Source organism: Tauraco erythrolophus, chromosome 3 (genome assembly GCF_009769465.1).
Source record: "Tauraco erythrolophus isolate bTauEry1 chromosome 3, bTauEry1.pri, whole genome shotgun sequence".
Taxonomy (NCBI): domain Eukaryota; kingdom Metazoa; phylum Chordata; class Aves; order Musophagiformes; family Musophagidae; genus Tauraco; species Tauraco erythrolophus.
Window position 1 is genome coordinate 26,706,542 of NC_141467.1, and position 110,963 is coordinate 26,817,504.

General features: G+C 42.4%; 1 protein-coding gene across 1 annotated transcript; it reads left to right on the forward strand.

The window, feature by feature from the left end:
• Nucleotides 1–42,247: 42,247 nt before the first annotated feature.
• On the forward strand, nucleotides 42,248–104,718 carry VWC2 (von Willebrand factor C domain containing 2). Its single transcript, XM_009992378.2, has 3 exons — nucleotides 42,248–42,961; nucleotides 49,498–49,627; nucleotides 104,567–104,718. The coding sequence occupies exons 1-3, from the start codon at nucleotides 42,248–42,250 to the stop codon at nucleotides 104,716–104,718; spliced, it is 996 nt and encodes a 331-aa protein (XP_009990680.2).
• Nucleotides 104,719–110,963: the final 6,245 nt, after the last annotated feature.

Sequence of the window (110,963 nt, forward strand, 5' to 3'; positions counted from 1 at the left end):
CCATGTAAATTTTCAGTTCATCTATCTCAAAGGAGATGCGTTAACCATACATTTGAACCCCTTTGTAGAGAATCTAGGCACTTTATATCTGATACATTTGTTCTTCCCCTTGAGGAGTCGAAAGAAATCCATAGATCTTTTAGGGGAATGGCTGGCTTTATAAATTATTGAGGCATAACTGCAATAATTAGCTGGCTTTTGTCATCATCAGACTCTGTATATAGCAGAGCTGCTAAGCCCTTACTGGTTTTTCAGTGCTTTTGTCTCCTTAGTAGGTTGTATCTGTATGGTTGTTTTTGATCACTTTGTGATGAATATTGTATCACAGTGTGCTAAGTAGACTAGTATCAACATGTTACTTACTTTTTTAGGATTAAAATGTATGTAGGTAGTTTTAAAAAGTATTTGCACTGGCAGTGTTTTCCAAACAATTAGATTCTGCAGATTAGGACAGTCTTTGATTGTACAGGATGCTACTCTGATGTTACTGGGCATAGTAAGTCCACGTGAAGCTGTATCGGATCTAAATTGGCTCACAAAGACAATTCATCATTGTCTCCATCCTGAGGTGTATACATCCATCGTGTGTTTCAGGGGATGGTAGCAAGTATTTTAATCCTGCTTTATAGATAAAGAAACTCAACCACGAGAGCTGAACAGGTTTATCAGACATCACAATGCAGGCTGAGTGAAGCAAGAAATGTAGCTACAGGATACTCTGGTGTCCTAATCATTAGAAGTATGTGGCCTTCCTAGAAAAGTTGGATAAAGATGGATCTGCATTTTATTTAATTATCCAGACTCAGATTTCAAGAACTTCTGGCTGACAAATTAATTCGATTTATTTCAGCATGCTAATAGCTGCAAGTGTCTCAGATGTAACTCGCTACATCCACCTTCCTGGCTTTTCTCCATTGCTCTTTGTGTTTATATGATGTCAGTTTGGGTTGGCTTATAAAAGCTTCTAGGGCGTGTACAAGTTCTCTTCTATGGCAGATGATGCTAGGTTTGCGTGTTGCAAGGATGATGCTGCAAAGTGATGATCTTGCTGAGCGTGGCCTTGTAAAGTTCGTTTTTTTTCTCCAGTCACCATGCTTCAAGGGGCCATAGAAAAGAGCTTTGGGCAACCTGTTGGCCAACCTACACACTCTGAAATATGGTAGAAGGTAGAGAGTCAACTATCAGATATGATGTCCTGTAGCCTCCTGATCTGTCTGACTATATAAATAAAGATGAGGCTCACAAAACATTGGTTAGCATGTGCTGAACTGAGCCTACAACTCCTGTATCTGGTTTAGATGCTTTTCTACAGAGTTGAACAGACATCGAATCCCAAATGACAGAGCAGTTTGTCACCACCTTCCAAACCAGTTTTTCAATGCAGCAGGCCTGTGAAATGAATCAAAATGCTGCACTCAAACTCTTGAAAGCGTTTCACGTACAGAGTATTGCTCTACTTAACACATTTCAAACTATAGCAACTGCTAATAAGATAAAAAGCAGTGACAAATCGGATAATATCGCCTCCAACAATCATGCATGACTTACCGTGGCAAACACATCCTCGCTGAGGAAGGAGAGTGCTCAGCGTCCGTTTCAGGCCTCCTGCTGCAGCCATTTATGCTTTTTATTTCTATCTCGTTTGTCAAAATAACTGCCCTTTATCAGTGCTGATTGCAGAGATTTTCACTCCTCGCCTGCTGGGCTCCCCCTCTGCTCTATAGGGGTTTCCTAATCGAATATTTCCCATGTGAATAAAAAAGCTTTGAATGAGAACAGGAAAAAAATTATTTACAGTCTTGAAACCGCCCCCAAATCTTCCACCTCAGTCCTACACACGAGCTCCTTTTCTCTCCCCAAAGTGCAGAATATTATTCTTCCACTGAACAGCCTCAGCTCTTTTTCTGAAGCTAATCACATTTATTATACGCTGAACATTGGAAATGAACTGCAGTAAGATCCTAACATGAGGAGGAGGGGAAGGAGAGAGAGAGATTCATTCAAAGTAAGTTATAAAAGATGTCTAGTTTGGTTAGAGTCACCCGTGTCTCATTTCTCACATTTGTGAGTCAAAAGCAAGTGATCATTTACTGCCTGTGTTGAGACCTTGCATTAGCAGCTCCTGCCCATGTCTTGGTGGGTGGTGCAGGACTTTGAATTCATCGAAGGATGAGTTGTAAACTCTCTTTTCTGGCACTGTTATTCCTGTTAAAAATACAGCAGGCTGCATGCTGTGGTTCACTTGAGGAAGGACAAAACCTTGTGTTTCAGGTCTCGATGTGTGTGGGAGCTGGTGCTTCGGATTGAGACAGGAGGAGGACTTTATCTCTCAAGTTCTTACCCTGCCCATGACGGCTACTGCAGATGCTCACGTTTCCTCTTTTCTCATCAGAAGCCGCTGCTCAGGAGATGTCAGTGTGTCCCTCAGCAGAGGAGGCACAAAAAGCCACAGCTTCAAATCCAGCTATGTAGAATGGAACCTGCCTGGCTTGTCTGTGAAAAAAAAAAAAAAAAAGTCAATGAGGCTGTTGTGCATACCTGGTTTCTTTGCAGTAAGGCAGACATTTCTAAAAAGGGAGGCTCTCATGTGTTGTTCCCTGGGATTTCTCAGCTAAGTGTTTTCCGAGTTTCAGAAAGCTCCTTACCCCTCTGTACGCAAAAAATTCAATAAGTAAATAGAGGATGTATGAAAAAAGGAAAGAATCAGAGAGGACAGACAATCATGGGAAGGACTTAAAAGGGCTGAAGGGAAATTCTCTCTACAGCCCTGCTTCTCCAGCCTCTACACCATCATGGATTTATTTTTTCTTCTTTTTAAAGGGAGATTTGCTCTTCAGATGCTTGTGGAAATAGTGTCACAAAGACATTCCTTGTAATCTTTCAGTAGCATCAGGTCACAATAATGAGAAAACCTGAAGATTTTCCCACGCTCCGATTTAGGCCAGTTATATCACTTGAAGGGAGGGTGATCTGCACATTCTGCTCCTGCAGTCCAACCCCCAGGGTTATACATCCTTTAGAGCCTTTACCCATATCATTTCCACACTGTATGCGGCAGGTTGGTGAATCCATTTATCTGTTATCCAGCTGCATGTACTGCAAGAAGATTGCGGCTCAGAGTTCTCTCTCCAACTGAGAGCGAGCAAAAGGGCACCCCTCAGTACCCATCTTCAAACACCAGCTGTTCTCCTATCAAGTGACCTGCTGTCAAATTTCAGCTTTGAAGCAAAACGATCTTGAGAGGAATGCCTGTTAGGTATAGTTAACTGGACTCTGCTACTCCCCGTACATCATTAACAAGAGGTTAATTACATTCTAATTCCTTGTACAAGCCGGCTGAAAAAAGCAGATGTCAGCAAGTTTTGCTATGCGTATACATCGGTCTGTGAAGCCGACGCTGGTGCGAGAGAAAGGGACGAGCCAGAGAGAGCTGAGTCTGCAGCAGAGCAGGCTCAGGTGTTTTCAGGCAACACAGGACTTTTGTTGAGGGACGGATTCATCTGTCACCTGAGGAGGAGGATGGGCTGGGTGAGATGACCAAGGTGAGGGAGTCCTCTTGCAGCAGGCTGAAAGCGCTCTGGACAGTCAGTTTGGAGGAACTCCGGAGCAGCTGAGTCTGCTGCTGCTCCTGTCAACATCAGGGTAGGAGATAGTTGTGATGGCTGCTGGGAAGCAGGGGAGAGAGCCCATCATCTTACTCCCCAGCTCTGCTTCTGTCCCTTATCTGAGCAAAGCAGCGGTGGCTCAGGCTTTGTAGGGTGAATGAGCAATGAGGAGAACAAGGTCCTGGATGTTCAGCTGCTCCTGAAAGCTTGCTGATTGTTTGGATTGTGCCTCGAAACAGCCCTGGTTGCAGGTGAGAAAAAGTAAATCATTCTTTTGTAAATGAAGCCGTTTGACGTAGCCAGGTACAGACACTAAAGGTGGGACGAGAGCTTTGAATTCCCGCAGGTGCTCCTTAGAGCAGCGTGCCTCTTCTTACAAGGCCCCACCGTACACATTGAAGAGCATAGCAAATGTGCTTTGCACTGTGTAATGGCATACGTTGAGTAGCAGAGAAATGGTTGAAGGCCACAGCAGAAGGACACATAGTGCTACCTCACTGCGGCTCTTCCAGCTGTTCGCAAGTTGGCCAGCAAGTGCGGCACGAGGGAGCGAGCTATTAATAGCTCTGCTCATCACGGCTGCACAGTGAAACAGCATAATCCCGGCACGAGGGAATATGCGAGCCACGAGCTGTAGAGCAAAAACTTCAGGCACAGAAGGGAGCCTCGAAACTATTGTCGTAATTAACAAAAGAGGGAAAGAATATGTGTGATAGTGGCTAATCGTGAAGCTACAGATGAACGCCTCTGAGTTAAATAAAAATTAAACGAGGCCGTGCACCTCAGCCAGAGAGCAGAGTGTCCCAGCTCACTCTCTCAGACTCTATAAATGTTTTTGTGAACAAATCAATTAAAGTGTTTGTCATACAGGTGCCTAATAAACATTATATGTGCTGGAACATGGTCATCTCATTTTGATACGCATCTATGTCTTCATCAAGGTTCATGTGTGCCTTTACAGCTATGAACTAACTCTTGAAGTCATATGCTTTTAGAAATTGCTGGCAGAAGAGTGCTGGCCTGCAGTTCTATTGAAAGCATTGGTAGAAAAGGCATATACGTTCAGTTGGACAGTGTCCTCAGATAGATAGTTATTTCCAATGAAGTCTGTGACAAAATAGTGCATTTTCATTATTTGTACATGCCAAAGACTTACATAAATATACATCTAGTTTTACTGCATAAAGTGTGTTCAGTTTCCTGAAATTGCCAATGCTATGATCATGACTCTCAGGCAAGAAAAAAACCCTACTAGTGCATTCCCACAGAGAAAAACTATGTTTTGAAATAACTGAAGGCCTTGAAGATGATATACGAAGGACATAGTATTTGAGTAATTATAATAATATTTGCATGTGAGTATTATGCAGTATATTTATGAAGAAATCTTCTCTGTTAAACACTTGTATCTTGATTAAATCCTGTAAAAAATGCTAAGTATATTTCCAGGCATATTTCTATTACCACTTTACAACACTTGGATCGCTTGTATTCAGAAGTTACGCAAATGGCTTTAGCTGGGTCATTCTTTAGCTGGTATTTCTAAAAATGTAATGCCATGGGGCATTCCTCTTGTCAGAACACATTTATTTTATTACCTAGATGATTATGGTTGTATTTTTCCCTCAAATATTCTACCCTGATGATGTGCTGAATTCTCAGATTTTCAACAAATGCTTACAATGCAATTAGTTTAAATCTAGTATGTTTCAATATATAGTGTCTTTTATCCCCAGTTTCATAGACCTTTAAAATTATGGTTTCCATGAAAAATACCAAAGCGAACAAATTGGTTATGGCCCTTCTACATAGGTGGCACTATCATTGATATTGCACCGAAATAATGTCATAAATGTTAAAAACATGTATAATAAAGTATGCAAATTCTCACACACAGAGTTTAGAAAAGATAAAGCTGTAGGCTACTTTTTTCAATATTTCCATTGAATTAAGAACAACAAACCAAAACCAAGTTATAGGAAATGTTAGTGTTGAAGAATTTGGTTTCATTCAAGGCATGGAACAAAAAGAAAAAGCAATTTATGGTTTAAAAATGGGGAGATGAATGTGAGCTCTCGGCCTCTAAAATTTCTTATTAATCAAGCCCTAGTGCCACTTCTATTACTACTTTAACATGAACAGTCCCCGGGAAAAAGAAACAAGAAGGTATTTGAAATCATGTCCCCCACATCCTAGATGACTGGCTTTTTAGCTGCTGGACTCATAACTCATTTCTAATGGCTCTCACTTGTTTCGCATTCTCTCAGGTTCCTATTAAGGCTTTATCAAAATTGTTCTTTTTATCTTTATGTTTTATTTTAATTCACTCTCTTCTCTCTCCAAATACATAAACATTAAAGTTTGAAAAATAGCCTGGCTAGGAAGGAAACTTATCTGTAATACAGAGTGCGAACTGTCTTGGGTAAGGTTTATCAGAGGAGAAAGCACGGAATGATGAAAGAATAAAAATTAAGATACACCAGAAGCAGCGTTTTCCTGAGTCATCATGCTCCTCTAGAAATAGCTTATTTGCAATGAACAGAAAAAGATGCATGAGTAATTAATTAAATTAATTCAATTAATTTAATTAATTATTTTAATTAATTCACCTAAATCTTCTGTCAATAATTTCATTAATACTGTGATTAGTACACTGTAACTTTCGTCTTGATTATAAAAATGACAATCAATAATTAATTAATCCTTCTTAAATAATTTGGTGGCCTTCTATGACGGAGTTACAGCATTGCTGGATAAGGGAAGAGTAATTGACATCGTCTACCTGGACTTATCCAAAGCATTTGACACTGTCCCGCATGACATCCTTGTCTCTAAATTGTACATGGATGTGACGGATGGACCACTTGCTGGATAACAAATCAGCTGAACATTAGCATTAAAAGAGTTGTGGTCAACCGCTTGATGTCCAAGTAGAGACGTTACAAGCGGCATTTCTCAGGGGTCAGTATTGGAGCTGGCGCTGTTTCATATCTTTGTTGGTGACATGGGCTGTGGGATTGAGTGCACCCTCAGCAAGTTTGCAGATGACACCAAGCTGTGTGGTGTGGTTGACATGCTGGAGGGAAAGGATGCCATCCAGAGGGACCTTGACAGGCTGGAGAGGTGGGCCTGTGCGAACCTCATGAAGTTCAACAAGGCCAAGGGCAAGGTCCTACACACGGTTGGGGCAATCCCAAGCACAAGTATAGGCTGGACGGAGAATAGGTCAAAAATATCCCTGAGGAGAAGGACTGGGGGGTGTTGGTTGATGAGAACTCAACATGAGCCGGCAATGTGCACTGGCAGCCCAGAAAGCCAATCGTATCCTAGGCTGCGTGAAAAGAAGTGTGGCCAGCAGGTCGAGGGAGGGGATTCTGCCCCTCTACTCTGCTCTTGTGAGACTCCATCTGGAATACTGTGTTCAGCTCTGGGGTCTCCAGCATAAGAAGGACATGGACCTGTTGGAGCGAGTCCAGAGGAGGGCCATGAAGATGATCCGAGGGTTGGGGCCTCTTCTATGAAGACAGGCTGAGAGAGCTGGAGTTGTTCAGCCTGGAGAAGAGAAGGCCCCAGGGAGATCTTAGAGCAGCCTTCCAGTGCCTAAAGGGGGCCTATAAGAAAACTGGAGAGAGAGACTTTTGACACGGGCATTTAGTGACAAGACAAGCGGCAGTGACTTTAAACCAAAAGACAATAGATTTAGATTAGATGTAGGGAAGAAATTCTTCACTCTGAGGGTGTTGAGGCACTGGAACAGGTTGCCTAGAGAAGTTGCGGCTGCCCTGTCCCTGGAAGTGTTCAAGACCAGGTTGGATAAGGCTTTCAGCAAGCTGATCTAGTGGAAGGTGTCCCTGCCCATGGCAGAGAGGTTGGAACTAGATGATCTTTGAGGTCAGTCCATTCCTGTTGCTCACCAGCCTGGGCTGCAGCTCCAAGGATGTGGTTGCATCAACCACAGCCAGGAGGAAATGGCCTGCCTTTTGTAGGCAGGGCCTAAACCTTAATTAGGTAATTACCAATTCAAGCCAGCTGGGTGATAGCCATACCTTCCAACCCAAACTATGCTATGATTCTATGATTTTAGGATTCTATGATGAATAATAGGCAGGATTAGCCTAATTTGCCTTGACCAAAATCTGGGCAACGTAAGTCTAGGTGTGGTCCTGTCAGTAGAGATGTTGTAGATGTCAGTATGGGAGATGCATCAGCTGGGCACAAAACAACCTCTACTTTAATGGAGCGCTTTACCTTAAAACTAAATTAGAGTGTTTCTGGTCTCCTATCTGGCAAATGTAGTAAAGATGTATACTTCTATGTTGTCATTTTCTGGCTATTTTATCAGTTTGCTACAGGCAGTATGAAAATATTGTAAAAAGCCAAGTCTGAAACAATATTAGAGCCAAATAAAAGTTTCAGAAATGGATTCTGAGTGTCCGGATCTTTATTTCCATCTAACCGTGATTGCAAAGGATAAAGGCTATGCCAGGGGTACTACTAGACAGCTACATTTCTAGGGAATCCAGGTTCTGGTCTCTGCTAGCCATAAAACGTTCCCACAGGCAAGAATAATTATTTTCAATGTGCCATGCTTTTTTTAATGTTAAGAATACTGCAGTCCTTTAACTTCTTAAACACTTCATGCCATTTGACTGAGAAGAATCTTAGAGGAGGACGAATAAGGTTGTGACTGTACAGGGCAGCACCTCTGCGGGTGGGGGATGATGCTCATGTCCACCAGCATCTGGTTTTGTGCAGCTGCCACCCTCCCTGTGTGCCACGGCACTGCCTCATGGGCATGTCCTCCCTGTGGATCAACAGCAGGAGAGGGGCTGGCACCATTTGGAGAGGAACTGGGCATGTAGCAAATCCCTTCCGTTTTCTTTCAATGGCATAGCATGTTTTCCAAATGAAAGCATTCTCCAGAGGAGCACACAGCACTAAATATTCACCTGTTAGCAAAAAAGGAAAAAAAAAAAGTTTTCATTAATTGTGTCATTAGTGTAGATGCATTAAACCCTGTAGCTTAGACTGATACCTGTCCTTCCCACACTTTATGTACTATCTTTGCTTAAAAAAAAAAGAAAAAGAAAAAAGAAAAAGGCAAGGCAAGGCAGGGCAAGGCAAGGCAAGGTGAAAAGAAAAGCTGTGAAATAAAGTGATGTGCTTGAGCCAATCCCTCTGAGCGGGGCTTGTTGCTATGTAATGTTAGTCAACAAGAGAAGAACAACCACAGAGCTGCTTTAATTACTTGAACTATTCACCTAAAACTCCAGATAACTGACTTTTCAAAGAGAAGAAAATCACCATTTTCTCTACTACTGGAAAAGTAAATGCTGAGCTTAAAAAAAAAAAAAAAAAAAGGAGTAGTTTCATTTGCCTGAGGTTTCTACTCAGAATTTCTCCCATGACAGTTGGATAGTAGAAGTGAATATACAAGATTCACAAAACAGGGATGCCATTTTTGGCAGGAAAGGTACTGCCAGTAGCACCTTCTGCACTCCAGCCTCAGTCTTCTGTCATGAGGGGAGCAATAACAGGAAGCTGGTGGCTCTGTGTGATAATATGAAATACCACTGTCTTTTTGTCCCAATGTTCAGGGACAGTCCTCCCTACTTGGCTGCTAAAGAAAGTTGAAATAATGAGAGCTGCACTAGCCTTTTCCTAAGGGACCTTTGCCTGAAGGCACCTGAGATGTGGAGAACAGACTACTGTGGTTCTGGACAAGGACTGACAGAGGCCAGTGGGATGCACTGTTTAGTTGCTTATCAGTAAGAAATCAGTCCAAAGGTCTCTGCTCTGCTTTCTGTCAGTAACCCGCTGTGGACCTCTCTCTCTGTGCTTGGGTTCATACTTTCCTGCCCACGGATAGGTCTTGCCATGTTTTTGCTACTCCTTTATACTGATGCAGTAAACTTTGTAGAACACCTCTCCTTTCCTGAGTAGCTGTGCAGCAATTACTTGTTGATGGAGACATGTCAGAAGACATCATCAGACAAGGCAAGAGAGAAACAATATGGCAAGGAGACATTTACTTACCGAAAGCCAAACTGCAAAGGGAGAAGAAGGAGCTAATAGCTGCTAAAGTTGTTTCTGGTAAGTGGTGTGTTTTATTTTTCATGCAACTAGTTACTGTGTTTCTGCAAGTTGAGGCTGCACTTTCCATAATATATCCTGGATACTCTAGAAACCGTCAAAAAAATGACAAGATGCGGAGAGCTGAAGTCTATTGTCACTGTAAAATTCTGGTTTTCTGCAATATTAATCAACATGGCTTAACCTCTGAGTATAAATTTTTCAATTTACCTTTTCCGTCAGAAAGTGCTAGAAAACACACATCCCATTTTGGAAATATTTAAAGTACAACACACAAGAAAGACAAAGTCAAAACCAAATTGCAATGAATTCTGAAACTGGGGCTGAAGGTTTATGCAAGACAAACTACTGAAGCCCGTGCAAGCCCCTTTGGTGCAAAGAGGCTGCCAGATAGTCTCCTAGGCTGCCAGATAAAGCTGGAAAGAAAGTTGTGGTGTTGACTTTTCAAGTTGATTGCTGTAAGAACCGAGGTAATTTTCTTGCAATTGACAAAATAGACGCAAAAGAGAAAGAGACAGTGTAGCAAAAAGTAGGGAAGCGTGTTTTTGTGTTCATGTTCTCAGCGTACATGGCAGCTGGTCAGTCACAGATGGATGCTCTGGGTTGGCAGGTCAGCCATGACAGCTGTTGCTTTAAACCTTGGCTTGCTTCCCTGGTCCACAGCATCATCAGGATGGTTTGAATAAATCTCTTTCCTTCCCTCATTCCTTGTACGACAGGCTCAAGTGAAGGGGTCACTCTGTGCTACAACATCAGTGCAGCACAACGCAGCCCACTTCCAGGTCAGGAGGAATGACAAGAGAAGGCATGGGACAAGATGAGGGTCAGTGAAGCAGGACGTACAGCCATGGGATGACGGAACAAGAGCTGATGCAGCTCAGAGCATCCACGCTGGATATCCCAACAGCTGAGGCTTGCGCACAAAGATAAGAGTTATCCAGACCTGCCAGCCCTAATTCTAGTGCATCCTGTAGCAACTCATCACTTCTTCGTTTTGGTCCATAGTGATGTGTTTCTCTTTGGGTGTGTATAAATAAAGCTCCTCAGACTCTAAACTGATTACTGATAGAAATAAAGTATGATATATCGGAGTCACCAATAAAACCTATTTTTTCTCCTTCACTTAAAGGCCTTGATAATACCATAGCCCTTGAAAATGAACAGTTTATTGTTTTTGAATTATCCTATATTTGTTTCCTCTTTGTATTCCTTCTGTCATTAGTCATTAGAGATTACCTAATGACTACTGACTACTGTCATGGGTAATGACATATAACATACGATGAACTTCCACCAGTTTCCTACAGGTAAGCTAGCAGATCAATGGCCACAGTTAATACAAGTATCTTTTTCAATTACACATGATTGCTACTCAAAATCAACCACTTGTTCATAAGATTGCAATCAACAAAAAGAAGAAATAAGAAAAATACAACTGATGGCTCTGTGTTCCTTGCCTCAGATTGCCCCAGAGACGGTTTTGCACCAAGTCTCTATAAATGTCCTTTTCCTCTCCATCTTTTGAATGTTTGCAACCCTTGATGTAGCAATTGCTGCCCTGATGTCACCAGGCAGGCCTGTCTAAATAATCAGTATTTTTAAGTCTCAGTTGAGGCTTTCCTCAGCCCCGTGGTACACACCTTTGCAGTGAGGCATGCCACTGTGTGGGATGTCTGATGGGAAGCCATCACTAAAAATATCAGCTAGCTCTGCTTCCTGGGTAGGAGGTCCCATGAGGACAAACTCCTTCCCTTGGATGTAGAGCTGTAACTTCTTTATTGCTTGGAGACCACAAGAGCAGCTTTGAGAACCCACGGCAGGGAAGGGGAGATGTGAGGCAGGGACAGCTAAATGAACCCTGTGCTCCAGGTATAAGACACGATATCTCATGCGTTGAATGCTGCAGACATAGTCAGGAAATATATGTGTGCTCTGAGAATGCAACTGCTGAGACAGAAATGCTTTATTTGTCATTTCCAGCAAAGTCTGAGAGCACATGCGGAAGAACCAGAGGAGCTCTGTCACCTTCAAGAAACTCTGAAAAACTTTTGGATTTTGGTGAAATCACAACTGGGAAGTCTTGAAAGAGATTTGCTTCAGCACACGCACCAGGGCACAAACGTAACTGTAGCGTGCTTAGTTTCACCATCTAAAATGTCATTCCTTTTCACTGTTCTGGTAGTAATTGTTGGGGTATAGGTATAATTACAGTCAATGTTTTCTAAACCAGATTACAGAGATGCCAATCTTCATACATAAATAGTGCTACAGCACAGGTAGTATTGAATAAAATAATGTTCACTGTCTTGTGTTCATTTGTAATTGGAACATATTTATTCATTTGTATTATTTAAAACTTTTCTTTACACAAATGCACTCATTGGAGAAAGAACATACTGTATGGCTGCAGAAATAAAAGGATCTTTAAAAATTAATCTTAAAAATTGGATATGTATGTATCTAATGCATCTACACACAGTATTTATATAAGCATATGTATATAACTATTATATGTGCAGATTTTTAATATGGAAATTCAAAAACGACACAGTGTTTTCAGTTCAAACAGCATGAGCATATTAAATTTGAAAGCACAAACAAGAGCAAAATATAGTATTTGGTCTTCCAAACCTGAGAGAATATTCCAGTTAAGAGGAAATGGGGGCCAAAGCATTTCAGCACATGGGGAATGCAAATTATCATGCAGCTAATATACCCTAGGCAAATGAGCTGCATTTCCTGGAGGGCAGGACTTCTCTCTAGAATGAAAAACACACAGATTAGATCAAGTTTACATTTGTGAGAAGGAAAAGGTAAATTTGCTTACAAAAATTAAATACAGTGATTTTCTCATGTGCAGAAAATGATGTCTTCTGACTTCACGACACATCCTTTGCTGTGCTGGGAGTCAGGAGCTGAAGCAGGGCTTTTCTGTGCTCCTCCAGCCCCTGTCCCCAAGACACATGAGGAAATTCTTGGCACCCTTCGGCTCCTCGGGGGCAGCCTTAGTTTTGTAGCCTACTACAGATAGAATAAAATGTAATGACAAACTGGGATTTCTGGAAGAGCAAATTTGGTAACTCAGTTGTGATGGAAGCAGAGGAGAGATTTCTGTCTCCATCACACACTGCAAGAGGGGGAAGAGGGAGACGAGATGCACTTTGTACCAAAACCTGTATGAACTGCATCACGGAGCAGTCCCGGTGGGGGAAACACAGCTTCTTCTCTGCTCTCTGCCCAGTGGAGCAAAAAGAGGGAAAACCAGCTTCTCCCTCAGTGACTTCAGAGCCCTGCTGACAAGGAAAATAAGTTGTCAATGCTTCAGTTCAACAAACCTTTGGCGAGACACCAGGAGAAAAATGTTTCCTGCAAAGCAAGGCCTCCTTTACCCTCTTTCTTCAGGTTTTGTGTGGCAAATTTGAGGGTTTTATATATAAAAGTAAATCTAGATTAATTTTTCTGAAGAGAACGAGATTACGCAGGGTTAATTTCTATTTCAGGCATGAAGATGAACTGAAAAATGCTGAAAGTGAATACATGTATCAGAATTTCTTCAGGGTATGCATCCCTTTTCAGCAGATTGCTCAGCCGGGCTGTTTGTGAGACTTTGCCTGCTGAGGCTGTGCTTTTTTTTTTCAGTTTTATTTTAGGTAGCATCCATAGAAATCTCGCCAAGCAAGACTGGTGCCAACTCATATGCTGCGTATGGCCTGAAGTGCTGGGCTGTTTGGAGTTTTGTATGGGCATGGGGAGAAGAACGTTGTTTTGGTTCACACACACAATCCTTGAGTCCTCCCATTTCACTGAGTTTTCAGGAAATGAACATATGGCTTCAGAAAATCCAGCTTTTCATCTTGGGCTGTGTCAGTTGTAACGAGGAGAGGAGCAGCACAAAACACAGGCGAGTCACTCACACATATGTGTCTAGCACAGGAAGAATACCTTCAAAGAATGCTGAAGGAGTCAGATATTTCATTCAGGAAGATAGCACTAGGATTTGGATACTGAACACTGTCATCATCTTTCTGGAAGTCTGCTTTCAAAATGTGCTGCAGAAGGGGTTGTACTGATCTGTTGGGCATCATTAGTGAGCAATTCTCACAGTCTCTTAATTTTCAAGTCAAAAAACTGGTCTTCAGCAGCAAAACAAATGTTCGCTTTTATGAGATTTGGGCTTCAAGCTACAATTTGCCTGTGATGCTGCTCAAAAACAGGCCACAATTTATTTTTTTAACATAAGGAAACACTTTCTCTTCCAACTCTCGCCCACCAGTGGCTGAAACTGTGATATTTTCAGACTTGAGAATGCAAAAATGAGAAGGAGTGAGAGAGCGGCTGCGTGGAGTTTAGTTGCCGGATCGGCCTAACCCACAACAATAAGCAATTGAAACTCCAAGGATTTTCATCTTGATAGCTGGAAATTTTACTAAGTTAAGTAAAGAAAAGAGGATAGTTTAGTGTCTCTGTGCACTGTAGGAGTGAAGGGGAGCTCTGCTGTTTGCTGCAATAAGTACAGATCAGACCATCCACCAAATATCACTAGCCCTTCTGTCACATGCTGTATTAAGAGAGTGAAAGTCTGCAAATAATAAGAGACAATCAGATTCTGGTCTACTTAGGTTAATTTCAGTAAGGACAAAGGGAAACAAAACCGGTTACTTGCGAGGATAAAGAGAAAACAAGGCCAGATCTTAAAAATACCCCCCCGCCTCCTTTCCTTTTCTTCCCAGCTCTATCTCCTCCCCCAGTGGCGCAGGGGGACAGGGAATGGGGGAGTGCAGGTCAGTTCATCCATGTTGTTACTGCCGCTCCTTTCTTAAAGGAGGAGGAGTCCTTACACCCTTTTCCCTTACTCCAGTGGATCCCCTACTCACAAGGAAAAAATCCGCAAACTTCTCCAGCGTGAGTCCTACCCGCAGGACACAATCCTTCCCCATCGGATTGCTCCAATGCGGGCTTTACCACAGTCACGGATTCTTAGGGAGTCGTGGCCACTTGCTTTGGTGTGGGTCATCCTATGGATGCCTCACGACCTCGTCGTGCATCCCAAGCTCCATTATTAACAGTTACTCGTCGTGCATCCCATGCTCCACGACCTCTCTCAGGCTCAGGCATCTCTTCCCCGACGTGGGCTTCTCCACGGTCTTCGAGCGAGTCTCCGCTCCACCGAGTCCATCCTGGCTGCAGGGGGGCCGCCTGCCATCTCACCACCGGTTGCAGGGGAAACTCAGCTCCAGCACACCTCATCTCGTTCCATCTTCATTGACCTGGTGTCTGTGTGGCCGTTTCTCTCAGGTCTTAGTCCTCTCTGGATGAACTCGGTCCAGCGGGCACCCCGGGGCACTCCCTGAGTTCCCCAAGCGGCTCTGTCGCCGTCATCTTGAGTGGGGGAACCGGCCCCGGCGCTGGCTGCTGCCTGGCTGGGAGCCAGGGAGGGGGGGCAGCGCCTTGCTCCCCTCTCCTCCATCCTGGGCAAAGGCACACCTTTCCGGTTACTTTGTCCCAACTTGAATAGGGCAATTCGCAGAGGCGCCGATTGGCTCAACCCCGAGGGGGATGGGAGTGAATGTGGTGGCACAGGGAGCAAATCCCCTCTCCTGTCACCAGAACCTTCTCCCCCATATCAAACTATCACAGAGAGTGAAAGTCTGCAAATAATAAGAGACAATCAAATTCTGGTCTATTTAGGTTAATTTGAGTAATTATCTCATTTCTCCTTTTCTTCTGAACTTCCTGACTGAGGACTTGTATCACAAATATCAAGAAATTAAGCAGTTCCTCAGGAGTTTCTAAGGCTATCAGAAATGGGAAGCACTGTATTGTAAAATCCATCATCATTAAACTAAAGCTCAATAACTGAGCTAATCCTACTATTATGCAAACTAGTGGTTCCAGTATTGAAGGAAAATAGTTAGTACTTTGCTAGTTTGCTTCGAGCCTTGCTGGTTAAATGAATGGCTATATCTTGTTGCTCCATGCACGGGATCTTCACAATTTCTACCCAGTGAACTTAAAGGGTGGACAACTGCAAATGTGAATGAATGAAGTCAAGTTCCCAGCACCAGCTAGGCAGCAAAAGACATCTGTACCTCTGAGGACTACAGACCAAGATCAACATTTCAAAAGTACCCTGAAATTATTTACTGCCATTAAAGCACAAATGCCTTTAACTGGATGTGAAACTAGAGTATTAGGTTGCTGCTCTTCTTCCAATCACAGAATCACAGAATCACAGAATGTTAGGGATTGGAACGGACCTCAAAGGATCATCTAGTCCAATCCCCCTGCCGGAGCAGGACCACCTGGGTCAGATCACACAAGAATGCATCCAGGCGGGTTTTGAACATCTCCAGAGAAGGAGACTCCACAACGTCTCTGGGCAGCCTGTTCCAGTGTTCTGTTACCCTTACTGGGAAGAAGTTCTTCCTCATGTTTAAGCAGAACCTCCTATGTTCCAGCTTATATTCATTTCCCCTTGTCCTATCATTGGATGCCACTGAGAAGAGCCTGGCTCCATCCTCATGACAGTCACCCTTTCCATATTTATAAACATTAATGAGGTCCCCCCTCAGTCTCCTCTTCTCCAAGCTAAAAAGACCCAGCTCCCTCAGCCTTTCCTCATAAGGGAGATGCTCCACTTCCTTAATCATCTTTGTGGCCCTGCGCTGGACTCTCTCAAGCAGTTCCTTGTCCTTGAACTGAGGGGCCCAGAACTGGACCAGAACAATGTCTCTTAAATGAACAAGCTTTAAATACATTGCTTTTTATATGCTGCACTTTTGTTTCCTTTTATGTAATGGATTATTCAGAACACTTTCTTTGGGGTAGAGTTTGTCAGTCAGATGGAAGTTATTTGATTTCACAAACACATTCACGTAGCAAGACTTGTGCCTTTTGTACTGAACATTAATGCAAATACACGCACTCTACCTCACTCAAGGAGACACTGTTCTGTTAGAGCTCCTATTCTAATCCACAGCTTGGCTCTAGCCACTTTATACAAAATCAAAGCGAAGAAAAGGTATGAAGATGTTCAAAAGACCCCAGCAATAGCAACAGGAGAACTCCTCTGACCATGCACAGCAGAAAGCAGCCATGAAATTGCCCTTTGAGTACTTCATGTAAGTTTAAATACGGAAATGATAAGTGTAGGACCTGACAGACAGGTATGAAAGATTATGCAGAGTTTTAGGGCAAGTCTATATTACATGGGACAACCACAGGGAGCTAACTGGAGTTCAGATAATCCCAGAGCTGTCTAAGTTACATAGGCTCCAGGGTAGACTGAAACGCACAAGTATTTATGCCCCTATTTTAATGACCTGATCACAGTTTCAGAACCCTGTTGCTTTTCCTACCTGTGGACAGCAGGACGAAGTTCACTACGATTTAATTTATTTTTCCCCCATAGGGATTTGCTGGCCAGGAAGAGGAAAAAATCAAACCTGCTGCAGTGTGTTATGTAACTTCTTTTTTTTTTTTTTTTTTCTCTCCAGATGAAAAAGTGTTGATCCCTTCCTTTCTCACAGGCAGGCTTCCCAGCTGCTGGCTTCTTCACTTTTATTAGAAAGCTCTAACTATCGTTTTCTCACTTTAGCTTGTGAAGTTTGTTCCAAATGGACTTCATTCATTTTAAATGAATTAACTGCTTTCAGCTTTAACCAGATCGAAGTTGCGATTGTGTGTTGTTTACCCATAGTATGATGGGGAAAAACTCTTTTTGCTTAGGCGAGATCAGAGGAGATCATTTAGCCTGAACTGTCTCCACTCCCAGGACTGAAACTTCCTTAGGTATGCTGACTGACATGTGGAACATCACTTTCTGTACTCATCTGCATTTTTTCCTCTGTTATTTTGATATTAACCCTCTCTCCAAGGATCTGTCAAGGTTATACACTACTATCCTGAGAAGTGGTTTATTTGCTGCTGCAAACAGTTAAAGAGTCTGTAGCATCCTATATTATTTCCTCCTTCATTGCAGGCACAAGGCGGTATATTTTCAAACGGCTTCACTGTTTTTTAGCTGAGAGATTTCCATCAACACAGCTGCTTTCTATGCAGCTACAAACATTTGAAAACCTAAGGCTTATGCATAGCAGCCAGAGTCACTTGTAAAAGGTGCTTCATGGCCCATTAACAAAGCTGTCATATATGGCTTGCCTTTAATTAAATATTGATAGGGATTTAGTCTTGGTGCAACATTTCAGACTAATATGGAAAAATCCTTTTAATCTGCATAACAGATCAACATGTCACTACACTGCTCACCTTTGTGCTTCTGGCTGGATGAAGCTGACACACAAAAGGAGAAGGTTGTTCAGCTTTTGGTGCCAGTTGAATCCCCATTGTCTTCTCTAGCACTGTAATTTAGGATGCCAGTTAATGTCAGCAATGGTTTATGTGAATGGTGGTTTATACACTATGGGATTTTAATTCCCATGAGGGGAGTCACCAACCTATTTCACAGCAGTTTAACAATGGGGATTTTCCCTGAGTTTGAATCTACTCTTGAAAAAGTTTCACAGTTCAGTATCAGCCTGACGCAATTCAATAAATAAATAGATTTCCAATTGAATGTTTCTCATGCTGAGAAGAATTTCATAACCTGATGCCCACTCCCTTGCGCATGGCAGGTACCCTTGAAGAAAGTGTGTCTCTCTGGAACGCTTTCCTTTTCGTCTTTGTGTGAAATTGTCATTGCTTCTAAAGGGTGTCATGTGGCTTAGATGATCAGCACTGTAGTGCACAGGAAAGAGAAGCAACAACTTTTTTTTCAAACTGTAGCCTGTGTATTTGGGGATCCTTTCACTTTTAGGCCTGCCTTTTTTCATTAGCTATTTAATAAGTACTTGTAACTAGTGAGCTCTAAACACTTTTTTTATTGCTCAAGAAAAAAAAAAGATAATATGCTGACTGTCAATTTGAGTGCAGTATTTAAGACTTTTCAGTTTTTCAAGAACACATTTCAGGCTCAGGAGACATTCCACAGAATCAGCAAATTCTGACAGGTATGAATGATTCACTTAGACTGTATTTCTCTATTGTGTGGTGCTCATTTCTTCTGATGCTCATTTCTTCTGATGTTCAATTTTACTGGCAAAATTGTCTTTGAAGAGTACAAATGAGCTACTACCTGGATGCGCAGCATGCTTTGTATTGCAACTTTGCACGAATGGTTTAGTCTAACAAGAATTTCTTCTAAATTTTATTTTCTTTACTATATTCAGTCTCACTTGAATGTTTTCCTTCCTAAATTGATATGGAATTTAATGAAAGGAAAACATTAACAAACTTTCTTCTGTCATTTAGAGCATTTTATTCTCTTCATATTTTATCCATAAGAATGGCATTCTTTTCTGATTCCTAAGCTTATAAACATCAGCCACAACAGCATAGTACAACATAAGCATGAGAAAAATACAGCTCTAGAAACACTTAACTTTAAGAACAAACAATTTCAAATAAGTTATTTATTGGAGCCTGGTCTGTAAAATCTGGCCCTGGCGTTTTGCTCAGGAACTGTTTCAGGCCAGTGGTGCTTGATAGAGGTCCTGTTTGCTGATGTATTTCCAAGTTCTGTTATTACTAGACCATGTAGTTCTACATCTGCCTTCCTCCAGCAAGGAAACCAGTCTTTTTAAAGGAGTGATCTCTAATGCCATGGTCCGTAGATTCTATTTCTTCGTGCACTTACCATGTAGTTTTGAGTTGTATTGAATGAATGAATCCTATAGTACTAGGTCTTCTTTCAAGATCTAAGCACTGGCTGGAGGTAAATCCAGCTCTGCAGATGTTTTATTTTGGCAGGGCTCATATTAATAGAAATAGCACTTTGATTATTGATAATGCTTCTTCCAGCACTCAGTTCCGAGTTGTTAGTTTGTGGAAACCTGTGCTGAGATACAAAAGGTCCTTAGTTTATTGCCAAATCCCCGAGCAATAGGTAGTCTTTATAAGTGTTTCAAAACCCCTTCACATTTGTGTTCTTTTGGCCTGCTCTGCATCTGGATGCATCTGCACCACCTTACATTAAGGAAGAAAGGTCTATTTAGCACTTATTACAGAGCAAGGAAACTGAAAGAAACTCAGGAAGCAAAGTAAGTCGTAGCAAATACTTTTCAAGAGAATTTAAGAATCCTGCCTATTCTGTGAAAACAAAGTTTATTGAGTGATGCTGAATAGCACCTATAAAGTAGAAGACTTTCCAGTAAGAGAGGATGAATATTACAGTTTCAAGAATGTATTGTTACTGCAGCGACAAGAGAGATTGTGACAGTGAAATCGTGATATTTTTATTCTTCTGAATCCAAATAATGGAACCGTATGTTGTGCCTCTGCAAGAGGTATTTGAGCACATGTAACATTCACTAGTGGGTCTTTAACATCATCAAACACGTATGGGATAGATGAATAGTTTCCCTATTCTTTGCACGTAGAATTGAAGGGTAGGCTAGATTAAGAGACTTGCCCAAGGGCATAGAGGAAGACTGAATCCAACCATTGCTCTTTTCAACTGGTGCACCATTTATCAGGTTGCTGATGAAGTGAAGGGTCCTACATTCTATTATTGGTGATGCTGGTCTGACAAGAAGGATGCATTTGTCCTGGTAAGTTGGCATACAAATGAACTATGTTAATTTAAGTACCATTAGAAACACAAGACAGAAGGAAGAAAATCAATGCTTTGTTTTATAGTAAAGAAAAAATCAATAAGGAAAGAAATGGTATTTTCTAGGATCTCAGAAAATGTGTTGGACAACGGGGAATAGTTAGAGGGAATTAAAACTATTTAATATAAGTTGCTGGTGTCCTTTTAGAGAACGATGGTCTACAGCTATCATTCTGTAATAAAAACCTGAGTAAAATCCAAAAGTACAAAGTTGTGAGAAGGAAATAGTATCAAGTAGAGGTTGGTGGTTGTTTTGTTGTTTTTTTTTAAATTAAACTGGAAGCCAGTTGCAGCGAATCTGTGAAAACTGCAGAAAATATAGTAGCAAAGAAGATTAAAAAATAAGCATATACAGCAAATAAGAGGCTACATATAGTCCCCCAAAAAAAACACAAGGTAGGTTTACATAAGAAAACTGCTAGAGGTCCATTTCTAGGCTGGTTTTTCTGTCTTTTGCAGTAGGCCATGGCAGATGGCTAGGGAAAAAAATGTAAAAACAGGCCAAAAATGGAATAAAGTTTTCATGGTGTCGACTCTTGCTCTTGGCAGTCCCAGCTTAGAGACGTCCAGAACCAGAGGTTGCATCTGGACCATCCTATTTAATAGTCCTTGACATTAATTTCATAATTTTCTAACTATTCTTTAAAGACAATATTCTGTCAAAACAAATCCCACCATTTAAGTACATATTATATTGAAAATCAGTGGTTTTGGTTTGCTTTAAACTTGTTTACAATCATTGGTTACGCCTACATCCTATAGCACAAGAAATGCTTAAAAATTGTTCCCTTAAATCCTTCCTTATATAGTTCCATAGCTATCCAACAGATTTCTCTTTCTCCTTGCTTCCTGTGCTTAAAAGTAATTTCTTTGTTAAACTGTTTGGTCTTTGATGCTTATTTTCTCTGAAATAGAAATCATTTGATACCTCTAAATATAATTTTGCTCTTCTGTTTATCTTCACGGGTACCTTTGGTACCATACATATTATTTGGGATATGAACTTTTGCAGTGTCATAATGATGGTGTCCTATTTGTTTTCTCTTTCTTTCTAACAGTTTCTAATATTTCTTTTTTTCTTTTGACTGCCAATGAGTTCTGCACAGTAGATTTCAAACACCTGACAGTGCCTCAGGAGTCCTTCCTAAGTAACAATATACCTGATGTTGAGTCCATCAGTTGTTTGCCCTCTGTTTTAATGCTGATCGTCACACTATGTGAAACTTTGCCACTCCACTTCTCACACCTTCTCCAGAACTCTCTTATTATGGCGAAAAATAACAAAACCTGGCCACAGAGAATGCTGCCAGTCCTGTCTCTCCATGTTCTCTGCCTTTGAACTAGTTTTCTCTACACAAGGAGATCTTTCTCTCATACAACATTAGTTTAATTTTTTAGAACGTTTTGGTGAAGAACTTTGCCAAAGTTTTACCGAAAACTGCAATTTAGTCCACTTCACTAATTGATTATTCTTCGCTAGATTTCCAGGGACTATTTTTCAGAGAATTTTAAGAAATTTGTGAGGCATGATTCATTCCTCATTACAACACATTTGCTATCTGTTTATACATTCATGTATGTATTATGGCCTCATATAATTTGCATGTTACAAATCAAAGTTTCTGATCTCTAAGTACTTTTACACGTCTTTTAAAAAATACGTAACTGGCATCACAAAAATATCTTCTATTTCTCTGACAACAAGGCCAATATGAGTGATATACTACACACACTATTTAACTGTTACCAATTTCGTATTCAAATTCCTTTAGAGTTCCCGGAATTCCATTAGAAATCTTAGAACTCTATTCTGAAAATTTATTTGGAATTTTATTTATTTTCTGTACAGGCTCTTTTGCTGATACTTCAGTTTTGGCCGTAGTTTCATAAACTAGTATCCTGGACTCTGGCACAGATATTTAGCTAAGGCTGCCTGTTTCATGGCAATAAAATAAGATTACTTTGATTTTTTTCCCTATAGTTGTATGCTCCTGACTGCTCCTACCGTAGCTCATTTTCTATTTGGCGTCTTACTAGTTTTTTTGTTTCTAATGTTTTGGAAAAAGCTCTTAACAGATTTGAATTATTTTACCAAGTGTTCTTCAAAAAGCCCTTTTTTTGGTCTGTCATGTTCTGAGTTTACATTTAACTTGCCAGTTTTGCATTTTTTATATTTTATAACATATCTGTGTATGTATATAATAGAAATATTTTGTTTTAATATATCCCTATAATACATTCTGTATTGTATACAATATATTTTAGATTTTAGTGAAGTTCTACACTTATACCACCAGTTTCATACACTCTTCATTTGAACATAACTTCAAACTTTGAAGTAGTCTACTAATTCTGTTAACCTCTTCTACTTTGCTATTAAAACTACACTATCTTTTTCTTGTTCCAGTAATTTCTTCTTGATAGTCAATCTTGGTTTAGTTTGGGCCACCAACACAACGTCTCTAAATAGTCTTCCTGATATCTGAAAGCATTTTACTCTTTCCAATGCTTTTTTTCAGTCCTTTTCCGTAGCTTTTTATGTAATTCCCTTTTTGAAGCTAAATGTTATGTAGCGAATGTTTTGGCATTTTAACTACTGTGACAGAGTGGATCATTGTCAGATACACATTTACCAGGTTCTGTGTTGCTTGGGATTCAATTTTCCTTTCATAAATTCTTGCTGTTCCAAGAAATTATCTAACATAATATGCAAATCCATTATAGTGTCCAAAAATTTAGTCTCTGCATCACTTCCTGTGAAATGTAGCCAAATGCTTACCACTGGGGATAAGCGAGTTCTTCTATTATTGAATCTTCTGCAATTATAGTATACGTAATAATTTTCAGCACTATGCAGTCTTTACCACAATCCTGGTTGGGTGGTCAATTATACATTATGTAACACATTTAATATGTACTGATTGCATTTAGGTATGGAATTTTAATATGTAATGATTGTCTATAGTCAAAGTCTCCTGATTCTCTGATTCTTTCATGTTTTATCTCTATTCTTTTGCTCCATTCCACCTTGTTCTTTTTTTTCCCTATATTTAGGAAAAACGGTCCTAAAAGGCACATCATTCTTCTTCTTGCAATCTATCATAATCTGTCTTCAAATCTCGATTGGCCAAAGTTGGTCATAAGCACCAAAATAATTTTCAAAAATGGTTAGAAAAATTGCAATAATAAACATTACTATGTGGTCCAACACTGTAAGCATGTCTGAGATAATTCTAAAAGCATAAAACATGCGATATATTACAAGACAGTATCTTGTAGAAAATTGGAGGTGAAGTACTGCATTGTGCCAGAAGTTGCATTGAAACTGAAAGCCTCCTACTGCTCTGAACAGAAGAGTAAATTCAGAGGAACTAGGCACTGTTGGGAAAGAAGTTCAGAACATGCAGAATAATTCCTGAAATAGCACTTCACTGAGCTCCTAGAGGAGATGGATGATGCACGGCTCCTTGCTAGCACAGTGAAGGACACTGTCGTGTGCTAGATTAAAACTCTGAAGTTGGGGACAGTAGTAAATGACAAAGGGAGAACAGAACTAGCACACTGTATAGTTGTATATCTGTATCTAAGTGAGTTTGTTTCCTGAACCCCTTTCCATCCATCAGATCTTTTTACAATCAGTTTCACAGTTCAGTATAGAAGATATCGGCAAAATACGTCTTCATTTGCTTTCTTCTAATTCTGACATTACGAAAAAGGATGAATCATCATTCTCTACTCACCTTCTTCATGTCACTCCTGACTATCATGTTTTCAGAGTCATCTCTTCTATACTTTGAGAAGTGTTGGTATATGCTTGTCACATTTTTCTGTTCCTTTCCTCAGCCAGCTGTATTCATTAGGAGATGACGGGAATCAAAACTGCAGGTACGGCAATTCTCCATACTTTTCAAAATAATGCCTGACATCCTAGTCTCTTTTTGATTAGTCTCAAGCTGATATTTTCTTAGATCTACCTATTATAACTCAAAAATCTCCTTCCTGAGTGGTAGTAGCTACTTCACAGTTCATCCTTACGGACTAGCTGAAATTCCTGGGTTTCTTTCCTCATGCTTTACTCTGCTATATTGATGCAGAATTTCACCTGCCATTTTATTGCTGATTTTTTGCAGTATAAGACATTCTCTGCAATGGCTCTCAGTCAGCTTCTGGTTTTACCCTGTTGCTCACCAGAAGAAGGCTTCAGAATTGATAATTGATAGCAGCTGGATCCACAATTCCACAATTCTCAGTGGCTGGATCGACAATTCCCCCTTTTTGTTTACTAGTTTTTAGAACTTCATGGTGAGCAGAGACCCAATTAAATAGAATTCTTGCTTCTCTCTTTCGGGGTTAACTAGAATTCTCACTTTCCTCTTTTGGGGTAGCTTTACCTTCTGTGATGAAGGAATTCTCACTCTGGCTCTGGCTCTTCTGGCACTGGCTCTGGCTCTGGCTTTGGCACTGGCACTGGCACTGGCTCCAGCTCCAGCAGGGTCTCTTTCGGTGTCTCTATATTATATCACATCACATCGGGGTCACCAGATGTTGCTCACCAGAAGAAGGCTTCAGAGTTGACAATTGATAGCAGCTGGATCCACATTAGCCCTCAGACTACTTTCTTCCTATCCAAACCCTTTTCTAGATCATTTATGAATGCAGTAGACTGAATAGGCCCCAGCAGAGATGCCTGTTTCCTTCCACTGTGAAACTAATGCTTTATTCCTGAGCGTTAGTCCATTGTTAGTTGATGAGAATGCCTTCCCTTTTACCCATCTCAGTTAAAGTCTTTTAGGAAAGATTTTTAAAAGCTTTCTCCCCTCCAAATTAATGTTATCGGCTGGACCACATTCATCTACACACTTCTTGGTTTCCTCAAAGAATGCCAACAGACTCATGAGGCATAAATGTCCTGCTTGACTGTCCATAGTACATTATTTCCCTTACATGTCTACTATTTGTATTATTCACTATTGTTTTAGCCAGCACTTAAGTTAGATTTTCTTCTACAGATTTTCACATTATATCAGGCTTTTCTGCTACTTCTGGAACCTCATGAAACCCTTTAAAAAGTTCACATTACATTGTCCTGATACCAGGACTAATGTGAGAAATTGCACATTGCTGTTATAGTTCAGTATTATGCTACAACTCTTGGCTGAACCCCGAGAAACGGTTGCTGTTCTTCATATCAACTTTCTTCTGAAACCTTCAGTTTTAGATATAACCTTTGATGCGCTCCTGTAAAGAAAGATTCTCCTACAGTGAACAGATACAAAAACTTCATTTAGCTTCTCTGTTATAGTCTTGTTTCCTCCAAGAGCTCCTCATGTAGCCTGTTTCAAAGAGATGTCCAGATTTCTACTTCCTTTGCAAAACTAAAATACTTTATTCTTCAACATGCTGAGTCACGCTGTAATGGTCAGTATCAAGAACATACATGCACTGACATATACATGCACACTTGGATTCGTAACGACATTTTGGATACTGTGGAGGAGAACGGTGTATGGGATAAAAGGGTGGAGATGGGAAGATTCATTCTATTCTTACTTTACATGCACACAGGACTAAATCTGTTGAAGTAGCTGAATAAAACCAATATTGTAACTAAGCCCGAATACTCAAATAACAGCGGAGAAGAAAAGGTCTAGTAGGTTTATCTTGAGCTAGAAGTGAAAGCAAGAAACAGAAGCGATTCTTCTCTCCCGCAAATGGAAGCCTTAATGATAGAGTTCTGCACTCTGCTGGAAGGAGGCTTTCTAATGAGAAGTTTCTGTCAAACAGTCCTGATTGATTGAGTCAGACTGAATGCAGCCACGGAAGTGTAGCTACTTCACTGGGATTTTCATCATGGGGTGTTTGGGTGGCAGGAGAATAACTGTTACTCGATGGTTGGGGCAATTGCATAGGATAGAGGAAATATTCATGTTTATGCTTTACTGCTCTTACAAGTTGCTAGTGAGTCAGTTCCATTGGGTGATCTTTGATGCATGTATTTCCTTCTCCATACTTATGTAAATAATCCTTGCTTCGGAGAGAGATGTTGAGGTCTGTAAATCATACATGCAGGGCTGAACAATACAAAGATGCAGCACTGAGAGTGTTACTGAGGTAACTGCAGCTTTTGGGAACGATAATTAGATATTCTGGGATGTCATTCAGGCCTTCACCACCAAATACAATTTAATATGAATTACTTAATTTGATCACAATCCAACTTTATTAAAAAGAATGGGAAATCACTTTACTGCTTATATGTCAGTGATCCAGAAACACTGTAGAAGTCTCTTTCATATGTATTCTCCCTTCCAAACACATCCTTTCATATTCTACCTTTCACGGTGTGATGATGTCAGACAAATATCTAAATAGAGACAGTAAAACAGAAGATTGGGCTAGTTCAGTAAACTTTTTAACCGTACTTTTCTATGAATTTACATACCTGTCAAAAATCAAAGGCTTTCGCAAACACAGTGTGATGATGCTGAAGTTCCAGCACAGCTCTCCTCGCAAAATGTGCCCGCTGGCCCTCTGTCATCTTCTCACTTCCCTGCTTCTCTCCCAGGCAGGCTGCTTGCTGCATTGCCAGAGCAATCCTCCAGGCAGAGTTGCAACATCTTTTATTTTTCATTCCAGTGAGGTTTTATTGTGTGTGGGAGGGAAAAGATTGGAGGAAGGAAGAGGATTTTTTGTTTTGAATTGTTTTGGTGGTGGTTTTGTGGTTTTGTTTTGTTTTAATGTTTAAAGGTCTATATTCAGGTTTATTTTCCAAATTCTTCTTAGACGACTAGAGCTAAAATAATTCTTTATTTCTTTATGCTCGTTCTATTCTGAGTATGAAAAATCCAAGTTGTGATGCCCCAGCAAATTGGACAAAGAACTCCAGCTTTGACTGTATTACTACTTCTTTCTCTGCCTGACGTAGCATCAATGCAGCAGACAAAATATTGCATATATCTGTGTCGAGAGATTTGATCAGAGGCTTGTCATCAAGCTCCTACAGCCTTGATATAATTGACTGTTTGGCTTTGACAGCCCTTTTCAGCAATTGTATCAATTAACCCTGGGGACTGAGGACTCCTTGCACCAGCACAACACTAAATTTCTCTCCTCTAGACAAGAATTTAATGGATCATCTAAGGCAGGTTTCTTCCTGAATCATCTACTGAAACCTCTGTTTAAGATGAAGAAGAGTTGTGGGGCCCATTTGCCATAATTCAACATCAAAATAATAAAACATTTCTAGTAACTCAAGATCCCTTGATTGTTCATCTGCCAACTGGAAAGTAAAAAGAGTAACGTATCTATCCACGCAGCTTCTTTTACCCTGTGGTGTGTTTGGCAATCTTGAGTTGCTAAGAATAAGGGCAAAATGTTATTCTTTAATTTGAACTCAACTTCCTGCAAGTTAGGGTACACATTGGAACAGAGTAGCTTTTTTGTGTGTCATTTGAGCACTGCAGTACAAAAGAGCACAGAAATTAAATTACAGTTGTGATCTTTGCAATGCAGACTCTAAAAAGCAACGTATAACACCAAACGTGGAAACCAAACATATGAGCTAAGGCAGCAAAGGAAGCTGGGAACATATTCTCATTAAATCTTGCTTCTGTCAAAAGCCTGATTCAACCTATCAAAAAAATCCCATTAGTACCAAAGCAAGAATAGATACAGACCTGGTGAACTACTACTGGATTTTTCCCTCTGCTTCAGGGATTTTTTCTTCCACCTACAATTCACCATGGATTTGTTTAACAGCAGGAACTGTTTGTTTAAAACCTCAGGTGTGCTTGATATTTTCTTTTTCCAAAAGCAGTTATAACCTCTATTTTTCTGAAGAAAAATTAATCTCAACTGAGAAAAAAGCAGTGGAGAAGAAAGGAGAGTGGTGGGGTTTTTTTCCCTTTATCTCATTCAATTCTGTTTAATTGAAAAAGTAGAAAAGTTCTGAGAGCTTGTTCTTACATGTTTACTCCTTACTTAAGGCTTCACAAGAAAAAAAAAAAGTGTTTTAAAATAAACTCCAGGCAAAAATCTTTGAGAAGGAGAGTTGGGAGTCTGTGCCATAGTCAACCATCTTACTTCTGTGAAAAGCACAAAAATGTTTTTCACTAGGCTTTTAGCCAAAGATAGCTAGCTCATATTAATAACACATTCGTACTCTGGGAGAAATCCAGCCTAGGGGTCTGAGCTATAGAGGCAGTGGTCACCTGCAGCTCTGATCAACTTCAATGGGAAGTAGATGTCTCTGTAGATCAGAATTTACTGGAACAGAAATTTGCCCTCAGGATAAAATGAGACTTTTTAAAGAAATTTAATTTACAGAGAGAAATGTGACTGCTTAGGGTGGTTGCAAGCTGCTGTGTAAGGATCTCTCCAAAGGCCCCAGCCAGTGCTTGATAGAGTAGTGGAAAGGGCATCTACTATTATGGCTACAACTCATATTGATTGTTAGCCTCCTTAATTAAAAACAAACAAACAAACAAACAAACATACTCACAATTGGAAGTGACTGATTTCCAACAGATACAGGGGGAAAATGAAACTCCAACAGAGTATCAGCAACAAAAGAGTGAATGGTAGGATAGCTTTAGCACTAGGGAATAATTTACGTTCCCAGTTCTTTGAATGCTTTATGTAGAAGTTACTGGTGTAAAACAAAAACTAATTTCTTGAATAAAGGTTGTAGAATTCATCCCAATAGTCCATGAAAATTGTAAATGTGCAAATAAACACTTGTTCTTGAATCTGTCAGGAACAAGAAATTTAAGTGGAGCCTTGTAATAGAGGGAAGACAAAAGATGACGTGAGGAGAAAAGAATTGTAATTGCCTAAGTTTCAGAAATCAGCTAGAGAAACAAAGCTCATGTCAATGTCAACACCTAGATTGCTTTCTCAGCTCATAGCTATTTTGGAGAAAACAGTGATGGAGGCTGAACTGTGGTTAGGAACCAAGTAAAAGATCAGGACAGTGTTTTTAGGGCATTCTAAGGGCAGCTAAATTTTAAGAAGTCTGGGACATTCATTCATTTCTGCTGTGATACTAATTGCCACATTTCAGATCAGTTCAGTGCCCAGTAGGTTGAGGTCCTTTGACAAACTGACTTGTTGCCATTGTAGTTCCTTGCTTGGCTAATGAGGACTGTGGAAAGGCTTCCTGAGTCTTGAAGGTACCAGCAGTATTGATCTTCCTTTTCTTCATCTTTACTGCTGCCGCATAGGCAGCAGAAGTAGCCAGAAGCTGAGGTATGGCTCTGTATAAAATGACCACATTGGTTCAGCAGCAGCTGATCTGCTTCAGGAGTCAGTCATCATGTGAAAGCCTCATTAATTTTAGTAAACGGGGAAGGAAGGGTGTATTTAAACCTTTAAAGGCAGGAGTTTAACACTCTGTGAGGATTACCAAGTTAGGGCTGCTTGGTTCAGGCAAACCAATTTATGGCTGATTTGGTTTAATATCCTTCTATGTCTCCAACAACCACTTTACCCTTAGAGCAAGATGCAACTCTTTTTTTTTTAGCCAGAGTTTTTGGCAGTTCTTGATCTATGGCCTCTGTACTAAATAGAAGTCGAACAGGCTTTGCAGAAGTAGGAACTGACACCTCAAGTCATGAGGCCTTGTTTACATGAAAATTTATTTGGGTGATGTTTATTGGAATGTTTTCTGGTTAGGGTTAGATTTCCTAGAACCATTAGAAAAAAACGCATCTCGAATCCAATCTGTTTCTGAGCTCCGAGCAGAGCTGTAGACCAGCCTTAGATGAGGTTTGCTGATGTTTTCCTGCTGGAGTTGTGCTGCCAGATGACTGAGTCTTGGTCTCTTCTGCCACAAAACGTTTCATATGTATAAAGCAGAACAGTATTAAGGAAGAAGTTGCACCTAGGGCGTCCAGGTCCCGTGGGCAAACGCAGAAAAACAATTTTTCTGTTTGTCAGTTTCCTGACTCAAGTTCTAGCCCAGAGATTTACTCTGACTTTTTTTTGCTCTGCTCTGGCAGCTCGTAGCCTAAACTCTGATTTCTGAGCCGTGTAACTTTTTTCTTTAGAGAGAAAACTGCATCACCAGCCTCTGTGATTGCAGAAGGTGCTGAATGTAATCATGGCCAGTAATTAGATCTAAAGAAGACAGAACACTTGGGAATCTGCAATTCATGAAACTTTCAATATGTTACAAACCATAATTTGCCCAGTTTTAAATCTATGACATTATCAAATGTATATGAATTAATTTAAAGGCCTCACTGGGCCTTTAATTTAAAGAGAGCAACAAAAGAATCCATTGCTTACCTGGTACCAGACGAGAGGGACTTGCTAAGGGACACAGGGACTTCTACAGTAATGTAGAGAAGGGTAATGGCAAGAAAGCAAAGGATTCAAACACCAAAAGCGGTAGAATTTTCTTATAGATTGGTGTCTTTATATGAGTGAACTTCAGCATCCAAGAAGGTGTAAGCTCTACACGTCCAGTGCAGCCTGGGCATTTATGGAAAAAAATACGTTTCAGTTTTGATATAAAGCATTTTACATGTTTGATGATGCAAAAAGTGTAGAAGACATTTTTAAATTTTTCTTTAAGGGCATGTCTTTGTGGGAGACAAGAGTTTATAATTACCAGCCATACAATAAATGATATCACACTAATAAAGTCAACATGAGTATTTGAATAAGAATAATGTCTTTCAAACCATTTTTATTTCATATATATATACACACATAGAGATTGCTCAGAAAACAAACTATACTGTTTTTACAAGTAATTTAAAGAAAAACAAATACTAAACAGTACAATTCCTGTTACAGAAGTTTTAAAGAAAGTTATAAGACAGAACTAAATATTGGTGTGAGTTACAGTGCTAAATCAGTTTTGACAAGAATAGCTTTTCTTTTTCCCTATCTTCCTGTAGGGTATAAAAGAATTTTTTTGTTCAATTCCATTTATTCATGAAGTTTAGCTCAACATTTAATACAATAAAAGTCAAGAAATCCTGGGAGAGTTGAAGAGAGAGCAAAGCTGGGGTTTTGGTTTTGGTTTTGGGGGGGTGGTTTGTTTTTCCTCCAGTAATATTAAAGAGCAGTGAAAAGATGAGATCTATTAACTTAAAACGCGGCACAATACAGAAACATTTTTCTTCCCTAAACTTTGTGATAGATGATGTTGACTTTATTGAAGAAATTTACTGTAAACAAAAATGTCTAGAAAAATGAAATATTATAAATAAAAAATTAATATAATTATAAATACAGGGGAAAGTTAGTACTACCTCAGATTCCATCTGAACAGAGCTAAACACAAGCTTATGAAATACTTTGTTCAGTTTTCCAACACAATGACAATGTAAAAGCTAAAAATATTAGTAGTGCATCCTTTGGCTTTGCAAAAGGGAAGAACAAGGCATAGTATTAAGACTATGTTTACATGAAAGATTGTGTATTCAAATGTTTTGCGTTATGTTGTGCGTGTCCATGTTACATACATGCAAAAACATTTTGTTACCTCTCTTCAAGCAAAAAGGCACAAATATCAAATAAAATTGTGAGCCATGATTAACATCCCATTTCAGCAGGCCACTGAAATCGTGGTGAAAATAGGTGCATCAAAACCCATTCATAATCACTCTCGTGTCCTGTAATTACAAGAACAGAATACTACCCTTGGAATAGACAATTATTTTTCCCCAGATTGAGCCCATACGCACAGGTCGTCAATTGAATCCTCCTCGCCTCCAAAGGTTTGACTATGCCATTTTTAACATTATTTAACCACCGTGGTTAAGATGGCAATAACACTTTGCTGAAGTTTATATTGGCAAAACCTCCATTAGAGATGCAACAGGCATTTAAGAATGGAAAAGTGACATCAAATGGTAGAATTGGAGACATCTCATACAAAAAGCCAGCATGCGTTTCCCTCTCTCATGGACCTAGAAGGAAACTGTTACTGTGGTGGAATGTGTGCATTAGAGTCTCTGCAGAACTGAGGAGACTCTAGTCAGTTGGAGTCTCACTGATGCCAGTGCTATTTAACATCTTTGTCGGCGACAAGGACAGCGGGATCGAGTGCACCCTCAGCAAGCTTGCAGATGACACCAAGTTGTGTGGTGTTGTGGACACCCTGGAGGGAACGGATGCCATCCAGAGGGACCTCGACAGGCTGGAGAGATGGGCCTGTGAGAACCTCATGAACTTCAACAAGGCCAAGGGCAAGGTCCTGCACATGGGTCGGGGCAATCCCAAGCACAAGTACAGGCTGGGCAGAGAATGGATTGAGAGCAGCCCTGAGGAAAAGGACTTGGGAGTGCTGGTGGATGAGAAGCTCAACATGAGCCGGCAACGTGCGCTGGCAGCCCAGAAAGCCAATCGTATCCTGGGCTGCATCAAAAGGAGCGCGGCCAGCAGGTCAAGGGAGGTGATTCTGCCCCTCTACTCTGCTCTCGTGAGACCCCACCTGGAATACTGTGTTCAGCTCTGGAGTCCCCAACACAAGGAGGACATGGAGCTGCTGGAGCAGGTCCAGAGGAGGGCCACGAAGATGATCCGAGGGCTGGAGCACCTCTGCTGTGAAGACAGGCTGAGAGAGTTGGGGCTGTTCAGCCTGGAGAAGAGATAGGACAAGGGGCAATGGCTTTAAACTGAAAGAGGGCAGATTTAGATTAGATCTAAGGAAGAAATTCTTCACTCTGAGGGTGCTGAGGCACTGGGAACAGGTTGTCTAGAGAAGTTGTGGATGCCCCATCCCTGGAAGTGTTCAAGGCCAGGTTGGATGAGGCTTTGGGCAACCTGGTGTATTGGAGGGTGTCCCTGCCCATGGCAGGGGGGTTGGAACTAGATGATCTTTATTTCATAGATTTCATAGGTTTCTAGGTTGGAAAAGACCTTAGAGATCATCCAGTCCAACCGTCCCTAATCTCCCATTAAACCATATCCCTAAGTAGCTCATCCACCCTATTCTTAAACACGTCCAGGGATGGGGACTCAACCACCTCCCTGGGCAGCCTATTCCAGTGGCTGACAACCCTTTCAGAGAAGAAATACTTTCTAACATCCAACCTGAATCTCCTCTGACTAAGCTCATACCCATTTCCTCTTGTTCTATCACCCATCACTAATGTAAAGAGCCCTTCCCCTACCTCCCCACCATCCCTTCTCAAGTATTTGTAGGCTGTAATCAGGTCTCCCCTCAGCCTCCTCTTCTCCAGGCTAAACAGCCCCAACTCCCTTAGCCACTCCCCATAAGTTTTATTTTCCAGCCCCTTGACCAGTTTAGTCACCCTTCTTTGGACTCGCTCCAGGAGCTCAATATCAGGTCCCTGAAGGTCCCTTCCAACCCTAACCATTCTATGATTCTATGATCTGACAGGACACAGAAATTGATCTCACCAGAGACAGAGCTTTTCTGAGTTTAAACAAACTGAATCTTCTTTCCCACATTCTGGAATAAACCTTGTTATGAATAGCTTTAATTAAGGATATTTAAATTAAAATAAAATTAAGTATTTTATTTTCATTATATTTATATTTTGCTGAATAAGTTAAAGGGGGAGTTCTTAGAGCATCAACCAGTGGTAGCAAAATTCTCCGTTAAAAGATGTTTTGTAAACTTATGACTTCTAAAATTTAAATCTCTCACTGGTCTACAGAAATTTTGGTTTTATAAGTACTAAGCAAATTTAAAAATCATTAAATCATTATTTATTTCCCAGCATGCAAATTGTGATTTACAGAGATGTTGAGAGAGTACTTATGGTAAAAAGCCAAAAATCTAAATGACAGAAGGTTTTTAAAGTTCTGTTTTCACACACATAAAGCCGTAAAAAAAATGTTATAATGTATCATTATCTGTGATAAACTGAATAATTTAAAAATAATTAATGAAGACACGATTGTAACTACAGCTTGCATAATTCTTCTTCAATAACTACTTATCAGTCAACTAAAGAGACATCAGACTAGTGAAAAAAGAAGGAACAGGAGCAGTACACATTCAGTATCCTTTGATAAATGGCATAAAGAAAATAGAAGAAATAAAAATGAAAAGATGAAGGCTAACCTAGTTTAAAAATAGTTATGGAAGCTTGCCTTTTTTTTTTTTTTAAAGAGTTGTTTAAACTGCTTATTTATAATCCAACCTTTCAAATACACATGATTTGTTAGAGTAATATGTACCTTAGCTTTGTCTCTCTCTTTCTGCCTTCAGACTGACTGCTATTTGAAGGCCTTATTTTATATGGCCGGACTAACACTATTGCACAAATTGCTGCCTTTCGAAGGCTGTGATGTGAACCTGCCTGAACAACTGCCACTTTAGCACCACAATAAAAAATACCTTTCATATAAACAACTCTCTTCCTTTCAGGAGAAATAATGAAATGAAGCAAAATAAAAAGGCACGACCATCCGCTTTCCCAAAGCAGTCAGGCTTTAGGGACGTTTTCTCCCCTCTCAGCTTCTGGAGTTCCAGATCTGCGCAGCCAAGATGGGCACACGCGGTGCAAACCTCTGGCTGTGCTGCCCCCTCCGAGCGTGCCCTGTCCTCGCCCAAGCCAATCTAGCTATTGCCTGAGGTTTTGTAAACACATCCCCCCCAAAGCTCTCCAGTTGCACTGGGGGTCCTCTTCTGCCCACCACCTGCCCTGCCCTGCCTGGCTCCTCAGACTCTCGTGGAGCTTGCTCTTCTTTTCTCTCCCTGTCTTCTCATTGAAGATGGGAAACTAAGGGATACATCTTTTATTAAAACATGAAAGATGGGGCACACTCCCTGCATGAGACCACGTGAACGGATCTTCAGGTTAGGTGATCCCCTGCGTGCCTACGCTGGGTTGAGCATATGCATATCCTCACTTCTTCTATATATGAGGCTAAAATCAATAGTCTTCAGTGCTCTTCGATGTCCAGATGAAGTGTCTGCACAGCTGTGAGGTTTTGGTTTTTTATTGATATTAACCAGCCAAACAGCTGATCTGAACTTGAGAAAGGATATATCCTATGTTTGGGTTCCCATCTTTCACACCAAGTCTACTCTCAAAAAAATATTTTTCAAGATTTCAGTCCCCCTAATCTCAGGGAGTAGATATTTCATTAAGTTTTTCTAACAGCCAGCTCTCTTCAGCAAGGATGTCCATTTTCACTGTCTTGAGCCTGGTCTAATGGAGATGGTCATCACACCATTTTAACTTCAGTCATTCCTTGCCAGCACCATTCTCATTTTAGCTATTGAGTTCCTTCCTGTTTCACATTCAGCTGCTTCCTAGTAAAATGCAGCCAGTTCCTAGCAAAATTAAGCTAAAATGAGTATATACTGGTGTGTGCACACAACAGCTCTGATTCAGCTAATGTCAAGTTCTCACCATGCAGACAAGACCCAGCAGAAGGGAAAGCGTCTGGAACAGGATGCAGAATTTGATGCTCATGCAGAGACACAGTTGTCTTTCCTACTGTTGCCTAAGGGGAGAGCAGAGCGGGGAAACCTGGACCTCTGTTTTTATGCCATGTCTGTTCTGTGAACAAACAGAAGGACTTCAGTCTCCAGGGCTTTCTGCGTAACACCAGGTGTATAAAACTCACATTAAAGATATTGCTAAGAGCAACCTTCAAATACTAGATTCTCATGTTTCTCTCTTCTTCTAGTTCAGAATTCATACTGAAGAAAACAGCAAACATTTCTTAAAAATCTGCAGTTCTACCATTTGGATATAACATATTGCAATTTGATACTATAATACTAATTAAGTGGTCAGGCCTCAGTTCTGCATGGGTCCTAATGTCAGGTACCACCTGTCACTTACCTTATCCAAGAATCTGAATAAACAGAGGCTGAAGCCCAATGAGAAATCTTTTAGATAAGGAAAGGTGGGTATTTACTCTTGATTTGCCAAAAAGGCTCAGATGAGCTGCAGTTTGTTGCTATGAAAGCACTCGGAGGCTTTGCCCTTCTTTCTACACAGTGGTATCTTGAACTTTCAGCCCTGGCTGGTCTGTGTGCCATGTAATTAGATCTGGGAGAGGCAGAGCTCCTACAAAGAGAGTTCTGCATGCTGAAGAACTCAGATTTTGTACCAAAGTTTCACCTGGGAACATGTGAAAATGTCAGAACCATAAATTGGCTTCTCTCTCCTCTTTATCACAGAAGTAGCACTGCCTTCCCAAGTCCCCTATTTCCTTTTGTCTCGCTCTAGCCACAACTAGCTGTCGCTTGACAGCGAAGCTCACGTGCCTGTAAACGCAAAGTAGAGATCATAGAATCATAGAATGGCATAGGCTGGAAGGGACCTTAGAGATCATCTAATCCAACCTCCCTGTCATGAGCAGGGAGGTCTCTCAACTAGATCAGGCTGCTCAAGGCAACCTGGCCTTGAACATCTCCAGGGAGGGGGCATCCACAACTTCTCTGGGCAATTGATTCCAAAATCTTGCCACCCTTGTACTGAAGAATTTCTTCCTAAGATCTAATCTAAATCTGTTCTCCTCCAACTTAAACCCATTTCCCCTTGTCCTATCAGTGGACACTCTTGTAAAAAGTCCCTCCCCAGCCTTCCTGTAAGTTGCCTTCAGGTATTGGAAGGCAGCTATTCGGTCCCCCCAAAGTCTTCTCTTTTCAAGGCTGAACAATCCCAGCTCCCGCAACCTGTCCTTGTAGCAGAGGTGCTCCAGCCCCTCCCTGGATCATCTTTGTGGCCCTCCTCTCAACACGCTCCAACAAATCTATGTCTCTCTTATGGTGGAGACACCAGAACTGGACGCAGTATTTGAGGTGGGGTCTCACGAGAGCAGAGTAAAGGGGAAGAATCACCGCTCTTGACCTGCTGACCACGCTTCTCTTGATACATCCCAGGATGCGGTTGGCCTTCCGGGCCGCATGAGCGCACTGCCGGCTCATGTTGAGCTTCTCGTCTATAAACACCCCCAAATCCTTCTCTACAGGGCTACTCTCAACCCACTCGGTGCCCAGTTTGTATTTGTGCCTAGGATTGGCCTGACCCAGGTGAAGGACCTTGCATCTTGGCTTGTTGAAGCTCATGCAGTTAGCACTGGCCCATTTCTCAAGCCTGTCAAGGTCCCTCTGGATGGCATCTCTCCCCTCAAGCGAGCCCACGGCACCACATAACTTGGTGTCGTCGGCAAACTTACCGAGGGTGAACTCAATGCCGTCATCCATGTCGCTGACAAAGATGTTGAACAGCACTGGACACAGAACAGACCCCTGAGGAACACTGCTTCACACTGGTCTCCATGTGGACATTGCACCTGTTCTGGGTTGGGCTGGGAAAGGGTTAATTTTTTTTTTTTTCCTGAGGGAAGTTGAAAGGGACACTGTTCAGGCAGCTGACTCAGCCTGGCCAATGGCTATTCTATACCATGTGGCATCATGCTCAGGGTATATATTGGGGGAGCAGCCGGGGGAGGGCTTGGCTTCGGTGATCGGGAGCGGGCGATGCGTCGCGTTTCACGTGCGGTCGGTTTGTATTGTTTTCACGTTTGTACGTTCATAGCTGTTTACCCTGTTTTGTTTTCCTTTTCCTGATATTGTTCTATTAAATCATCCTTATCCCAACCTACTGGTCTCGCCCCTCTCGTTCTGATTTTTCTCCTCCCATCCCGCCGGAGGGAGGAGTTGAGCAAGCGGCAGCGCGGCAGCTCAGCCACCGGCTGAGCTAAACCACGACAGCACCATTGACCACAACTCTTTGAGCGCGACCATCCAGCCAGTTCTTTATCCACCAAGTGATCCATCTGTCAAATTCATGTCTCTCCATTTGAGAGACAAGGATGTCACGTGTTGCTCACCAGCCTGGGCTGCGGCACCAAGGACACTGTTGCATCTGCCACAGCCAGGAGGAAACAGCCTGCCTTTTGTAGGCAGGGTCTGTACCTTGAGTTATTTAGTTAATTAGTTCATTGTATTCAACTCAGTCCAGCTGGGTAATAATGATTGCATGCCATAATTTCCCCTTTTTGTTCTACAAGTTTTTGTTTTCAAAGGTTTTTTCAAGAAGGCTTTAAGGTGAGCAGAGACCCAGTCCATTCATTCCAACTCCAGCACACTTCCCTCCCGCAAATACCACATCAGGGCTTGCAGCTTTACCTTCTTCACCAAAGGACTCACTCAAGGCTCCAGCTCTTTCAGCTCTGGCTCTCAGCTCCAGCAAGGGAGTCGGGGGGCTTCTCAGGGTCTCGCAGATGTATCACATCTGGGTCACCAGTTGTTACTCACCAGCCTGGGCTGCAGCACCAAGGACACTGTTGCATCTGCCACAGCCAGGAGGAAAGGGCCTGCCTTTTGTAGGCAGGGTCTGTACCTGGAGTTAATGAGTTAATTAGTTCATTGTATTCAACTCAGTCCAGCTGGGTAATAATGATTGGATGCCATAGTCATGTGGGACGGTGTCAAACGCCTTGCACAAGTCCAGGAAAATGACATCCGTTGCTTTACCCACGTCAACCAGAGCTGTAGCTTTGTCACAGAAGCGACTCGCCCCTAGTGAAGCCATATTGGCTGTCACCAACCACTTGGTTATTTTTTATGTGCCTTAGTACAGCTACCAGGAGAATCTGTTCCATGATTTTACCTGGTACAGAGGTAAGGCTGACTGGTCTGTAGTTTCCCAGGTTGTCCTTGGTCCCTTTTTTAAAGATGGGGGTTATGTTTGCCCTTTTCCAATCGGTTGGAAGCTCACCAGACTGCCAGGACCTCTCAAATAGGATGGCTAGTGGCCTAGCAACTCCAGCCACCAGTTCCTTCAGGATCTTCAGGATGGTCATTCGTGCTGTTCTTCTGGAATTAGCGACGTGGTATACTGGTTGCCCAATCCGTGGCAGAGTTTAAGCTATAGAAGGCATAAAATTACCGGCTTGAGAAAAGGCAAAGATTCCATTCTTTATTCAGAGGTAATGAGATGATAATTTGAAGACAAATGCTTCCTAATGATTATGAGTCAGGTAATGAGAAAGGTCTAGCTTAACTCTGTAAGACTTAGTCTAGAAACCCTGTAGCAGTCTGGAATTTCATTTTACTAGTGCAATCTATGGGAACATTTGACTTCTTCATATCCTTCAAAACTTCAGTCTTTTACTTTAAAGATTCAGAAGATTAAGCCATTCTTTAGCTGGTGATTATCTGACTAAGAGACATGAGATGGTGTCAACAGAAACAATTTTATAAACTTAGACAAGGATCATAGATGTTCCTAGTGAGAACCCAGCAGCCAAAAGAGTTTAGCACCTGCATCCTCCTGTGGAGGAGTTTGAGTGTCTGAGTTTTCACAAAGAACAGGTGCTCATGAAGGTACTTAACAGTGAAACATTAGTATCCATAGCAGATTTTCATTGCTCTCCTCAGTACCCATATTGCAGTGCTACCATTTTAATGAAAAGAAAAAAAAACCACCACAAACTGAAAATTTTACCTTGCCTAAAAATTTCAGTTGTAGTGCCAAGTACTTTGGGAAATCCAGCCCTAGTCACGAGCAGGGCACAGCAGGCTGCTGAAGAGCTACTGCGGCAGAAGGGTTAGGGCAGCTGGGTCAGCTCTGGAACACCTGTAAAGCAAAACTCATAGAAGATTATGTCATCTATGTCATCTAATGCGGCTTAAAAAGAAAGAAATACATAAATAACCAACCTTGTGGGTTCCAAGCCCTTGCTCGGCTCCGGAACAAAAGCATCATGCTTAAAGATCACTCTCTAGCTTTTCTTTTGCGTTTCTGTCCCAACAGTCTCTCTGGGTTTCAGCCATCATCTCGGCAATAGACCACTCTGCCCGTTTCCTGTACCAAAAAGCATAAAGGAGAACAAGGCAATCATATTTAAGCACAAAAGTGTCCACCGGCTACTCAAAAGCGTAGGCAAACGTGTCAGCTAGGAAGTCACATACCCCCCCGTCGCTAGAGCAGGCTGGCAGGAGAGCGCTAAAGCAGAGCGCCTGATGCTGCAGCGCGGACAGAAGCGGCCGCAGCCCGCGCTGCCCCGTTTAACCGCTGCTCGCCGCCCCGCGCCCGGCGACAGCGCGGGGTCGCCCCCGGGCACCCGCGCCCCGCGCCAGCGGCCGCGGATGGGGCGCGCGTTACACAACGCGGAGCGCGCCCCGTCCCCGCCGCACCGAGCCGCCGGCTCCGCGCGGGTACGAAGCTCCGGTCCCGATCGCGACGCCCTCACCCCCGCAAAAAAAGTTCCGACCGTCGGTGCGCGGGACCGGCCCCAAACGAGCCCGCCTCGCCCCGCTCGCCCTCCCGCCGCACGGAGCTCACCCCTCCCGCGGCGGGGCTGCGCGGCCCGGAGCGTACCCGCCGCGGGGCCCTGCGGGACGAGCGGGTTTCTGTCCCCCCCGCCCCCCCTCCCGCACACCGCCGGCGGGGAGGGGCGGGCAGGGGCGCTGCCGCCCCGCGGCGGGCGGCGAGTCCCCGCCCTGCGCCCGGCCCGGCGGCGGAGGGAGGGAGGGAGGAGGGGGCGCCCCGTCCTGCCCCGTTGCTGCCGCCCCCGGGGACGGGGGCGCACAGCCGCCATGTGAGAGGAACGGGGAGCGCGGCGGAGCCCGCCCCCGGGGCGGCGGGGCCGGATCGGCTGGCCGCCGCGCTGCGCTGCAGGCTTTGCAGGTCCGCGGCGGCGGCGGCGGGCGGGCAGCAAGAAGCCGACGCCGGCCGCCCGCCCTCGGCCCCGCCATGGGAGCCAGGCGGGGGACCCAGCGCAGGTAGGGAGGCGCCGGGCCGGGCCAGGGGGGAGGCTGCCGGGTTGGGGGGTAGGGGGGTCTGGCGCTGGCTCTCCCCGCACCCCGCCTCACCGGCGCTGCCCGGCCCGCCGGAAAGTTTGGGCAGGCGGCGCAGCGCCCTGGCTCCGTGGCGGGCGGAGCGCGCTGCCCCGCGGTGCCGCCGCCGGTGCGGGCCGGGGCAGGCGGGCGGGCGGAGAAGGATGCTTTTGGAATGGCTTTGAGGAGCGGTACCTCGGAGGTGGGGCCATGCCGGGAGGCCGGAGCGCCTTTGCCTGCCGTGGCCGGAGTAGTGTACGTGTTGTGGTTTGGGTTTTTCCCATTTAGCGGATTGGGGAGAGGAGCCAGAGGTGTTGCTGAACTCCTGGGGGACGTGGGTTAAAGGAGCCTCTGCTGCGGAAACTCCGAGCGGCTCTGCTTTGCCTTTAAAACACGGAGAGGAAGAGGTGGGGTGTGCTTGTTTAGGTGGTTCGGGAGAGAGGTAGTTTGGCTCTGCTGGCTTTAATGTGCTTGGGTTTAGTTGTCTTTAACAGAAATGTGCTTGCTGGTAGCTATTAAAAAAAAACCCAACAAAACAACAACAAAAAAACCCCAAAAAAACCCAACTCAAAACAACTGCACACTTCAGACTGACTCGGAGGTTAATGAAGATCGTCGTGCGTGCAGTCAGCGAATAGGACCCGACTGGCTGATTTCTGTTCCGGACTGTGCTGTGTTTTGGGGAGCTCCGTTTAATTCAGCGCGTGTCCGTCACCTTCACGTGTTGTCATTTGGCAGGAAAAACAACCCCCAGATGTGCCGTTTTTTTGCATGCACCTGCCTTTGCAAATCCTAACTCCCTGGAGTCCTGCGTGGTGCTCTCAGGAAGCCCGAGACGCCCGGTCCATGCCCAGAGCCCTGCTATTTATAAGACTCGGCAGAGCGAGGGAGGAGGAGGAGGAGGGATGCAGCACCAGGCTGTTGTTTGCCTTTTGCATAAACTACCGAGACAGGTTGCATATTGTTTGAGATGTTGCATCGGTGGAGGCGGGGGGGGGGGGGGGGGGGGGGGGGGGAGTTGGAGGGGGGGATGAGAGAAGTGCAGAAGCTGAAGTATTCCTAATCCTTCTTTTCCTAGGGACTGTGGATCTGCGAAGTGCTTCCCTCGGATGTGAACGCAGTGTCCCCTGTGGGATGCAGTAGGTGATGCCCAGCTCTACTGCAATGGCAATTGGAGCTCTCTCTAGTTCTCTCCTCGTAACCTGCTGCCTCATGGTTGCCCTCTGTAGCTCCACCATACCTGTACAAAAACTGGCCAAGCCTCAAGACAAACAGGAGATAAAGGCGAGCCAGGAAAAAAGGGATCACACATCGACGAGGGACAGCCAGACAGGCCCGGGGAAAATGAATGAAATCGGCAGGAGTGGGAGGGAGGAGGGCAGCAGGGACTGGAAGAGCAAAGGCAACAGGAACTACTCAAACAAGGAGTCTTGGACTAAGCAAAAGCAGGCTTGGAACAGCCAGGGGACGAGCACTAAATCTGGGAGCATCCAAGCGCAAGAGCAGAGGGACGCCGCTCCTGAGGAACCTCCGGTGGCTGAAGATTCGTCTCTCCCAGAAGCTGTCGCCAGCGTCACTCCCGAGCCTCCGGAGGAGTATGCCTATCCGGACTACCGTGGGAAAGGCTGCGTGGACGAGAGCGGCTTCGTCTACGCCATCGGGGAGAAGTTTGCGCCGGGCCCCTCTGCCTGCCCCTGCCTGTGCACTGAGGAGGGCCCGCTGTGCATCCAGCCCGAGTGCCCCCGGCTCCACCCTCGCTGCCTCCACGTGGACACCACCCAGTGCTGCCCGCAGTGCAAGGAGAGGAAGAACTACTGCGAGTTTCGAGGGAAAACCTACCAGACCCTAGAGGAGTTCATGGTAAGGGCTGAAGCCAAAAGTCGTTTCGTGGGTCCTCCCATCATCGGAAGGGGCGTCGTGTTCTTCGAGGCCTTTCTCGGGGGGCGTTCTGGGTCTCCCCCTCCCCTTTTAATTTCTCTGTTAATACTGCTGCTGCAGTGCTGTAAAATGCTCCCCTTAAATGTGACCTGTCTTGCTCTATAGCACTGTAATGTTTTTAAATGAGGGGGCTGATCTTTATTAATTCCTTTGGTATTTACAGTAAAAAAAAGCTACTTGAAAGGATGATACTCAGTGGTGATGTGGATTTGATGAAAATTTTCAGCAATACATTTGTTTCCTTATGTAACTGTTAACTGTGAAATTTCTACCTTGCAGCAATTGAGCAGGGTTTTGCGGGCTGACGTCTGTTCCTAGTAGTCAGTCTGTGATGATGCCTTTATCGTAACAGTTATTTCTCTTTTCCTTTTTAACCATTTAAACTGTGCTGCCAAGGTTGCGTAATGTTTGCTTTCTGAGAATGACTATGGGCCTTCTTTTTAATAACAGCATGGTTCGCAATCTGGATTACAGTGATACCTAAACAAAGGACTTGAAAAGCTTTAAGTTTAGGGAAATCCTCTTAGACTAGGGCCTTTTCAGCATTATTGAGCAAGGTCATTATTGTTGAAAATGCAACTTATTACAGTGCACTGAAAGTTTTGGAGTTGGGGCCAGTTTCGTGGTTGCTTTACCTTGCCTTTTTTCCCTTTAGTATTTTATTGTGGATGAGATCTGCGAGCAGGCTTTAAGAATTTGCGAGCGAGTGTTAGATGTAGGGCCGGTCCAAAACTCATTTCTGAACACACCAGAGATTTTTGAGCTGAACATGTTGAGGAGAGAACAAAATCCAGTTCAGCATTCTGGAAGTCTGAGCACCTTTCAGGACAGAGAAAAAGAAAATGTATTTGTGAAGGCTGTAAATAAGTTGCCCCCTCTGCTCTCTGGGGTATTTGCGTGTTCTTGGAAGTTTAACTTTGATTCATAATGTCTTTCCATGTTCTTCAACTGATTGAAAAATAAATAAAGGAGCATAGTTACTCTCGCTGGAATAAATCACAGTGTTTCCCCTTGCTCTCTTCAGGCAGTAATGTGTAGAGCACTGGTGGATTTCAAAGCGTGGCAGAAAGCATCATATTATCCTCTCTTTTTTCCATCTCCAAGGATTGCAGTCAGCTCTGGGGTGGCAGTTTTCTGCTTTAAGAGGGAGAAGGTAATTTTAACAGCAGCTAGTTGATGTGACCTTTTCAGAGAAGGATTGCGAGATCCTTCCTTTTCCAGCAAAGTTAATTTTGAGGAGTGACCAAAACAGTGATGCTTCAGCACACGTTCTCCATAGGTCAAAGTTTAAAGGCTTCTTCCCATTCTTTATTCATGCTCTTCTGACGAGTTGCATTTCTTTGTCTTTTTATACAGTGGTGTCTTATTAGTGGCTGTAAAGCAAGCCTAAAATGCCTTATGGTGTTAAGTGTGTAGTGTAGACAGAATAAAAACCTTTGGGCTCCCTGTTACATTTGAACATGACAGGCAGCCTTGGTAAAAGGGAGTGCCGAACAGTGGCTTTTACAGGAATGCTCTAAAAAGACTTGGCTTTCAGCTTTCTTTTCACACCCATTCAGCCTTCAGCCCTTGTGTTGATACCTTCCTGTAATGAAACATCGGTTCCCTTACCATTTTGTCTTAGCCAGCTTTGGAAACACGAGTGAGAAGAGATGCCTGCTCAGGATGCGCAAGGAAAGCTACCGGCACAGTTAGGCAGTGGAACTGCAGCCTGTTTATTTTGACGTGTGAGGACCTCGATTTTTAGTTGAGCTTCAGTGTTGGTTCCAATATTGTGAGCACAAAACTGTAAATGCAGCTGGTTGGCCATGCCGCTGCAATCAGTGGAGGTGCCTGGCGAGGTAAGGTACAGAAGTAGTCAGATTGCTGCTGCTCAGTGGAAGCAACTGCAAATGCAAGTAATTGCACATGGTTTCAAAGGTTGTTTTACAAGTCTAAAGGTGATGGTCTTATAGAGGTTACTAATAATATGCTATCTATTGACTAAGGTCAGGGAAGGAGAAATGGAGAGAGATCTGATTTTTGTCTTTGTCTGCATCTACTACTTGTGATGAAGAGAACCACACACCACCCAAGGAAGAAAAAGGTGACTTCCTAACTTTTAAGTGAAGTTATCTGCGCAAACACGTATAGATGTGTAAATATGCATGCAAGTTTGACAGTTTGCTTATATAAAATTCCTATATGGCTTGGCATGGCAAAAAATTGCCCTGACCGGAGCCAGTGCTAACTCAAAAGCAGAGCATGCCAGGGAACGAGAGGTTTGATGCATTTCTTCCTTGATTCGCCGTCTTTCCCGTGGGCTTTGCTTGTGCGTGTGTATGCACGTGTTTTTCTGTTTTCAGAGAGGACATGGATGCTGACACAAAACACAGCACAGGCATAGGGGAAGGATGAGGTCTCATAAAGCTGTTTCCATCAGCACCGCTCTATTCCCCTGTGGGTATCGTGCCGCAGGATGGCAGAGAGGTCACAGCACCCGTACGAGTGGAACTGGGAGCAAAAAGCCTTAGCTGGTGAAAGGCAGTGAGGATAAAATTCTGCACTGGAGCTGGATATCGCTGAGCACGTGCTCCACTAGATGTTTTTCAGTCTTACAGGAAGACTTAAAAATGCAAGCTGACTTATAAAGCCTTAGACTTACAAGGACCATGAATTATCCTCAGAAGTATAATATTTGGTAAAGACCTATACTTTTGAAAGTTGTTGCTTCATGTGTCTTTTTTAGAATTTCTCTGCTACCAAAATATTTATTTGTTTGTGAATAAGTTACTTGGAAATCTGGAAGTCAAGAAACTCAGATTTTGGAACATCTGTGATATTTAGAAGGCACAGAGAAGTAAAAACAAGGCTGGTATGTTTATTCTTGTCAGCCTAACCCCATTCATGTTCTCCTGAGTTGTGTAAGTGGCAAAGAAGTATTAATAAAAATTCCAATGCAATAGCAAATAAGTTTGAGATTATGATTGATTTTTTTTTCTACACTTAGGTGCTTTCAAAGCTCAAGGAAACAAATGTAGAATTTATATTTTTTTTAATTAAGATTTTTTTTTTTTTTTTTTGATTTTTAATTAAAGTTTGGCATGTGGAAAGGAGGAAGAGAAAGCTCAAATTACTTTGGACTAGGACTTCAATGAGTGCAAATGATTTGTCACTTCTTAATTATGACAACTTACACTAAGTTGCTGGATAAACCTACTACCCTTACTAAGCTACAGTTTTCTTCATGCCCCACTAGTGGGAAATCTACCTGTTCACACAATGGAGTGTTTGTTTTTTTACAACACCTGCAACTTCATTTATACATCCGCTCATAAACTTCCTTTTAAACAGTTCTGAAGAAGTTATTTTTTTGCCATCTGTGCTCTATTTTGTACGGGTTTTACAGCTGCTTGGTGAGTATGTAAGGCTTCTGTGCCGCTCATTGTCTTCTCACAGTTTTTACATAGGCAGAACTACTGCTGCTATAGAATTAATGGCTTCATCTGTAGACCTCAGAGACCTAGTATCATTGTATTTCAGAGAGAGGTTGACAGGTGGTATTATTTCCAGTCCAGCCTGGTTATGTCAGATGTGCTAAGCGTGAGTGCTGCTGGGCTGGTGGCTTCCCAGGTGAGCAAGTGGAATGCTCGTTGCGTTGGCTGCCACCAGGAACTGCGCTGCAAGGAACGTGCTTGCGTCATAAGAATAGAAGGGAGGAAACGAAGGACCAAATGTGTCTTTTCGTTCTGATTTATTTAGTTGTTGTTACATATACACACTGCCTTATTGTCTCTGGTGATGATTATGTCTCCAAGTATTAAGCTGCCATTAAGATGCAGAAAGAAGTAGGGTTTTTCTACAGTTCCTTCCACATCCTGAAGATAAATAGAAAGCAGTGCACTACCGTTTAGTCCAAAGGTGAACAGATAAAGGTTGACACTAATACCGTTTTAGCAGCCACTGTGCTTCACTTACATGCATGAAAAGAGCTTTATAGAAGTAAGCACATGGCAACCTTCCTTAACTGCTACCATTACTCATATTGGTGGGTTGCACAGATGGCAGTACGTATTGAAAGTGTGCTATATGTATTCCCCTGAAATCCTGTGATCCATTACATAGGAAGGGTATTCATGACTGTAGTATCACAGTAACAGTGTACTCTGTTCATTAAAGATGTAGTCTTCAAGTGTATGTGCTGTATAGGATGGAAATGCATTATTCTGAATCGTCATTATTAGATAAAGATTAGATCAGTTTTGTTTGTCATTCAGTAGTATTTTCAGGGCTTCATTAAATGGCTTCTTGCTCTAAGAATTTTAGGCTTCTGTCAAATTTGGAATTCTAGTAAACAACCTACTTAATTAGAATATGTTTAGATTTTACAGATGAGAGATTTTAGGAGTAACATCTGTGTGCTGTCTTGTTTCCTGATTATCATCAGATACTCTAGTTTTTACCTCATTTCTAATATTGAATGGCACAGCTACTAAGCAGTGCCCTGAAAGAGGGAATATCTGTTGTTGTAGTTACTGGTCTCATTGAACTGTGATGACTGGCAAATTTTCATCTTTTTCAAGTCATGGCAAAAAATGTTAAAACCGATTGAAAACTGTAGGTTTGCCTCGTTGAGCCTGATCCTTGGAATTGAGTTCTGGTCGTTTTGATCAAGTAGGATTCCTTAAAAGCAATTAACACCACCACCCCCCCACCCCCCCCCAAACAACAGTCCTCCTTAAAAGGCATGTTTTCATAATTTAGTAAGTATTGTTTCTGGATATAACTCCAGAAGGAAGGATTCTTACCACTGACTTGCAGATAGTTGGAACTCAGGTTTGCTGACACTCAAAATTTCGTGTGCAATTCAGGTGATTACCTGGAACACTTGAGCCCCTCGACTCCAAACACTGGATCAGAAACCTCCACATCCGCTGCCGCTCCAGCTCTGCAAGTGAACATGGCAGTTTAAAAACAATAACAGGACAAAGTTCTTGTCCCAAAGCCTGCAATAAAAATCAGCAGTACTGGGCTGCCAGCCTCATTGTAGCGTTTTATAAATGTATGGTGTGGTGTTATCCTTGGCAGAGTGTAAAGGAAAGAGAAAACTGGAAGTGAGTAACTAGCAAAGGATGCCTGAAATAAATAATAGTAATAAAAGCAGAAAGCAGCGCAGCAAGAGACCCTGTTTAGGCTTTCTAAGCAGAGGGGATGGCGTGAAAGATATGTGAGTGTGTAAGCAAGTAACAGCCCTGGCAGGTGGGAAGAGAAGTGGCAATGCATGGATGAGCATTTAGTTGGAGATGATGCTGTGCAAGCGTCAGCACGTTTGAACTTGGGAAGTGAGAAGGATGTGAAAGAGGCAAGCAAGCACAGAATGGATTTGATGAAAAAATGTGATGGGCTGCCTAAGAAATAGAGAGGGGAAACAGATGATCTGCAAGTTAGACATCTGGATGAGTCTTCACAGAGAATTATTACTATTTTTTTAGATTTGAGGTTACTCTGCTTTTATTGGAGAAATGCAAAGGGTGGTTGTTCGTGTCAACTGGAATCTGTAATGAAAAAGGATCCATAAAAAAACGACCTCATCCTTAAGTAAACCAAGAATATGCACAGATTTTGGTTTAAAGGATCACTTATAATATTATAAAATTCAACTACATTTTTATCCTGCGCTCTGAGCATGAATGCCAGTGTGAGTGTTTTTGGAGTGCAGCAGTGAGATTTACAGTATACCATTTTGTTTCTCTTCGGCACCCTTGCTTCCCTCCAACTCCAGCTCCTTGTGTGCTACGAGGACAGCAACGTGCAGCGCCTGGCCAGGAATACTGAAGAGGACGGCTGGAATTGTACATGTGGCAAATGTGGACATTTGAAAGTCTGTTTCTTCCTAAATAGGGCCTTGATGCTGTTTTGTTTGGAATTAATTTCGTTGAAGTAGGTCATTCAAGTAATCATCTCATGGCACTCCTAATCTGTAGAGTTCTTCAAAACCAGTAACATTTCGGTAGGTAAAAAGGATGACCTGTATTTTGCTTCACACCTTTCTTTAAATTGCTATTTGTTTTCAGAAAGTTACAAGTATTACAAGAACAAATACAACTAACCTATGGGAAATAACCTGAATTCAAAGGATGCTTTTTTCCTGACTTCTTTTTGCAAATGGTAATTTTCAATAAAATGCAACTTCCTGCTACCAAAACGCTTTCAAACCTGGAAAAATTGCAATAAGGATTTCCATCAAAAGAAGTTTCATATTTCATTTAGCCATATTTTTCTTCTTTAAATACAGTATTTTTTGCGACTTTACTTTTTGAACCTCTAATAGAATTAAACCGGATTTCATCTGAGTTATGAACGTAATTTGCTGGAAGTTCATTAGAAATGTGGAACAGCGCAGATGGGAAGGCGGGCATTGCGCGCTTCAGGAGGGCATGAAGTGAAAGAGTGAAAAGGTGGCTGGATTTGTGTTCCAGGTTTCTCCGTGTGAGAAGTGTCGCTGCGAAGCCAACGGCGAAGTGGTGTGCACTGTCTCGGCTTGTCCCCAGACCGACTGCGTGGATCCGGTGTATGAGCCCGATCAGTGCTGTCCTATCTGCAAAAACGGTAAGTGGCGGCTGCAGAACTAGCAGGGGGGCTTCTGTTGGAGGGGTCTGTGTTGCTCTGTTCTGGTTTTGAAACACAATTCCAATATTTTCCTTTTTCCCTAAACAGAGACGGAGAAAAGTTGTGTGTGGGTGGTGTCCTCCTGGTGTGAGGAGTCAGATCTTCCCTTGACTGGGAAGGACTCAATCATGACCTAGAGGGATTTTTTTATTACCCAGGAGACAATTAGAGTGTTAATACCAGATATTCTTGTGGCTTCTGGATGTAAATTTTGCATGAACACATCGTGTATATGTTTCATGTAGGCACACAGAATGGAAGGCAGGGTCTTTATGTTATCCACCTTTCAGTGTGTGCAGAAAAAAATACTTTTGTTCTCTCTTCTTATTTGTTCCCCTTTCAGAGATGATTTTTTTTTTTCCTGAGGCAAATCAAATGTACCTTATTGAGCTCATTTAATTTTCATAACTAAATGAATTAAACTCCCAAGTTTAATTGAATATTTTTCGTAACTAAATTAGACAGAAAGCCTCTACTCCTAGCAAGGGCTTGTATTAGATCAAAGTCTTGGTCTATTTAGAGGAAAAAATTACATGACACACTAGCTCATCACTTATAAAGAAGAAATGATAATTTATTAATAGAAATGAAAGCTGCAAAATCTCAAACGAAATTATATTTTAAATGAAAAAGGACATTTAAAAATACTCAGATAATTCGCAGCCGTATATTATTTCTTCAGAATAGGTAGGTTCCGTTACATTAGTGAAAACAAACTGATTAAAATTACAGAAAAGCTAGGGGAGGAGAGAGCATACGGCATATGCTTTCTGCAAATTCAACAGTAGATGATAAGGGATAGTTAATTGCATTGGAGGAGTTTCATTTGTATGGGTATAAAAGTAATTGCTTCACATCCCTTAATTGGTTGTTACAACCCTGAAGGAATTTGTTCTTGGCTGTACAGCTTAAGGGCACTCTGCTTTTGGAGATGAGAACAGTCCTTTTTTTGAGGCATTTAGGAACAGTTCCTGAGGAAGGCTGAGTTTGGGAGCTGGTGGTGTGACAGCTAGCCATTCTGGAGGATCCTTTAGCACTTTTTCGATGGCAAGAGCCTTCCTGATGTGCTGACGGGGAGCACCCACGCTCTGGGGCGATTCCCCAGGTCAGAGTGACTCTTGGCAGGCAAAAGGTCTGTGCTCAGCGCGAGGGATGGAGTTACAAGCATAAGGCGTTATGTCTGTGTAGTGTTTCCCACTGAATTTCTCCAGCGGCGTTAATGCCGTTTGGAGCTGGGTTGACTTTCCGTCGGCGCGTGGTCTCTCCCTGACGCCGACATAACGCGTGGTGGCAGGTGTCTCCCGGTGGTGGCTTGCCTTTGGATGAAGGTGGTAGGGCAGGACGGGGGTCGCTCGGCTGTCCGCGTAGATCCCTAACGATGTTTGCCAGGAATGGAGCCTTTTTGAAAAAGTGGTACATAGAACATGCCTTAGTTGTGGGGAGGCTGCCTTCTCTCCGAGTGCTAAAGCTGAATTACCTGAGTCCTGCCTGCCACCCAGTAAAGGGTGGTCTTGTCCTTGGCATCTGAATCCACGGTATTACTTGTGTGTTCCTTGGGTATAACCACAGGCTGGCATTCCTGACCCAGTTTCAGACCAAGGTGACCAGAGCTGCCTGTTTGCAGTGAGCTGTGCTGTCACTTCCCTACATGTCAGAGAACCGAGAGTGGCTTTCCTTGTTAGCTTTTAGACGAGGGAAAAAAACATTAACAATAACAACCAACTCAAGATAGTTCAGAAGCAGCTCAGCTTTTCTGGTTCAGCAGCTTTGGTATAGTATCACAAAGAAATTTCTGAGCAATCCTCTCCACCTATGGAGTGTGTTTTAAAAAAAAAAAAATATACCAGGCCGTTTGCTTTCAGAGCTCGTTTTAAAGCATGGGACATGTGCAGTTTGCAAGGGACCTCAATAAATTGCTGCATGTTTTTAATTAGAGTGGAGCAAAAACCTACTGAGCAGGAAAACTTAGCCTGCCTCATCCCCTCATTTTTGAGCCCACCGGAGCAAACGCGCTGTGAATGTGAGTCAGCGAAACAATCATCACATTGTGCTTCAGGGTTGATCGTTGACATCATGTTAGTGACCCAAAAGAGCTTGGGTGATGTACAGGGAGCTCTGCCGCATAACCTGAGCAGTGGGAAAGGTGGAACTGTAGAAAATCTACAAGCGAGGTGGCTGCTGCCATGCTTTACATTCCGCTGTTGGTAGGGCAAGAAGGGGTGGGAGGTCAAGTTTGGGTTCTCTATGTTTACTAACGTTTGTGTTTGAAATGCGCGCAATCCAGCTCTGATTTCCCACTTTTTCCTGGCATATGGTAACATACAACACTTTCCCAACGTGCCTGGCCTGCGGGTCACTAGCAGTGAACCAACAGAGCGAGAGCTGAGTGACTACATGTCACTGGTAAAACCACGTACAAATGCCCGATGAAGTATTATGGAGGAGATCTAGTGAAAGGCTGCCATTACTAGGAATGTATGAGCTCAGTCTCTTGGCAGGTGTGAGACACTGTGCGTCATCCCTTGTGGGAAGGAGGGGATGCAGTTGACTTCCCCAACCTGATTCCACAAAAGTGGTGGCAACCCCTTGGGTGAGGGACGGGTAGGTAACCGCCCATCAGGCTTACACAACTGCGTGCGTGTATAGGTACAGACTCACTTTCAATGTAAGAAGTACTGAATGGAAAACTCGTGGAGCAAAGAACAGTCTTACGTGTAGGGTTTAATAATCTTCTATATCACATCCCGACTTTCAAGGCAGAGCCTAGATACTTCCATAGCTGAAGATAATGTTTTCTTCTGTGTGGGCAGGGAGAGGGAGTGCTTTAAGTATCTGCTCTGAAAAGTAGTCCATAGAATGGATAAAAGGTGACACCTCACTGAGGAAATCTTGGAGTGAGTGGAATTTTTCTACTTTCCTATGTCTTGAGTTACTGCAGCTAAGTGAGCTGTTTTGTGTTATCTTATATACATGCCTTGCAAGGAAGCAGGGTGAGGGCAGAGGGGAATGGAGGAGAGGCTTTCTTCTTGTGTGGGTTGACCCATTGAGCCTTATGCTTTTGGTAACCAACAGCAGCAGCAACAAGAGAAAATGTTCAGAAAGTTAAATCCGACTTCAGAGAGTTGCCTTAAGTAACAGGTTCCAAACCGAGACCTTCATCCTGCTTTACAGCACTAACGACGTAGCTACTTCTGGGGAGGCCGTCCCTGTTGAGAGCGATATTCATAAGCTCAGAATCAAGTACAGACATTTCTGCAGTTTGTATGGAGTGAAGGGTAAAGATAATAGGCGTACGATTCCCTTTCCATTAGGAAAAGGCTGGGCACTTGTCACTGATTCATTCGGGGCAGTGGGAGGGGGTGGGGGGTAATACTAAAAAGTGAATTATCTTGCTAGATTAAATTACCTTGGTTGTCTGTTCCACTTCTGTTTCCAGTATTAGAGCCCTAATAGGCGTACAGAGCTGAACGCCGCTTTGCCGGGAGCATGCAGCCGCGGAGCAGTCGGTGGAGTCCGGGGTGGCCGTGCTCCTGCCGATGTTTTTGCAGGAGGATGAGATTAAACCCGCAGCCCACGTGGAGCATGGAGGGGGAGGTGTGGTTGCTAGAACAAAAACCATTTTGTTTTAAGATCCCCAAGAGATTTTTATTTCATTATATGGCTGAAAGATTGCCCCAGATAAGGCGAAATGCCTTCCTAGCATTTATCTATCTATGTGTCAGTATTTTTTCTCTGCCTGCAGCAGAGAGAGCGGAGCTGCTCCTGTCGCCGAAGGAGCAGTTGAAAATACAAGCGCTGGTGCCCGGGGTGGGTCATGTGTGTTCTCAGGGCTGTAACGTCCTCGGGAGATGCTTTGTCTGTTCTCACTGGCCTTGCAATAGGGAGGCTCTACCCTGGATGCAGTCATCTCGGGTGCCTTAAGTGAGGTGAGTCAGGACTTCATTTCATGTTTGGGTTCATAGCTATGGTTGAAACATTGGTGTCACGTAGTCGATATGGTTGCTGCTAGTAAGGTGCAGGTCTAATGCGATGTGGCCAGAGAGCATAAGTGGTCATGGTTTTGTATACCCCTACAGTGAGTTTGGCTCACTGAAACTTGCTGTAGTACCCTTATGTACAATTACAATGTTTAGGCGTGAGGTGACTTGAGTGAGCCTCTGAGTGGCAAGTGGGGACCTCCATCTGTGTGAAGGAGCTCTCGAGGAGGGCAAAAACCTGATAAAGGCTGGCAGAGCTGCCATCCCCCTTTGCGACTGTTTGTACAGCAGGACTTTGTCTCATCACGGGACTCGAATCTACAAAAAAATGGTGCTGGTCAAGGCAGTACTGTAGCCCCTGTGAGCTGTCATCTCTCTAGAATCGAGATGGAGAGAGGGTGTGTTGGGCTAGGGGACCTGTCTGGCCATAACAAGGATGAGGATGTTTATTCTGGGTGGATAAAGGGAAGCTGCACCTTGGCAGCTTTCACGTGAGCTGGCTGTTTGCTCTTCCCTGCAGCCCCAGCTTTGCTCAAGCACCATGGAGAATCTGACCTGTGAAATTTAATGTCCTTTTGCAGTGTGTTTAAATAAAATATGATATGCTCTTGACCCTATATGCCTCCACTTCAGCAATGAAGAAAGTATCATAATGCTGTCCAGGTAGAGGACAAGACAAGACTATTGCAAACATCAGGAATTTAGTTGCTGTGAAATTTACATAAACAGTGCCTTTGATTATTCTCTCTTCCTCATTCTATTTTCATTTTAAATGCCTTTTTCAGTCTTGCTTGAGCAGCTAATTTATGTATAGCAAAGAAGACCCAGAAGTTTTAAAACCTGAGAGTGGTTCTTCGGTCTACATTAAGGAAGGGATCAAATCAGATGGTCATTGTGGTCTCTTCTAGATGTAAAATATAGGAATCATAAAATGATTGTGAAGTATCATTTATAAGATTGAAACAGTATTTAATTTATTAAAAACGGAATTTACATTAAAAAACAATAACCTAATGAACAAGAAATCATTTCATACTTATCCCAGTTCCTCCCATACTGTATGTGCTGATGTGATTTGCTCCCTTCTGATGTGCTTAGTTCATGCATTTGAGTGCCTGTGTATGCAGGGCAGTATTTGTTCCATGTTTCTGTGCATGAATCGCTTAGCAAAAACTTCTGCATAAACTTCCCACTTTAATATGCTGTTTCACAAAATGATTTATAATATGAGACTGTTAACCAGGAAATATTAATGTTTCAGGGGGAATTAATGTTTCAGGGGGGAAAACGCCATTAAAGTTGCATGAACAGCTGTATGTGATTAAAATTGCCTCGTGAATATGCAGGTAGGTTGAAAAACTGTAGCAGATATTTTGGCAGCTGTTTGTTGAAAACAAAAAAAAATACCAGACTTGCTTCTTTCAGGCTGCATTGGGCATTTAAAGTGGCTTCCAAATCTGATAGGTGAAGTCAATAAACTAGTTGCAGTAGTTTTTGTTGTTGGTTCCTGCTGTTGATGAAGTTGAGAGGGAGGTCAGCCTGTGTCATTTTATCCAAAGAATTCCTTTAACCCCATTTCATCTTTCTGCTCTCCTCTCTCATTTTCTCTGCTCTGGGAAAGTTGGTGGCTGCACAAGCTACATGTGCTTCCTGTGCAGAAATCACAGAATTTTCTTCCTGTGCCGTTTTTTCCACTTAGATCAGAACTTGTTTAAGTGCGGGCATGGGTTACCACTGCAAACCGGGCTAAGCAAATCTTGTGCCAGAACGACATAGGCCTTGTTGTTTCCAACTCATACATGTGCATGTGTGCACATGCATATGGGATCCAGTGTTGACTTGGTATTTTCATGTTGAGCTGGCTAAGTAGTGGCGAGTGGTGTTATTTCCTCTAAGGGTATTTATTTAGTGTACAAGTTATGTTGACTTCTGGGGTATATGTTTTTTTTTTCCTGATGATAGAAAGCTCTCAGAGGGTGAGAAGGATCTGTCTGAAGACATGGAAGAAGCATCCAGTTATACTGAGCCTAAATCAGTTACTGGGACAAATCTATTTATACGTATTTATTGCATATACATGTTGTGTGTGTATATATATATTTTTTTTTTTTCACCAAGAAGCCGAAATGTTTTCAGTTGGAAGTTCTGCTGTCAGAAGTCAACAGTAAGTGTCCCTGAGCATATAGCATCCTGTCATTTTGCTGAAACACATGAGGAAAATCAGAAGTTATACTAGTGTTTGGTATTTAAAGTAGTACTTTATACTTAAGTAGGAAGATATAGAAGAGCCTATTAAAATATAAAAGCAGCGTATCCTATAAGCTTTCCAGAACTCACTTTGCAATATTTTCTCATTACAGGCTGCTCCAGTGAGCCTGAGAAGCATTTATTCGGCAGGCAGTTTTTCTCCTCTTACCTGATACTGCAGGCTTAACTCGTATACTACAGCTAAATTCTACTCTATCAGTCACTTTCATGGCAACTGCTTGCAGAGGGTGTCACTTTACTGTGGGTTGAAGGAAGAGTTGATGATGATGTGCCTTGAACCATTGTTTAGCAGTGGCAGTCCCAGGTGAGCGTGGGAAACATGCTGCCGACTCCCCATGGAGTCAGAAATTCAGTGTATCACAATTCCTGGATTCTTAAAAGATGTTGCCCAGGTAGCCCAGAGAACTTGTGGCTGCCTCATCCCTGGAAGTGTTCAAGGCCAGGCTGGATGAGGCTTTGGGCAACCTGGTGTAGTGGAGCGTGTCTCTGTCCATGGCAGGGGGATTGGAACAAGATGATCTTTGAGGTCCCTTCCAACCCAAACCATTCTATGATTCTATGTTTTCCACCAGCTGCAGGAGCAGAAAGGTGAAAATGCTCTCTGTGCTGATAGGGAAAAAAGAAACACTGAAATGTTTGGATGGGAGGAGAAGAATAACTTTTCTGACGGCTTTTGTGCATTTACCAAAAAAAAAAAGAGAGGTAGGTCTGCTGTACCATGCACTGTTCGCCATGGCAGTTTCACATATCTGCCATCCTGTATAGTCCTGTATGCTGGTTCAGGGTCAGACAGGAAAGTGCCTTCACGCTAATATCCACCAGGCTATTGGAGTAAACGGTGTGGTATTGCTGGATTTGTCTTCCCTGACGACTGTTCTTTTGCATAGAGATGCATTTGGGGATTTCCTTGTTTTCTAGTGAAACAGCTAACTGTGCTCCTCAAAACAAAGTCATCAGGTGCTCTGGGGTTTCATTTGTTTGTTTTGTTTTTAAGTTCTTTGTGTAAGAATTTTCTGAGTTTGTATTTCAGTCTTATTTACACACATATATGGAGATAGGCAAGATGTTAAAAAAAAAAAAAAAAGAAAAATCCTGGAATTCACATTGTGCCCACTTCCTCCTCCACAAGCTGCCACCAGTGTTCATTCTTGCTGTTCAAAGTAAAGTTCAGAAAACTAAAACTGAAGGAGGTGAAGTCTTTCCTGCATCCAGTCTTGTTCTTTATGCTGTTCATTAGAGAAAGTATTCCCAGGGTTAACTTTGCTCTTCCATTCTGCTGTTGGATGTCTACTTTAATGTTGTATGTGTCACTAATTGAAATTGTGGCAAAGATTTAGGGGGCATGTGCGATTCCAAGGTCTGAAATACTTATGTGCATCTCACTGTGTGCTATATGCTTGGAATAATATTCCCTATCAGTAGACCACTATGCTATTTGGTTAAATTATGGGCTATTAGATTCTGAAACCTTGTCTTGTCTGGATTGAGTTACCATAGGTCAATGCATTACACGATGCTAGCTTAGCCACTGTCACTATGTGAGCTAATCAGTTGTGTTCTTTGCAGATAATCCTGTTTGTAAATACAAACTGTTTACTAGCTAGGTGCTACAGTGAAACAGTAGTAGGACTACATGGCTGATTAGTATTTTGTAGTATGATTAAAAGGAGCAATGAAGAAAGATATATACCTTGCTTGTTTTGCTTTATATTCTTTTGGGTTTTTTCATTGCTATTTCATTATGTTAAATGAGGCATCCAAGAGTGCTTGGCTTTGAGGGGAGGTGGAGGCTTACATTAAAGTGGCATGGTATGTTAGTATATTGGTAGTAAATATTTCTGATGATAAATGGTATATTTAAAATCTCCTTTTGATTCTAAGTGCGGTATAATTTTCTCTGCTTATTTTTCACAGGATGTTAAGGTTTAGGCATTAAGGAAGATGTGAATTGATGCAGGTGACTAGTTGATTGATGGAAGTGGGGAATTGGCTGATTTTGTTAAACTTAATTTCTTAACACTTTGCCCTTCTATGGTGTGTGCTTTGCAACCATGATGGCCTTTCCATGCGGTGCAGGATTGCTAATGCGAGGTCTGCCCCAATTCCTTGTAACCCCTCATTCTTTGGGATATGTCTTAGGTCTTACATGAGCATGACAACAATCTCAGAAGTTTTCTTCCAGTCCTGTTTGAACTGCGTTTGTAAATGAAGCAGAGATCTGATGAAGAACAGGAAAACCTGTTTCCTTTCCTGACATCAGTTTTACCAGGGGCTGACTTGTACGCCTCTGCCTGTGTTTGGGAAAGGGTTCTGAAGGAAGAGGTGTGGTGGGTTCTTAGGGGAGACACTAAAAGCCTCTGGTATTTTTTATTAATATTCGTAAAGTTGCAGTGCTTGTTTTTCTTGTTGCTCTAAATAGCGTCTTACTGTTTCAAACTACTGTACTGGGGAACTCCCCTATGCTGTCTGCTGTGAGAGTCCTGAATCCAGTCCCTGACGATTACCTTTACCCAGCAGGTCAAACATCTTTATCAGCTGGAGACTCAAGTGCTTTCTGAATTTAAAACCCTGATTTTTAAGTTCGAAGCAGCATTTACTTTGTGAACCTTTGGATTGCTTCCATGGGGGTAATTATCCATGCAGTTTTGCTTCGTTGAGCGTGTTCAGCTGTACAACAGTGATTAAAAAAAAAAAAAAAAAGAAGAAAATAACAGTTTTTTAATAATTCCTTACCTTCACCAGCACAGCTACCATAATGATTAGCATTCCAAAGCTGATAGGCAACCAAAAACTTTGATTGCTGTTTTCATTAGGGAAAACCCTCTAATTTATTTTTTTTTTCTGCCTACACTAGTGCTAGTTAAATTTTCATTAGGGTAGTGACTTCCTACTGGAAAACATCACTTTCTTCCAAATGCCCCGTTCTTTTGCTGAGCCTGCAGCTCTATTTGCTTCTGTGCCAGTAGCCCTTGAATGGGGGGCCTCTTAAAAAGTTACACACAGAAATCCAACTTACCTTACAGTCTTATGGATGATGAGTGTTTTCTTGTGCATAATTTCTTCTCACGTTGCAACACATTGCTGTTGCACACTGATTACTGACCACCTTTCTTTGAAGTACTTGCAAGCAGCGAATCACACGCTGTTTATCACCTGCAGAAAAGATAAATGTATCTTCACTGCATGCTCACCCAACATATGATTTAATATTTTTTTTCTTTTCTTTTCCAATGGAATTGATCAGATGGAGCAGTGGCAAGAAGAAAAGAACAATGCATTGTAACAGGACTCAAAATACTGTTTGGTGAATAGCATTGAATAAAGAAGATCTATATCCAAGCAATTGCTTTGGGGCCTCTTGTGTTTGAAAGACTTGCTTGCAGTGTTATCTCCTTTCTGAAAGGTAGTGCCACAAGAATGTGGTGTTAATTGCTTTTCCCAGAAAAAGTAAAGATATGACTTTTTATGCTCCAAAATATTTCCTGTTCCTTTCAGATAATACGATCTCGAGTCCTCTCAAACATTTTGAGCTCAAAAGCAAAATCACTGGTTAAGCTAGGCAATTTTGAGGGAGATACGCAGCTAGTGAGTCCTGTTAAAGATAGAAGAGAAGGAAGGAATAGTGACTGTTAATGATATCTTATGAATCTGAATAACGAGACAGCGTAGCACAATGGTAAATGAAATTCAGCAAAACTGGATGTCAGGTAGTGAAAGAAATTGCTTGGCTATTTTGATGACCTCTTGTTAAGATTTCTGTCAGGCGGTTTTAGTTAAATATTGATGCGAAACATTGTATGTAAACATCTGTCAGGCTTCATTAAGAAAGGCTCGCCTTTATTAGAAGCGTGCTATTATATAAAGACTGATTCCTCCCACCTGATTTGTGTAATCTTCCATGTTTGCTGAGCACTCAGCAAGAAGAGGTTGCAGAAGTACAAAGAGCAGCAAGAAACCTGAATATTCCCCTGTGAGAACAGATGAGGTCTCTAGTAGTGATAGCACATGAATTAAAAATCACGTGATAAAGTGTGGTACCGGGGGAGAGGAATAGTACCGATGAAAATCTTCCCTCACAACACAAGTTCAAGGGAGAAGCAAGAAAATCAAAGAAGTTGTACATAATAAGGTCTTTAATGCACCATGTAATTAACCTGTGAACACGCTGCAGAAGACGGTGCTGATACAGTTTCCTAGGATTAAAATAAAGATCATATGTTTGATAGAAGGAATAAATACCTTAACCTATCGGCAGTGAAACTTGCTTGGGGTGACATGCTGTAGAGCCTCGTAGAAACCAACTTATAGGAGTTCATTTTCACATGAGCAGAAATGTAATGTTAGTGTTTCCTGCTGTCCAAATCTTAGAATTTCCTTTTCAAACTGCCTCTTTTCAAAGCACTTTGCAGAAAAATAGTTAGGCTATCTAGACTTTGGCCCAGCCAAAGCCATCCTGGAAGTATATGTACCTTCTTGTTAAGGCAAGAAGATGGACCTAATTAAAAGATCTTTTAAATAGCAGCAGTCCTTTTCCCACGCAACTGTTGCACTATCATCGTGTGCTGGGACACAACGGCACGTTGCTCAGTACACGCAGATGATGGAGACGAGACCAGACCTAATGAGGGTGTCTTTTGGCATGATCTGCTTTCAGCAATTCCATCAAGCTTTATTTAAATGACCTAAACGTAGGTCACCTATATGTTGCTTGTATAATAGCTATTCATACTAAGACTTCTGCGATTGGTCAAAGGACTCTCTGTAGTTACAGTTTGCGTGTGTTTAATGCAATCTACTGAAGGGCTAATTAAGAAAAAAAAAAAGAAGCAAATAAATTATAGCCGTTTATGGAGTTATTTGTTATGTCAAAGCGATATAAAATGTGCCACCCCACAATGAAAAACTAATTATTTTTCTGCCGAGGCAGCTTGGTAACCTGATATATTGCTAATAAGTGGATTAGATGGAGGTTTGGCAGCCACTAACATGAGCGAATGATTGTTTTTAAGACCAGTTCATACTGATGCTGAGATCCAAGCCAGGTAACGATTATGACAACTTAGAGGCAATTCTGCATCCATTATTTAGTGTATAGCTCTGTCTCTCTTTCTCTGTAGATATTTAAATCTAATTATACGTGTACATCCCTAAGCACTCATACATACTGCTGGAATATGTGAGGAAGACTCATTACCTAGTCTGTAGCCTAAACATTAAATCTGCACATTGGGTTTTGATTTTAGTGTGTTTCAATAAGGTATGTTTTCCTTCTCCCGTGGCTGCTCTGCGTTGCTGTGATTAGGTGAGCTGCTAAAACATGGAAGAATCATCAGGTCCAAGAGTGGGGGGAAGCAAGGTCCAGGTGTGTTGCCAAAGGCTGCCTGGCTTGCTGGCAAGCAGGCGGTCATCGACTGCATCGTTGTTGTTGAAAAATAACCACGTCCTTGATTTTTTTGCTGGCAGCTCATTCAGCAGAGAAGTTTTATCCATTGCACAGTTATCGTTGAGAGCAGAGGATGCATTTGTCAGTACGAGAGGACTCCTTAATTTCACTCCGTCGAGTATTTAATCTCCAGTCGTCTCAGTTAAGTTTGTTCTGACAGCTGATTCTTTCTGGTCATTTTGACTGGAGAGTCAAGCCAAACACATGGGTTGGTATTTGTGCCTAGGTGTGACTGATGTGGCTTTGGCGGTGAGGTCTGCTGTGGTGCACGCTCCCTCAAGGCCCGCTGCTCTCTCCCTGGCCGTACTGCTGTCCGTGCAGTCACCTGGCTACGGCTCTGCGCCAGAGCTTGCTTCACAAAAATCCTGGTGGTATCAGCTATGTGGGGGAGCAGTCTGGAAATCTTCACAGTTTTGGGGAGGGCAGGAGTTTTCTGGACTCTGGTTTTGAGGACTGCTGCCAGAGACAAGTAGTCAGGATGGATAGTTGACAGAAAGTGAAAGTCTCCCTTGTCATGTTGGTGTAAACAAAATACACAGATTACAACAGCTGGACAATGCAAAAGGGAACTTTATAGATGACATAAAAACCACTCATACTTACCCTAAGCTAGGGTCAACTCCAAAGATGGTTCTCACCCTTTGAGGTTCCACTGGCAGATTTCTAGCCTCCTGACTAAGCATGTTCTTTATATCTGTGTGGGTTTATACACAGATGTATATATGCATATGCTAGGGAGGTCATCAGACACCATGCCACTTTTGATAATCCCTCTTGAAATGCTTCCCTGCAGTGGGCCATGTCTATCACCCTCTTATTTCACCTCCCAGACAGTGGAGACAAACTTTTTAGCAGGACCTGTAGTGATAGGAAAGAGATAATGGTTTTAAACTGAAAGAGGGTAGGCTTAGACTAGATATAAGGAAGAAATTTTTTGCAATGAGGGTGTTGAAACAATGGAACAGGTTGCCCAGTGTCCCAGTTTTAGCACAGTTTTTTAGTGTCCCTGTTTTTTTTAACAGCCAGAAGAGCTCCCTGTTTTGCTTTCACTCAGAGGCTCACTCTGAGAAGAATGTTGATAGCAAGCTGATGTTTGTGGTTGGAAGTGAAACTCCAAGGACTTTTCAGTGTGCGGAGTACAGAAACACGGCAGGATAAGGGGGGAGCATAGCTGGGACAAGGGGGACACGATTCCCCTTGTCATTTGTGTGGAACTTAAGACTGAGGGCCAAACTGGCCAATTAGTATTCCATATCATGCAGCGTCATGCCCAGTATAAAAGCGAGGGTCAGCCGGGAAGAAGGGCTTTTGCGCTTTGGCTCTTTTTGCACTTCTGCTCTTTTGCGCTTGCTGCGCTGTTGCTCTGCTGTTTTTTTTTTTCTTTCTCTCTCTCTCTCTTTCTCTCCCTCTCTGCCCCTCTCTATTTCGGGGCCTCGCGTTCGTCCGGGATTTGCAGTTTTCGGGACGAGACGGGCTTCGCATACGAGGGGTGGTGAGCACCTACATTGTATTAAATCATCTGTATTAAATCACTCTTATCTCAACCCACGGGTTTCACGTTTATCCTTTAATTCTCTCCCTCATTCCTGGGGGTGGGGGAGGGGGAGTGACCGGCTGTGTGTGGGGCGGTTCAACATAACCCACGACACCCAGAGAGATTGTTGATGCCCCATCCCTGGAAGTGTTCAAGGTCAGGTTGGTTGGGGCTCTGAGTAACCTGGTCTAGTTGAAGATGTCCCTGCGCATTGCAGGGGGTTGGACTTGATGACCTTTAAAGGTCCCTTCCAGTCCAAACTGTTCTATGATTGTCTATGCAAAGACAGTGAGGTGGGCTGTGTGCTGGAGTGGCAGCTATAGCTTCCTCACCACTTTCTTGAGACAAGGTGGTTGGCAACTTGCTGTAACGTGCTCATCCTTCCATCTGGACTATATTGAAATCAGATACCTTCTCCTGTGAGTGCACAGGCCATCGCACCCTCGTTGTGCAGAGAAAGCTGCAGGAGGGCTGTACTGAGAGCTGCAAGGCTATTTCTGCAACAGGGTGTTAGAGGAGAAAAGGTTGCCTTAGCATTAGCTATCTCTGAGATGAAAGATGCTGTTTTGGTTGACTGCCTGGAGATGTGAGCAGTTGTCATGTCATTGACTGTGCCTAGCTTATGCTGTAATACATTTTTTAGAGTTATGAGGCACAAAATCTAGTGTTTGTATTTCCTTTTTGTTGCTTTTGCCTCTTTTTAATAAATGAAAACAGAGGTTTGGATTTTATCATAAAATTTCTACAGACCTTCAGTGCTTCACCCATAATTCAACTGTGACTGTAACTGACACACATGAATTGGAGGTCCCTCCTTGGCTGCGTGCTTCTTGCAGTGGGGATAGCAATGGATTGGAGATGCACGACATTCTTCTCTCTAAACTAGAGAGGCATGGGTTTGATGGATGGACCACTCGGTGGATAAAGAATTGGCTCAATGGCCGTACTCAGAGAGTAGTGGTCAACGGCTCGATGTCCATGTGGAGACCGGTCACGAGTGGCGTCCCTCAGGGGTCCGTGTTGGGCCCGGCCCTCTTCAACATCTTTGTCGGTGACGTGGACAGTGGCATGGAGTGCACCCTCAGCAAGTTCGCCGATGACACCAAGCTGTGTGGTGCCGTCGACACGCTGGAAGGGAGGGATGCCATCCAGAGGGACCTTGACAGGCTGGAGAGGTGGGCCCATGTCAACCTCATGAAGTTCAACCAGGCCAAATGCAAGGTCCTACATCTGGGTCGTGGCAATCCCAGGCATAAATACAGACTGGGTGGTGATTGGATCGAGAGCAGCCCTGAGGAGAAGGACTTGGGAGTACTGGTGGACGAGAAGCTCAATATGAGCCGGCAATGTGCTCTTGCGGCCCAGAAGGCCAACCGCGTCCTGGGCTGCATCAAGAGGAGCGTGGCCAGCAGGTCGAGGGAGGTGATTCTCCCCCTCTACTCTGCCCTCGTGAGACCTCACTTGGAGTATTGCGTCCAGTTCTGGAGTCCCCAACATAAGAAGGACATGGACCAGTTGGAGAGGGTCCAGAGGAGGGCCACGAAGATGATAAGAGGGCTGGAGCACCTTTCCTATGAGGACAGGCTGAAAGAGTTGGGGCTGTTCAGCCTGGAGAAGAGGAGGCCCCGGGGTGACCTTATAGCGGTCTTCCAGTACCTCAAGGGGGCCTACAAGAAAGATGGGGAGAGGCTGTTCAGGAGGGGCTGTTGTGATAGGACAAGGGGTAATGGTTTTAAAATAGAGGGAGGTAGATTCAGGTTGGATATTAGGAAAAAATTTTTTACCATGAGAGTTGTAGAACACTGGAACAGGTTGCCCAGAGAGGTGGTGGATGCTCCATCCCTGGAGACGTTCAAGGCCCGGTTGGATGAGGCCCTGAGCAACCTGATCTAGTTGGAGATATCCCTGTTCCTTGCAGGGGGTTGGACTAGATGACCTTTGAAGGTCCCTTCCAGCCCTAACGATTCTATGATTCTATGATTCTATGCAAGGGCGAGCTCTGTAATTGGAGTGGCCCAAAGGTGCGTTCCCAACTGTACAGCTCCATAAAAGGGTAAAATCCCACCTATTGTCACTAGAGGTCAGTGTTAAAGTAATTTTATGGTCAGATCTCTTCTTGCCGTGTAGTAGATTTTCTGTGGGTGGTTGTGGCACAGGTGGGATCTGCATGAAATGAGCAAAGTACTGAGCTTTTATAGTTGAGTTATTTCATTCATTCTTGTAACCCCTCTTGTTTTGATGGAGTGACTGCTGATTTACCTCCACATCAATGACAAGATGATTTGATCTGTTATCTTTTGTTTGCCCTCCCTGCTTACTTGTCTGCTTTATAATGAAAATTCTGAGTTCCTTTTTAAATTTGGGGGTTAGCTCACTAGCGGAGTTCCAATTGAATAGCTGTTAAAATCTTTTTCAGCCAGGGGGTGGTAACAGAATTTAGATACACAGATACTGTTACGATTCTGTTGCATTTTGCTGGTTTTTTTTGACATCAGCTGATTATGTAGGAGATGGTGTCCACGTGTGTGAGTGCGCCTTGTGTGGAGTCAGAGATATAGAACTTCATCACCAAAGCCCTGGCTCTTTGGCATAGGTCCCTTCAATCACCTTTGAATATTCCAGACAATGAAGAACTGTACGTAATAGGCAGATCTTGCTGCAAGTTAAACTGGAGTATTTAGTTATTTTGATTTTTGGAATGTATGTGTTTTGTTAAAATAACAAGTAGCTTCTGATGCCAAAGTTTTCCTTGTGGAAGTAATGTGTATAGATAGGGGTCTCAAACAGCAAGATAGATCCGTTCATGCAAGAATGTCCAGTGAATGGCCAAGTAGATCTGTGTGTCTGTGTTGGCGTAGCGTGTTTGTAGGCTGTGCTCATAGAAAGCTTCTGAATAAACTAAATTCCTGACTGCCTGAGAATGCCAGGCCATGGGGGTACAGGAAAAGACGCTGCCAGTTGCTGCAGCTCACTGAGCCAGCCCTAATCTCCGTGGCAGCAATGGGGCTCTTGAGGATTTAGTGTTACCTGCTGCCTGTGAACTTCCAGAGCTGCTTGTCTTTGGGGTTGTGGTGTGTGCTTGTTCATAGCAGATTGTGCTTAGCAATAATTGCCACTGTGTCTAATCCTTTCCATTTTAGGGCGTATTGGCAAGGAAGAGAACTATATGACATGACAGTGCCTGAAAAATAACCGAGTAGCCTCATGTGAATGTGATTGTTCATCAATGCGGGTTTGAACATTGTGGTGCGCATCGAGGAAGGAAGAATAGACTTGATGGGGAAAGGAAGGAAACCTCCCTGATTTCAGGGAGAGCGCGATGTCTCATGTGGCCTTTGTAACTCTAAAGTAAAGAACTTATTTTCAAACGTAACAGTATTTGATTGTATTTATCTTTATAATTCCAGATAAAATAGTGTTATTTAAATGGGTGTCATGCCTTCCATTTATGGAAGGTGAAATGGCATTTGCATTCTGTGCTGTCTCAAAGCCTTGACTTCCCCAAATTTGTTTTAGTGTGACAAACCAGCCTCAGTGATAATTAAAGAGAGAATAGCTTAGCATAAATGCATATATATGTGCTTTCATCATTTTCACAGAAAGACAGCTGAGTAGTTCCCAGCAGTGAACTCTCAGTGCCTGTTCTCTATAGAGAAAATTCAAGAAAAACTTAAGAATACCCAAAACCCAGTGATTTCAGCCCTCGTGAGATGCACCCACAGGAATACCAAGCTGCTGGATGAGTCAGTATAGATGGGTTGCCGTGGATGGTTTGGGAGTTTGATAACGTGACACAGATTTATTCAGTCAACCTCTATTTCTGGGATATTTTTATTAGGAAGGTCAGTGATCTGTCTGAGCCTAATTATCCCATCTGGCAAGTGCGCTTGAGGCACACAAGTTTCCTGCAGTTCACATACACAAAGAAATGATGTGTTTAGCATGTTATTTGTTCAGCTCTGACTCCTCAGCTGAACGAAAAGGTTTCTGCTGGCAGCTGTGTTGCCCAGAGGAGCCTTAGATGTGTCTCTGGGAAAGGACTCAAGTTTGCACCTCCAGCTTTATGGGGAGAGCTGCTTCTACTGCTCTGCTGCTGGGACTCTAATTTTCATTGTGTTTTTTTGAACTCATTCTTTTAGTGGTCTCAGAGGACAGTTAAATGCTTTGTGTTGACTCAGAACTTCTTTTCAGTTTTCCAGAAGTTTCTTTCATTCCTCTGGTACCACTGAAATGTTAGGTGGCCTTTTCAGAAAGACCTCGAGGTCTTCAAGCTGCAGCATCATGCAGATGGCATTGTCTGTTTTAAGTCTTTATACAGACCTCCACGAGCACAGTATGTTGTCAGCCCAGCCATCTCCAAGACAGTTCAGCCACATGTGCTTCTGTAACGCGTAGAAGCAACATTGGAGAAGAACGATGGCGGAGCAAGTGCCATGTTCATGGTCATGCACACACAAGACAGGCAAAAAAGGAAATGAACACATTAACTCTTGGGTTATATATTAGCATACAAACTGCTAAAACCCTCTGTTCTTCCCTAGGGCATCCATTCAAAATGCTGGCTAAAATTAATATGGGTTACAGACAGTCAGTATATTTAAACTTTCACCGAGACTATGTGCAGGCCCGAAATCTTCAGAGACATCATTATTAATGAAGCTGCTCAGTCATATGCAATAATATAGATATATATTTTAAGACATCCATTTCCATGCTTTGTAATCCTGTTTCAGCTCTGAAAAGAATGTAATATAATTCTTGTTGGAAAATGTTTTAGATAAATCTATGAATTCATTCAAAGCTGCAGGTCCTTTATCTGCCGCTAAGCTCTTTCATTAGTGGATCTTGACAAAGCAGTGCTGTGTAAAAGGTGACAGTCAAACTGATAAAAATCCAATTTTCTTTGTTTAACCAGAAACAGGTGTGCAGTCTATATATTTTCTCTGTGAGCTTCGAGACCGCTGACGGGATTGAGATAGGTCTGTAGCTATCAGGTTTGCAGCTTGAATTCTGTCACTGACCATTTTCCCACTGGTATGAGCTACACCTATTACTGGAGGCACAGGGCAAAGCCCGTGCCAAACTGTGATATAGATTCTGTGCACTAGAACGGTAAACGAAAGCAAAGTATTATTGTATCCTAGGAACATGCTGATCTATACAGGTTTTGAAAAACTGTAATAAGGCAGGGAAGACTCAAAGGAAAAGCTTTCTTTTTTTTTGTTTTCTCCATCTCTATCTAGAATAATTTCATAAATGAGTGAAACAGAGTTTGCTAGCGTCTGTTATGTCTGTGTGTTTAAACGTGCAGACTTACCCATCTCTTCTGGTGCTGCAATGAAAATGTGGGTGTTTTTTCTAGCATCATCATTAAAATGTGAGATGTTTCAACAAAAAGCTTATCATTCCTTTGTTTGGAAGATAACTCAGAAAAAAAATCTGGGATACCACTGTTTCCTTTCCTGATAAATTTGATTTGGTACACTGGTCTAGTAAGCAATTACAATTATTTGAAGCAATTATAATTGCAGATATTTCTCAATCATCTAAGCTAATCTTTAATTCTGCCAACATCTTAGTTCAAAGAGCGCTTAAGTGATTTAAGAAAAAGAGATGGAAGGTATGGGAATGAGGAAAAAACAGAGAAGAATGAAGAGGAGGAAAAGGTGAAGAAAGAGTCAAGGAAGATGAGAGAGGGAGAATTAGACTATGGCGCGCTGAAGAAAAAGGTTGCAAGCCCGTAGTGAGGTAGGCAAGAGGCACTCTGACTCGCAGTGTGATGTATGTCCTTGTTATCTGTGTTTGCGGGAGAAGAACATACCCAGCTGCAGGGACCAGGCCAAATGTTGCAAGTAAAGAGTTAGGGAGCGTGAGGCGTGGAAAGCAGAGCTGTGGTGGCCACGTGTTCTGCACAGACCCTGCGTCTGCTTGGCTGGCTGTAACCCTGCAAGGCAGAGAGGAGCAAATTGCATGGTGTACGCGTCTCTGTCTTCCCTGAATCCGTCCTGCACTGCTGCAAGCACCAGATTTATTTCATCGTTTTAATCATCCTCAACAAAGTCATCCATCGGCGTCTTAAAACTTTCCTCCTAGGACAGAAGCTAAGCACCCATTTTATTGATGAGCTTATTGAGATTTTGTATGCGTCTGACAGTGGCTTTCATCACAGCACGATTCTGTTGCTTTGGCAGGAGAATTTTTTCTAAAATGTATGAAACAAAGTGGGGGCTTGGCACAGCTAAATGTTTATTAAACAAATAAGGGAAGTTGGTGGTAGAGATCTGCAGTCAGTAGAGGCACTGGGATATTCAAGAAAAAGAACTATTAGCTGAAAAGTCATAGGGTTTTGTTTTGGTTTTTTAATTAGTTATTGCCTTCAGTCATAATAGATTTTTCATGACCTTGGAACTAATTGTGAGCAGCAGAGGAATTTAAGAAATATGAGATTCAATGATTTCACTTTGAAGTTGTTTTTCAGAGTAAACAGACATGGTGTTTTTCATTGTTGACATAAGATTTCTGTCCCAAAGGCTGGAAAGATACCATCTTGTCTTTCTCAAGCACAAAAATCACAGGGGAATTGTTTTTTCTTAGGAGAGTGGAGGAGGGAGAAAGGGAAACTGTAAGATGCATGTCAAGTATCCTCAAAGTCCAAAGTCATACTCAAATTCTGTGTGATGCACTTTATGGACTTGCCGGCAGCGTGCGCTTGCAAGCCAGAAAGCCAACCGTATCCTGGGCTGCATCCAAAGAAGCGTGGCCAGCAGGTCGAGGGAGGTGATTCTGCCCCTCTACTCTGCTCTCGTGATACCCCTCCTGGAGTACTGCATTCAGCTCTGGAGTCCCCAACACAAGAAGGACATGGATCTGTTGGAGTGAGTCCAGAGGAGGGCCACGAAGATGATCCGAGGGCTGGAGCACCTCTGCTATGAAGACAGGCTGAGAGAGTTGGGGCTGTTCAGCCTGGAGAAGAGAAGGCTCCGGGGTGATCTTATTGCAGCTTTTCAGTACTGAAAGGGGGCCTACAGGACACCTGGAGAGGGACTTTTGACAAGGGCGTGTAGTGATAGGACAAGGGGCAATGGCTTTAAACTGAAAGAGGGCAGATTTAGATTAGATATAAGAAAGAAATCTTTTACATTGAGGGTGGTGAGGCACTGGAACAGGTTGCCCAGAGGAGTTGTGGCTGCCCCATCCCTGGAAGTGTTCAAGGCCAGGTTGGATGAGGCTTTGGGCAACCTGATGTAGTGGAGGGTTTCCCTGCCCATGGCAGGGGGATTGGAACTAGATGATCTTTGAGGTCCCTTCCAACCCAAACCATTCTATGATTCTATGACTCCCAGACTTTTGGTGTCTAGGGTAAGCATCCTGAGCACAAGAAACTCAGGAAACACGGACCTAAGGGTATCTTGTCCATGAGTCCATGACGTTCCTACACTCTGTTGTTTGAGGGAAGACTGTGATACCCAGTTCTGTTGGTCACCATCAAAACTAGTGTCATTAGGGAAAAAAGTATTTGAGGTTTGGGAAATGATTTTCTTTTTCTTCCCCTTTCATTTGAAGGAGACAATGTCCGTTTCAAATGGCGAGTGCTGAAGTGAGCATTTCTCATCTGTCTGGTGACCCCTGTAGCTCATGTGACATTTTGGAAGGGATAATGGGTTCATTGCTTGGATGAATTGACTTCCTCCCGGCTACCTTTGCGTGGTTATATTGCATGGTTTGCTTGCATAAGTAACTTGAAAAGAATTTGTAGCATAGATTTCTTGATCCTATCAAGCAACTTTATCATGGCCTCTCAATGCTCCTTTCTAAATCCATGTGGTCAAAAAAGCCTCTTGCTTAAAGGGAGACTTCCAGCTTCAGGGCAGCTTTCTCTAGGTTTGTGATTGGCTTGATTATATTGGCAATAGCACTAAAGACCCTGAATCTGGGAACTAGGATTAGATTAGGTAATAAGTATTATTTTTATGAAGAATAAAAAGTGAATCCCTGCTTTAACAAGTTTATTGATGAAATACAATATGAATATACAATATTGTTGTCATAAGAAGTATGAAAAATGGAGGAGTATGTTATTTTTGTAAATACTGTTCTTAATGCCACAGTGCCCAAACGGCCAATTCCTAAACTATCAGTTGCCTATCCTTTACACACAGTGATTTTCTCACCCGGACGTGTCACCTTTTACAGCCACAAAACATAGGGGATTTGACTGTCACTGAAGGGTGTGTATTGAGCATGGAGGAAAGAAATCTCATTATTATTATTTTTATTATTAATGAATGGCACAACTCAGTACAGTATATTGGTAATCCTGTGCCAACGTGACATGTGAATGTACTGAAAAAAATAGAGAATAGTGTCAATCATTAATCTGGAAGCTTGGCCAGTGAATGAAGCAAGGAACTTTCAGAACACCTTTAAAAGTAATTTTTATTCATTAACATGCTTGTTCCAGTATACTGAGCTTACTTATTTGACCGTGGCTTCAGTTTCTTTAATTGCTTTCATTAAGCCACAAAGAAGATGTAAATGTTTGAGTAAATTCCCACTTCCCACTTCTTTGTCCAATCTGTTTATTAAGAATATGTGTACTCAGGCATGTATTACTGCCATCAATATTGCCTTGCTGCCTGGTTTATTTAGGGAAGAAAAAAAAAAAGTATAAGAGGTATTCCTAGGTAAGGATTTACATCCAAAAGAAGGTGAAGTGTGTCTCAGGTTGTTTTCTTTGTTTAATTTAATTTTAATTGCCAACCTTCTGACTCACTGGCTTGGACTTTAGCCAGGTTATATTTGGGTCATTGCCTATTTATAGTGTTTTCAAAATAGACAGTGCAGGTGTTGAGTTGTGTGTACGCTTATAAATGTTTCCCGTGGGCTTCTGCTATGTGAAATTGTACAGTACGGGAGAATTCAGATTGCCATTGTAATAATCTTACAGATTTTATTTAGCACAATTGCAAAGAAGGAGTTCCTTGCTCTGCATATAGACATGTACATACAATGATAGAGCTTTGAGTTACCAAGGCTGATTTAACGTGTTGCGTGGTTTGTGGTCATGCAGTCCTGACAGATGGAGATTAGGATAGGCTGTTTTCTGAAGTTACCTCTGGAGAAAAAGGAAAAAACCAAAACCAAACCCAAACTAAAACAGCAAAACCAAAGAAGGAAACACCGAGACAGTACAGCAGCAGTGCAGCAGGGTCCTGATCTAGGACAATGTCTTCTGTTGCTACCCATAGTAAACACAGAATCATAGAATCATAGAATGGTTAGGGTTGGAAGGGACCTCAAAGATCATCTAGTTCCAACCCCCCTGCCATGGGCAGGGAAATCCTCCACTACACCAGGTTGCCCAAAGCCTCATCCAGCCTGGCCTTGAACACTGCCAGGGATGGGGCATCCACAACTTCTCTGGGCAACCTGTTCCAGTACCTCACCACCCTCAATGTAAAGAATTTCTTTGTTATATCTAACCTAAATCTGCCCTCTTTCAGTTTAAATCCATTGCCCCTTGTCCTATCACTACATACCCTTGTCAAAAGTCCCTCTCCAGCTTTCCTGTAGGCCCCCTTTCAGTGCTGGAAAGCTGCTATAAGATCACCCTGGAGCCTTCTCTTCTCCGGGCTGAACAGCCCCAACTCTCTCAGCCTGTCTTCATAGCAGAGGTGCTCCAGCCCTCGGATCATCTTCGTGGCCCTCCTCTGGACTCACTCCAACAGCTCCATGTCCTTCTTGTGCTGGGGACTCCAGAGCTGAACACAGTATTCCAGGTGGGGTCTCACTAGAGCTGAGTAGAGGGGCAGAATCACCTCCCTCGACCTGCTGGCCACGCTCCTTTTGATACAGCCCATCAACACTTGCATCTCACTGTAGAAAAAAAAAATTAAATGACTCACATTGCTGTGTATATTGCACTCACTTTACAATAAAGACAGAATTGTGTTATTTTATATTTATTGATAACAGAAAGACAGCTATGAGCTGAGAAATCAAACACCCCTGCTCTGAACAACTTGCACCTTAAATAAATAATTGTACAAGCATAAGGAGAAGGGGAGAAGGAGGAGGGTGATTCTGGGTTTGTGCGTTCACCGTCTCGGTGAATGTGCTCTGTAACTCAGTCCTTCCTAGCGCTGAAGGGGCCTTCAAGGTATTGAACTGTTTGGAAGGTCTGCTTTTCATGTCCACCACTGTCACGTGATGCAGAGTAGAAGCAAATCGTCTATAAACCACCTTGGGGTTTAAAGGATGTATACTAGTATGTGGCTGCGTGGTAGTCAGGTATGCTGTCAGACCACTCAGTGACGACTTTGTTAAGCTCCAGTGGGAATCAGGACAAAACTGGCAGTGGAGAGGTAGCATGCTAGAGTTGTCTTTCATTTTCTCTGGAAGTCATCTTTGGATTACTGATAATTAGAGGATATGTTGACTCATTGGCCTCTGCTTTGAAGCTAACAGTTGTTTGAAAAGGAGAGAAAGTGACCTCTGAGCACGGTGGTGCCTGCTGCTCCGAATAAGGAGCTGCCGCTGCGGGAGTTGTGCCCCCAGCCATAGGTTTAGATTTTGCATCTTTTTTTGCTGCAGGTTTAACGTAATTTAAAACGAAGGGGAAGGTTGAAGGGCATGGGACAAAGGGGAAAGTGCGATGGAAAACTGGATGTCGTTAAGCCGAATGTCATTAAACAGTCATGAAACTGTTAGAAAGTGGGCAGTCTTTGATGTCTTGGTTGTTTAGATCACATAGCATTAAAAATGGGATTAAAAACATGTTCATTTTATACATCGTATCTCCACCATTGCAAGCACTTTCAAGTTGCAGTCAGTTAAGGAGCTTTCATGATAATGACCTAATTATTTTTAAGACTTGGTAGTAAACATATCATATCTATATTTTAAGTGTTTAAATTAATGATTTCAGTTTTGTAGCTTGGTAAAAGCTAGTGTAAGAAGTAAGCATGCTGTATGAAATTCCATTGGCCAGGCACACTTTAATCATACTCTGTTCTTGTTACAACAGGAAGCGTTAATTAAAGTTGGAAGTCCGTGAATAATTATTTCTTTCCTTGCAGTTTTCTTTGAATGGCATTATTGTGTTCAAATCCTGCGTGAAAGGTCATGGGTAAGATGGTTTAAACATCAGCAAATAGTTTTCCGTGTTTCAGAGGCGAGGAACCACAAACTGATGTTTTCCTGTAGGGGATGCTGTCACAGTTGCATTACTCTTTATTTTCCTTCATTATTAGAGTTTCTGATTACTTCCTTAAAAGAGGATGAAGGAATTAAAACGTATATTTTATAATTAGTGTGAGATGACCACTGACTCAGCTAACAGTCTTTCGAGGACGATAGTGATTCTGGGCAGGTGTTATTACATATGTCATCATCTCGTCTGAAATAATTGCTCATAAGCACATGTCCAAGTATAAAAATACTCTGAAGCAGTTTGTCCCTATTTTTTGAGTTTTGAGGAGCAAGCAGCTCTATTCATTGCAGGGAGCAGACTCCACAGCTGCTCTGAGCTGCCCGACAGCCCAAGGAAGCCCTGAGCCTCAGCCAGGTCCGTAAGGTGCTGTCTTGAACCAGGTGGATGTACCGCTTCTTAGAAGAGCTGGAGTTTCTCTTTCAGGCCAAGGTTCAAGAGAAGAGGATAAAGAACTAAGAACAAGTTCATTGCAGTTGTCTTCCTGTTCTTTCATGTGCAGTTGTTTTTGCTCCGGTACAACACTGTCAAAATGCAGGTACCCGGCACAGTGTGAGTGACAGAGGGCTGTGCTAGCTACATGGACAAAGAAGCCTGCGCTTGCATGCTCATTTGTTTTATTTTGTAAGGGAGGCTGAGCTCTTGTTTGGTGCTTTCTGGATAGCGTGGTGTTTTCTAAAGAATCAAAACAAAACAAACGAAAAACCCCAGCGAGGCATGATGAAGCCTGTGACTTCAAATGTCACCTTGCAGAACAAAGACATGATCAGTCTTTTTCTGCTTTCCTTTGAGTCTGTAACTTCAAATTTCATCTTGCAGAACAAAGACTTAATCAGTCTTTTTCTGCTTTCCTTTTTTCTCCTTTCCTCTGTTTTCGTGCCATATGAGCCAAGGCTGTTGACTCCCAGGATCAAGTATTCAGCGTGAATACTGGGTGGACAGGTGAACGCTGACAGAGCTGAGCCCTCTTGCAATAGTGACTTGAAAGCGAGCTGTGCAGAGCCTGCATGCCCTTCCCGTGGAGCCTGGTGTTCCTCTGCTCAGACTGGTTAGTGGACAGCTAGAGCACACCTATATCTCTGCAACTTTGTACGCTGCCTTAGCATTGGAAAAAATTTGCGTTGCTTCTAAAGATCTTGGCAAGTATGTAAAAGAAGAAATTTTCACTGGCAGTCTTCAATTTCTTACTCTATTTTAATATTGTTAACTTATAGATGTATTTTATCTCTATAAATGTAAGATAAATAACTATTATTAATATGATTTCTTATAATATTAAGTAGAATACTATCTTTCTCCTTACATTTCTGCAATGTAGGTATATGGTGTAATATACATTGTAAAATAATGTACTATTTAATAACACAACATACAATTATAAATACGTGTGTGTACAAATATGTATGTGTGTGTATATATATATGTGTGTGTGTGTGTGCATACCTACATATTCTTAATTTAGAACACTGTGCTCCTGCATTAGTTTCGGTGTAATTTCACTACCTCATTGACAAGGACAGGGTATAAGTTGTGTATAAAATCATCTACTTATTACAAGCTAATGACAGGATCACAGCTTAGTCCCATTAGTAATGTCCCCTGGTATGCACTCTGTAATTGCTTTAATTGGCCTATCTCCCAGCTTTCCTGAGCAGAAAATGCCACTGAAAGGCTGCCATAATACATAGTAAATATATTCCAGTCCATGCTTCTGAATGGGTAGGCATCCTCCAGCAGTCTGTTTTAGTCATTGAGCTGCGATCTGAAATTTCAACTGTTGTTAAAAACAACAAGGTGACAAACTTCTGGGGTTTGTTTTCGGTTTTTTTGGAAGGTACTTGTTTGTAGATTCTGGTTTGGCCTTGATGAACACCTCTCAGTGGTAACCTAGGAGTGATGAATATGTTCAATGTATATGCTAGAGACGTTTTTATTTAAATTTTAAAAAGAAGGTTTAATGTAAGTATCCATGGATAATAACTTTGAAATACCAGAGGGGAACTAAATAATTCTATGACTGATTTGGCAGGAAAGGATGCAAACTGATTTCAAGAGTTCCGAGCTACTTTGGGATCCACTGAATTTCCAGTCTTCCTTTTAGCATTGGCTTATCCATCTGTAACTTGTTGGTCCTGGCAGGAGATGTTTGTATTGCAGGAGCTCTCTCCAACTAGTACTTTCCTTGTCCTATATGCCGAATGAGTAGAGAGTGAATCAGGTTTTGTTTTGGCAAAGGAGATTCTGTAGCAGTGTTAATTGAATTTTAATTAGAAAGCACAGTCATTGTGCTTTTAGGGATGTGGAGGTGGCGTATGAATCCCTGAATTTTCTGCAAGAGAACAGAGAAAGCACTGTGTGCATTCACACACAGGAAAAGGAGTATGTTCCCCAACAAAAATTTTCCCAGAGGCTTAGATTTCCCACTTTTCTTTGCTTGCAAGTCCACTGATCAAGTATCACACCAAAAAAGCATTTTGATTTGTCAGTGCTTTGCAAATATTCAGCTCATATATTAACAACTTGATAAATCTTTGGTTAATTCGCGTTGCATGTTCTAAATTTCAGGTATACTCGACAAGTTGCATCATTGCAGAGCCCGAGCAGAACGCCATGCACACGTGCATTTAGCACTATTAGAACTGACTTGAGCCTGTTGTGTGTAGGATGAAGCACAAGCAAAGTAATTTGTTTGTGGTATAGAGGTGATTTGAGAAGTGAGATTTTCTTGCAAATCTTTTTGATTAGCTGGAAGACTAATTAACCAAAGACATGGAGATACTTGTTCTGTTGCTCACCAGCCTAGGCTGCAGCTCCGAAGATGTCTTCCGCAGCTAGGAGGAAATGGCCCACCTTTTATAGGCAGGGCCTGAACCTTAATTAGATAATTACAAGCCAGCTGGGTGATAGCCATAATTCCCCCTTTTTGTTTTACAGTTTTTTTTGTTTGTTTTCAGGAAGGCTTTACAGTGAGCAGAGACCCAATTTATTCATTCCAACTCCAGCTCACTTCCCTCTTTTGGGGTAGCAGCTTTACCTTCTTTATCAAAGGACTTCTCACTCCGGCTCTGGCTCTTTTGGCTCTGGCTCCAGCAAGGGAGTCGAGATCATGGTCTTGAGGGTATCACATCAGGGTCACCAGTTGTTGCTCACCAGCCTAGGCTACAGCTCCAAAGATGTCTTCCACAGCCAGGAGGAAATGGCCCACCTTTTGTAGGCAGGGCCTAAACCTTAATTAGATAATTACAAGCCAGCTGGGTGATAGCCATACTTGTTCTGCAGGACCTCTCTGTTGTTAGATAGGTTGAGCTAGCTTTCATGGACCCACAGGTTCATGAGCCTTCAGTAAATGTTGATGAAGGGATAGATTTTTTCCTCTGTTGTAACTTGCAGCTGTTTACTCCAAATGAATAGTTTTATTCCATCTTGTGGTTTATGTTAGAACATTTTAGGAAATCTCTTTTTAACATAAAGCATGATGTAAATTCAAAGATACTTTGCACTTTCAGGTAGAGCTAATGGTTGAATGCATTCCACAGACTTTATAGATGTTTTGTTAACACCATCCATTCTTTGAATCATGTTCAATTTGTCAATAAGTTAGATAGATGACCTGGGAAGGTTTTCAGCAGGGCTTGTGCTGTACCATTCTTCTAAATAAAATTGCCCATTTTGTGTTTTGTAGAGACCCATCTACTGTTACCAGCACAGTAGGAAAAGACACCCAGGCAGTTGTATCAGAGACCCTCTTATGTCCAGCTCTTTCTGTTCTGAGTATTATAAATAGGTCTGAATCAATTTCTTGAGCTCTTTGCAGAGCTCCTTCTGCAGAGCTCTAAAAATGTATTTTCTATTGGGACACCTGATCATAACGTTGAAGTGAAGGAAGTGGCTTTCAAGGCGATTGTTGTGGTTTTAACCTGGCCAGCAACTAAACACCACACAGCCACTCGCTCCCCTTCCCTGCCCCCGGTGGAATGAGGGAGAGAATTGGAGGTATACAGGCAAGGAGACTCAGGAGTTGAGATAAGAACAATTTAATAATTGAAATAAAATAAAAAATGGTAATTATAATAGATATATACAAATGAGTGACGCACAGTGCAATTGCTCACCACTAGCTGACCAATGTCTAGCCCCTCCCTGGCTAGGGATCCCATGGGAGACAAGTCCTGAAACTGCAGTCCCAGAAGAGAAAGAGGGAACTTCCTGGTGAGCCCTTATTTATGTACTGAGCATGATGTCGCATGGTATGGAATATCACTATTGCCGATTTGGATGAGTTGCTCCAGCTGTGCTCCTTCCCAGCTTCTTGCGCACCTGCACACTAGCAAGGTGTGTGAAGTTGAAACATCCTTGATTTCTTAGCAACAACTAAAACCATCGGTGTATTATCAACATTTTTCTAATACCAGATCCCATACTAAATCCAAAACACAGCACTATTCTAGGTGCTGAGAAGAAAACTCTATTCCAGCTGAAACCAGTACAGTGATTCTTAGTGAAGTTATTGAATGTTTGCTTTTCTGCTCTGAGTAGTCAGTGTATCACCAGCAACATGTGGCAGAGTTAGCTGATGCTGCTTGAGCAGGTCCTGTTAGTTTGTTGATGCATTTGTTGGATTTTTTGCAAAGTGCTTAAGAACTGTAAGAAAAAGACCTCACTATCTGACCCATCTTTTCAGATACTAAATATCTGCCCAACTTGCATCCGTCTCGGAAAGGTGCTCTTGTGGCAAGTCAATCCTCTGTAGAAAGAGAATTCTGCTGTACAACTGAAACTTGCCTGATTTAGATTTTCCAGCTCAGATCGTAACAGTTCCTCTTTCCTCCATGACTGAGAAGTGGGGACCTGGAATAAGTGTGTGGCTATCACACAGAGTTAGTGCTACTCAGTGGGAGAAAAAGTAGGGTTGTCATTATATTGCGCAAATGGTTTGGGATTTCTATACTCCTGTTGCTACTGTGACTGTGGGTTGGTCATAGCTCCCAATGATTTTGGTGGTTTGGAACTAAACCCTGTCTTTTTTTGCTGTCTTTTTTAATTTGTTTTGGAATTTGCTCCTAGTATTGAGTTCAGAATTGCCCCATAATGAATGAACCAGTAAGATCTGATTTTGAAAAGGTAAGACCCATGCAATGTGATCTCTTCTCCAGTAAATGAGAGAATGGGGTATCTAACTGATGGACAGTATTCTCACTCAGATATCTTTTGTATGCTTTTGTTACAAGAATCTGTTGGTCTCTGAAAATCTCTTCAATAAAGAGATTCTTTTGCCTTAGACACAGACAGACTCTTCCTTTTGTTGGTTTCTCATTAGCCTGTGCCGCGGTAGCAGGACCAGGTATAAGTCGAAGAGCATGAGGCTGAAGGACATTGGCTTTCAGTATAAGTTTTTTTCAACCACAAGGAGCTTCCCTGTGCGTTTTGAGGAACTCTCCCATTGTGAGAGCACAACCCAGCCCGGAGCGGCAATTTGGGATGTCACAAGCTGGCACGTCGAGGAGGAGATGCGCGAGTAGCTGCTGGGTCTGAGGAGCAGGTTGATGGACGGTTGTGTTTTCCTGAAAGTGCTTGGAGAAGCTCCATGTTTTGAGCAAGATGGACAAAACTCATACAGCCAAGAGCAGTCCTTGAGGCGCTTTTTAAGTGCACTCTCCAGCTGTGTTTAATTACGCCTCTAGCTGGGTAAAACTTTCCTGAAGTTTTAAAAGTCCCTGGCCTGTACACTGCTTAAGGGATGTGATACTGTTTCAGACTTGCTACTGTTTGTCTTCTAATCCTTCAAAGAACCTTTCTCTTTTAATCCTTCAAACAAACATATTTTCAAAAGACTTTTGCTGTTTATAGTCAGCTGCTAGAACAATTTGGCATCTGTGCCTATTTGCATCACCTACCGAGAGAGCAGTAACTGAGAAGCAAATGCAGGTCTAGTCCAGCATGTCCAGAGATGAGGTCCTGAGTGTTTACTACATTTCCTTTAAACTCCTGTCTGTTTTTTTAGAGGCTAGTGCTAATTAATGTAATTTCTACAACAGTGTAAAGCTCTGATGGGGAGAGAGAAGTGATTTTTTTTGGAGATTCTTTTAAAAAAACCCACACAAACCTATATGTTTTTGCAGAAAATCGTTCTAATAATAAAACCAGGGCCTCAGAGGTTTACTGTCTTGAAATATGTAGGTACTAGTGAGGTAAACATCCCAGATACATACATGATAAAAATTGTCAGCTGCAGATGCTAGAAGAATTCTTTGCAAATCCTGTCTGTAGCTGCCATGGGCAGATCTGAGGTTACTCAGCCTGCAAGCCGCTCTCGTTTCTGCAGATGGTCCAAAGTGTCTGAAAGCTTCACCCTGAGACTAGGACGGCTTTGCAGGCTCCTGGTACCCAGTGCTTGTCCTGTGCTGTTCTTCTGGGCTGTGCAGAAAGATCAGAGAGATGCAGAAGCTGGTCTGTGTGTAGTCTCTGCGTTACCAGCCAATCCTCTGCCCTGGGGGAGCTCTCTGGGGCCCCTGATCATTTCCATTTTTTAGTTCAGATTCCTCCAGCTGCGCCTCACAAGGTGCCTACCATGAGCCCCAGTCTGGCTCTTCCCTTTCAGGGCCACCAGTCACTGGGCAGGACTGGGGGACATCCTTGGCGCACATGGGTCCCCCAAGAGCTTGCAGCTGGGTCTGGTGCAGGCTGACGTGTGAGTCCGTTTCAGGAGATGTTCCAGAAGTGCTTTTAACCACAGACCTGGCCACCGTGTGTCTCACCCTCATCTACTTCAAAGCCTGATCAGATTGTTCTCCACAAATTATAACACAAACCAAGCGTCTCTTGTTTGTTCCAGGCTGTGTGTCCGTGGCTGTTCAGAAATACGCACCCCTTGTACCAGTTAGGCATCGTTGCATCTAGCAGGTTTATCTCCCTCAGGCTGGACACATATAACCTTTGCAAAGGTGCTGGTTATATGCTAAAAGTTTAAAAAGCATTTTCTTCAAAAGGAAAATACTTAAATTCTGCCCTCATTCCTAGTCACATAGTTCACAACTATGCAGCAAAATAGCATTGGTCTGCGTTCTCAGCAGGGCTCTATTAATGGAAGTCATCCAAGCTCATACTTGAAAGTCAGTGGAGATAATTTGATGTCTAACAGCCATGGATCTGGCTCATTTTTCACATGCTATAAGCACTGTTAAACATGTTCATACAAACCTCTGCTTTGCCACAGAGTTTCCTTGTGACCTTGAAAAAAAGAGATTTTAGAACTTTCTTGTGTTTAAAATGGTGGGAATGGAAATCTCTTTCTCTTCCTTCATCTGTTTTTTCTTGCTTGACAGTGAATTATGGCAGAACAAGTTTTATTATACAGTAGTACATTGTCTCATGATTAGTTTTTCTGATAGAGCATTAAATGTTACTATTCTATGTAATTTCCAGTTAAGCAACCGTTCTTGCTTTTCAGCTGCTTTTCATGCTGGTCCTCTGTCCGTATATATGTATGCATAGATGCTTCATTTCATATTGCACAGATAGGTAATTTTACATTTCCTCATAATTTGAGCATCTGTGTCTGTGTGCATGCCACCTTAGCACAGAAACAACAACATGTTAGGTGTATTATCTAAGACTAATCTACTTATTGAACAGAAGTTTGAAGTGGGAGGGTGGTGTGATCTCGCTTCTGAGGGGTGAATTTGAATGTGACTCCAGTATATTCTTATCAATGCAAAGCCTAGGTAGAATTTTATTGACTTGTTATGTTCATTGCAATTGCAAATTTCAAACATATACAGGAATTATTGCGTCAGGCAGCAGTATATGTTCCTATTTGCCAATGGATCAGTTTTTGAATTATCACATGTTATTATGTAACATATTAGTGAAGTAAAAAAGCTTTGATGGTGTAAGTTTAGGAAGCCAGGTTATTCTTTTCTCCCCTTCTTCCCACCCTTGTTAAAAAAACCCTTCTCTCTATTTGTCCCATGTCCTATTTGACTAAATGCGTAGGTGCACCCTAAGCCTGACATCTCGTTTGGTCTTCTGAATCACCAGCGCTGCCCATATTGTGCCATGGTCAGCAGGAGCACAGGCTGCTTGTGCCATGTGGTCTGGTCAGGAGAAGCCCAGTGTCTGGGGTTCATGGGGAGGGACAGATGCCCCTGTGCGTGGTGGTGGGGTCTGGCACACTCCAGGTGTAAGGCTGTTCTGGATGACTAGAGAAAGGGGTCCTCGGGATGCAGCGTGCCGCACAGCAGTGCCATAAGCTACAGCTACTCCAAATGGCTCCCAGAGCAAAAGGTTTCATCCTTCATACTGTTAAAGCAGCCAAGTAAAACCCTACACAGAAAATAATATGCCCTTTGAGGGACCTCTGGAAGTTTACAGCACTGGAGAATTCGTGCTTGACATGACATGACAGTTTTCCAACCTGTCAGCCCCTTTCGGTTAAACATACATGAAATTGCTGTAACTCCTGTCAAAGTGACCTTTTTCATGGCCCTTTGTCATTTTGCAGTATAAAGCCACTCCACGTAAGAACTTCTGAAGGTCTTGCGTGGCAGCAAAAGTTGCAGTGTGAACTCACCTGAGGCACGCAGGATAAGCGGAGGTAATGCGGAAAGGTCCTGGTTCTGCAGGCACATCTCTCTCATGAAACAGCCTCGCAAGAGGCAGATTTAGGAAGCATTTGGATGGCCGTGGGCACTTGCTTTGGGAAGGTGGGCATGCAAGGTAACACCTGGTGTGTTCTTCCCCGTTTGTTGGCCAAATTCTGTCTTGAGCGGTTTTTGTACCTAAGCTATTGGTGTAGTTTTGCTGATGTCATTGTATCTGCTTCGCTCTACCCTAGAGGCACCGCTACTTCAGTATCGGATGAAATAATCTTCATAGGCTTCTACTTACAGGCTCACCTATAAATAACTGGACTGTTGGGCCTGTGGAAGGTGATTTGTAAATTTATCAATATTAAGTAAGAAAGAAGCATATGTCCATGGTTGATTGGTTTTGTTTGGTTGAGATTTTTTACAAATCTTTCTCTTATAATACCCATTTTATTGCAAATATGGTTTTTTGTTTTTCGGGATTTAAAAGTTTTGCTACTAAAACTACTTTCTACTTGGTTTTTTTTGCCTTCCCACAGTTAACTTCTCTTGTTTAATAAAAGCAAAGAGGAAGAAGTGAAAAAGAAGTATGAGGAGGCAGAAAGACTTTAATTTTCAAATGCAAAAAAAGCTTGAATTCTCTTAAAGTTTTTCAGAAATCTTTTTTGAAAGAGGGCTGCTTAGAAGGAAACAAACATGAAACATCTTTTCTCTCATATTCCATGTAGAAACGGAATAATTTTCTGGTATATTTTCAACAAATTTTTAATCATCTCTAGTAGAAAATTTCTTCAGCTTATCAGATGGTATTTGAAGTTGATGTTTTAAAATACTGTTTCTGGTCTTGTACTCAAAATTATAGTCTGACTTTATTTTGATGTTAAAAAGTCCTGCTAGTGACATTGCAACAAGAGTATTGTGTATAGGCTGACATATGGTAACAGTGTTATGATGGTTTATGCCATTAAATATGTTACAGGCTGAGAAAGTTGTGTGTGTTTTCATAGCAGCTCTAGGCTTCCTTGTGTCAAGTATCTGCCTGTAGAGCTTAGGAGAGTCCATGGCTTTGAATACGTAACCAACCCTATTTTGTGCTCACTTTGGCTTCTGATGGTTTGATGGTAGCTTTGTTCATTCATTTTATGTGTTTTTGGCAAGGAGAAAATGGAAATATTATTCTGACAATGAAAATATTTTATGGCAAATGAAAGATGAACTTTTTCATAAAGAATTAATGCTTGGGTGAAACTGGTTTAGACTCCATGATGAGCAAAATTTTCACTTTTTCACCTCTTTTTTTTGCCCTTTTGTGGGTCAGTGAATCGGCTCCCCTTCTTGAATATAAACTTGTGGTGGAGTATTAAATAGACTTAATAAAACCGCCTACAAAGGTCACATTTTGTGAGAAAAAGTGATCAGATGACTGCTTCTCTGAGCTGCAGCTTTGCAGCAATAGTTGATACTGAGTATTTGCTCCAAGAAGGAACTGATGGTGAAGTGTCGTTTCAAGCCCGTGTCAAAAAATCTCAGTCCTGGTGCCACTACCTCGCTTCCAGAAACCAAAGCAGACTTTTCCACAGTCATCTGGTTCCTGCTAGTTATGGACCCACTCAACACAAAACACCTGCAATCCTCTTTGCTGCTTGCTGCGGGAAGCCGCAGAGCCCCTCATTCCTGCACGCCCCTGGTCCACCTCTCAGGCTGAGTCTACTCCACCCAACCCACAGCAGTTGTTCCCATTTTGCAGACTTGAGGCGTAAAACTGATGTCCCTGGTCCAACCTGTGGGCCATCACGAGGGAGGGAAATGAGTCCATTCTGCTCACACACCTAGTTCTTCTGCTTGCATGTCATTGCTTTTTACAGTAAAAGCAAAAGTTTGGCTACACAAACCTTCCTTCTTTAAATCTCTGGAATGGGAATAGCCTGAAAACCTGGTCTTTTTTTTTGATTAAAGAATTTTCTGAATCCTTCAACAGCTCAGTAAAGCTTTTACAAACTAAAAATCAGGAAAATAGCCAGGGGCAGGTTCTCCCCAGCCTTAAAAACTTGCCACTAAGTATGTTCTGATGTATTCTTGCACAGAGGAGCAATCGTTATCACGCATTTAGATAGTTCTCCAACAGTTCTGTAATACTTTTGCAGTATGTAGTAGTTTGGGACATAGGCAAACGGAGTTAATTCTATTATCAGAAGAATTAACCTTCTTATCCCCTGGTTATACTGGAAGGAAAGAGCGAGCCCCAGCTGTGTCCTGCAGCTCTGTTTAGAAAAAAATCCTTCAGATAGAAGGATGGTTCCCTGTCAAAATTTGGATGGATAAATTTGGCTCTTACTCAAGTTCATCCTCCAGTGTTTTTTGTACTCTGACTGGGCATACATTTTCTTTTTTCATATGCATTAAATTTATGCCAAAAGAAGCATTTCTATTCAAAGTTTACAGGTATCCGTGTGTCTCCTCCTTAAAAGTTCACAGGTTGCAATTATGCAAAACTGCTCTGAAAGATGCTTTACAATCTGCTTCGTTTATGATTTCTGCAAGTACCATTACTCTACAAGCATAAATTAGGGAACATCCAAATAAATATTTTTATAATATACTAAAATCATAGATTGGCAATGCCCAAATGCCCATAATAATGCACTGTTTTTCCTCCATGTCATTCTTTCTGAGAGAGGAGATTTGAGTCCTCCTCAGTTGGCTGAACTTGTTTGGAGTTAATATTTTAGTTTATATGAGTGTGAGCACAGGTGTATGAATACAGCAGTTTTCAGCAAGGTGACATCAATGTTTTGATTTGGAAGTTGCATGTGCAACTTCTTTTTGTTAAAAACTATGGGGAATCTTTAGGCTTTGGGTAGTTTAGAAAAGTCTATCCAAAGACAGCAAAAACATGAGTGAAAACGTGGATGGTCACCAGATATTTAATGCGTAAACTAGCAGCTCACTCTCAAAAAACTGTAATAACCATACGACAAAAACTCAAAGAGCAGGGGACATCAGCAACTGTGAAGTGACACAGTATTTTGGATGAGGGAAAAAAAAAATTTTTTTTTTTTAGGTATTTGAATGCCATCTATTGTGTAAGCCCTTAAAAGAAAATGTTAATGATCCAAGAGAAATTATATGAAGGAACTGTGTTACCCCACTGCTATCAAATGAAGCCAATGTCTAGCCCAAATTAGAAACGTGGAAATTTCAAGAACCCAAAGCTTTCTTGAAAAAGCAATAGATGATATATACTGTGTATTTGTCTAGATTTCCATTAGAATCTTAATATGACTTTGATTTGTGCTGGGTGAAAAGAAGATACAAAAAAACCCGCTTTTGGTATCAGTGCTTTTGGTATTTTTGAGTCTGCCTTAAGCATATCTGGGCATGTTAGAGACAGCCAAGATGCCAGGACTAGCTTTTTTTATCACTGTTCTGCAGAAGTTCAGGAGATGCACCTCTCCTATGAAGGGAGACTGAGAGAGTTGGGGCTGTTCAGCCTGGAGAAGAGAAGGCTCCGGGATGATCTTATAGCAGCCTTCCAGTACTGAAAAGGGGCCTACAGGAAAGCTGGAGAGGGACTTTTTACAAGGGCGTGTAGTGATAGGACAAGGGGCAATGGCTTTAAACTGAAAGAGGGGAGATTTAGATTAGATCTAAGGAAGAAATCTTCTACATTGAGGGTGGTGAGGCACTGGAACAGGTTGCCCAGAGAAGCTGTGGATGCCCCATCCCTGGAAGTGTTCAAGGCCAGGCTGGATAAGGTTTTGAGCAACCTGATGTAGCAGAAGGTGTCCCTGCCTGTGGCAGGGAGGTTGGAACTAAATGATCTTTAAGATCCCTTCCAAGCCAAACCATTCTGTGATTCTATGTGTGAGTGAATTCAAGCAACATGCACTCCTCTAATGAAAAAATGCATCATCCACAATGAGAAAGCAAATCCCTTGTCAGAACGTGAAATCGTTGTGACGTTTGGTCTACTGGTGGTGCTTGTCTGCGAGAACGTGATAATGGTGCACTTTTCCAGTCAGGTCCGCTTTCTGTACTTGAACAAGCAGCATGAGGTTGTGATATTGCACAACAGATGGTGTCCTGCAGAATCAGAGGGGCTTAAGAGTGAGAATGGTAAGGAAAATCTGCCTGGAGTAGGAAGAGATGGAAAGACTAGAGGTGAAGACTGAAAGATAAATGGAATAAGAACTTAAAGCTCTTTATTTAGAGTAATTTTATTTTACAAAACGCGGATATCAAAGGCAGGAAAAATTCAAAGAAGATATTACTTCTTGTGCGTATGCAGACAGTGGGAGACTTTGGTAGTGAGAAAAATGATGTGCCTAGGGCACCGCTGGGGACGGTGATGCAGGCGATAGACTTGGCAACGAGGTGGATTTGAGAAAACTTGTTTCGATGTGAGGTGCTGATGCCCTGATAGCTGGAGGAGGAAAGGATGCTCTTAAGTGCGATTTATATTACATGAGCTCTTTTGAAATATTTCTGATGCCTTGGGCCTAGTTTCCTGAGTGTGCAGACATGGACACTCCTGCGTGGGAACCTTGCTTGCTTATTTGTTTAATTTCCTCATTCTCTTATTTTTTCCACAATTTCTTTTGCCGTCCCCGTTCCTCCTCTGTTGCCACGTGGCCAAGGTGCTGTGTTCTCCTGAGTCTATATGGTTGAGTGCCCAGCACAACCTTCCTAGAATCTTTTCACGGAGCTCACATTGGAAAACTGAACAGGGCAGAGGAACATGTGAAGGGGATAAAATAAATGTGGCGGGAGTGGAAGCTTTTTCTTAAAATCTTTCTTTTAATAGAAAGCAAACAAATAAGAAACCAAGCTGTAGGAATTCTGTCTGTAAGTCAGAGTCTGGAATCAAATGTGATCAAACATGGCTAGGCAGGCTAGCACTCTATTTTAGGCCTTTTTTTTCTGACTTTTTAACAGCCTGGAAGTGGAATCTGGCTTTCAACCAGAAACCTGTGTTAGAAACGGTCTTTTAAAAGCAATGTCGTGTGCAGGAAGAACTTGCGATAGATTAGGTATTGGGAAAAATAAGTGACTGAGTGCAGCTTTTAAAAGCTCCACTTTGAAAAGAACTGAAGGCAAAGGAGAAGAAGTGCCAAAGGGATAAAAAGCAAAGTCTTTGTTGTTGCCTTATGTTTTATCTGACATTTTATCCTATTTTAAGAGTTTGCCCCTTTCCGACTTGTCAGTATCTGCATTCAATCATTACTTGTCAACAGTTTTATTTAATGTGAATAAATGTGCCGTAATTTGCTAAAATATGAGTCTCGTAATTACAGGTGTAGAGTTGTTTTATTTGCTAAGAATTTGTGCCTAGGGAAAATGACACAACGTGCCAAGAAGGCTTAAAATCTGAAATCTAAATTTATCCATCAGATTGTTTAACCATGATTAGGGTATTTTGACTTAGTCCCAATATCCTTTGACAGTTCTGGTGTTTGCAGGACTAGCCAAAGATGATGCATTTAACTGTAACTTTTATTGCAGACATTTTTAAGAGCCGTTGCTTCTGTTTGCATATGATTCCCTCAGAGAATCTTGTCTTTGCAACTGGATTATTTTGTCCTGCTGCTGGGATGTTTTTGCTTGGAGCAGTGTTCCTTATATAGTAGGAATCAACTGACACTCATGCTCGAGAGAAGAGACTCCTTGATGTGTTTTACTCCTTGATGCAATTTGCCAGGAATGATAAAAATTCTATTATAAAAGTTTCCATTCCAAAGTGGTTTAGCCTATTTTAAAGCATTTAAGTGGCCTTATTCACAGCATTATCGTCAAGACTTTGCTTAAAAATTATTTTTTTTTTTGAGGGGATTGTAATTTAGAAATAAAATGATCCCTTGTTAGCCTGTAAAATAATAATACTGGAAACATTATTTCCATATGCACTTTAAATAGCAAGAATATATTTAATGGTTGTTAGAAATTGGTTAGCGTCTCTATACTGCAATTTTTGGAACAACCGTCACTTTCATCTAAAGGATTTAGGTGATTTTCCCTTTTTCAAAATATAAGGAGAAAAAATGTATTAAAAATCATTGCTATTCTTGTGCTTAAGAAAGTGAACAGATCCTCAAAATATAAATTCGTAGACCTCTGGCTAATCTTACAGCGTGTAAGTCTCAAGATACAGTTTGAAATCCTTGGCTGGAAGGCATTGTAAAGGAGAAAATCCTTATTATCGAGAACTTCAGCTGTTCATCCTCTGAATAACACCTCTGCTGTCTCCCACATTAAAAGAATTAGTCTAGCTTAATGAAATTATTAGGTGAGGGCTCAGGGCAAGCAAAGGGAGGTAGGTGCCTTCCTGGACGCAGCAGAGCGCAGCTCCAGGACTCAGGGCCACGGTTTGCCCTGGCTGTCGAGAGTTCGCATGGATTTGAAAAATGGCCAGATACATTCATGGAAAGAAAGTCCAATAAAGCCAAAAGCAAGGAGCATGAGGGCCAAGGCGTTCTTCTGTTGGTTCCTGGGGGGGATCGATGTCTTCATTGGTGAACCAGTAACAGGGAGCGTATGGTTGATTTCCATGGTTTGGGACGGTAGGAAGCTCCATTAGTCAGCTGCTGTGTGGTTGGCAAACGTCTCCAAAAGTAGCTCACAGAATGAAGTGAGTAAAAAAGATGACAGACATGGTTGGGCATATGGTGGTGCCCATAGGGTACATAATCTAGACAGTGCCTCTGTGCTGGACTAGGAAGCGGTGGTTGGGGCTTGGGAGTGGTCTGAGAGGTCTGTGAAACCACCAGCTCGATGCGCGGTGACAGGCAACGCAGCCAACGACATACTGCCTGCAGTCACAAATACTGTCTGTGACCAAAGAGAGTGAGAACAAGATACAGGGCGCTGTTTTTTCCCTGCCGACGCACTCACACATGAGCACTGCATGCACTCCTGGTCTCCGCACCTGAGGAAGGCTGTAGCGGACGTCGGGAAGGTGCAGAGACGAGCAGCTGACACGCTGGAGGGAATGAGGCTGGCTGACAAGAAGAGACAGAAAAGTCTGCTGCTCTTCCCTTTGGAAAGAAGGAGGAGGAGGGGACACATGAGCAGGGTTTATAGAGTCACGGAGTCTGTGGAGAAGCTGAAATACTTGCCAGCTCCTGCAGAACTACGACGAGTGCGTTTTTAGTGTTTGGTGGATACAGGTGTATATGCAACTCAATCACTGCAGAACCACCTTATTAATTTTTGATCCTTACCATATGTGAGTATGTTTGTGTTATTAACGTTAGAGCCCTGAAAGCTCTTCTGACTGTGGTCATTCTTTGTTTCCTTCATCTCTAACACACTTGTGAGAGAATTCATTTATGTTCTAACTTTTCCTCATTGTTCAATGAGATTCGTTACTTCACAGTTTAGTAGTGGTGTCAGATAACTAACACTTAGTATTTGGACTCTTCAGGCAAAGCCCTAAGTGGTCCTATGGAAAGAAAAATGTTCATCATGATTGTTGTAATGAATTTCCAAATTAGGATTGGACCTCTAACTCGCAAGGTCCTATGCAAAAAAAATTTGCAAGAAACAGCCTCAGCCCTGAAGGGTTTACAATGCAATAAGCAAGAAAAGGTACAAATAAAAGGAGAAGGAAATCAGTGTAGATATCATATGACTCTTAAGGTGTTTGCTGTTTGTGGACTGGATCTTCTGGCCTCCAGTCATTGTATGTTCTCTAGTGGAAGTGAGACCCCTTAAAACTCCTCCTCTCCTGACCATTTCTCCATCTGCTTTTGAAGACCTATCCAAAACCTTAGTTCTGCAAAGATTCCTTTACAGAACTCATTTTTATGCATGTTAATACACAGATTTCAGTGGCACATGCATAAATTACACACATACTTGGAATAAAGAATGAGAAAATAAATTACTAATCCGTTAATGGTTGTAGACTTTACAAGTACATATTGTGCTACTAAAGCTTCTGGTATCAAGTGCAAAGACAGGAATAAACCACACCTTGCAAAAGGGAACACATCAGAGGAGCTGTTGGTTTCTTCCATTGGGGCTGGTAGTCCCCCTTCGCTAGGACATCAGATTCTTCTCCAGGAAACATCTCCTTTCCACGTGTCTGAATCCCACGTATTTTACAAGACTTTGATCCACTCTGTAATTAAGAGCTCTTCCTTTTAATTTAGTTTTGTCTTCTAGGGGGTTTCTGTAAACTAATAACTTATCTTCAACACCAGCTTCCTAGGTCTTCCATACACTTATACATGCTGCAGGTGAGCAGTGATCATTTTTATTACTACAGAGTAGAAGAGTACCCCAAAGACAAGTGGAGTAGCTAACATTGTAATCATAAATCAAGCTCCTTAATTGTTGTTTGTAGGAAATTTCAGAGTAATAACTTCATTAGAAAAGTAAAATGTAATTTTTAGTTTCGCTGCTTTCATTTTATTGACTACTCTTTTTCTAGTGCACTAATCTGAGTTTTATGAAAATCAGTTTGAAGTGTCTTGGGAATCATTTACCATTCCTAAGGCTCCTGTTTTGCCTAGGAGAAAACAAACATAGCTTTCAGATAAACATAAAAGCACCAGCTGTTTTTCCCTCAGAATTTTTATTTCCATAATACTTGCCTTTGGAGATAATTTTACAAGAAGAAACATGTAATATGTGGAAATATTTAAGAATAGGTTTACAATAATTCTATTAATTGCAAATACAAAGACCAGCTTTCATGCCTCAGTAACCGCACCAGAGGTCTGATGTGTTTGAGGAAAAAAGAGCCAAGACAGATCTAGGAAGCAGCCCAGTCTCCCAACACCAGCTTGGCCATCTTGGGGGGTCATTGCCTGGAAAACAGTTTGTTTTTTGCCAGGACTCAGTTTTCTGGACTGTTACTTTAATAAAAGGCCTGATCTGATTTCTTACTTTTCCCAGAGCATCTTTGCTGGAACTCAATGGCTGCTCCTGCGCACAGGAGCTTCAGTAACGTTGGCAGCATCCGCATCCTCACATGCTTTTGGTTTAGTAGTAGGATATTGAAATAGTTCAGCTGCTGACAGAGCATCCTGTCTCTTCCTACTTAGAGGAGCAGACATCTTTGCAACCTCCACTATATGAATTTTGGCTGCTTAGACTGTGAGCCTTGATTTCTTTTGGAGGTGCGTTTGTATCCTGCTGTCTGGGATGAACTGTTGCATCTTCCTAGCCAAAACAGCCTACCCTCTGACATGACAGTTGATAGCTAGATCTGCAAACAAGATCCATTGATACCTCTTAACAAGCTGCAGTGGGAATGTCAAAGGAAACTTGCAGTTTATTATTATCATCTTAAGTTTCTTTCACTAGACCCTGACCCAGCTGAAATACATTCATGTACATACGAGTCTGGCTGCTCTAAGGGGACTGACTCTGTTGCTGTGCTCTTCCTAATTTCACATGCCTGTGTAGTGGAGAGAGAGCGTGCTAATAACATCGCAGGAGAAGATTGCTGCAGTATCGAATGGTGGTCTTAACTCTGCAGCACGTGGGAAAATAAGTGTTGAATTCAGACACCAGGAATGAAGAAACTGAGCGATACTGTGTGGAAGATTTCTTTTGGGTAGTGCATGTCCTTTTATGTCTACCTCTGTGAGTGACACGCAATTTCTGTGCTGCTGCACTTCTCTGAGATGAAAGGATTTGTATAACTCACAGCGACAATCTTTGCATTTAACAAAACCGGTTCCTGTATCTTCCGTAATTCATGTCTCTCACTTCAAATCACCTGTCTTTCTGTCTGCACGAAGAGATGATCCCTTAAAATAACTTTGCCAGTCACCCCGCCCACTTTCCTGCCTTTTTCCTTCCTGCTTGCAATCCCACTAATTTGGCTTCTTCGAACACCAGTGGCTTCCTACTGTTTTGCCTTCACAATGGATCACTCTTCCGTCTACTGGTTTCCCACTCTTCCTACCCCAAAGCGTCTCTGCTAGCCAGCTGTTGGTTCATGAATTGTGTAAGGGTGATGCACATGGAAACGAGAGGGAATGAACTTCCAGTAGTCCGTGATGGATTTCCGTATTGCAACTTAATACATTTAGATTTACTTAGTTCCTGGCTGTATTTCTAAACAGCTGTCTTTATACATGGTCCTAAGTTGAGTATTTGAGGTCTCCTCAGGAACATGCTCTTAAATTTGCAGCTTGAACTTGTTGACGGTTTCTGATCAACAGAATAATAACTATTATTTGGTGCATCCCTTCCTATCCTGAGCATTCCTACGGTCCAAATTGCTGTGCTGTTTTAGCATCTCAGTCTGTGTTCTATGGAAGACCCCTGTAAGATAGGAAGGTGGTACGAGCCCATGTCAGAGATCGGGCTGAAACGCGAGGAGAGCATCGGCGTGCTGGTGAAGGGGACAACCTGCAGACCAGGCTCATGAACTGTTGCGGCAGCATCTGTCTGGAGGAGGTGCAATGGATGACTTGCCTCCTGGAGGTGCCTCCTCCATCCCGTCCGTGCACAGGGGCCGCAGATGGCTGGCTTGGACCAGATCCAGGTCCCTCGGTTTTAGGTGGCACAGGTGGGTGCTGAGTGACTTATACCCAGGGCTGTGGCTGTCTGGGAGGAGTGTGCTGGAGCAGGAACCCGCGCCAGACTTCCCCTGGGTCGCATCCTGGCTGGCCCTGGGAGCAGAGCTGCTCAGGGTGCCGGGGGCAGGAAGGGGTGTGCTCTCACAGCAACATTTTTCTGATGTTTTCTCTTCAGCTTCCTGAATGGGTACAAAACAACGTTTCCAAAGAAAGCTGTCTCAGTGCTGTGTTTCATAACCACCCAGGGAAAATCATTGAAAGGGAAGAAGAGGTAGAATTATTGATTCAGCAGCATGCAGGGCAAAGCATTACCTCTCTTTGCTTGTAAAAATACTGTGATTTTTCTCATTTGCAGAGTAACTTAAAGTTGATGAATAGTTTTTTCTTAGGAAAACCTCAGATCTCTATTCTTTACGAGTATATTCACATAATATTAGTATTGTGTTAAAACAACCAGCAATTACAACTCTATATTTTGTAAATTTTCACACCTAAAGATAGGAGTGATTCATTCATTAGGACAAGTGAATAAACAGGTTCTTTAGTTTCCATTCTGATTCTTATGCACTGCACCTGTTTAGAAGTACAGCTTTTTATTTCAGTCAATGAAGCTAACAATGCATGGCAAAGGATGTTGTTAGAGTTCATTATATTTTAAAGTGATGTATGACATGCCAACAATTATAGTTCATTTTTTTGGCATAGATCCCTGTCACTTCTATCCCTGTAATAAAGGGTACTATTTATCTGGTTTAGGAGGCAGATTTTTGGAAGCATTCTAAATAAGAAAGGTAGAAGGGGGACGAAATGTGGTCAGTCTTCAATATATATTAAAGAAAGTCCTTTGTTGAACTTTTTTTTTAAGTTTTAAATAACCATTACACTGGGATTGGTCTCAGCTAGATTCTTCCCTTTTGTCATGTAACACAAAGGAAATGGGTAAAATGAGCACAACATCGCAGATACAGTCCAGAAGCTGCCACAGGACCAAAGTCTCCGGATATGAAGCTGAGCAGTTCAGATGTGACAGACCACTTATTTCTGTTATTGCACAAACTTTATTCCCTCTGAGAGTCTCAACTTCCATTCTGTTTTTCTGCAGCTGACAATGGTGCTTACAGCTTGTCTGTATGAGAGGGTTACATGGGTGTCTGAGACCCCAAACCGCAGCTCCTCCAGCGGAGATGCCTTTTTCTAGGTTAGCAGCAGATTACCTAGAGAGAGACGTGTTAGGTTCATCTGTACAGCTGCAACCCGAGCAAACCAACTCTAGTGAATTTGGATGAGGGGCTAGAAATCTCTGTCTGTGTAGGCAAGCCCCTAAGGTCATAACTAAAACAAAAAAAACCAACCATCAATTATCATGGCAAAACCCAAAATAACAAGGAAAAAAGCCGAACCAAGCCCTTATAAATAAACCTGATTTTGCAAGGGGACTATTTAATTGCGAGAGCTGTCACTGTCTGCTGTGACAGTCTTTCTGGAATTGAATGACACTGCATTCAGTATTTTGATATAAATCATTCTCAGTAAGAAAGATAAGCCCTGATTTAACAGTATTCAGTGTATTTATTCTGAAATGGGGTGAAAAAGCAGCTGATGCTTGACTGATGTTTTGTTAGTTTTAATAATTCCTTGTAGCAGTAAGTAGCCACTGACTGTCCTTGCGCATCATATTCTCACTACCCAGTGTTTTACAGTGACTGGAAAAATACACTGATTTAGATTCTACGTCATTGCCAAAGCAGCATTATATTGTACTTTGGTACCAATTTAGCTTTCAATTTAGTTGAAGTCTTTAGGGATTTTTCCATAATTCTTAAAATCTCTTCCTTCATTAGCATCTTGCATTTAGTATGTGTTTCAAGACAAATACAGTCCTGTACATTACTGCCAGAGTTACCAGTGACCTAACTAACCCACCTGATAGACACCGCAGCCCACCAGTGCTTCTGTGTTTTGGCTAATTAAAATGTGCTTTTAGTTCCACCGTTTGCAGCACGTCTCTGATGCGTTAAATTACTAGCCTGTAGCACATGCTTTTGGAAGTATGGAGTCTATTTAAATTTGCATAATAACTTTTAGGATAACTTGTTGAGGATCTTTTAACAAAGGCATTTCACATGGCTTTCTTAGTCTGGAGAGTCGGCTGATGTTTCCCAGTGTGAAGACGATGACCTAGTGCTGAGCAGGGTTTTCTCCAGGCCCCCAGTAACCCCACCGAGCCTGGCAGGGTCACTGGGATGAATAAACAGCTTTAGGAAGGGAAGGGTTAGCCCCGTTAACCTCAGCAGCAGAGCTTTTAAGCCCTCATGCGATGAGCGCTGGGCAGGCAGCAGCTCACCCCACTGCAGCCTACCCAACGTCCCGCCACCCTTGCCAGTCCATCTGTCCATCCCTGCAGTGCCTGGCAACACTCCTGTGTTGTCTAGCCATGAAAGAGTTAAAGGTTTAAGTGAAGATTTGCATGATGCAAAAATGTACTAGACATTGGTTTTTTATAGATAATGAGGGATAATGAAGGAGCCTTAGAAAAAGATGTCAAGAGGAAGACATGCGTCCTTGTAAGTCCAAAATATTTGACTGTTAATCATGAAAGAAGGAGCCAAAGCAAGGACTTCAAAGACTGATAAGGAAGACATCTTGTTATGAGAAAAGGTTAACAAGGTTGGAAGAATACCACAAATATTAAGTAAGTGAGAAACGGCGGTAACTGGGGGAAAGGTAATTTTGGCAGGGGGAGATCGCAACCACCGACTCAGGGACTGCCTGCCTTAAAACATACCCCAGACCCAAAAGAAAGGGGCGGAGGAAAAGGACTGTGCATGCAAAGTAATATACATGTAAAGCGAGAGAGAATTAACCAATTGTTTAAGAGAGTAACAACGAATATGTAAATATGCTAATACATACCATATAAATGTTTACTGAATTTTAGAAGGGACGTGCTGTCTTGGGACAGACACCCATCTTGGTGCGGAAATGTATTACAGCAAAACCTCAGCTCGGTGTGTGGCTTGGCTTACTGCACGCTGGGCGAGCGAACCCCGCTTTTGGGAAAATACCTGCCGTTTCTGTAACCAAGGGGAAATTTAGCGACGTGACCACCCACTCCGGCCTTCAGAAGATCGTTTCCAAGAGAAAAGCCGACGCTTTCACTGCACAATGCCGCGCAGCTGCGGGGCCGGGCCACGCTGCACCGCCAGCATCCGTGCGGGATGCGGGGCTGCAGGATGCAGGGCGCCCACCAGCCCGGAACCACCCTCCCTGCCTCCGGGCCGGCTTGAACTGCGGGCCGGTTCCCAGCCGGCCCAGTGGGCACCAGGGGAGAGCGGAGCGCTGAGTGGAGCGGCAGGCAGCTCCCTTCCAGCGGGAGTCAGCAGCGGGACAGCCCCTCCGCCTGTCTGTTGTCTGGGGCGTCCGACGGGAGTTCTCCCCAATGTGCTCGAGCCCCGGTGTGTCTCATTTCCTAGTCGTCTGGGCGGTGACTGAGCTGCAGGAAAGCCGAGCACAGCGCTGGTGCAGGGCTTGCCGGCTTCCAAGCGTTCATGTAATTTTCTGTAAGATGCACGCAGTGTTCAGCCCGTGTCTAATTGGTGCTGTTTCTGGGCAAAACACAATAGCTATCCCTTTACAAGTCGCAGGACTTTTGAAAATCGTTTTAAGTAGTGTATTCAAGTCTTTCTGTATTTTCTCTGATAAAGGAAGTTGTTTGATGTAGTTTATTTTTGTGTCATTCAAGCCTGCTACTTAATTGAGCCCTTTTATGCTCTGAGGCTTTCTGTTCAGCTCATGTGGTATTGGATTGTGTAGCGTTCGATGTTCCTTTGCTGCGTTTTTTGTTCTGTACACAAAAAGCAGATATCCGAAATTCTGCTTTCCAAATACGCATGAAAATCCAAGGGGACAGCAGTGGCGGCAGGATTACGGACTGTTCTCTTCCTCCAAGCAGTTTCTATCTGTGCAAAAGTAACTGTGCGGCCCCAGTTTTGGTAGTGTTTGGCATGGTCATTCCAGGGATGTGAATGCCACGACAAAGTGCAAGGTGATGGAGAATCAGAGTTGGGATTAAGCAGTGGTGGAAGGATCAGTCCAGTGGCCATGGTGGCTTTGGTTTGTGTTCTGTGGGAATTTTGGACACTCCTCCAATTTGTAGGACTTGCGGGGCTGGAACAAAACATTAATCGATAGTGCCATCACGCATGACGAATGAAAAAGTAAACCAACAGAACAATGATAAACGGGGCTTGTGAGTCTCATAAGAAGAATATTAAAACCCGACTGTAAGATTGTAGCTTGTTTTATCTTCCGGATTAGAGCACGTGCACGCACACATATGTGCACACACAGGCACGCTTAGACTACAGCAAGTGCCGGAACTTTGATACCCACTTTGTCACAGCAGTGCCACTGAGGACATGATCACCCCACTTAGTTACAGGAGAACTTCAATGAGCTTCCTTCTGTCTGTCCACTCAGCAGATGCTGCTATATCCATCCTTCTAAATTAGGTGGCAAAATGTTATTTTTAATTGTTCTGCCCTTGGCAGATTTTCTTCCAATCTGTCAGTTCCCTGTGCATCTAACAAAACACGACCCTAACAGAGGGAGGGGTTTTATTATTCTTAAAAGCACCAAGGCTCTATCTAGCATGAACAAAATGCTACTTTCATGAAAGGTATCACATTGCACACACTCCCTTTCTGTTGCTTCCTGTAGCAGCTGGGTAAAATCGCAAAATGGATGAATGTTTTTCTTCTCCCTGTCATATATATACATGTTTACTGGAAGTCTGTTAGGATATTTGCCATGGTTCTCTGGTTGCTGGTATCTTAAGGCATTGATAAATGACAGAAATAGTACATGGTTCTTCAGGATCCCAAATTGCTCTTAAAATTGGGTCTACCTGAAGCCTTCTTCTGTAATTGAAAACTCTCTTTTGGACTTGGTTCAGTGGTGTCCAAAGGTATCGAGGCGAGTAAAAGGTTGCACTGGTTTGGGAGCAGTCAGAATTGTGACAGCAGCTGGGGTGATGAACTTATTTTTGTGAGAGAATGAAAGTCTGCTGTAATCCTAGTCACAGACTACTTTCACCAGCTGCTTTTTGTGCTTTATCTTCTGAGCTGGCATTTCACAGGAGATAGATGTATTACATATATATCCGCATGAGAGGGAAACAAAATCAAGTCAGGGAGATACAGACCCTTTAGGAGAGATTAGAGACTGGAAGGGCACAAAGTAGGTACCGATACCATCTCTGGAGGAAGTGATTAGATTTGAGAGGGATGAGGGAGGTAATGCCTGCATCTCAAAAATCTTGTTGCTGCGGTGCTATATGGCAAAGCAGCCTTATTTTGTCTCGCTGTGCTGCGTTAGCACATTGCAAAACCAATCTCAAGTATCTCGGCAGGTGCCCAAGGGACTTTGTGCCCCAGTAGGCTGGCAGGCAGGTGCAGCCACCCTTTATCCATGGTTTGGTCCCTGGCTGTCCTGCTCCCTGGTGTAACTTCCAGCTGGGGTGCAGAAGAGTCCGTGGTTTTGTGCTGTGACATCCCAGGCCGTCTGCAACGGCAGACAGCTTGAAATGCAGACAGAGAGCTTGTCCACATCTCTTCTTCCAGCTCGGCATTTCGTTTGTCTCTCTGGCATCCGTGATAGATCATAGAATCATAGAATTGTTAGGGCTGGAAGGGACCTTCAAAGGTCATCTAGTCCAACCCCCCTGCAAGGAAGAGGGATATCTCCAACTAGATCAGGTTGCTCAGGGCCTCGTCCAACCTGGCCTTGAACGTCTCCAGGGATGGAGCATCCACCACCTCTCTGGGCAACCTGTTCCAGTGTTCTACAACTCTCATGGTAAAAAATTTTTTCCTAATATCCAACCTGAATCTACCTCCCTCTATTTTAAAACCATTACCCCTTGTCCTATCACAACTGGCCCTCCTGAACAGCCTCTCCCCATCTTATCCTGGTGGAAGTCTCAAAACATCAGAAAGAAGAAAGATGGGAAAGGTGAGAGGGAAGGCTTCGCTTTCCCTGGCGCGTTCCTGAAATTACTGAACAACAGGAACACTCTTGCTGTATATGTAAGACTGTCAAGTAGCATTGCTGGAAAGTGAAGCTTTTCTGTAACGCAGAAAGGCAGCGGCAGATTTGACTTGAGTGTAATGAAATGTTTGTTTCTATAAGATTTCTATCTGGTATAAAATTCATAGTGTCATGTCTCTGATTCAGAAATCGCTGGAAGCTGGGTGCGTGTGCTTGCTCTGTCCCCGTATATTTCCCCATACATCTCCTTTTGGCTGCTGCAGGGGCAGGCGGACCTCTGATCTCACCCAGCACAACTATTTCTTGTATAATGCCATGGTTCTCAAGACTTCCAGGACGAAGTGTACGATCCGTCTTTTCATGTTGTAACCATTGGAAATCTCTCCATGAAATTTGAAAAAAAAAAGTAAACAAAAAACAAACCAGGGGCTAAGCTAAATGTTGAGGTTATGTCATTTACAAAGTGCTCTAATACGATGATGAATGCCATAAAACTGTCGGGGTAGATGGGGCTGCTGTCAGGTACCTTGGAAGTGACCTGTTTGACTGCTGCAAGGAGCTAGTAAAAGGGCAGCTATTAGGGGAGTTTAGTATAAATCAAAGCCCAAAAGCAGTCTCACATCAAAGTGATATTACAGAGGTTGTCAACTGTAGTTCTAATTGGCAAAAATGTACCGTGACTTATTCTCCAGGCAAACACATTAACTTGCAGTTGAACAGATTTCTTTGTCCATAATGTGGTTTAACATATGATGAAAACAGTTGATTAAAACACAATTTGCCGAATTGCTGTATCTTATATTTTTGAACGGATCGGAACACGTGCCCGTGCAAAAGCAGGGGCAGGCCGCAGAGGAAACAGGCACGGCTCTGTAGCGTACAGCTGTGGTTTTGTGGAAGGAGGAGGAGGAGGAGAAGCTTCAGAGTGCCTCTTGTGAGGTTGTCAAGGTTACAGGTGCTGTTGCTTCTGTAGGTGAGTGGCTTGGGCACTCTCTGCTGATAGTGGGTATCTGCTGTTTTCTTCCGAGATAACAAAATTTGCATTTTAATTAGATTGTTGCATTTGTCAACACCGAAGCATAACATATAAGTCACTGGAAGCTTTTCACAGGACGAGCACAAGGACTTTGAAAAAAATTACAACAGAAGCATTTACCACAATAATATTTTTAAACTTCTTTAATTTTCAAGCATTTAAGAGGTGAGGATCCTGTTATAAACTCTCAATGAGTTAACCACCGATTACGCCGTCCTAGTTCCTTAGATCGCAGTATAAATGTTGCTTTTGGAAGCCAGGATTCAGTATTTTAGATGCGAGAAAGCCGAGAGCTGCATGCCAATCTGGTGCTCAGTGTGAGGACTGAGGATTTGCACTGAACTTGCTGCTTTGAGACATCGCTGAGATGGCAGCAACTGTGCCTTAGCCCTAGGAAAGAAATCTCTGCTGATACCAGCATGGTATGGCTCAAGTGGAGTCTGACAGCACTGGTATATACTTTAGGAAAACAAATGGTGTCGTGGTAGGTTTCAAGCTGCACTTGGAATTGGTACAATATGTCATATTGAATTTTCTGCCAGATTTAAGAGTGATGTAGCAAGATCTTCATCTGCTGTGAAGATGTGCAGCACCGCTGACTTCCTTAGAGCTATATAAGTATATACAGTTGGGGATGGGGCCCAGGAGCTTTATACTATAGATCAAACAAGCTCAGACAAGCCACGGCAGCACTGAACGAGTACTGGGTGCTAAAGTCAGGCAGAGTTGTGGTGTTACCAAGCAGGAGCTCAGAAAGCAGGCGGCCTGCTTTGTAGACCCAAGGAGAAGAGATTCACTGCTCTTGCAACAGCAACACCTCCTCGGGAAGCCCACCACCGCTTTGGAGTCAGAACAGCCCTGATTTACTTGGAAATGCTTTTCATGTACTAAGTCAAGTCATTTTGCAAACTTTTTAAAAACTCAGAAGTATCTCGCCCTTTGTGATGGGAAGTGGAAAATCTTGCTAAATCAATATAAACTGCCCAGTTTTAAGTAAAACAGCAGTTTCAGCAAATGCCATGCCTTCAGGGCAGCTTAACAACTCTGAATGTAAAAGAGACATGTACTTCTGCCTCCCTCTGCTAAAGAAGAGTGAGAAAGTGACACTCATGAGTCCAACACCAGCCTTTGTGTGCCCGCTCTGCATCCTTGCCCCACTGTCTGCTTAAAATCTGCTATTCCTCAGTGTCTCCACTGTCCATTTAGGCAGAGGGAGAATTGAATCGTTAGCTGCTTCTTCAGCACCATCCATCCGACTGGCAGGGGACAGGGAAAGGCCGCAAGAGGCGCAGGTGCAGCCAGAGCAGTCCTGCATCGAGGGTCCCTCCACTGCCGCCTCACATATCCCCCATCACTGCAGGCTGGTTGCCCCTGGCTGGTCCAGCCCTATAAGTCTTGTCTCCATGACTGCTCCTCAGAGGAAGAGGAAAGGGATGAGGATTGCCTGCTTGGTGGGGAGGGAGGCACAGGACACTAAGGGCCAGGACTAGCTCGTACAGCTTTGAAATTGAATGAGGCTTGGGGTGAAGCTCAGGGTCTTTTTTTTTCCCTAGAAGAAGTGTGAGGGTTTGGAGAAATGATAAAAGGAGAGCTGTGGAATTATTTTCCCGTGTTTGGACACTATGTTGTACTGACATTTACGTGCATGGTGTTGCAGTAATACAGTCAGTTCAGCCTGTTCGTTGATGACCTTTTCTGTAACGTTAACCACAATATTGTGCACATGCGATATTGCAGGGAAAAAGATGAGGCAAGGATGCCAGCTGACTATTGCCAGTCTAAGTACTATATAGGATTTGCAGTTACAGTAATGATGGGTGCAAATGCGGAACCAGAAAGTAGGCAATTTTCTATGGAAAAGTTGCATGATACTAAAAAAATATTTGTTGCTGTCATTTATTTTTGTAGGGTTCCTTTCTCAAGTAGATGGTTATTGCTCTTCTGTAGGCTTACTAAAGCAATGACTTTCCCCCATATTAAACAGTTCAACAATTTAGGGCTAGCTTGTTGTATCTTTACGTTTAGCTACTTTCTAATGTAAGAAGGACTCGTCACACGTGGCATTAAGGTGCTGCTAATTGTGAATGGAGGCATTTACATTCTGAATTCTAGTGAGTTATATTATGTGTGTTGCACGGTTTTTACTTCATTCCCTGGCTGGTTTTTATAACCGAGTATAGCCTGTAACATTTACTTTTATGAAATAAATCCTGCACAGGGGATTGGCATCACTTTTGTTCCTCTTTTGCCTTTTACATAGTGTTTAAATTTCAAGTGGTCTTGTAGGTTTCATATAAATTCTCCATGGAAAGGAGATTCTGCTTTTAATATTTTAACTCTTTATATCACATAGCTTTGTAAATCACAGGGCTATTACAGGCCAGCATGCAAAACATTCAAGTATTTTTACCTAATGTGCAGGTGAACCCACCTTGGGATGAAAGCTTATGAGGTGCAAGCAGAATACTATATTTAACTGATACGGAGTTATATAGATTAGAGTTGAAATCTTTTGAAAGTTCCACAGAGGACAGCGTAGTTAATAACACTGCTTTATCTCGGTTGAAAGCTAGGGCATCTCCCAGTGTGTGGGGTGGGACCCAGGAGCATGTCTTCCACCCCAAAGTGCTTCTTCCTGTGTTTCCCAGCCCAGTGATGCTTTTCGTGGACGGACCGAGGGGGCTGCAAACACAAAAGTAACACAGTAACATTAGGTTAGTAAAGCAGGTAAGTTTACATGAGATATGCTGTATTTCGCTATCTATTCTGCATCCAAAGCCTCAAATGGGCAAGAAGCCACCCAAAACTATGGAGGAAGCCACATTTTAAACATACCTGTTAACAATCAGTCCTGAAACAAAATACTGACTTAAACATTCAAAAGATTAATGGGTATGAGTTGGTGAAGCAAATTTCTGTAAGACTTGCAGGTCTTTTCTAGAGGGCAACTTCAAGTGAGGAAAGGCCTTCATTATTGTCAGTTTGGCATCTAATTCTCAGGCTGCTGTGTCAGTACACAAACATAACCTGATCCAAAGAAATAACTATTAAAATTGATTTGTGAACTATTTGGTTGTGCTTTAAAATGTGCAGCATGCCCCAACCTTTTGTTTTCAGAGGAAGCACTTAAAAAAATAAAGACATTTCTTTAGAAGAAGCAGCCATACTGTTCGACTTAGGTCTTAGACTAGACCCTGGCAATGGAAGACCAAGCCTCATCCGTGAGTTATTTGCTTGTGTGGCAAACAGGTTGGCAGTCGGTAAGTGTTTTGCACACCCGTGTTCTTTCAAGAGTTTCAGCTGTATCAGATCAATACTACTGGACATCCTGCCCTGATGGATGGTGGTACCAAAGTGCCGTTGAGTGGCCAGGCTCTGCCTGAGCAGCTTAGTGAACAGGGGGGGCCGAGTTCCCCCGAGGACAGGACGGTGTATAGACAGAAGACGATTGGTAGGGTTTAGTGCTGCTTTACAAGTGCGTGTAGATTTTCAGCACAGAAATAGACTTTTTTTTAACAGAACTGTAAATAATGCAGGACTCAGCCTCTGCGGCAGAGGGATGCGAGGATGTCACCTTTTGAAAGACCCAGATTTGTCTTGTGAACGATGTGCTGGTGGGTTGTTCTCCTACTTTGTCCTTGGAAATGAAGTTATTTCGGTGTACTATGAAAAGGGGTGTTTGTAGACTTGCTGACTTACATAAAATGGAATATTTCCTTTCATACACGAAAAACGTCTTCAATCAGAAGAGGATGGAGCTATTCCATTCTACTGGAAAAGGACTATTTTCTCATTAAATGGAAAATAAAGTAATCTGATACTTTGATTACTACACCAAATACAATGCTTGTTTCCAATGGGAAAAAAAGTAATAACATTTATAATCAGCTCTGTAGTAGCCCGTAGCAGCACTTTTTCATTACCAATAGCTGGCTTTTTCTCCAGCTTCAGTCTGTGTTCATCTGCGCCGTCACTTAGTGCCCAGGTCTCGGTCACGGTTGTGTGTTTCACAGAAAGGTTTTATTGCACCTTCTGCGGTGTGGGGCAGCACAGGCCGTTCTGAAAACGCCCAGCTGGGTGGGAGGGCAGGGTCCTCGCTCCCTTTGCTGTCCTTACGCCTTGCGCGTGATGCTGCTCAGCGTTGCTGGCTTTGCGGTAGGTTTTCGGTGCTCGAGACTAAACTTGTACTGTGCTGGTTACAGCGTGCTGTGGGTGTCGCATAATAAACTCTTTCCTTTTTTCAGGCCCGAACTGCTTTGCAGAAACCATTGTCATTCCAGCAGGCCGGGAGGTGAAAACGGACGAATGCACTATATGTCACTGTACTTATGAAGAAGGCACTTGGAGAATTGAACGGCAAGCTATGTGCACTAGACATGAATGCAAACAAATATAGGAAATCTACAAACCTAAGTACTTTTCATGGTTTTTATAAAATATCTCACAGCAGTGAGGACCCTAGAGGACCCAGAGAAATCTGAATGAGAAGATTCTGGTGAGGAGCAAAGAATAAAATATTGATATTTTGTTTTTCAAAGTAACATAATACTGCGAGACAAAGAAGTGCATATATTTAAAACATTTGGACATAAGAATACCTGTCTTAATAAATGTGTTATTTTCACAGTGAGTACACTAAGATACACTCTATAAAATATTCTATGTATTTCTATAATACCATTATAGAGCTTAAAAATAAATGTTTTATATAGACAATACAGAATAAAGTTCTGTATCTTTGCCTGTCCTGTTGTATACGTGCACCATGGCTAAAAATTCTGTTCTACTTTCATCACATTAGGGTTTTCTTGGGGCTTTTTGTGGTCGGGGTTGGTTTTTTTGCTTATTTTTAGTTTAGTGGCCAGGAAAGAGCCAGCATATGACAAAACTTTGACATTCTCACTTTTGAAAAAAATGGAGTAGAATAAGCTTTCAGAGAACATGCGCTCTTTTAGGAATTATGCTGTAGTGTAGAGGTGAGTCAGCTTCTTCTCTTAGTTCCACTGGTGCATATCTGCTGGCCCACAGCTGAGGTAACTTGGAGCAGTGGGTAATATGAAACTGGTCACTCATAGCTGTTGTTATAAAAATTTAATCAGACAAAATCAATTCCTAACATTCATTTCAGACATAACACGTTTCAGCAGGACAGATTCCTCTGTGATGTAAACAATATAGCATCGCCCAGCTGGTGGAAATGATGGTAAGTAACCGCACCGTGTCCTTAAGTGTAACACATAATGAATGCGGAGAAGTGCAGCTTGGAAGGGCTAGAGCAGCCAAACAAGCCTCTGCTGGTGTGGCTCCGCGTTGTTAATCCATGGGTGGGAGAGCTGGTTAGTAGCTGCGCCATTCCCTAGACCTTACTCTTGCCATCTTGCTGGTGCTGGTTCAACTTTTTGGTTCTTCCTGGCAGCCTGTACGGGATTTGTGACACTCTGCGTTGAGGAGAAAACGTTTTGAACCAGCTCTTTGAATCCATCAAAAGATTTCTAGCGCAGAAGCTGACCCTGACTGCATGTGAGGTGAATCACATCTCCCTGCTTCAGCCACCAACAGCCTTTGCTTAGGTTTATTTTGGTTTTAATTTAGTTTATCACCAACTCCTACATTACATCTGCTTTCAATGCCTGTTCAGGCAATGGCTCGAGAAAACACTTAAACATGGGCTTACCTTTAAGCTTTTGCTCGAGGAAAGACTCAAAGAATCAGTATCTAAAATCAAAAGATTATTGCTTAAATTCCCACCTGCCCTTTGCGATTTACTGCTGTAGCATAACCTGGTTACCAGGTTTGCATCCATATGAAGTATGATTTTCTGGTGCTTCTGAAGACCATGGGGCTTTTGCCCATGACTTCAGTGGTTCCCAGTTACCACCTCACATCTGTATTTTGAGCATGTGTCTGTCTGACGCTGGGCATTATTTTCCCCAGTGATGGTATGAAAGAGGAAGAAGAGTGACAGAATCAGAAATCAAGGAACTCTCTTGCACAGACAGTCCTGTGGCAAAGTCATACATGGTGTTAGTCTAGTCACAAGAAGAACAGGAGAGAGGATTGGATTTATATAGTTTTAAATCATGCAAAAATCAAGTAAATAATAACTTTCCCTGAAGTGGATGTGAACATATGTAAACACTGTACTGGAAATGCCATTCTCCAGTAGCTGGCATTCATAGCCTGGATACAGGAATTATACCTGGTTTGTCACTCAGTGTGCTGGTGGCAGTGGAGGGTGACACCAAGTACAGACAATTTTTTTTCTTGGAAGACGAGGAGAAGTGTTTCACATCTAACTGGTACCTAGACCATGAGTACACTTCCAGATGCAAACATAAATACTTGATTTTGCCATTTTATAAAAAGAGTACCTCATTCATTGTATACTTCTCATTAACACAGTGAGACACTGCTTATTTGGGAGTCAAGTAGGTGTGATTTGGCTAAAAATTGTATTATTTGCATAATATTATTATTGTATAATTATTTGTATTATTTATACTTATATATAAGTAAGTATACTTATCCATTTCATAAGTTTAAGTAGTCATATGACAGAAAGCTAGCTCCTAATTCAGTAGGAGCCATACCCCATGGCTATGTAGGCTTCTGCTTACTGAAATCAAGTATCTGCACAGCTCTGAGAAAGTGCTATGAGTGCCAATGGTCTTCCATGCATGTCTCCTTGAGACGAGTGGAAGTACCCATGTAGGAAGTGGCTGTGCAACATAAGAGCAGAGTAGGTGGACTTGCAACTCAGTGTGGGATTGCCCTTCCAAATAGGCTGCGTAGTGTCTCTTGAAGAGAAACATGTGTTTTCAGTGAAATTACGAGAGACTCAGAATTTGTGTCTTTCAATGTATGGCCATAATGTTTAAGTTTTTGGAAATCTCACCTTGGACTAGTCACCCTTTGCTTCTCCTTTACTGGAGGTTCTTGTTAAGCCTCATGCTGTTTCCCAGGCTTGAATTTCTGTTCTTTTGAGAAGTTCTGTCTTTATTGAAGTAGTGAGTGCAAAGTTAAAGGAAATATTAGTGTGTGTGTCTAGTGTAGTTTTATGAATATTTTCTATTGCACATTTTTTCCAAAATATTTTTCCATCTTTCAGTCCTGGTACCAACATATTAGTCATCTTTACTGTAGTGATACATTGGTCCTTTCCCACTTCATAGGAACTTCCTGGGCAAACTGATCTTGGCATCCAGCTCTGTGGGTAGTTTCTTAAAGAGATTATATTTTGAGATGTAATTATCTTTCTTTTTGAGCTATAAACTTCCAAGTCTTTCGAGATCCTTTTTTTTTTTTTTTTTTTCCCTAACATAGTGCGGTAGAAGTCATAATGAGCTATGGACCTTCTTTATGCTGAGATCAATGGCCACATCCAGCTCTGGCCTGTAGCATTACCAATGAGAGCTCTTTGGTTAACCCTGAGATGAAGAAATGGGCTGAGTGACTCTTCTTGGGCAGATCTCACCAGCCTTGCCCAATTGTGGAACCACAGTTGGCATGCAGTGTCTCCTGAGTTAACTCTGGTAGGTAGCTAAGCACCACACAGCCGCTCACTTACTCCTCCACCACCTACCCACAGTGGGTCTGGGGAAAAGAAAGGAAGAGTAAAAGCAAGAAAACTCATGGGTCAAGATGAAAACAATTGAATAAGTGGAGAAGTGGAAGAAAAACAAACAAACAAGCAAAAACCAACCAACCAAAAAAACAACAAAAGAAGTGATGGCCATCACTCACCACCTCCCATGGGCAGGCTGGTGGATGGCCAGTTCTCAAGCAAAATATAGCTAACCTTACTTCAGCCTCGCTCCTCTCCATTTCACTGCTGAGCAGGACACTATATGACATGGAATATTTCTTTGATTAGTATGAGTCACCTGCATGGTTGCATCCCCTCCCAAACTCTTGCGCAGCCTCACTTGACTCATTGGGGGTGGGAGAGAAATGGAGAAAACCTTGACACTGTGCACACATTGTTCAGCAATAGCCAAAATACCATTGTGTTACCAGCATTGTTTTGGTCACAAATCTAGAACAGAGCACCATACCACCTACTAGGAAGACTAACTCCATGCCAGCCAGACCCAGTAAAGGGTGATACCATCAACAACCCCAGCACAGAAGCGAACACACCTAAAGACCCTGAGAGCTGAACTCCAACAGGTGACTGCACCAAGCAGCCTGTGGGCCTTCAGCAATGAGCCTGGGGAGCCAAGATTTGCAGCCTGCTGCATAATGTCACTTCACATAGACAGAGGCTTAAAACAGAAACCTTCCTTGCTCTTTATAGGTGTGGAAAATGAAAATGTGGAAATTAAAAGATTTAAAGTTAAAAATTAGCCATTATGGAATGCAGTTCGAAACCATTCACCTTTAAATTAATTTAATCTCCAAGCAAAAATCCGGAACTGCTGCGGTGGCCACATGTACTTATCTAAATTCTATGATTTGGTCATGTAACATACCTGTCCATATTTAACCTTAAAAAATAAGAAAAAAGCCATCTGCATCATTTCTGGTGAACGGAACTCGAGAGAATATTGGCTTCCCTATGGAAGCCTAGGTACTCAGCTGGTGTTTGCTTCAGTGCAAACAGTATTATGCATCCTGCATATGAGGAGTTCTTCAGCTTTGCAGGTGGGTTGTGTCTATAAAAGCTGTATTTCTGGACACACTGACAGCTCATGAATAACTTTCTATTTGAAGGTCTGTTGCTTGGATAATGAATATTCTTCTCAGATGTTTTTCTGTAGCTGCATTGGCATGAATATGAGATTTCTGCTTCTACTTCACCTGCTTCTGCTTATTTCCCAGTTGAAATCAAGACGAATTAATTCTTGGCCTCATCTGGTTTTGTAGGAGTGCACTATATATGAATTTGTCTTAAAACCTGTGTAAGTAGGTGCCTGAAGAGATGATATTCTAGATGGTTTCAGGTAATTATGAAATTCCACAGTTAATGTGTAACAGGATTCTTTATACTACTCATTTAAACCACAAAAATAGAAGTGCTGGTATTCACTTAAATACTTACACGACATTTAAAAGGGAATAGGGAAAAAAGAGGAAAGATATGAGATGCAAGTCAGCAGAGCTGAGAGTTACAATAGGAATGTTCAGAAAAAGAAAAACATAGCTACGATGTCATATGGGTATTACCTAGGGAGATTTTCAAAGAATATCGTAAGAAAAGTAAATGAGAAATTTATTTGGGCACAAATTGAAATACAGGAAATTCTAGTTGGAGATTAAAAAATAATAAAAATCATACTGTAAAAGTGATGGAATACTGGAGGATGTTGCCCAGAGATGTCATGGAATCTCCGTCCTTGAGGACAGTCAAAACCCGACTGGACACGGCCCTGAGCAGCCTGCAGTAGCTGACCTGCATTCAGCAAGGTGTCAGATTAGATGATCTCCAGCGGTGTAAAATTGAAAGCCAGGTTGAAATGGCATTGAATTGAAGTTTTTAATACAAGTAAGAAAGAAAAAGACATAATGAAACGTTCCCTCACTTTGGAAAACAATCATCTCCTCTGTTCTCATATGTTGTAATATAAACTATACTGTCATGATTGTAAAGTATTTGATGTTAACTTCTGATAGTAACTTTAATATCTAAGCTATGATAGCTCCTCAATACATAGGAGGCTTTGAAAGGCATGTATTATTTAAGAATCTCATGCAATCTAACTAAATGCTCCATTTATTCCCCTTATCAGGCAATGAATTTTCTTCACAGCATGTGTTACTATGGGTTTTCTATCTGCAAAAATACACCTTCTGCCCCGTATTCCTGCCGCATTAAAAACAAAACACAAACTGAGGAGACAGCATTGAACTGAGTGTCACAGACTATTTTTCTGGCTATCTAAGAATTCAAATTTTTCATCGCTTTTTGATAAAAGTAAGTACTACTTCAGAAAGTTTATAACTCGTTCCGTTTTGAGAAGACAGCCACTCCTTCCCGGAATCCTCTTTCCTCTTAAAGGTATTTATGCTCAACCACGTGGAAAATGTAAATTTTCAGTCTTTTGAAATGTCACATTAAACAACATAGCAGAGAAAAAATAAACACAACCTAGTGTGATTTTCCAATTGCTTATATATAATACGTGCCTCATTAATTTTATACGCTTTTAGAACAAATGCAGGAAAACTCCAAACTTTTATGTCAGTTATCAGTTACGGAGAAGTCAAAAGTTTTTATTGTTTACCTGTTGAAGCTATGTGGAAATACTGATACGGAATATTAATTAATCAGTAATAGGAAAACACTGACATAATTAGCAGCACAAAAGCTGATGTTTAAAATCAATCAACTCTCAACTTACCAGAAATATTTGTTACATTGTTCATGTTAGGTTCATTTGGGGCTATTAGCTAATAGTAACGCTGCTTCTGTAACACTTAATGGTTTCCTGCTCTTAGAAGGATCATTGCTTTTAAGAAATATACAGCATAATTAAAGCTATTGTTGAGGAGAATAGGCAGACTATAGTAATGGAATAGCAAGTTAAGTTTGTTGGGTGTGTATAACCTGTTGATTGTAAATGTTGAGTTTGCCACTTACATTCATCAGTAATCTTGTCAATTTAGTAGAAGTCAAGAAGTTAGCCTGCTTCATGTTTCTTT

What these genes read in the sequence shown, in the direction of transcription:
- VWC2 (XM_009992378.2), top strand. Translation starts at nt 42,248, where the DNA reads ATGCCCAGCTCTACTGCAATGGCAATTGGAGCTCTCTCTAGTTCTCTC. An exon ending in AGACCCTAGAGGAGTTCATG is followed by an intron (nt 42,962 to 49,497) that starts GTAAGGGCTGAA and finishes TTTGTGTTCCAG; the next exon opens with GTTTCTCCGTGTGAGAAGTG. An exon ending in CTGTCCTATCTGCAAAAACG is followed by an intron (nt 49,628 to 104,566) that starts GTAAGTGGCGGC and finishes TCCTTTTTTCAG; the next exon opens with GCCCGAACTGCTTTGCAGAA.